This window comes from Octopus bimaculoides, chromosome 10 (genome assembly GCF_046866305.1).
Source record: "Octopus bimaculoides isolate indiv1 chromosome 10, ASM4686630v1, whole genome shotgun sequence".
Taxonomy (NCBI): Eukaryota; Metazoa; Mollusca; class Cephalopoda; order Octopoda; family Octopodidae; genus Octopus; species Octopus bimaculoides.
Window position 1 is genome coordinate 4209308 of NC_142937.1, and position 102500 is coordinate 4311807.

At 35.6% G+C, this 102500-nt stretch overlaps 2 protein-coding genes across 3 annotated transcripts in view; both read right to left on the minus strand.

The window, feature by feature from the left end:
- LOC106869050 (receptor tyrosine-protein kinase erbB-4) overlaps positions 1–21073 on the minus strand; it is a 99454-nt gene extending 78381 nt beyond the window's left edge. The window contains exon 1 of the mRNA XM_014914560.3: positions 20958–21073. Within this exon, the coding sequence (XP_014770046.2) occupies positions 20958–21054 (97 nt within the window). The 5' untranslated portion in view covers positions 21055–21073. The remainder of the gene's footprint in view (positions 1–20957) is intronic.
- Positions 21074–40233: 19160 nt separating this feature from the next.
- LOC106869053 (uncharacterized) lies at positions 40234–78482 on the minus strand. 2 transcript variants are annotated; one of them, XM_014914563.3, is made up of 4 exons: positions 78122–78482; positions 55595–55755; positions 48033–48259; positions 40234–42777 (listed from the first exon to the last, which is right to left on the minus strand). In XM_014914563.3, the coding sequence occupies exons 1-4, from the start codon at positions 78225–78227 to the stop codon at positions 42618–42620; spliced, it is 654 nt and encodes a 217-aa protein (XP_014770049.1). In that variant the 5' UTR covers positions 78228–78482; the 3' UTR covers positions 40234–42617. The 2 variants fall into 2 exon arrangements, with proteins under 2 accessions (XP_014770049.1, XP_052826976.1); XM_052971016.2 differs by lacking the exon at positions 78122–78482 and adding an exon at positions 57204–57412.
- Between the last annotated feature and the right edge of the window lie 24018 nt (positions 78483–102500).

Below are 102500 nucleotides of genomic sequence, written 5' to 3' on the forward strand. Positions count from 1 at the left end.
TTACTTGTGAGTGGATTACGTAGATGGAAACTGAAAGAAGCCTGTCGTATATTATATTCTTTTATTCTTTTACTTGTTTCAGTCCACTGACTGTGACCATGCTAGAGCACTGCCTTAAAGGGCTTTAGTCAAAGAAATCAATGCCAGGATTTATTCTTTGTAAGCCAAGTACTTATTCTATTGATTGCTAACGCCAAACTGATGTATGTGTGTGTGTGCATGTGTCTTTGTGTGTGTGTTTGTCTCCGACCACCACTTGACAATGACAACCAGTATTTACATCTCTGCAACTTGATGGTTCAGCAAAAGAAATCTGATAGAATTAGTACCAGGCTTAAAAATACAAAAAGTACTAAGGTCAGTTCTTCAAGGCAGTGCTCCAGCATGGCTGCAGTCTACTGACTGAAACAAGTAAAAGATAAAAGATTAAATGATGATGACAATGTTTTTAATAGTTATTATCAATTGTGTCTAATAATTATTACTGACATAGGCAAAGGCCAGAAACTTAGGAGAGAGAGGAACAGTCAATTATATTTATCCTAATATTCCACTAGGATCCCTGTTCTTGCAAGTTACATGGCAACCTCACTGGTGCTGGTGTATATAAAAGGCATCCAATACACACAGCAAAGTGTATTAGGAAGGGCATCCAGCCATACAAGACCATGCCAAAGCTGACAGTAGAGTTTGATGCACCCCTGCAGCTCACTGGCTCATGTCAAACTGTCAAACCCATGCTAGCATAGTAAACAGACATTAAATGATGATGATGATGATGATCTTAGAAGGATGTAAAGCTAAGTTGACAGTGCCAGGATTTGAACTCAAGATATAAAGTCCCATAATAAATATCACAAAGCATTTTATCTGACATTCCAATGATTCTACCCATCTACTGCTTTAAATTCATTAATACTGATAAAAGCAGACTATGATCAGTGCAGCTGTACTTCACTTATTTGAGTGTGTGTGTGTGTGTGTGTGTGTGTGTGTGTGTGTATGTGTGTGTGTGCACGCATGCATGTGAGCATATGTTTGTCTCTCTGCCTTTACATTGATACCACTCAAATAAAGCAAATTGTCGCATTCGTTTAATTGATTACCAAATAATAATAAAGCAAACTGCAATGATCACATTTGTCTTCATTAGCATAGTAAAATGGCCCTCTCAAAATACAATATATTTAATGCTGTCTTGTAATAATGAATCTGGAAACAAATAAAGTCATAAATAACAGTGGTACAAATACTGGTTTCAAATTTTGGCACAAGGCCAGCAATTTCAGGGGAAGGAAGTAAATTGATTACATTAATCTCAGTGCTCTGAAAGGATGAAAGATAAAATCGGCCTCAGCAGAATTTAAAACCAGAACACAAAAGCAAATGAAATGCCACAAAAGCATTTTGCCCAGTGTGCTAACAATTCTCCCAGCTTGCTGCCTTATGGCATAAAGCCAGCAATTTCAGGACTGGGTAAGTCAATTACATCAGTACCAGCGTTCAACTAGTACTTGCTTTATTAACCCAAAAAGATGAAAAACAAAGTTGACCTCAGTGGAATTTGAACTCAGAATGTAAAGACAGAAGATACCACTAGAATTTTGCCTTGTGTGCTAGTATTTCTGCAAGCTGACCACCTTTATATACAGTGTGTAATTAATGGATAGAAAAAGTTGAAGGCTGCCAGTGGGATATGAACCCACAACTCCTGTACACAGGGCAGATGTTCTACCATCAGACCAATGCAATTCTCCAAATTTTTCTATCCATACAGTTCTATATTTAAGAGATGAGGAATTATGTATATTATTTACATTTGATGGATATTTGTCCTCATCTTGTTTGTTGTTAACACAACGTTCCGGCTGATATACCCTCCAGCCTTCATCAGGTGTCTTGGGAAAATTTCGAACCTGGGTTCTCATTCCTAAGGTATTTTTCAATGTTATTATTATTATTATTATTATTATTACTATTATTATTATTCAGATCACTGCCTCAAATCAAACTCGAAATCTTGGGGCTAGTAGCCTGTGCTCTTAACCACTATGCCCAAGAGCATATGGAGTAGTGATTAAGAGCATGGGCTACTAACTCCAAGACTCTGAATTCAATATTAATAATAATAATAATAATAATAATAATAATAATAATAATAATAACAATAACAATAATGATAACGATAATAATAATAACATTGAAAAATAGTTTAGGAATGAGAACCCAGGTTTGAAATTTCCCCAAGACACCTGATGAAGGCTGGAGGGTATAACAGCCGAAATGCTGTGTTAACAACAAACAAGATGAGGACAAATATCCATCAAATGTAAATAATGTAAATGTAAATAATTTCCTATTCATTTTAGAAACTTTACTCTTACCAGCAAAAACTGCTGATGTCTTACTTGTTTCAATCGATGGACTGTGGCCATGCTGGATTATTACCTTGAGGTGTTTAGCCAAACAAGTTAGCCCCCAGTACTTTTTATTTTTATTTGCTTTATAGCTTGTGACTTATTCTATCAGTCTTTTTTGCGGGAGAACAAACAGACATGCATGTACCACACATGAACACATACACACACACACACACACAAACACACACACGACAGGCTTCTTTTAGTTTTAACCCACCAAATCCATTCATAAGGCTTTGGTGAGCCCACAGCTATAGTAGAAGACACCTGCCCAAGGTGCCATTTAGTGGGACTGAACTCAAAACCATGTAGTTGGGAAGCAAATTTCTTACAACACAATACAGTGAGCATCTGAACAGTTTCTAACTATCAAATTTCGCTTTCAAGGAATTGGTCAATTTTTGCAAATTGGTTTCCTATACATGGGAATTCATACAATTATGCAGGATTTTGGTTATTTTTATTTTTAAACCCCCACCCCACCTATAAATCCTAAAAGTTCCAGTCTTTTATGAATTTTCAGACAGTCCAAATTGTTTGTTTAAATCCCAGCAATGGACCATGCTTGATGCATCTTCATTCCATAAAATGTGTTTATGGGGAGAAAAAAATTGAAAAACATCAATACATGTCAGAGTGACAAAGAAACAAAGGCGGTATCAGGTGGTCATGAAATGTACTAAAAACAACAGCTAAATCACCCTCAGATCACACACACACATACACACACACACACAAAAAAACTTTTGCATAATTGTATGCATTCACATATGTAGATCACAAATTCACGAAAGTTTTCTGAAAATTCCAAAAAATAAAAAAAGTTGTGAGTGGTTATATCGGGTACTTAAACCAGAATTCCACCTATTTTCCTTCTATTTAAGTAACCAGATATATATACATGTGACGTATTATGATGTAGTATTTCTTCCACTCTCAACACACAAGGGATGCACACACATGCTCACACAATTATACATACACACCTTGCTACATACACAAGTGCAATGCTTCACTATTAAGTGCTGTTTTGCGATTATGTAAATAAAATATGTCATGAGACCATTTACCATCAACTCAACTTATGTCATACTGACATGAATGTGAGGTTTCCAAACTGATGTGTGTGTCTTTCAATCTTTATCTTTTATCTTTTACTTGTTTCAGTCACTGGGCTGCAGCCATTCTGGGGTACGGCCTTGAAGATATTTTAGTCAAATAAATGAACTCCATTTCTTATTTCTAAACCTGGTACTTATTTTATCAGTTTCTTTTACTGAACTGCAAAGTTAAGGGGATGTAAACAAACCAACAATAGTTGTCAGGCAGTTGGTGGGGAACAAACACAAACACACACACTCACACATATATATATATGCTGGTGACACGTAAAAGGCACCTGCTACACCCTTGGAGTGGTTGGTCTAAGGAAGAGCATCCAGCCATAGAAACCATACACAATCAGACTGGAGCCTGTTACAGCTCTCCGGCTTATCAGTCCTGGTCAAACTGTCTAACCCATGCCAGCATGGAAAATGGACGTTAAATGTTGATGATAATATATGTGAAGGTGTGGTTAAGTGGTTAGTGTGTTGAACTCATGATCATAAGATTGTGGTTTCAATTCCTGGACCAGGTAGCACAACATTATTCCAATGCTCAGCTGACAAAAATGAGCAATCCTACGACAGACCATCATCCCATCCAGGGATGAGTATATGCCATGAGTCTATGCCTCAAAAAGGACCTTTTTTATATATGTATGTATACATATATACATTGATTGGCCAGGGGCTACGGTAGAAGATACTTACCCAAGAAGCTGTGCATTGACTTACACCAACTCGCAAAATTGCTGGCCTTGTGCCAAAATTTGAAACTAATGTATGCAAAATCAATCCTTCCCCCCAACATTACACACAAGTAGTTTATTATTTGTCGTACCTAATTAATAAGGTCTTGTGCAGTCTTTAATATTATGGTCTTTTACTACTATAAGTCCAGTTGAGTTGATTTTATCTAGAGTCAAACAAGGAGTATTTTTGTAATTCCTGCATAGATCTTTTCTAATAAGTTCATTATATTTTTCAATACTAAGGTTATAAATGTTTCCAGTTTTATCAGAATGCACTAGAATTCCTGAAATGCATTTTAGATTTTTAATTAAATAATTTAATTTACACAGATGTTCATTATAACAAAGAGGGTGGCATTTGAATTTGATGCTTCTAATGATATTCATTAAGTCTTCTTCAAATTCAATTACATGTTAGTTCTGTGATGAACTTTTGCAAGATTCAAAATAATGTTTAAAGTAGTTAATAGGTTCTATTTTGTCATTCAAGTTTGAAGTTTTCTTTATCAAAGAAACATGCTTTCCATTGCATATGCATAGTAAATGAACTTGTTCTGTATGTTAACAATTTCATATATTCATCTTTAGTTGGAATAGGAATATACTTCAGCAAAATATCATCCAAGTGTATTATTTTTTCCATTCTAGAAGTTAACAGTCATAAATGATTAAGTAAATATAATCAGATAGATTACATTGTAGCAGAATATTATGTAGGCAGGTAAGATAAAATCCCAGCTGTTTCCTCTTGAAACACATCTGCTTATTCTGTTACCACAATCCAATATGTAGTTGGTATTGTTGCTGTATAGATAGATACAAGTTAATATTTAAAGTATAGATGCAAGTTAACATGTTAAATTCTGGAAATATCATTTGCAGAATTATTGTAAAACAAAGCAGAAAGTTGGAAAATTTATTGGTACTATTTTATCACCGTGTGTGTGTGTGTATGTGTGGTGGGGGCACATGCACACACACACACACACACATCATTATCATCTTCATTATCTCTCTGTCTATATATGTAGCTGTTGTCTTGTCTACTGCAAGACACCTCTTTCTGCCCCTCTCCCATACTCTAACCTCTCGTAACCTGGTAGAAAAGCACCTCCGTTAGTACTATTTTCACCTGAGCTGAGTGGGTCTTGTCTTGCAAGTTACTTGGTGACCTTACTGGTGTTGCACAACATAAAAAGCACCCAGTACACTCTGTAAAGTGGTTGACATAAGAAATTACATCCAGCCATAGAAACCAAGCCAAAGCAGACAGTAGAGCCTGGTGCATTCATCTGACATGCCAGCTCAAATTGTCCAACCCATGCCACCATGGAAAGCAGACTTTAGATGGTAATTATGATGATGATGATGATGATGGTGGTGGTGGTGGTGGTCGTGTGTGTGTGTGTGTGTGTGTGTGTGTGTGTGTGTGTGTGTGTGTGTGTGTGTGTGATCATCATCCTCACTTTAATGTACACTTTTCTACGCTTGCAAGGGGTCAGACAGAATTCTATGAGAGAGATTTTCTATAGCTACATGTCAATTCTTCTTGTTGCCAATTCTCATACGATTCTAAATAAGGTAATATCTCCTCATAGCCAGACATCTTTCCATGAAAAATTGAAACTGAACAACACAGTTTCTATGACATTGCTCATTTACAACTATCACGTGTTTTCAAGACAAGGACGCACACACACACAAACAAATATATGCATAAATTTTTTACTTGCTTCAGTCAATGGAATATGACCATGCTGGGGCACCACTTCGAAGGGTTTAGTCAAATAAACCAGCCCCAGTAATTTCATGTTTTCTTTAAGTCTGGTACTTATTCTATCAGTCTCTTTTTGGTGAACCACTAAGCTACAGGCACACAAACACATCAACACCAGTTGTCAAGCGATGGTGGAGGACAAACACAGGCACGAAGACACACACACACACACACATACACAACAGGTTTCTTTTAGTTTCCGTCTATCAAATCCACTTACAAGACTTTGGTCAGCCTAAGGCTATAGTAGAAGACACCCAAAGTACCACACTGTGGGGCTGAACCTAAAATTTTATGGCTGGGAAGTAAATTTCTTAACCAAACAGACATGTATCTTAATACACGTGTGTGTGTGTGTGTGTGTGTGTGTGTGTGTGTGTGTGTGTGTGTGTGTGTAAATAGTCCCTTGTACATGAGTAATGTATGGATGTATGGATGTGCATAGGCATATACTCATTATTTACAAAGCATAAAAAAACCATTCATGCATTTAAGTTCTTCCTGCATGCTTAATGTACCCAACCACCCATACACAAGCATACACAAACTTATAACACAAACACACACAAACCAATGTGAAAGATTTTAGTGCAATTTTAATGTACAAAACTATACACATACACAAAAACGTTATATTATATATATATAATGTATGCGACTAAACATAACTTGAGTCAAAAAAAAAGTATTTATTTCTTTCTGTGTACCAAAATCTGAACCCATAATAAGTGCGATTAACTATTAAAATTAAATAAGCCTTCCCTTGATTAGAGAAATTTTAAATATTGTTCAGAATTAATGCATGTCCAGAGACAGCTGTGATTTTTGAAGCATATAATAATGTGTACTAAATATATACACAACTGCACTTGATTCAAGTTTCATGAAAAAGAGCCTACCCATTCTCTTGGGAGCCTTATACAATACTGTTCCTTTTGGTTAGATCTCACTACAGTAGAATCAAGATTTTTTTTTTCCAGTGGTGCCTAAGTCTGCCTCCATCTGAGTATGTATGTCTGTCCTTCTTTCTGTCTTTTTTTAGATATGTGTGTATGCGTGATCTTTTTTTCTTTCTTTGCTTTTCAACAGGATATAAAATTCAATCCATGTTTTTTAAATGTGAACTTATTCACACATAAATTAGGCTAGATTAAATAGTAGTCTGGTTGTCTAAATTCATAAGAATTAAAAGGGAAAAAAAAGAAACGAGTACACACCCGAACGAAATGGGAAGTAATTTAACATCCTTGAAGCAAATTTCTTTTCAATAAGCAGATGCCACTTTCGAAAGAGAAAAAAGTTAGATGCAAAGTGTAATGAATTAAACAGACCCTCAGTATATTACAGGTAATTGCTGAGGAACAAAACTAGTAGATGCTCTTTTTCAGAGTCAAGTAGCAATGTACTGTATGTTGTATGCAAAAAAGCCCATAATTAATTGAAATTAATTATGGGCTTTTCTACGCTGGGGAAAGAAAGAAAAACTTAGTGGTAACTGTTTGCAATTCTCAAGAAAAGGGAAGATAATTTCAGTCACTGTGTGAACAGATGAACTATTTCATTCAACATATGACCAAAGTGACTAAGACATTTATGCTACATTACTTGATCTGGATATCTGGTATGGAAGAATCACACCGGTTCAAGCAAATCAACCAACTGGATGGCAATGATGATGATTTATTCAGATATTCCATTATTTCACTAACCCAACAACAAAAGCAACAAAGAAATTCTTATGATGAGCAGTTACTGTTGCAGCCAGTAATGCAGGATTGGTGTACAATAGTTGTAAGTTGCAAATATAATTAAAAAAAAAAACAATCCTTTAGCAAAGGGCCCCTCTATCATCTGTAAACTACAACAAAATCGTAGGCCCATAGCAACCAATCCACATTTTGCCCCACATGGAACTCCTATTTTCTGGCTTATACATAAATTAGCCACTGTTAATTGTAAAATAGCAACTATTAAAAAACACAAAAATGCCACAAAAACAACACGTTCCTGTAATGTGTGCAGAAGAAACCACATAGAGAAGCACCATTAATGAGCATAGAGATTTAACCTTGTAGGTCCATTGATCAATATGTACAAAACAATTTTATTTCTAAATAAATTCAACAAAACATAATAATAATATATGATATAAAATTATCTTGCTTGTAAAGTAATCATATGAAGAAAGGATAAGACCAAAACATTTGACGATCTTTGGTTTTTGATTTTTTTCATTATTTTATTTTATTTTTTTATTTTGATTTTGAACGAAGATAAAATAGAAAGGTTGAAAATGAGTACGTGATTAGTTTAATAGTGAAAAGTTTTGTCTTTGAGAAATTTTAAAACCTACAATAATACAAAATAGTAATATTTTGATTGCATTGATAAAATAAGTACCAGTTGAATATTGGGGTTGATGTAATCAAGATCGACTATCTTATGATAATTAGTTACGTCCTTCTTCGGTGTAATATCAAAAACTATTAGAAATGAAATATGATTTTCATGCTCCCATGTTTGATAGCATAATTACTAGGTTCAAGCCATCAATTTAATCACTTAAAAAACCTGTCCCAAACTGTGTGGTATTGTGCGTATGTTAGAAAATTGCAATACTCTTATTTTAGTTCTTTGCATATTTTTTGCATACTGAAGTCAAATTTCACCAAGATCAACTTTGCATTAGTGAGTGGACTGGAGCAATGTGAAATGAAGTGTCTTGCTCAAGGACACAACACACTGCCAGGAATCAAACTCATGACTTTACAATTGTGAGCCAAATACCCTAACCATTGAGCTATGCACCTTCACTATATATATATATATATATATATATATATATATATGAGTTTTCCTTAATCATTTGATACTCTTTTACTCTTTTACTTGTTTCAGTCATTTGACTGCGGCCATGCTGGAGCACCGCCTTTAGTCGAATCAAATCGACCCCAGGACTTGTTCTTTGGAAGCCTGGTACTTATTCTATCGGTCTCATTTGGCCGAACCGCTAAGTTGCGGGGACGTAAACACACCGGCATCGGTTGTCAAGCGATGTTGGGGGGACAAACACAGATACACACACATATACACACATACATATATATATATGAGTGAGATCGTTGCCAGTGCCCCTGGACTGGCTTGTGCGGGTGGCACATAAAAGACACCATTTCGAGCGTGGCCGTTTTCGTGCGGGTGACACATAAAAGCACCCACTACACTCTCTGAGTGGTTGGCGTTAGGAAGGGCATCCAGCTGTAGAAACTCTGCCAAATTAGATTGAAGCCTGGTGTTGCCATCCGGTTTCACCAGTCCTCAGTCAAATCGTCCAACCCATGCTAGCATGGAAGGCGGACGTTAAACGATGATGATGATATATATATATATATACACGTACACATACAAACACACACATGAATGAGCAGACAAACAAGAGAAAAGGGTACCCAACACATTTAGGAGTTATTATTTAAAATAGTTTGATCCAGTCCTATGTTACAAGGATGCCAAAAAACACACACTAGTTGTCAAGTGGTGGTGGGGGACAAACACACACACACACACACACACACACATACATACATACAAGCTTCTTTCAGTTTCTGTCTACCAAAATCACTCACAAGACTTAGGTTGCCCCAAGGTTACACTACAAGACACTTGCCCAAAGTGCCATGCAGTGGGACTGAACTCAAAACTCTATAAACATAAGTAATACCCAATTTTGCACTTGTCTGTGTGTACATATGACAGATCAATAATAAGCAGTATTTAAATCAAGAGAAAGCAATTTTGTGTTTTTGTTTAAGGGCACTTAAAGAGCACCTAACACACTTTGTTAAGCAGTTGGCATTAGGAAGGGCATCCAGCCAAAGAAACCATGTCACAACAGACAATTGAAGTCCATATCAAACCGACCAACCTATGCCAGCATGGAAAGCATAAGTTAAATGATGGTGATGATGGAAGATATCATTTATCTCTTTCATAACTTTTCTTAATGGATGTCTGTTACGGTGTATCAGATAAATTATTGCTTCCACTCCGTAACAACAAATATTCTGCAAGAAGCACTCCTGATGGTAAAGTCATCACATTTGCCACCAGATTTGCACTTAACTCCACATTGCACACTCAACAAAACCCAGCCCAACACTCCTTTCTAAATTGCACTCGTCTCACTAACAACAACCTACACACAAATAGAAATTCAATGATCGTGAGACAACAAGAAGTAACAACCTAGCAGTTAAATTTCTCTGACTCTCTTAACTAAATTTTTGCAATCATGTTCTATGACCGCCATCCTCGATAACACACCAAACACTGTTACAACAATAAAATAATTTAAGAAATACTTATTATATAATTGGTAGCACCTATATCCAAGATATACTGTTACACATTTTTTACAAAGAAAGTTATGAACACAGTTATTATTAGATAAGGCAGTGAGCTTGTAGAACCATTATCATGCTGGGCAAAATGATTAAAGGCATTTCTTTTGACTCTTTATGTTCTGAGTTCAAATTCTGCCAAGGTTCACTGTCTTTCATCCTTTCAAGGTTGATAAAATAAGCACTAGTTGAACACTAGTGTTGATGTAAATGACTTACAATTGCTGGCCTTGTGGCAAAATATGAAACCACTATTAACACATATATATGGTAGAGAGCAGGCAGAATTGTTAGCACACTGAAGGCGGCGAGCTGGCAGAATCGTTAACCTGTCAGGTGAAATGGTTAGCGGTAATTCATCTGCCGTTACATTCTGAGTTCAAATTCCGCTGAGGTTGACTTTGCCTTTCATCTTTTCGGGGTCGATAAATTAAGTACCAGTTACGCACTGCGGTCGATGTAATCAACTTAATCCCTTTGTCTGTCCTCATTTGTCCCTTCTATGTTTAGCCCCTTGTGAGCAATAAAGAAATAAGAATTGTTAGCACACTGGGCGAAATGCTTGGAGGTGCTTCATCTGCCACTACATTCTGAGTTCAAATTCTGCTGAGGTCAACATTGCCTTTCATCCTTTTGGGATCAATAGATTAAGTACCAGTGGAACACTGGAGGTCGATGTAATCAACTAGTCCCCTCCCACAAAATTTTAAGCCTTGTCCCCATAGTAGAAAGGATTATTAGCATAGGCATGACTATGAGGTAAGAAGCTTGCTTCCCAACCACATGGTTCTGGGTTCAGTCCCACTGTGAGGCACCTTGGGTAAGTGTCTTCTATTATAGTCTTGGGCTGACCAAAGCCTTGTGAGTGGATTTGGTAGACAGAAACTGAAAGAAGCCTGTTGTATATGTGTGTGTGTGTGTGTGTTTATTTTTGTGTCTGTGTTTGTCCCCCGCTACCATTGCTTGACAACCGATGCTGGTGTGTTTATGTCCCTGTATACATATATATACACACTCACATGAATGCTAATGGCACATGCATACATACACATGCCCCAACTCTCCCAAATGTATATACATATTATACTGCTAATTATCAACAGCATTTGAATTTCTCACTCTCTGTCTGATCCACACACACACACACTTTTATCATTCCCTTTCTGCAGGGTCACAGATTCTTCTACACTACAGGAATTTATTGCAGGCACTTTAATAGATAGATACACTGATATGTATACAGATCTGTCTGAAAAATCATTTCTTCTATCACCCACCCCAACTTCATCAACATGTCACAACCTGAGATTGAACTATGGACCTTTATTTTATCAGATCTTCACACAGATTTCCTCTCTAACACTCTCTCGAGTGAGCTTCTTTTAATTATCTGAAATAACTAATGAGCTATTTCATTTACTTTGATATATCTTCTATCTTTTACTTGTTTCAGTCATGTACTTATTTTTTAAAGTCTGGTTCTTATTCTATCATTGTCTTTTGTCGAACTACTAGGTTTCGGGGCCATAAACACACCAGCACCAGTTGTCAAGTGGTGGTGGGGGAACAAACACTGACACAAAGATACACAGATAGATATATACATACATATATACGACGGGCTTCTTTCAGTTTCCGTCTACCAAATCCACTCACAAAGCTTTACTAAGCCTGAGGCTATAGTGGAAGGCACTTTCTGAAGGTGCCACATAGTGGGAATGAACCCAGAACCATGTTGTAGGGAAGCAACCTTCTTACCACACAGCCACACCATGTTAAAATAAGAATATTTTGCTAAAACACGTTACACAAAGAGCAGAAAGAAAAAACATTTCAAATTTAAAAAAAAATAATCAAAAATATAATAGATTTGTTTTGTTTTTTAGTACAGATTTATGCATATCTGTATACGTTTTAGATTTGTCTGAAATCAGTATATTCACATAAATAACAGATGTATGAGAGTTATGCAAAACATTTTAACATCAATTTTACTATCACATACGTCAAGGTTCAGTAAACACACGTAACAATTCAACTGTTGCAGAACATGATGAAAATAGTAGCCAAAACTCTCACAAGACACACATTTAAGTATAAGTCAAATTGAATAATACAGTTCTTGATAGAGAAATGTTGGGGGGGTTGTCATGAATGGAAAACTTTTCATCACAGTTTTTTAACTATGACTGAACAGGGACTTACATAACAGTACAAAAGTTTGAACTAACAAGGGAAATGATCAGTGTGGACACATAACTTGCTAGATATAGCAACCAAATTTCTCTTAAATCATATCTCACCTATCTTAAACTAGAAAAGTTGTTCAACATTTTGAAGATATTCAAAATATGACCACCAAGTAAAAATTTAGGCTGTGGACTCACTTCAATGGAAATATTGATTAGCTTCATGTCTTTGATAGAAACATTAGGACTTAAATCAAAAAGTCATGTTGATATATCGTTACCATCACCACGTTTATCCTTTTCAATATTTTTCAACTTTTCCAAGGTGGCCTGCTCACAAAATTGTTAGAACACTGGGTAAAATACTTAGAAGCATTTTCATATGTCTTTAAGTTCTTAATTCAAATTCCACCGAAGTCAACTTTGCTTTCATCATCTCGGGGTCAATAATATAAGTACCAGTTGAGTACTGAGTCGATGCAATTGACCCACCTTTTCTTCCAGAATTGTTGACCTTGAGCCAAAATTTGAAACCAGCAAGTTGCAATATTTTTTTGTTGGTGCAGCTTAGATGCGTTGCCAGTGTTCTTGATCCTGTGTTCACTCAGAAAATCATCTGAACCAACAACACAGAGACAGAACATCACGGGAACCAACAAAGGTCATATCACCCGTTAAAAATAGCATCCAACTAAATATCCATCAAATAATACACTATCATATTGAGAAAAGAGAATTCACAGTCACTTAACCCTTTAGCATTCGGATTATTCTGTCGAATGAAATGCTTATTTATTCAAATTGTCTTGAATTAATCCTGCATTATGTTGCAACTTCAAGATTTTGATGATGTAATTGTTCATTTTTGGAATAACTTTATAGGGCAAATGGGAGAGGTGGGATCTAGCTGGTTTGAACATTAAACAGATAGAATATTTTGGCTGTTTATGGTGGGTTATAGCAGGTTTAAATACTAAGAGGTTGATGTAGTGAGAGTATGTGTTGCATTCAGAATCACAAATTTGTAGTTTCAATTCCTGGATGAGGTGGTGCATTGTGTTCTTGAGCAAATCACTTCATTTCACATTGCTCTGCAATTGCTTCGACATCTGATGTGTGGCACACCATGCACTTATACACGCAATTTTGATTAGCTGGAGAACGTGAGCTCCTGGACAGCACAAACATTTGATCACTATAAACAAATCATCCAAGCAGGTTATTCAGCAAGAAATTGCAGAACCATCTTTCTCAAACTCGAGAGATTACCAAGAAGGATGTAGCTACAGACACACTGTGTCTGAATAAAAGACATAGAAAATGTAGAAGGTATTAACTTCCTACATTTCCTGATGATGAAAGCACCATGAGATACAGTTTTGGCATTTCAGTTCACCTAGGAGTTCAAACTGACAAAAGAACCTCTACTTGGTCAACCAATCTAATAAAAGCAACAGTCAAATCTATTTCAAATTTCAAAACTATTGCCTGACAAAAATGAAAAACACATTTTATAATGTTGACTTAGACACTTCTAAAATGACGGAATACCTTTGAACATATCTTTGCTCAATAAGTTTGACCTGACATAAAATAGCAACACAATATAACTGTGTGGGTTGGATTGTTTTGGATTGGATTGGATTGGCACAAATCATCAATACAAGAAATGAGATTACATAAATTACAAAGATTTTGTTAATTTGCAGTCTAATTATAATAATTAGCAAAGGTTTTGTTTACAGTCTAATTATATAATTAACAAAGATACTGTTAGCATGCTCACTGATTGCAATAATTAGCAAAAAATTTGGTTAGTATGCAGTCGGAATACAATAATTAACAAAGATTTGTTAGCTTACTGTCTGATTATAATAATTAACAAGCATATGTTAGAATACAAATTGGCTGTAGAAAGTTTAGAGAACGTTTACCTTTGTTGGTAACAAAAAGCCTCCCTCAAAATGAAAGGCAGACTGTACGATGCATATGTATGAGCAGCAATGCTACATGGTTGTGAAACCTGGGCTGTGAATGCAGAGGACATGCAAAGACTAGAAATAAATGAAACTAGTAAGCTTGATGGATGTGCATTGTCAGCATACATATATGACAAAGTACAAACATGCTGGGAGAAGAATTGGACATAAGAAGCATCAGATGTGGTGTGCAGTAGAAAGGACTGTGCTGCTCATTTAATGTAGATAGATAAGGATAGCTATATAAAGAAGTATCGATCGCTAAACCTGGAAGGAACCTGTGAGAAAGGTAAATTTAGGAAAACATGGGGTGAAGAAGTGGTAAAGATTGACCTCAAAATGTTGAGCATCTCAGAGGTGTCAGGGGACCAAGATAAATGTCTTCTCAAGTACAGCAATATGCTGTATTTGAGAAGATCCATTCAACTCAGCAGAACTGGGGCTTTATCAAGCTGTCCCCAACAACTCATCTTCCAACACCCACTCTTCTATCAATCTTCTGTTACCATATTTCCTTCACTTCCCTCCTACATCATCATCATCATTTAATGTCTGTTGTCCATGCTGGCATGGGTTGGACAGTTTGACCAGCGCTAACAAGCTGGGAAACTGCACCAGACTCCAGTCTGATTTGGCATGGTTTCTACAACTGGATGCCCTTCCTAATGCCAACCACTTTACAAAGTGTGCTAGGTACTTTTACTGAATTGACGGTCCCTATGTCCAACTCCCTACCTTTAATAATCTATTACACTATTTTCACTCAGTCCACTTACCTACACATCCACCTTTTACTCTCTTCTATTCCATCTCATATTCACATTGTACCTGGACCTCACATCTCTTTCTCTTTCTCTCTCACTTTCCAAGTGAGCAAGCTGTGTATTCATCCAAGATTATCCAATGAGCCTTTCATTTCTAAGATAATAGGAGAAAGTGACTTGAGGGGGAATTTGGCTGTTATTTCTAGCCAGGTGAACAAACATCTAGAGGATCTTAGGTTCAGTTCTTGCTATAGGAATAATTATCATTAAGCATGCTTTGTGTGGACAAGAAGTTTACTTCACAACCAAACAGTACCATTTTCGATCCCAGAAGATCAGGGTTACTAATACGTTGAGAAGAATTTGGGAGACAGAAACTGGACAACATCACTCCCTTCCACTAATACATTACTTATTCAGTGCCCCTTACCACCTCTAGAATGGGAGACGATTGATCTGTCCATAATCAATCCCCTTCCTCAACTAACATCTGTAGCTCTCTACTCCTTTCTCACTCATATTATGCTGCTTGAGTAACAAGGGATTGCACTGGATCTGTTGCAATACAATATACTCCTTCTTTTGCACATGTACTGCTAGTCAACACATGCTCACACCTCTTTCTGCTGACATCCCTCACCCTCACCAGCAAACATTACCCACAAATATGGCTTTCATACATGGACACACATACATACCACTCAAACATACACTCTCATCACCATCAACCATTCTCTCTCTCTCTCCTACCAAGAAATGTGCAGCTGCCATTAGTGTCTTTTTCTTATTCTGAGACCTAATTAACAAGGAATTGGAAAGAGCCAGCACAGCCCTTCCCCAGCTTCTACTAACCCTAACCCTAACCCTAACCTTCTCAGCTACTCACATCTTGAACCTTCTCTTCCATACTGCTATCAGGTCTTCTCACTCCCTACGTCACTCGTTATAGACATCCATCACACCCTTACTGCCACTCATTTTTACAACTATCCATCCCCCCACTCTATCCCTTTTCGTTTTGCCATTAATATCTCTCTTATCACACCACACCATAACTCTTCTAGTACTTGCTCTCCTCGCAGTCTCTTCCCAACCATTTTACCCTAATTCTTCTTCTGCAATCACACTCTCTTCTACCCACTTTTGCCGCAGTGCTGGTTCGACAATAAAATGCAACCAGTACACAGTAAAGCAGTTGGCAAATGAGCGTAGACAACATAACCACCGGCACTCCATCAGTTACAACGATGAGGGTTCCAGTTGACCTGATCAACCGAACAGCCTGCCCGTGAAATTATTGCGCAGGTGGTTGAGCATTCCACAGACATGCGCACCCTTAACATAGTTCTCAAGAAGATTCAGCTGACTATTCATGTGAATGAACTGAGTAGACAGGAAACTGTGTGGAAGCCTATCATTTGCTTGACATCCTGTATATCCACAGATGAAACTCAGAGTAGCAAAAGACAGCCTTCTCCAAAATAATATGTATGTTTGTCTCTCAACTTTGACAACTGATGTTGGTTTGTTTATGTCCATGTAACTTGATAATTCAGCAAAACACACCAGACATAGAATATATACGAGAGTCAATTTGATCAACCTGAACCCATCAAGACAGTACCCTAGTATGGTCACAATCTAATGATTGAAGCAAGTAAAAGAATAAAAGAAAAGAATGCATATGTAGCAGGCTGAAAGGAATGTGCCACATCACATCAATATGACATAGCCCACTACCAAATGTAGCGTGTAGATGTAACGCTTGAAGGTTCTCGCGTCGGAGTACCAGTAAACATCGAAGAATCAGCACCAAGAAGGAAGAAATATTATTTACATACATTTATTCATTTGCCCAACAGGTAGTTAAAAAGACAGTAGTAATTGTAGTGATAGTGTAAAAAAAGGTTGTCTGCCAGTAGAGAGTGAAAGAGTAAGGAATGCACAGTGCTGACTAGAAAGGAAGAAAGTATAAAGTGACATCACTTTCTTGCAACTGAAAGCCTCTCTTTGCATGGTGAGTGAAGGATGAAGGGAAGTGCTGCTCTTGGTTAAGGCTGACACAAAAGCAGGTGCTGCCCCTTGGTCTGGCTGACACAAAAGAGGAAGAGATAGGAAATTCTCTCTGTTACATAGACTATGGTCAGTAATGTAGGTCAAACCCTAAACAAAGGAGTGACTTTCCTTGACCAGCACAGGTCCTAGGATGTCGAGTGTTTCCTCATCAATCCTCTAGTGTGGAGGGGATTTCCCGCTCGTTTTAACAAGCAGCAAGCAGGTGGATTTGGTTTCAAATCTCAGGCAGGGTCAAGCAAGATCCTTACACACACTGGTTTCAAATCTCAAGCAGGGTCAAGCAAGATCCCTACACACACCACTACATGTGAGTGTGTGTGCGTCTTTTGTCAATGAGTTTTGGCAAGAAAAACCAAAAAGCCAATGCTCTATGAACAAAACCTTTTGTGATATTTGTTCTCCACTGGGTTACAAAATACTCCCTTGCTACTCAAATAGTCAGAAATGCAGAGAACCAATGAATAGTCCTTTAGAAACCTGTAAACCAACAATACTATTGTTTACCAAATTCATTAAAGCTGCATGGTTAAGAGGCTTACTTCACAACCATATGCTCTTGGGTTCAGTCCCACTGCACAGCACCTTAGGTAAGTGTCTTCTAGTATAGCCCCAGGCCAATCAATTCTTTGTGGGTGGATTTGGTAGATAGAAAATGAAAGAAGCATGTCATGTATGCATGCATGTACTTGTGTGTCTTTGTCTTTGTCTCCTACCACCACATGACAACCAGTCTTAGTTTGTTTACATCCCTATAACTTAATGATTCAGTAAAAATTTGACCAATAGAATAAGTACCAGGCTTAAAAGAAATAAGTACTGGGGGTGATTTTGTTTGACAAAAATTATTAGATTGGTACCCTTCATCATCATCATCATTTAACGTCTGTTGTCCATGCTGGCATGGGTTGGACAGTTTGACTGGGCTGGTAAGCTGGAAGGCTACACCAGACCCCAGTCTGATTTGGCATGGTTTTCTAGAGCTAGATGCCCTTCCTAACGCCAACCACTCTGAGAGTGTAATGGGTGCTTTTATGTTCCACTGGCACGGGTGACATCAGTGTGACACTGGTATCTGCCATGACTGCAATTTTGCTCAGCTTGATGGGTCTTCTTCTCAAGCACAACATAATGCCAAAGGTCTTGGTCATTGCCTCCATGAGGCCCAACACTTGAGAGGAACTCAGCAACCTCGCCTCCATGAGGCCCAACACTCAAAAGGAAGTCAGCCTTCTTGGAAATAAATTAAATTTGTCATCTCTAATCAACTCAAAGTGAAGGCGCATTGCTCAGTGGTTAGAGCATCAGGCTCACAATCGTGAGGTTGTGAGTTCAATTCCCGGACCAGGCTGTGTGTTGTGTCCTTGGGCAAGACACTTTATTTCACATTGCTCCAGTTCACTCAGCTGTAGAAATGAGTTGCGACGTCACTGGTGCCAAGCTGTATCAGCCTTTGCCTTACCCTTGGACAACATTACTGGCTTAGAGAGGGGGAGGCTGGTATGCATGGGCGACTGCTGGTCTTCCATAATCGACCTTGCCCAGACTTGTGCCTCAAAGGGTAACTTTCAAGGTGCAATCCCATGGTCATTCATGACCGAAGGGGGTCATTTTTTTTTTTTTTAATCAAGATGGAAAGCTAAATTAAAAGAGCCTATGTCAGTGAAATGAAATAGATGATAAACAATGGACTTGTAACATAAACTGTTATACTAATCAGTGCAATCTTAGCAGCATTATAGTCTGCCACCCCCACTTCCCTGGCAAAGTAATGCACTAGACCCCTGCATATACAACTTCAACATGCATAGTCTAGCATTGGTCCCCTGAACCAGCAGGAACCCTGGAGGAGCATACTCAGTACATCCCTGCTTTGCAACAGCTCTGACAATAACACGTAAACATTTAAAGCAACAAAGTTTCGATACATAGGCATGGCTGTATGATAACGGTTACTTCCCAACCTTGTGGTCTAGGGTTCAGTTCCACAACGTGGTGCTCCAGGTAGACCAAAACCTTATGAGTGGATTTGGTAGATGGAAAATGAAAAGAAGGTTGTCGTGTGTGTCTTTGTCAAACCACTTGACAACTGGTGCTGGTTTGTTTATGTCCCCGTAACTTAAAGGTTCAATAAAAACTGACCGGTTGAATAAGTGGTCTGAAAAATATATACTGGGGTGATTCATTTGACCAATACCCTTCAACGCGATGCCCTAGTATGGTCGCAGTCCAATGATTGAAACAACTAACAGATAAATGATGTAAGTGTGTGTGCGTGCGCGTGTGTATGTGTGTGTGTGTATATACGATTTATAAAATGACCTGAAATAATCGAATATTCATTTTTTATAATGAATAAAATATATACCTAACTATATGAACTACAAAAATATAATTTAAAATGTTGACATATATAGACATATTTCTACAATTATATAATAAGAAAAAGAATTTTGGGACGTCTAAAGATTTTCAAAAAAACATAATCTGTTTTTTGTTTACATATAAAATTATTAAAAGGAAATATCATTCCCCCATCACACACACACACACACACACACACACACCACAACAACAACAACTATTAATTTAATAAACGTAATTGAAACGACGACCTGGCAAACTCGTTACCACGCTGAGCAAAACGCTTAGCAGTATTTCTTCCGTCTGCAGGTTCTGAGTTCAAATTCTACCGGGGGTCATTTTAATCGACTTACAGGTTCCCTCAAAATTGCTAGAATTATGCCAAAATTTTCAGTTTATCTACTTATTTCTTTTCTTTTTTTTTTAATCCTTGAGGTGTGTGAAATATGTATATTCTTGGGGTAAGGGCCTTCCTTTACCTTCTAGGTTTTGAAAACGAAACTTAAGCTCAGCCCCGAGAAAAGCCAGTTAGGATAATAAATAAATGGACACAGGCGTGACTGTGTAACAAGAATCACATGTTTGGCACCATGGACAGCTGTCATCTGCTATAGCCCTGGGCCGACCAAAGCCTCAGGAGTGGATTCGGTAGAGGGACACTGAAAGACGGCTGTCGTGTGTGTCTGTCTGTGTTTGTCCCCCACCACCGCTTGACAACCGGTGCTGGTATGTTTACGTCCCATAACTCAGAGGCTCGACAAAAAGAGTTATACGGAATAAGTACCAGACTTAAAAAAAGTACTGAGGTTGATTTGTTCGACTAAACCTTCTAGGCGGTGCTCCAGCAAGGGCGCAGTTTAACGACTGAAAAAAAAGGATAAAAGATACATATATGTATGTATATAGCATATGTATGTATCTAGCACTGACAACCGGTGCTGGTTTGTAATGAAGCGTTTCGGCAAAGAGCGGCCGACAGAACAAGTATCAGGCTTTTAAAAGAATGTATATACAAGTACTGGGGGCGATTCGTTCGAGTAAAACCCTTCGAAACGGTGCAACAGCATTGCCACAGTCCAAAGACTGAAGCAAGTAAAAGATGAAAGATAACTGGAACTTTCTCAAAAGTTACTCACCTCTTTCTGTTAGCCGGCTTGGAGTTGCTTCCAATAAAATGAAAGTGGATGCTGATAGAAAGACAATGAGAGCGATAAATCGACAACAGTCCTTCATCCTTGCTTACGTCGATCTCAGCTTTCAGTTTTCAACATACAACTTTTCCTTTTCCTCTTATTTTTTGCCAAATTGTTGCTGCCAGTGTGTTAACGTTAGTCCCCAATCAACCGCCTAATTTGGTTTCGTCATTACATGTTGCTGTTTTTTGTTTCTTTCTTTTTCTATTATTTGAACGAAATGTTTGGCAGTTATAGTTTTTAATGTTATTCCACTTCGGTTTTTGTTATTCTTGCCCTACCCTTTCTTATATTTTAGTTTGTATTTTATTTATTTACTTTTTTTATTTTCCCTCCTCCTGTTCGCTCTGTCAAATACGCCATCCATCCATCGTTGGGTGTATTATGTGATAACGTTAAAAAAAAAAGTACACTCCCTAAACAGTCTCAAATTATGCCTTAGAAACGATGAATATTATGTGTTTGTGTGCGTGCGCGTGAGACAGAAAAATTAAGTCGGTGGTATCAGGTAAAGAATTTAATAAATTCTTGAAAAAATAAACATAAACTAAAATTTCTGCTATGAGTAAATTGTAAATAGAACAATTTTTTATATTATTTCTTCTTTCTTTTCTCACTTATTCCATTAAATTTCTTTTCAATTTTATTTTGTGTATTTTTTTGCTTTTTAAAGCAATTAAATTAAGGTGCGATTTTTTTCTATTTTATGATATATGTAACAGTTATATTCCTCTAGTATATTTCCAAAGACAAATCTACATTATTGATATCATCATACTAGTTGTTATTTTGAAAAAGAAAACAAAAATCTATAAGTTGCATAGATAATAATCTATGCCAAAACGAGATTGGAATTGTTGGTTAATTAATCTATTGACTAATGTTTACAGGCGACCGTACTTTATCAGAAAAAAATGATATACACGTGTTCGTGTGAGTATATATACACGTATACAGAGAGAGAGAGAGATAGAGGGGGGTATTGAAAGGCCTTAAAGAGAAAACAAAAATTAAACCTAGACGAAATATAAACAGTAACGAATTTGCAAATTTTGTGTTTATATATATATATATAAATGAATGATTTGAAATACAATTTACTCGGTAGTTATAAAATGTATTTCTTTGCTATTCTCAATATTTGTAAGTTATATGTCTGTGTAAGCCTTAAAGATCTTAGAATTAAAGAAAACTTTCTTCAAGCAACACCCGTAACTGTTTCGGTAACACAAGCTAATTTGCGGATGCTGGTGGTGCTGCTGCTGCTATTATTTGTAAAAGGTTGGCACCAGCTTCGTTTAAACATGTGTATCATACATATTCATTATCTTTTTTTTTTTTTTTTTAGTTGATTACTTCTAAATGATAAGAGGAAGAAGAAGTAATAAAAAAGGAAGAAAAAAAGGCTTTCGTTTAGTCGTGTCAAAAGTTGAAGATGTTGGTTAACAACAATAACGATGAATGGGAATGGAAGCCTTTTTTTTTTCTCTTTTTCGCCTGTCGAGTGAAGTCAGAAAAGTCGAGCAGTGTGTTTAATAAATTGGATGGAGACCAATAAGAAGACATTGGTGAGAGTGGGGGAGTGGAAGAAAGTCAATCTGAGAAGGGAAGTGGCATTGTCTCACTACAGTGCAACAACCGTTATGTATGTTAGTGTGTGTGATTCGTTAAATGGGACAAGAGAGGAAAGCAGCGAAGAATTGTTTTTAGAAAGGATAACGAGGATTTTATTGCCATTTTTGTGTGTTTAGTATTCCTATTGCGAAAATAATGTCATTTTGTAAGAAATTAACAGTTTCGTCTTTCTTGAAAGCCTCGTCGGGATGCGTTCACTTCCTCTTACCTGCTAAGCAACTCGAGTGATGCTTCGTCTTATTGTGATGATGGTTACGTCCCAATATGTATACATATGACAGTAACCTCCCCTTCTATCACCTTCCCTAAGTAAATCAAACTATAGAAATTTTGACTAATAATAATTTCAAGAGGAAAAAAAAAACCTCATTATCATACTGAAACTCAAGATGGAAACAATAATCTTTAGATCTTCAGACAAATGCTTTCTCAAAGGAGCTATTTAATCCATTTACTGTAGAAAACAGATATATATTTACTCAAAACTCCATTACCCTAAACTGCAGAAAGCAGTTATTGAAACCAATCTATCTTTTCTTCAAGAATGTCATGTTTGAAACTATTTTTTCTTGTGATAAGTCAACTGTATTGGAGCAACATGACCTGCAGAAAATACCGATTTAATTTTGCAGTAAACGGGTTAACTAATTGTAAATAGCCTCATGCTTTGTAATAATAATTATTTACAGTCATTGAAATGAGAAAAATTTGCTAATGTATAATAAACAAAATACATTAAATAATCCTTTCTACCACAGGCACAAGGCCTGAAATTGGGTGGGAGGAAGGAGCTAGTTGATAACATCGACTCCAATATGCAACTGGTACTTATTTTGACCCCCAAGTGGATGAAAGGCAAAGTTGACCTCAGTAGAATTTGGGCTCAGAATGCAAAGACAGGTGAAATGCCGCTAAGCATTTTACCTGGTGGGCCAACGATTTTGCCAGCTCACTGCTATAAAATACATTAGATAATGGTTTCAAATTTTGGCAAAAGGGCAGCAAGTTTGGGGGCAGAGTTAAGTCAATTACTTTGCTCCCCCAGTGCTCAAATGGTACTAATTCTATCAATCTTGAAAGGATGAACGGCAAAGTCGACTTCAGTGAAATTTGAACTCAGAACGTAAAGATAGCTGAAATGCCACTCGCTAAGCATTTTACCCAGCAAGCTAATGATTCTGCCAGCTTACTGCCATAAAATACATTATGGATAAAATTCCAGAGGATAAAAATCATTCCAAATTAAAAATGAATCAGAATTATAGCATTTGTGTTGTCTTTAAACAATATTGTTACATGATTTAGATTTATCTAATGGCACAGATATATTGGAATTTTTCTCTAATACTCTTCTTAACACTCAAACGTCAAATGCCATCAGATATGTTAGGGTTTGGTAAACACACACAACTATTTGGTTGTCACTTGACCAGCTGAAAATAGTAGCTGAACCTCTCAAAAATCTTACTCTTAAATAATGATTATAGTAAAACAGAGTTCTTGATATACAAAGATGTCACAATAGGTAAGTTTAATTAGCAAGTGTAAAAGCAATAAAATTATGGATAAACACAAAAATTGAAATTCTTAATACATCTTACCTATTTGACTTTTTACTAAAATTATCCCAGATAACAACCAACAATAATTTTCAAAATGAGGTACATTAATTTGAATTAATTAAAACACAGGTATAATCAGTAGAAGATTTCATTCTTTTGGTAAATATTTCGTACCTCAGTGTGGAATAATTTTTTCCACAGATTTTTTCGGGTACATTCAATGTATTTGACCACCAAACCCATCGCAAGCCACATTTTCCAGAAAAGAAATGTGGGAGGGATAATGGGGACCTCAAACTTTCCCACCAAGGAAGTTTTGTTTCACGGGTCTTTTTTTCTTTTCCAGATTATTTTGCATGCTTTGAATGAATGTGACATCGAAATCACGCATAAACAGCTCCTTTTTCCAGAAAAGGAAAAATTTGGCTGGTATTCCTAGCATGCCCTGCTACCACATAACAGCTATTTGCATAGACACCAAAATATTTACCAACTTATTTCCTCCCATTTATTTTTTGCACTTTATGGAAGTTGATATTTTTTCTCTGTTGACATCCACCTCAGTGATGTCCTGGATCAAGTGGAAGCATCAATCACTGTTCCCTTTTGACAGGACAAAGAAATTTCCCACTGTTTTTGCAAGCAACAAGCAGGTGGATTCGGTTTCAAAATACAGACAGGGCCAAACAAGGTCCTACAAGTTATTTATGATAATAAGTAGCGTTATATCAGGGTTGAAAGGATGACGTGTACAAGACTAAATATGCTTAGACAATCTGAAAACAATAGAAACTTTTAAACGATTACTGGCTTTTATGAAATATGGGGTTTCATTTTGGAGTTAACAGAAGGTAAATGTAACGGATGTTAATTAGTCCAATAATGATTTTCAAAGTTACCTTCGATAATGAAAATGTTAACTTTGTTAATTAACGATTAACGGACTAATGGATTTACACCCAGCTCTGTATATGTATATATATATATATATATATATGTTCATACATACATACATATACAGTGTTTTGCTAAATGTTTTACTAAACCCCGTCCTTATCTTTTATCTTTTACTTGTCTCAGTCATTGAGTCAGCAATAGTGGTACACTGCCTTGAAGGGTTTAGTCAAACAAATCAACTCCAGTGCTTATTCTTAAAGTCTGGTACTTATTCTAATAGTTTCCTTTGCCAAACTGCTCTGTTACAGGGATGTAAACAAACCAACTCAAGTCAAGGAGGAGGACAAACACATGCACACACACACATACATACATATACACATACACAATGAGCTTCTTTCAGTTTCCATCTACCAAATCCACTCACAAGGATTTGGTTGGCCCAAGGCTATAGTTGAAGACATGTTCAAGGTGCTATGCAGTAGGACCTTGTGGTTGAGAAGCAAACTTCTTACCACAAAGCCACTCCTGCACTTTCAAAAACTTAATTAAACTGACTGCTAATTGAAACATGTAGGGAATAGCCTACCCATTAGAACTATAACTATGAAAGGGTTAATAAAGGAGTGCATGAAAAAAACACAGTAGCACTGGTTATAAATGAAGATGGGTGTGTGACTGGGCAAGGATCTCAAATACAGTTCTTGAGCTCTCAGCCTGTAGGTCAACACATCATCACATTAGCTTATACAGTTCATGTTTGACACTTACATAATGTATGATTATATATATGTATATATATATATATATATATATATATATATATATATATATATATAATATACAATGTAATATAAATCATTTAAATCTGAAACAAAATCTCTGGTGCTGAGTAAGTAGGTGGGTGAGTGGGTGGATATGGTCATAGGACTGGAAGGGGCAATTGAAGAACAATACAAAAAGATTTTCCCAAAATATATCTATAAAAAAAATAACCCTCACAAAAAAGAACAAAGCAAAACAAAAAAAAAACTGAAATGCCAGTTATCCTTGCATAACTTATTATTTCATCTATGACAAGAAGTTACAAAGTAGGAGTTGGAACATAATATATAAAAACTAGAGTTTAAAATAAATAAATAAAAGGCCCAAAAGATTATTGGCAATATTATACAGAAAACAAGGGCAATTAATTATTTGCCATGACTGGTGACTGCACTATTTTAGAGGATTTTAATGCAGTGAACTTTACTGGATTTCTACACACACCCACTCTCTGCTACTCTGCCATTTGAACTTTATATTCTGTTCTATGAACTGTGCATCAAACATTTTGACTAGTGTATAAAATTTGCATTTTTGCTCTTGCTCTTGCTCTCATTAATGCGACACAAAACCCACCCCCACCGCCCCCAACAGCATCCATCTCACTTTTGCAATCTCATCACCGAGATCGCTGCTACCACCACCACCACCACAGAGACCACTGGCATGACCACCCCCACCATCACCACCACCAATGCCACCACCACCACCACCACCACCATACCCATACCACACCACCTCACTCATTTTCCCACAATTACAACACAGCATTTAATTCTAATTTTTCTCTTATCTTATGTAACAAATTTATTTGTTCGACATATTGAACTATTATGACAACTCATGATTATGTATACTACATTTGTGTGTGTCTCATATATGCATATGTGTGTGTGTGTGTGTGTATATATATATATATATATATATATATATATATATATATATATATATATATATATATATTTATATTAATGTTTGTTTTTATGTCAACTTATTATAAAAACAACTTCTCATAAGCTAAAGTAGCAAGAGGAAAAATATACAGTGATGAATAAGACCTCAGAACAACACTAACTGTGAGACACTATGCACCCTCACTTACAGATGATGAAATTAAATGTGCCAAGAAATTATGCATTAAAACACAAAGGGAAACAAAATGAAACACTACACCTCATCTCAAAATACTACAATATATATCAGCTCACAACCCTAGAAACAATGTGACATATAACACTATTATAAAAATCTACCAATGCCCACAAGGGATCCAAAAATGAACAACATTCTGAAAACACATAAATTCATCAAATGTAAAAAGCAACCCAAATATCCAAAAAGACTCCTGACAAATGTGAAGTTTACACAAAAACTACAAAACCAATGGTTAAAAAAATGTGGACTTCTGAACTATAGAACATGCCCCAACCTACTGGAAGGCTTAGAATTCCAATACAAACAAGGTGAAAGGTTCACAATTAGGACTAACTTCACTTCTGCACCCAAGAATTTGATTTATATTATAACTTGTTTAGGTTGTGGACATAAATGTACAAGACAGACAAGTATGGCACTAAGATGGAGAACCACACTACACAAGGAACGGATCCATTTCCCAAAGTATAGAAAGATACTTTTGAGTGAACACATAGACAGATGTGCTGGGAATCTCCAACCAAATTTCACAGTTTTCCTCATCTACTAGTGCAAAGAAATAATTTCTGTACAGGAATGTTTAAATAAAGAAAATTTATTTATCGAAAATACAGAACATGCTTAAATATGAATGCATAACCAACTTTGGTCTCAGTATATATTTTAATTCATGATCACATATCCATGAATTAAAATATGTGATATTTTAATTCATGGATTAAAATATGAATTAAATCCATACTTTAATTGGATTTAATTCATATTAAAATACATATGAATTAATGTATTCATATGTACATATGAATACATGTATGCACGTATTCATGTGTACACATATGAATACATGTACATATATTCATATGTACATGTATGAATACACATGTACATATGTATATTCATATGCACATGAATGTGCATATGTATATGTACATAGTTCATCTCACTACTTTAGCTTATGAGTTTTTGTGTGTTTATTTATCCCACCCCAAAACGTGCAATTACCTCCACTGTCCCGAGTAATAACTATCACCAATTACCTCCCCTTAGATTTTTCTACTTGTTGATTCATTCACAAACTTTCATACAAGAAAATGGACTAAAATCTCCTTAAGAAAATACGAGATTACAATAATTTCAATTTCATGATTGGCGAAAGCGAAACTGGTTGACAACCACAATACTTTTTCATTTAAAATACATTAAAACTATGTAAACTGTGTGCTTTCCTTCTTTTATTTTATATATATATATATATATCTTTTTTTGCATTACAACTCACCACATGAAGATAATCAAAATTCTCTTCCACTCTTTTCTTACTACTATTTACCATACATGGAACAGAAAATTCCACAGAAACCTACCACAAACACACCAGATAAAATTACCAACGAGGACATATTCATCATCATCATCACCGTTTAACGTCCGCTTTCCATGCTAGCATGGGTTGGACGATTTGACTGAGGACTGGTGAAACCGGATGGCAACACCAGGCTCCAGTCTGATTTGGCAGAGTTTCTACAGCTGGATGCCCTTCCTAACGCCAACCACTCAGAGAGTGTAGTGGGTGCTTTTACGTGTCACCCGCACGAAAACGGCCACGCTCGAAATGGTGTCTTTTATGTGCCACCCGCACAAGCCAGTCCAGGGGCACTGGCAACGATCTCGCTCGAAAATCCTACAGGAGCCAGTCAGGCGGTACTGGCAACGGCCATGCTCAAAATGGTGCATCTCATGTGCCACCCGCACAAGAACCAGTCCAGGGGCACTGGCAACGATCTTACTTGGCTTGCCGGGTCTTCTCACGCACAGCCCATTTCCAAAGGTCTCGGTCCGTAGTCATCGCCTCGGTGAGGCCCAATGTACGAAGGTCTTGCCTCACCACCTCAGCCCAGGTCTTCCTGGGCCTACCTCTTCCACGGGTTCCCTCAACTGCTTAGGGTGTGGCACTTTTTCACGCAGCTATCCTCATCCATTCTCACCACATGTCCATACCAGCGCAATCGTCTCTCTTGCACGCCACAACTGATGCTTCTAATGTTCAGCTTTTCTCTCAAGATACTTACACTCTGACGGGTATTCACATTGACATTACACATCCAACGGAGCATACTGGCTTCATTCCTTGCGAGCTTACGTATGTCCTCAGCAGTTACAGCCCATGTTTCACTGCCATGTAGCATGGTTGTTCGTACGCATGCGTCATACAGTCTGCCTTTTACTCTGAGTGAGAGTCCCTTTGTCGCCAGCCGGGGTAAGAGCTCTCTAAACTTTGCCCAGGCTATTCTTATTCTAGCAGCTACACTTTCAGCGCACCCACCCCCACTACTAACTTGGTCGCCCAGATAGCGGAAGCTATCGACTACCTCTAGTTTTTCACCCTGGAATGAGATAGAAGTTGTTTCCTGTTTGTTTGCAGTCTTTATTGCACCTGAACATCTGCCACAAACAAAAACTAACTTGCTAGTTAACCTGCCTTTGATGTTGCTGCACCTCTTATGTGTCCATAGCTTGCACCGGGTACATCTTATAGAGTTACTACCTACTCCTTTTCTACATACTGAGCAGGGCCATCTACCTGAAGGGGTTTGTGTTTTATCTACCTTCCTACTTATTAGGATTTTGGTTTTAGCTAGGTTGACTCTAAGGCCCTTCAATTCTAGACCTTGCTTCCACACCTGAAACTTCTCCTCTAGTTCTGATAGTGACTCCGCAATTAGGGCAAGGTCATCAGCATAGAGGAGCTCGAAGGAATTAAAAGAAGTTAACTCAAATCTGGAAATTCTAATTAACAAAATCGACAGATTAAATTACTGTACCCAAGAAGCAACTGAAAATGAACAGGGAAGACAATCTACAGAGAAGGTTAGTCAAATTTTGAATGAACTGTGCACAACATTGCACTCAATGTTTACAAATACTTTTGAAATAGAATCATCACCAAAATACCAAAACCATAATGAGAATATACCAATGTCAGCACATATAATAAAAAGCCACTTTAGCCATATTTGGAACAAAAACCTAAACACTAAAAACTTACTTTTTGGAACATGATAAAAAAATAATAAGGCAGAAATATATGAAAAATGGATGAACTCAACACCATTACTTCTCCCATGCAAACTAGAAATCAAATCAATCCCAGAAGAGCCTGAACAACAAAAACAACTTCTGGAGAAATTAGCACGAGAGAAAATGAAAATAGAAATTGAGCTACTTAAACTTAGAGCATCGGATAATGAACAAAAATATAAAACCATTCTTTCCTACTCTTGGCACAAGGCCCGAAATTTTGGGGGAGGGGGCCAGTCAATTAGATTGACCCCAGTATGCAACTGGTACTTAATTTATTGACCCTGAAAGGGTGAAAGGCAAAGATGGCCTTAGCGGAATTTAGACTCAGACCATAAAGACAGACGAAAAAATATAAAACCATTGATGAAAAAATGCATACCGGACTCACTAAGCATGCTGATGAACAACTTTTGGAAAGTGTTATCAAGCTATGGAAAAATAGCTGTGAGTCAGAAGAAATAAATTCCCTTCAACGATGGGAAAACAGTGTTAATTTCTTCCTTAGTTACAAAACTCAGTTTATAAGAGAATACAGTTCAGAGAATTCCTTCCTGTAAAATCCTAGAACAAATATGTATACAGAAATTAATAAACATCCAACTTGATCAAACTATAAACATCTAAAAGAACAGAAACACACAAAACTAACTTCTCAGATTCTTGATCTGAAAACTTGTGTTGAAACAGATATTGTTATACTTGGTGATGGTCATATTTTGCCAATTAAACACATGCATAATATGTTTGGTCTTCACTTCAGCTTTATTATTATTATTTTGTTTCTTTTGCAGCTGGACAATGAAAAATTGCATGGCTGTGTGGTAAGATGTTTACTTCTCAACCACATGGTTCCAGGTTCAATCCCACTGCGTGGCACCTTCGGCAAGTGTCTTCTACAATTGCCTCAGGCCAACCAAAGCCTGTGTATTAAGGTGGTAAACTGGCAGAATTGTTAGCACGCTGGGTAAAATGCTTAGTGGCATTTCGTCCATCTTCATGTTCTGAGTTCAAATTCCGCTCAGGTCAACTTTGCCGTTCATCCTTTCGGGGTCAATAAATTAAGTAGCAGTGAAACACTGGGATTAATGTAATCAACTAGTTCCCCCCCCAACAAATTTCAGGCCTCAGTTTTTCATGGTTAGCTACCCTTTTTGCTGTACTGAAATTCCTCATTTTTGGAAAAAAGATCAATTTACGATTTTGGCTGATCGCAGCTAAGTCACCCACAAAGCATACATAACCATCTAAAAAAAAAGGGACACAACAGATAATGTAGTTTTAGATATAGCTTTCATTTTTAATAAAAATGGGATAGAGGATGGAAGATTCACTTTTGATCACTTGGAAAAAAAAAACATACATACATACATGCATCCACCCATCCATCAATACATACATACATGCATCCACCCATCCATCAATACATACATACATGCATCCACCCATCCATCAATACATACATACATGCAGCAGCTGTCCTAAAAATGTTGTCACGATACTACCCCACTATGCGGCACAATGTTGTTGCTAAAACAATTTACAATGCCATCTGCAAAAAAGACTGTCCTGAAATAAACTTAGGAAATCTCTCTGTTATGGAATACATTCATAAACACCAACTCAAGGAATACTGGTGGAATATTCCCATCAAAACTTCTGTTAAATGTAAACATAACAGGCCAGATATTGTTGTTTGGAACTGAGGGGCATAGGGATGTACCATCATAGAGATCAGCTGTCCTGCAGATATAAATATCCCTTTGAAAATCAAAGGAAAAGAGGATATCTATGGGTAACTGTTTCGAAACCTCCAGCTTCTATATCCAGACTATGAATTCATGTTCATACCAATAATGATTGAAGCACTAGATTTTGTTATTAAATGCTTAAAGGAGAATCTGGATAAACTGGGATTTTCAGAAAGAGAAATTGACACATACATTCATACTTTTAATTCATACATTAAAAGTGCAATCTGTGAGTGGAACAGTAAAAATATTGAAGACTTTTTTCAAGTTCCAAATGTGAATTTGTTTACGTTAACTACATCCCAAAGATGGGGTCTTGTATCTTTGTTGGAAACCGGCTCCCTCCTCAGTGGAAGATTTATAATAATTAAAAAATAGAAGAGACATACATATAGGGGCACTGGAATATGTAACACACTGCTTAAATACCAATCTGTAGAAATTAGGCATCTGAAAACCTGAAAGGAGAAAGCTGATTTGAAGACTACAGATCCAATCCATCACTGGAATTGCTAAAGTTTGTAAAACTTTCCAGAATTTTATCATTTAAATATATAAATGAGATCGTTGCCAGTGCCCCTGGACTGGCTCTTGTGCGAGTGGCACATAAGATGTACCATCTTGAGCGTGACCATTGCCAGTACGGCCTGACTGGACTTTGTAGGGTTTTCAAGCGAGATCGTTGCCAGTGCCCCTGGACTGGCTCTTGTGCGGGTGGCACATAAAAGACACCATTTCGAGCGTGGCCGTTTTCGTGTGGGTGACACATAAAAGCACCCACTACACTCTCTGAGTGGTTGGCGTTAGGAAGGGCATCCAGCTGTGGAAACTCTGCCAAATTAGATTGGAGCCTGGTGTTGCCATCCGGTTTCACCAGTCCTCAGTCAAATCATCCAACCCATGCTAGCATGGAAAGCGGACGTTAAACAATGATGATGATGATGATGATATATGAACATGTCTGGATATGCAACTATATGCATGAGAATACATACATAAAACAAAACATACAAATCTGCACACATACATACATACATACATACATGCACACGTACATACATACATACATACACATACATGCATACATACATACATACATACATGCACACGTACATACATGCATACATACACATACATGCATACATACATACATACATGCACACGTACATACATGCATACATACATACATACATGCACACGTACATACATACATACATACACATACATGCATACATACATACATACATGCACACGTACATACATGCATACATACATACATACATGCACACGTACATACATACATACATACACATACATGCATACATACATACATACATACATACATACATACATACATACGTATGCATTTCCCATGACAGTAGGGAAACGGCAGGATTGCAATGGTTCACAAATGTCCCGAATTCAAATATATCCTAACGCTTCTGTGTTTATTTGGAGCACAACACTTTATCCAACAGGTCAACTCTCCTGAGTATTGAGAAAAAAACATATTGGATCATTCATAATAAGGTGAAATAGCTGAACGTAACATGAATCTCACCGGTCTCCGATCTTTAACTGCAGCAAACTCACTGGTCCCAGTGAGCCTGCAAAGGTCATAGGTACTGCCCCTTCCTTCAGATTTTGCAATGGACAAAAGAAAAGTCCTTTTCTTTTCTCCGCTCCATTTATTCTGCTCGTACAAGAATTTGAATCAAGACTTACTTCCCTTACATCATTTGTAAAAGTTATGTCCCTTGCATAATTCTAGCATTTGCAGTTACATTGATCAACATGATTTTTGGTGCCAAGAAACAAAACACGTTTTTTAACTAATTTGATGGTGCTGATTCTTATTTTTTCATGGTTAGCTACCATTTTTGCTGGACTGAAATTGCTCATTTTTAGAAAAAAGATCAATTTACGATTTTGGCTGATCGCAAAATTTAGTTTTAAAAAGGTAGTAGAAACTCATGAATTTTCAGGTAGGGCTAGCAATTTATGCCAGCCACCTGAAATGAATTATTTTTATAAGAAAAAAAGTGTTTTGAGTCAAAACTTTTAAAATAGAAGTACCGAATTTTTCCAGTTTATTGTCAAAATTCAAATTAACTGATAAACTTTATCAGTAATACACTTCAGTAAACCTGATAATTAAGGTGACATAAAAAAAAAGGAAACCCTAAAATATTCTGTTTGATATTCATAAATTTATCCGATCACTTTTATCCATTCAATACAGAAGGAAACCAAGCACATTAAGAGCTTTTGTTTTCACAGTTGGTAACAAAATTCCAGCTAAAGACATCTCAATTGAATGCACCTATTCCATTGTACATGATGAACATCATGAAAATGGTTTCACCATAACATCTGCCCTCCACGCGGGATTACGAAGATACGAAGCAGAATCAGCGTAATGACTCTTTCCATCTTTAGTTATTGACAGTTTTACGAGTCTTTCCATAGGACATTAGCATAGATCCAATTACCTAAATGTAAACACGCAAAGTATAACGTAAATGCTCAACCAACTCATGTTCTTTTTTAATCATAGACATAGATATCAAAATATTACATCCAACATGGTCTTAAATTTATCCAATAACAAAGGCACACAAAGCTGATTCAGCATTGAGCAACAAGAGTTGAGATGGGTGGAATCATCATTATCACTTAACATCCATTTTTCCATGCTGGCATGGGTTGGACAGTTTGACCAGAGCTGGTCATGCCAGGAGCCGCAACAGGCTTCATTGTCTGTTCTGGCATGGTTTCTATGGTTAGATGCCCTTCTTAACACCAACCATTCCATAGAGTGTGCTGGATGCTTTTAACATGGCACCAACACAAGTGTCGTTTTATGTGGCACCAACACAAGTGTCGTTTTATGTGGCACCAACATCAGTATCACTTCTGCTGTGGCGGATGGGTCGTCTTGAGTACAATGTGTCCATAAATGTGTTCATAAATCTTGTCTTTGAACGTGACTGTGTGGTAAGAAGCTTGCTTCCCAACCACATGTTCCCAGGTTCAGTCCCGCTGCATGGCGCCTTGGGCAAGTGTCTTCTACTATAGCCTCAGGCCAACCAAAGATCAAAGCTTTGTGAGTAGATTTGGTAGACAGAAACTGAAAGAAGCCTGTAATATATGTGTGTGTGTGTGTGTGTCTGTATGTGTGTGTGTGTGTGTGTGTGTGCGTGTGTGTGTGTTTATGTTTGTGTTTTTCTCCCTCACCATTGCTTGATAACTGATGTTTGTGTGTTTACATCCCCATAGCTTAGTTCAGCAGAAGGAACCAATAGAATAAGCACCAGGCTTACAAAGAATAAATCCAGGGGTCAATTTCTTTGACCAAATGGCAGTGCTCCAGCATGGCTGAAACAAGTAAAAGAATAAAAGCATGTGTTTATTGTTCCGTGAGATATTTTGACTCTTCATGAGAAGCCTGGTGTATGAAACATTAAAGCAATCTTGAAACTCCTTCATAGTCCAAGTTTCAGCTCCATAATTAGGAATGTTCTCTATACGTGTCTTGAAAAATACGTACCTTGTTGACTTTTAAATATTTGCCAAATGTTATGAAGCTTGTTATGGGTAACCAGGCTTATAATTGCATATCAGGGTGTTAATGCTGCTACCCTTGATGGAAAGGATTGGCTTGCAAAAGCTCTATGATGGTTCCATGTAAATAGTACTCATGCCAGACTGGAACCTGGTGCAGCTCACCTGCCAGTTCTGGTCAAACCATCCAATCCATGCCAGCATGGAAAATGGATGTTAAAAGAGGATGATGATGGTGATGATGGTGGTGGTGGTGGTGGTGATGATGATGATGAGGAGGAGGAGGAGGAGGGGGAGGAGGAGGGGGAGGAGGAGGGGGAGGAGGAGGAGGAGGAGGAGGAAGCAAAATAGGACCTATGAGTTGTGAGCCAAAGTTAGTACTAATTGGTATTGTATTTTCCAGCATACAAGTTAACTTAATATACTAACATACCTGTGTTGTCAAGAATGCTTACAACTTTATTAATGACAGAAAATAGTGCATCAAAACAATGGGATGAACCATTGATAAATGGCAGCAATCGAGTAAATATATGTATATACACAGAATTGAAGCACTTGAACAATCAGATACAGCTGTAATGTCTCTCCTGAAAATATTCTGCCTATTCATAGCCTTTCGCAATCTCTGTCAGCTATTGAATAAAATAAAGCTTTCAGTTCAATAGTTGTAAGGGAGAAAATCATCTTACTAGGAGTCAATTTTATTTTATTTTCTCTTGAGTGAAATAAATTTAAGTTTATTGTAATTAAGCATGTCTTATATAATCTTTATATGTTTAAATAGCTTTCTCATTTCAGTCATAAAGTCCTTAATATTTGTATATAATCACTATTTCGATTGAGCTGAATCTCTTCATCATGAAGTAGGTAAGGAAGAATCTTTTAATTACTATATTATTAAAGAAATAGAAAAATCTTTTGGCAAAGTGAAAGAGATAGGAAAGCTGTATGATGAAAGCATTTCACTTAAAGGAAGTTCTTTTTTCATGGTTCAATACTTGCATAGAAACAGTTGTGAACTTAATTTTAGATTGACAGATAAACTTGTTAAATTTACATACACGTTGATATATTACCGGGAGTTTTGCATTCATCATCATCATCATCGTTTAACGTCCGCTTTCCATGCTAGCATGGGTTGGATGATTTGACTGAGGACTGGTGAGCCAGATGGCTACACCAGGCTCCAATCTGATTTGGCAGAGTTTTTACGGCTGGATGCCCTTCCTAAATAATATTCTTCTATTGGTTTCAACAATTAGACTCTGTCCTTACTGGGTCACTGCTTTCCATGGCATAGTTGATTAAATCAAGTACCATTTTATCCACTTGTTCTAATTTTATTGATATCAGAGAGAGGGAGGGAAGCCTAAGTCAATCTGGACAGGATTTGAACTTTCAAAATTCCAATATAAAGGACTATAATCTGATACCACAAAATAATTTGGTTAACACTCAAATGAATCTTAAAATCCACTTATTGTTTGTCTTAGACTTTAATTTCTTTTTAATAGTTCATCTTTAAAAAAAATATTATTTCTCATTAAAAATTACTTGTCAGCCAGAATCAGTAGGTTAAATTGATTTTTATTAAAAAGTTATTAAGGTCAAAAGGACAAAATTTACATCTGAGATAGAGAAAGATAACTGTAATTTAGAATTTCTAATATGTAGAACGTTTACCATTTTAATAAAGAGCCACAATTTTTAATAATTCATCATTAACAGTCAACGGCTGGAGAGACCATATCTGTACAGCCTGAGATACAACCCTCCCTCCCCATCTTTCCTTGTCATCGGCCAACCTCATGTTTTCCATTATTTTCTTCTTTCTCCATTTCTTAATGATGCTCAACCAACCTCTACATGATCATTTTATATTTCTTTTGCCAAGGGTTTATTCACAGACAAAAATATTTGCCAGAGGTAAAATATAGTGTCATGATACATAATCAAACCATTTAATTTTCTATTTTTTAACAATTCACAAATTTCTTTCATTACATTTTCATAGCTTCAATGTTCTATAAATGGAACATGAGGCATCTTTCTTTAGCATTTCATTTCAAAAGCCATGATCTATTTCTCTCCCTTTCAGTATCCAATGTCTATGATTTACATCCATAAAATGTTATTGAAATGATTGCTGCTCTTCAAAAAGAAAATAACACATTTTTGTTGTTATTTCCCTCTTTTTAGTTTTCCAAATGAAATAAGACATAACTCGAAAATTTGAAAATACTCATAAATAATGAAGTCTTCAATTACTCTTGCAGAAATATAGCCTTTTCTTTTTTTTATCTCCAGATCCTTGCAAAAACTCTGACTACAAGCTAACCCTCTCATATGGTTGCTTTCAAAACCTGTCCAATCTGTTTGAAGCCAAAATCATATATATGTATATATGTATATATTTTAAGTGATTGATATGGAAGATAGAGTGCAGCTAGAAGCTTTATTAGCACAGCAATCATTTCAGCTTCATTCTGCACTGCTCCCTAGTGGGTGTGGGACGATGTAATGACATCAGATGCAACGCACAGCACAGGGAGCCTCATCAGGTAATGTAACATTTTGTTTTCACTCCAAGACTGTATGCTGGTGGTGAGTGGCTAGCAGTTGAGGCACATTTTGGTGAAGCGAGGAAGTTGTGTGGTCAGGAAGTTTTTGATAAGAAAGTAAAGAAAATAAATAATCTAAAGTAAATGGGGGGGGGGGCAAATATATAATAAAAATACAAAAGAATGTTATGTAAATGGGGGTGGGTTTTATGGTATTGACCACACTGTTGTGCTTGACTGCCCTAGCCATCCAACAAAAGTCTCCACAGCTATAGGGGTTCAATCTAATTCCTTAAACACACACACATACATACCATTTTCTTTACATTCTTTATATTTTTATTACTTTTTTATCAACCACTTCTTCACTACAACTATAAACACATTTACTTTAGACCCTTTATTTTTCATTTTCTTTAATTTTTTTTTATCAACAACTTCACAACGTCATCACTTCACCAAAATGTGTCTGAACTGCTAGCTTGCTCAATTGCCCATCCTTCTCAAATAATGTCTAATCTGAATCTTTTTGAACATAATAAAGCTCTGAACTGAGGACGTCTGCATGCTTGCAATTAGCTAATTATTTTCTAGAAAATGAACTCCAAGTGCAAATCATGAAAGAAAGTAAAAAAATGTTATCCAACTTTGTTATCTTGTCTCACACAACAAAGACTAAAATGCTGATTGGTAAAAGAGAACATGAAATTCAGTGGAGATTCTTTTAGATTTTGGAATGTGACTAAGTTGGAAGAGGAAATTGCATTCCCATGAGTCTTTGCAAGGTCTTCAAAATTGGTGGACAGAATTTATTCTAAGTCCTGACTCAAATGCTTGCAACAGTGTAAAACCTGCTAAAAACATGGAATCTTTATCTTGTTTCAGTAATTTGATTGCGGCCATGCTGGGGCACTGCCTTGAAGAATTTTAGTCAAACTTATCAACCCTAGTACTGATTTTCTTTTAAAGCCTACTACTTGTTTTATTGGTCTCTTTTGTTAAACCAGACAAAAGATTAAGACTATTTCCTAAAATATAGATAAGTAATGTAAATAGACAAAGAATGCTGGATAAAAAGAAAAACAATATGACATGTGTTGTGAGAAGAGGAAGATGTGGAAAGAAATGGTATAACCAGAACTCAGGGTGTTGGATGCTATAGATAATGACAAGAGGGAAAAGATGTATTAAAATGATGGCAATATATTTTCAAGGTAGAAGGCAATTAGCTGGCAGAACTATTGGCGAGCCAGGCAGACTGCTTAGTGGCATTTCATCCGTTTTTCTGTTCTGAGTTCAAATTTCGCCAAGGTCAACTTTACATTTTATCCTTTCGAGAGGTCAATAAATTAAGTAACAGTTGAGCACAGAGGTTGATGTATTCAACTCAGTCTCTCCCCTAAAACTACTGGCCTTGTGCCAAAATTTGAAACTAATATATTTTCAAGGCTGAAGCTCAGTAAACTAATAGTAGTTAATTGTTTTTTGACGTTTAGCTCCAAATCAGCCCTGATCCAAAAGATCTATTATCAGAGTCGAAGCTATGACAATTTTCTTTTATTTGTTTCTCATTAGATTATGGCCATGCTGGGGCACTGCCTGGAAGAATTTTTAATTGAATGATTTTGCCTCGGTACTTATTTTATCAGTCACTTTTCTTGGAGATGTAAACACCAATACCAGTTGCTACGCGGTGGTGGGGCAAACACAGACACATATAAATACCCATATATATATATATATATATATATATATACATATATATATATATATATATACATACATACACACACACACACACATATATATATATATATATATTTATATATACATACACACAACGAGCTTCTTTCAGTTTCTGTCCACCAAATCCATTCTCAAGGCTCTGGTCAGCTCAAGGCTTACAGCAGAAGACACTTGCCTGAGATGCCACACAGTGGGACTGAACCCAGAACCATGTGGTTGGGAAGCAAACTTCTTACCACACAGCCAGCTTCCCCCACCTTACCCCACCAGTGTATCAAGGACTACATTATAAAATCTTACCATCAGGTGTGATTTGAAGGAAACCGTTTCATGGTCTCTTTTTTAGTTTTTGGCACTTTATTTTTATCAGTTAGAATATGCTGAAATAAAAGAAATCACAACTTCTGGCACAATAAGCAATTATAAAAAACAACAACATGGATATTGTCAAATAATTTTTATTTATACTAAAATAGACAAATTGTTTTGTTATGAAGGACAAAAAAGAAAGAAAATCATTCTGCTATTTAGAGTCTAAAATGAAGGCTTATATTATTCAAACATTAGTAATTATTTGATGCTTGTGTATATGAAGTTTTGGTGATATAAATTTTCTACAATTTATCAGGTGTAATTTACTTTAAATATATTCTAAAAAAATATTCATGAATACAAATAACCAGCTATGATATTTAATAACATCACTACTAATATCCAATATTGATAAATAATAGCCAAAACTGAAATTATTAGAACATGCACAAGGAAATAACATATTATTGGAATTTCTAATTATGGGAAATATAGGCAAATGGCTATAATATATGCAATTTTTTTTCAAATATGAGAAATTATAATTATATTTATTGAAAAAAATATTTTAAACTTTGAAACCTCACTTAAGGTATTCCCAAATTTGAACAAGTTTAAAATAAAAAGTTATTTTATTATTTCTGATATCATTTAATTATTCTACAAGTACAACAAAAATATTGAAAATAAGAAAAGAATTTTTTAAAATTATTTTTTATTTTACATTAAAAATTCAATCACTTTAATTTTTTTTTTTTATTAATTGGCAAAACAGAAATATTTCCATACACTGAAGCTGAGTAAAACTAAAATAAAATTAAAATAATAATTAAAGGAATTGAATGACGATATTCCCTAACTGAAATTAATATTAGAATTTGATATATATATATATATTAGTGTACATCTAAATTTCCAAGCTAATATGGATCGAATGGTTGTTTCATTGGAGTAAATTGTTTTCCCAGCTGGATGGTGCCTTCCTGTGACAATCACGCAATATTGAAACAGGAATGGAACTTGGAGAAACCATTTATTCTTTCCTATTCTATTTTGGTAAATTCCTAAACTTCCAAACAACCTGTTTTCCAATGATCATATTTATAATGTTTATGTACATGTGTACATTTTGGATTTGAACTACTGGCTAATTGTTATTTCATGCAAGGTTCAAATAAAGAACATTGGAGACATGCATGAAAGAAAGAAGAAAAAAAAACGTTAACAAGCCTAACCAGAGCACATGACAAATAAGGATCTGAAGATAAATGGGAATGAAATTATTGGAAATGGGAGCTACCAAATCATAAACAGAATCAATATGATTAGGGTATTGAAATATTATCCCCATTAATACTAATAACTGTTTTCAATTTAGGTACAAAATTGGCAGTTTTGAGGGGAGGAATTAGCTAATGCAATTTACTCCAATACTTGACAGGTATTTTATGTCATCAATCTTGGAGAGATGAAAGATAAAGTTGATTTCAGCAAGATTTTCAGCTTGGAAAATAAAGAGCCAAGAAGAAAAACTGTTCTTTGCAATACACTAATGATTCTGCCAGCTTGCAACATTTTTTAATGGTAATAATTTATAACATACACACAGGACCACAGATTGGGAGTTAGGGGTTAATCGGTTTAAATCTACCCCAATATTTGACTGGGGCTTTATTTTGTTGATCCAAGGGGAATGAAAGGCAAAACTGACCTTGGTGGGATTTTAACATATTGTGGTCTATAGAAAAACATTGTAACTCAGTTACAGTCAAGTGGTCTATAGACAACATTGTAACTCAGTTACAGTCAAGTGGTCTATAGACAACATTGTAACTCAGTTACAGTCAAGTGGTCTATAGACAACATTGTAACTCAGTTACAGTCAAGTGGTCTATAGACAACATTGTAACTCAGTTACAGTCAAGTGGTCTATAGACAACATTGTAACTCAGTTACAGTCAAGTGGTCTATAGACAACATTGTAACTCAGTTACAGTCAAGTGGTCTATAGACAACATTGTAACTCAGTTACAGTCAAGTGGTCTATAGACAACATTGTAACTCAGTTACAGTCAATGTGCCTCTATCAGTCAATAATAAACTGAAATTTTCATTAGAACTGACATCAACAACAAAAAATAAATTCAAAAAATCTTATATCTGAGTTTAAATGCTAATTCTAGAATTATATTTTTAATTTTATTTTTATTTATTTATTAGCTTCAGTTTTGTTTTATGAAAATGTCTCAGATTTAGCAAGTGAAAATATTCAATCAACTATTTAAAAAATTAAATAAATAAATAACAATAAAAGAACTGAATCAAAATTCCTTTCCGTAATTTAAACAGATTGTGTTAGAAAAGTATAAACCTGTCATTTTTTCTCTTAAATCAATTGTAAAAAATAATAATAATAATAATAATAATAATAATCTTCGCCGTCAACATAATCAGGATTATTAATACTTTTACATTGTAAAATTCCTCTTTTGTTATTCATATACTTAATGGACCTCATTCTCTGATGGATTTTTTTATTTTTTCCAAAATTCCACGGAAAAAGTCCTCAATTACTTGTCCAATGCTTTCTGTTCTTTCTTGTAGCCAGTCAGAAAACTGTGTTGCTCTACGAGATAAGCAGCTTCCGGATGTCTTCAAGACTTTCGACCACATTCTGTAATCAAAAAGAGAAAAAACACATTTTGAATATAATATCAAAACAAAAGACTGGGAAAATTTGGTATATTTTTAATTCTGTGTTACATATGTTTCATTACAGAGTCAGAATTACAACTGTATATGCATAGAAAAACATATATAGGGCCTCCTATCTGTAATTCGTCAAAGATTAATAAATAAAACAAAATTACACTGGACAAGACTGCAATTTGTAGCATTAAGCATTAATTAGCAGTATATTGAGAGAGAGAAAGAAAACAGAAAGGATGTATATTATAGCAATTATATTAAAAGAATAAATCGCTAAAACACTCTGTACTGTTATGTACATGCAGTTAGAACCAGTTTTGCCTAGTGTTATGTTGTGAGTTGTGCACAAGGGTGTAAGAATAGCATTACCCAAATAAATATTTGGATATGGTTATCTAGAATAACCTTTTGCAGAATTAATATGTTCACACAGAATGCACTACCGTACTACTCCAAAACGTAGTTATGATATTAAAATAACACAGTAACCAATATGGACGATCAATGCTGTCAACTGTACTGTTGTTAAGTACTGACAGTTCACAGTGTCTTTATTTTATTGAAATGTGTTGGTCCACTTTCAGTTAAGTGGGGATGGTCAGGATCTTTCCACAACACCTAGGTTTATTAATACCTGAACTAAATACATCTCCATATGAACTCATATTTTGGATAAGTTAGTACCAACCTTCACTTTATCCAGGAATGTTGACTCACTCAGAATTGTTACATCCAAGCTATTGATTTTTATAAAAATACTAAAAGAAAAAAAACTAAGATCTTTGTTACAAGTATGCAAAAAAAAAAAAGCCAAGTGCAGACATGGCTGTATGATAAAAAGTCCATTTCCCAACCATGTGGTTCCCTGTTCAGTCTCATTGTGTGGCACCTTGGGCAAGTGTCTTCTACAATAGCCTTGAACTGACTGAAACCTTGTGAAAGGATGTAACAGACAGAAAGTGAAAGAAGCCGTGTGTGTGTGTGTGTGTGCCTTTGTATTTGACTCCATCACTGCTTGGCAACTGGCGCTGGTTTGTTTACATCCCCACGAGTTAGCGATTTAGCAAAAGCGATTGATAGATTAGGTACCAGGTTTTAAAAAAATCTGTGGGGTTGATTTGTTTGGTTAAAACCTTCAAGGCAGTGCTTTATCATGGACACAGTCTAAGATTGAAACAAATAAAAGCCAGAAGACAAAAGGTGTATATTATAAGCATCTTCTTAGTTCTTTGATTTTAAATTCAAACTTCTAAACCTAAGATTTGGGTGGAAATGATTATCTTCCTGACAATAATTGGCCACTGGTACACACCACATTTTTTCTTCTTTTTTTTCCCTCACCAATTTAACTTAATAAATCTGAATAATTATTTCTTCTAATCAGTAACTTTTTACAATGGTTATTGCTGATTGCCAGACCAGGCTGTGCAGTGTTCTTAAGCAAGACACTTTATTTCACGTTGCTCCAGTTCATTCAGCTGTAGAAATGAGTTGCGATGTCACTGGTAGCAAGCTGTATCGGCCATTGCCTTTCCCTTGAACATCGGTGGCGTCAAGAGGGGAGGCTGGTATGTATGGGCAACTGCTGGTCTTCCATAAACAACTTTGTCTGGACTTGTAGCTCAGAGGGTAACTTTCTAGGTGCAATCCCATGGTCAGCCATGACTGAAGGGGGTCTTTTTACACACCACAGAAATCAGGTGACTGGCCCTATGAATGCTAGGACTCAAGACAATGCTTATTTTTGTATTACATTTACCAGAAATATCCATGTCTTTTGCTTCTCAGCCAATGAAGTCTATATGTGGTCACTCTGCTAAAAATAACAATTAAGTCTCCATCAAATCACAACTTATCATCTTAAAAAAAAAGTTGAAAGGAAAGCTACATTAAACAGTATTATGCTAAACAAAGAATCAAGAGTTTTAATAACCTAACTAAGTATTGTGCTCATGATTATAAGGCTATAGGATCAAATCATGGAATGGTTAGCATGTTGCAGCTGTGTGCAAATTATTTCTTCTCATGTTGCCCAGTCTATTTGGCTGCAAATGAGTACCAAACTAGCACTGGTGCAGCACCTTTTGCCTCCATTTTTCAACTGACTACCTGTGAGTCATAAGACTCGATCAGGGCTTGCCTGGGGCTACAAGACAACAACAACAACAGCAACTACATAAACACCAAAAGCAACAACTCCAGCAACATGAAAACTAAAACAGAAGCAATAACAATAACAACCACCACCACTACCATCACCACCACCATCATCTACAACAACACATTGTATATGAAAATGTTTGCATACTTAAAAAGAACTTTGCGTGTAAATCTTATTAGAATATATCAGAAAATATTGCACAACTTATCAAAGTTAATTGACTTTGAAGACATTTATTATCCAGTTTCCAAGTTTTATGGCTAATTTTAACAAAGGTTTTATGTATTTAAACATTAAAATATGCCAAACATTGAAACAAAAAATATTTGTAGTTGTTGCTGATAAAAACTGATGGATTGTTGTGGGTGGGGAGTTAAATTGCCAGTTTTAAAGATTAATGAAATACAAAATTCTCTTTAAAATATTGATTTTGTTTTTAATACTGAAGAACCAGAGCACAAAATTAAAAAGCAGAGGCATGTATATAGTAAACTGAGTCACTGTCTCCTCCCATCTTGCATTGTTTGTGACTAGATAGCAATTATTTCATAAAATGCTGGAGGTGGGGAAATGTGTAGTTAAACCTATGTAGGACTTGATCTAGGGATACAGAAAAAAAATAAAGAAAAGATCAAAGGTCCTTCCCAAGCCATAGGTTCATGAAGCCAATTTCCCAGAGTCTGTGGTGTATATAATGGCTCCCTGATTGGGATGCCAGTCTGCCATAAACTAGTCATTTTTAACTAGCTGAGCAGACTGGAGCATTGTGAAATAAAATGTTTTGCTCAAGAATACAATGCATTGTCTGGTCCAGGAACTGAAACCACACTCTTATGATCACGAGAGCAACAACCTAACCAATAAGCCATGAGCCTCCACTGGGATACAGATAGGGAAGAACTAGAACATGCACACTGGAGCCCTGCGTTTATTTTTTTATTTCCTTTACACATCATCATGCCTTTTTCTTTACTGTTTACAACATTATTATTAAATTCTACAAGAGATTAAAAACAAGTTTGGACTGTATTTCTTGACTAAGAAAATACTATACATATAATCTGCAATTATATATATATATATATATATATATATATATATCTCTAAGATTCCTTGCATGCTAGAAGGAACAGCTAAAGTCCAAACCACTATTAAGGATAAACTTCGAAGGGAATGAAAAATAAGAACATTTACCATCTATCTCCTGGACCATGGTTTCAGACTTTTTTTTAGCAAATTTATTTGCTAAAAAAAAGTCTGAAACCATGGTCCAGGAGATAGATGGTAAATGTTTTTATTTTTCATTCCCTTTGAAGTTTATCCCTAATAATGGTTTGGATTTTGGCTATTCCTTCTAGCATGCAAGGAATCCTATGATGGTTACCTCTTATGTGTTTAAATGTACACTGTATTTATATGAATAATATATATAATTAAGAGTATCCAGCTGTTGAAACCATGCTTTGGCATGGTTTCTACAATTCTTCGGCTAATTAGATCCAGTTAGTCCATGCAACCCATGCCAGCAGGAAAGAAAGGCGTTAAATGATTATATATTATCATCATTGTTTAATGTCCGCCTCCTATGGTGGCATGGGTTGGACAGTTCGACAAGAGCTGGCCAGACAGAAGACTGTGCCAGACTTCTGCATTTGTTTTGGCACAGTTTTTATGGTCGGATGCCTTTCCTATCACCAACCACCTAGCAGAGTGGTTGGTGTTAAGTTGGTGTGTGTGTGTGTGTGTGTATATATATATATATATATATATATATATATAGTTATATGCATACACATACACTTATATGTGTGTGGTTGTGTTTGCAAGTATGAAATTGCATACTGATTGTAAACAAACATGACTGTCATACAAGTGGTATCATCTGTTTCCAACATTCCATGGAAACATATTCCAATATTCCATGGAAACATTGTGCTGCTCATGTTTGAAAAAAAAAAAGGAAGAAGAAAGGAAAAAAAAACAGTATTAACTTTAATACAAGTAGAAAGATCTGTTTTTTCAATGCGTAAATACTGATAGAACAGCATATATAGGATAAAATCCTTACAGAGCAGAAAAATCTCTCAGCAACCAGCCACTTGTACTAGAATACATTTCAGCGCTTCAAAAACAAACTTAGATTTGTTTATATATGATGTAATTTCCATTCCATCTAGCATTTCTAGATGAGTCTATAAATTCTAAATGGCAGAAGAATTTGTCAGTAAAACAGTTTAGCTTAAATGGTAAAGCACTTAGACTGGAAATTGATGGGATGTGAGTTCGTGTCTCATCGCTGGTGGCCGACAAACTTTTTCTGCTCTAAAATGATTTTATCCCATATATGCTGTTCTATCAGTATTTATGCATTGAAAAAATAGATCTTTCTACTTGTACTACAATACATTTCAGCACTTCAAAATCAAACTTTGTTTACATATGACGTAGTATTAACTTTAATTGGAAATATATAAAAATTGTTAACATGGAGGGTATCAGGATATAGAGAATCTACCCCCCCCCCCCCACTGAATTTCAGTTGACCCATGCGAGCACAGAAAAGTGAATATTATGATGATATAAAAGGTATGGTTATGTGGTTAAGAAGTTCCCTTTTGAACCGTAGGGTTTTAATTTTAGTCCCACTGTATTGCACCTTGAGTGAATGTTTTTGCATGTCTGTGTGCATGCTTGTTGTGCATGCACATGTGTATGTCTTTGTATTGATACCATTCAGCATAGTGAAAGAGTGTGGCAATAGCTCTCTGTGGTTCAAGTGAAGCTGAATAAAGCATCATACTTGAATACAAATCAGAATTAGCATCAGGGAAGGAATCCAATCATAAAATCCTGCCTCAACAAGTTTCATTTAACCCATACCAACATGGAAAAAAAATGGGATGTAAAAATGTTGATGATATATATATATGTATCCATAGCACACGTATATGCAGATGTATCATTAAAACATGAGGTTAAAGGTCTATAGGTCACATAAACTGATCTATCAATTGATTTAATCATGTCAGAGACAGAAATATTTAAATATAGTGACTTACTTCTGTGATGCAGCTGATCCTGGCCCCAAATCTGTGGCGTCAAATATATCCCATATTGCATCTCGGTTATCCCAGTTTATGTCACAGAAATTATTTTCTATGAAGCAGCGATGCATGGCATCGAAGCCTGCATCAGAGATTGACTTACAAGATTGAGATGATGACTGGTACAGTGGGTTCAGCGCTTCACTTTGGCACCTTAAGGTGGAATTTGCCCAAACTCTTCCCTGTGAAAAATTACAAATGGAAAAAGATATTTTACAGTGGTGGTTACTCAATCATTTTTGATAATGCGCATTCAGTTGTCTAATCAGCCAAATGACCAACTCATTAAATTACTAAATGGCTGAGTATTTCACAAGCATGTATATTCTTAATAACTGAACTCACTACCTTATGTTGTGAGCCCAACACTAACCACAGAACCATGCACCTTCACCTTAATACAATTCTCAGACGAAATCAGCTTGGTACAATATGCGATGTTTGAACTGAAAATACAGAGAATCAGACCAAATACTGCAAAACATTCTATCTGATACTTTGACTAGCAATTCGTCACTTTCTCTTTTTTTTTTGTTTACCTGTTTGCTGCTTGAAAGGTATCTCGAAGTTATACAATTGAACACTAGCCAGCAGCTGCTCAGCCAATTTTACAACTAACACCTTGACTTGGACTATCAACTATCAATTCCCAAGAGAGAATATCTATGCACAATAAGTTTGTTGTATCTAGGGAGAGTTATTATGCCAATATAATTGACACACACACTGGTTCAATTCCACTCCTTTATTATGAATCAATTGGTTGAATATCCAACTAACTAATTTGTTTTGTTTTTGTTTGTCAAAGCTCTTTCATTGCTATACGCCTCTATAATGGACTAAGTCGATAATCATTGAAAAGGTTGCAAGTAACAACAAAAGACCTTTGACAACAGAAACAAAACAAATTAATTAGTTGGATATTTAGCCAATTGACTATTAATAAAGGAGTGGAATTGAACCAGTGTGTGTGTTAATTATACTGGCACAATGACTCTCCCCAGACACAACAAAATTTCTTTCAATATATGATTTCACATAAAGAATCTTGCAAACCAGATACAAAAACAATGTACAATAAACCAAGTTTCTATTTAAGGAGAGATCTATTTTCTATACACTCTAGAAACCAGTGATAAATACCAGCTCTGTAGGGATTATTCTTCTTCAGATCCAGACTGAAGATTTTGCTGTTATATCCTGTCTTAGTCATCACCATCATCATTGTTTAATGTCTGCTCTCCATACTGGCATGGGTTGGACGGTTTGACTGAGGACTGGCAAGCCAGGAGGCTGCACCAGGCTCCGATCTGATCTGGCAAGATTTCTACAGCTGGATGCCCTTCCTAATGCCAACCACTCCGAGAATGTACAGGGTGCTTTTTTATGTGCCACTGGCATGGGAGCCAGTCAGAGACACTGGCATCGACCATGCTCAAATTGTGCTTTTTACGTGCCACCCACATAGGAGCCAGTCAAATAGCATAGGCATCAGCCATGCTCGAATGGTGCTTTTTATGTGCCAGTCAGGTGGCACTGGCATCGGCCATGTCTATGATTTCACTTGGCTCAACAGGTCTTCCCATGCACAGCATAGTGCCCGACGGTTGAAGGGGTACACTTAAATGGGCCAGTTATGTAACACTGGCATCAGCCACAGCTACGATCTCACTTGGCTTGCCTCACAGCACATAGGGGTGCCAATACTAAGTGGATGGAATAAGGGATGTTTGATGGTGCGGGACAGCAGATTCAAAACGATGATACAGTAGACAGGAAGATGCACTACTTATTGGTATTCATACTTTATAGAGAATTATTTCTCAACAAACAAATCTTCACTGGAACTTCTATAACAAGGATGAGGAAACTGTTTTTCGTTTAAAAATTTTCATTTTATTAAATTAGCAAGACTGATTCAATATATTTCATCTCCTCCATATCAGCAAACTGTTATATTTGCTAAGTTTTAATAAAGTTTGATAATATATTAGGATTTATAATAAATTTTTAATAAATCTGCAAATGTGTATATTTACAGTCAACATGTATGACAGTAAAAGGGTAGTGAGGGGCCAGTTAAACCATATATATATATATATATATATATATATATATACACACACATATAGATACATACATACATACACACACATATATATACACGCACACATACATATACACACATCCATACACACACACACACATATATATATATAAATATATATATATATATATATATATATATATATATATATATATATATATATATATATAAATATATATATATATATATATAAATATATATATATATATATACACACACATATATATATATATAATCTTTGCACATCATGTTACATAAATTGGAGGTTCTGGCATTATCATTTGAAGCTTTAATTGGTTGTCACTTAGAAATAATTCATTATTTGAGAGCTGAAGCATGCCTTCATTTGTTTCAATTATGAAAAATATTGAAACTATTGAAAATACTAAAGGAGATCAAATGTCTGAGATGAATTATTGTTAATATGGTTATAAATACTTGAGACCATTAACCTCATTTTTAGAGATGAGTCATTTTCTGTTATCTTTTTATTTTTTATAATTGTTTTGTTTCGTTTCAGTCATTGGATTGTGGCCTTGCTGAGCCACTACCTTGACGTGTGTAGTTGAACAAATCAGCCCTAGTACTTATCTTTTAAGTCTGGTACTTATTCTATCAGTTTTGTTTGATTGAACTGCTAAGTTACAGGGACATAAACAAACCAAAACTCGTCAAGTGATATTGGAGACAGACAACACAATGATATACAATTGCACATATTCGATGGGCTTTTTTCAGTGACCATCAACCAAATCCACACACAAGACTTTGGTTGACTCAGGGCTACAGTAAAAGATACTTGCCCAAGGTGTCATGCAGTGGGATTGAACCCAGAGCCATGTGGTGAGGAAATAAACTTCTTACAACTATGTTTTCATCAGTCTGACCTTTAATCATCATTAGGTTTCCTTTAATTGGACATTTTCAGATTCTATTCAAAATAAGTATTTTTAAACTAAAGGCAGTAAATCTATCCATTATCTCATTGATACACGTACATTGTAAGCATCAAGAAATAAGATAAAGACTAAACTTCCTGTTTAAAAGTGATCGAAATTAAAACCTCCCATCATATTTTCAGGTATTTGTTCCAAATACAAGATTATGAAATTATGGAGGAGGGCGGGTGTCAATTACATTGACCCCAGTTACTCAACTGGTAATTATTTCATCAACCCTGAAAGGATGAATGCCAAAGTTGACCTCAGTGGAATTTGAACCCAGAATGTAAAGCCAGAAGAAATGCTGCAAAGCATTTTGTCTGGCATGCTAAAGATTCTACCAGTTCATTGCCTTAAAATACAAGAATGATAATGATGAAGCTATTTCATTAAATTCTTCATTATTTTCAAATTTAATTGAAAAGCAGGCAGTGTATTTCAAAAAATATATCTGTTATTAATAAACAACTAATGTCTATAAGTTGATTGACTCCTCAACAACAAGAATAAGAACTATATCCACTTTTGTAAACTAAGGAAACCTCCATGCATTCACCTGCCCTCTTGGATATAGCAGCCAAATTCTTAAATTTCTCTCCCCCCACCAAAAAAATCATCTCAAAACAAAAAAATTATTTAAATAAAAGCGTGGCTGTGTGGTAAGAAGCTTGCTTCCCAACCACATGGTTCCAGGTTCAGTCCCACTGCGTGGCACCTGGGCAAGTGTCTTCTACTATAGCCTCAGGCTAACCAAAGTCGTGTGAGTGGATTTGGTAGACGGAAACTGAAAGAAGTCCATCATATATATATATATATATATATATATATATATATATATATATATATATATATATATATATATATATCTTTGTGTGTCTGTGTTTGTCCCCCTGTCATCGCTTGACAACTGATGTTGGTCCATTTACGTCCCTGTAACTTAGCAATTCGGCAAAAGAGACCGATAGAATAAGTACTAGGCTTACAAAGAATAAGTCCTGGGGTCGATATGTTCGACTACAGGCAGTGCTCCAGAATGGTCGCAGTCAAATGACTGAAACCAGTAAAAGAAAAAAAGAACAGATTGACAAGGTAGTCCTTGATATATAAAACAAATAGGATCATTATGTAGATCAATTTTTAATTAAACTGCTTGACTAAGGCTGACCTATGGCTAAAAGAAAAAAAAAACAATTTGTTACAAACATGGGAACTTCCACAAGCCACTGTGTGAGCCTTTACATGGTCAAGCATCATACTGGTAATAGTAGTAAAATCTCTTTAAAAGAAGAACACACTGAACAATGCAATCCTGGATCAAAGCTCCATTAGGGATGACCTTGGGTTAAACAACAATGTGAACTGCTCCTGTAATAATCTTAAATAAATGCTGTATATTTGCAGTTTGGTACAAAACAGAGGTGACATGTATGGACTTCAGACTTACTAGTCTCTAGATCTGAGTAAATATGTATATATCTATTGTTTAATGTGTGTATACAGCATTACATAACATTTTTACACTCTTTTGCAGCATTAAATATTCGAAGTTTTATGATCATGGTGTTTAGTGTCTGCTAGAAAATTTTAATACCAACACCTTGTGTGTATGTGTGTGTGTGTGTGTGTGTGTGTATACATACACATGTTTACATTGAGACAAACATTGTACACACACAACCACATTTATGATATTCCCTCTGTCTCGCTGCCTCTTTCTCATCACACACAGCCAGATAGATATGCAGATTTACAGAGAGGTGAGATTTGGCAGAGTCATTAGAGTGTTAGATAGAATGCCTTGCAGTACTTGAGTTCAAATCCTGTTGAGGTCAACTTCACTTTTTATCCTTTCAGTTTCAATAAATAACGAATCAATCCAGAACTAGGGTCAATTGCTTTCGTTCTCTTTTTCTCTTTTCTCTCTGGAAGAAATTGGCTGAGGTCAGAACTGGAGAAGGATGAGCTCCATCAGGTTTAGATGCTCATGGCATGCTGTAAGTCAAAATGACAGAGCTACAACCCTTCTCTAACCCCAGATTTAGATGTCATGGCCCCCATCAGGAGTTGAGGTCTGAAGGTAAAGCAGATACATAAGCATATTTACATACATACACACAAACATATATCTATCTATATTTTTATATATATATATATATATATATATATATATATATATATATATATATATACACATTCACATACAGGTATGCACATTTCAATAGATATATGCACCAGAGAGAAAGAAACAAACAGATAGATAGATACATATATACATATTCGCAGATACTGTCTAGGTCTTACATATATAGTCATACTTACAGAAATACATACAGTTACACACACAGAAATCTATCTATCTATATATATATATATAAACACATATACAGATACAGTTACATATGTATACATAGGCACACACATAAAAAACACGCAGTTACATACATACAGATATACTTGTTTTCATACACATCTAGATAGTTATAGATTCATTTATATAGACAACTACACACACACATATAAAGTAAACTTCTGGACTAAATGCCTTAGAGACACACATGTATGTCTAATGTTATAAACTGCTGAACAAATGTTATGTTTTCATCAAGCAACTTCTTGTGATGTTAGCACACTTAACGGGTACATGCCAAACCAACATAAACTTCACATACATGAATATCTCCCAATTATAGAGCGAAAGCTTTTAAAAGCAAATTATTTTCCAATATTCTCCATACTTGGAATTCATAGAAATTATTATATACCACTTAGCTATTAAATGATGATGATGATCATCATCATCATCATCATCGTTTAAACATTGCTTTCGCATGAAATCTATTCTACTGTTTACAGAAAATAAATAAATAAAACTAAAATTTAAATGACCTAATTAAAGTCTATTAATAGGTGCTTAAATAATCCATCTAAAAAAAGCTCCCCCCTCCATCTCCACCATACCCAAATCAAAACAAACATTTAGATCAAATTTGACTAGCCAGTTTTTTTTTTTTTTAGTCTCTTAAAAATTTGTCTGATTTGAATACTTTCAATTAAGATTTAAATTCATTTTCAGTTTGTGATATTTCTTAATTGTGTCTTATTGATGTGTGTGTATGTATGTGTGTGTGTGTGCGTGTGCGCATATATATACATATATAACACACACACACATATATATATACAGGCACATATAAACACACACTTATATACATCTGTATGCATACATATACATACAAATGTATGTAAAATATCCACACATATACAAATGTATGCATATATATGTAGTGGATGGGGTCAGCATAAGAATACAGCTAATGGCGCAGTAGTGTAAAAGTGGAAGAATTTGTCTTTTCCCATTCTTTTGGTTTCCTGCATTCCAGTTTCAGTTACTGGACTATGGCCATTCTGGGGCACTGTCTTCAATGGTTACTAGCTATATGCATCAACTCCCCTTCTCCAGTAGCCTGTCTGGTACATTTCTTATTCTAGTAAAGAGAGAAAGAAAGTAAAAAACCCCCAAAAAACTGACTTTGGTGTGAAGGGGTATGGCATGAAACATAATACCCAAGTGTACTTTTGCTTGATGCACTGATTTCTCAGTGGTTCTGGGTTCAGTCCCACTGTGTGGCAACTTAGGCAACTGTCTTCTATTATATCCCTGTTGCAGCAAAAAAAAAAAAAAAAAACTAAGAAAAAGGAATATTTTGATACATATACATAAATTGATGAATAATAAAAAGTACATTTCAACAGGATTGAGACATGTTAATGACTTGACTGTGTCCAATGTAGATGTAGTCAAACTTTTTCATTTATTTACTGACAATTCCAATATAAATGTTATGAAACTAGAATATTTCAACCCATATAAATTGTATCTTTTCTTAAATATTTCACTCTAAATAATACTGTGTGACTTAATTTTTGCTAATATTAGTTTTAAGCATTCAAACATCATCATCACTATTTTTCTAAATCCTGAAGCATTCTACACAGAATTTTTGATGTTCCAAAGTCATCTTGGTGTATAAGTCAACTAATATTTTTGGCTTTAAATTTTGATCTGAAAAATTTGAATTGTATGCTGGAAAATAGGGTACGTAGGGTAAACAGGGTAAAGAATTCACACACAAACACATTTTATTTCATACATACACACACATACATATACACATTGTAACACATGCATATATATACAGGAAGACATGCAAGCAAACCAAAGTAGTTTCTACAAGGCTAGTCAACCTGCTGGAAATAATAACCAAATCACTCAAATCAGATACTGCTGTCCTTGATATATGCAAAAAGACTGGATGGTCATGAATGGCTACAACACATTGATATAGCATTACTCTACCAGGGCTGGTCTGGCATTAAACAACAACAATACTAACAACATCGACAAAAAGCAGAAAAATGTATCAAAAAGAAAATGAAAAAGGATAGAAAAACATTTGAGTTTTACTGACTGCAGCGTTTAAACTGTTAATTTTATTCCGCATCCTCATGCAATAATAGAGTCCAAACCGTATTGCAAAGCCTTCGCTGCCACAGGGATAGCGGTCATTGATACAAGTGTAGTAAGTACAGTCACCTGTTGCACTTTTTAACAGACATTTGCTGTCGATACCTAAAACAAAATAAACAAATTGAGAAGTCAGTTTTATAATCACTGATTTTTGACACAGGCACAAGACAAAAAAGAAAAAATATTGGGAGGAGGGTACAGTTAATCCTTTGACTGTAATTAAATTTTGTGATCAATCCTGTAAGAATGTTAATTATCCACCAAAAAAATAGAACTGATATTTTCTGCTACTGCAATACTCTTTCAGTGTTTCCTGTAGGTATGGTCTGAATTACTACCACTAAAAGTATTTGATTCTTGCTCTGTAAAGAGATATTTGATGAAATATGTGAAAAAATGTAAGAAAATCTGAAAAATTGTATTCTGCAAGAAGTGTACCTAAGAATGTGCTCAAAACTGTAGAGCAAAACTGCTTTCCACAGTTAACAGTAATAATATTTTTGAGTGGATTTGAAATGCCAAGCTGGCAAAATGATTAGAATGCCAGACAAAATGCTAAGCAGCTCTGAGTTCAAATTCCTTCCAGGGTTGATATAATGAGTACCAGTTGAGCACTGGGGTCAATGAGTGCAACAATGCTATCCATGCAGTTAGCATCAGCTGCACCAATACCTTTCAAATTATAAACTCATTCACAATAAACATCTTTCATCATCATCGTCATCATTTAATGCGTCTTTCATGGTTTAGGTTGGATGGTTTGAGAGGAGCCAGCCAGGTAGAAGACTACACCAGGCTACTGTTTTTGCATGATTTTATGGCTGGATACCCTTCCTAACACCAGCCACTCCAAAAAGCGGACTCAGTGCTTTTTATGTGGCACCAGCATAAACGAGGCCAGTTTTGGCATGGTTTTTTACAGTTGGATGCCCTTCTAAATGCCAACTATCTTACAGTGTGGACTGGATGCTTTTTATGTGGCACCAGCACTGGTAGGGTCACCAAGTAACTTGCAAGACAAGGAATTTTGAGAGGGGATGGGGCATTAAAGGAGGTGATCTATACCTGTCTTGTTACTTAATTTCAATTTGGACATCATTATGTACTGAGATATATTAATAAACCAAAACGTTGGTAAGTTGAAGGAGATTGTTGAAGACCTATTCGAGGAGTGCAAAACCACAAACCGTCTTTGACAGTGAACAGTAGTAGCATCTGTTACATTTCCATCTACATGTTAGGCATATATATTCGGTGAAGTGGGTTGATGACAGTACAAGCACTTGATGTCATTTCAAATAAGAGTGTTTCTCTCACATGGCTTACTGCTGCAAAATTTGAAAACTTTGAATGAAGCTATAAGATGTATATTTTTGAAAATTTTAAATTATCTCTGCAATACCCTGTACCTAGAAAATTATAACAAGAGAACAGCTTTTTCTAGTGTTGCTATGCATTGTTACTTCAGTCTAATTCACCCCAGAAAGCTCACATAATTCTATTATTTACAAAAATTCTTTTAGTCTTAAAGCAAAATTTTGATAACTTACTATTGATATTCTTTAATGTAGTTTTATTACACCCAGTTTCAAATTGTAAACGTTTTCTTTTTAGATTTTCTTTTGTATTCAATATTTCAGATATCATTTCATCAATGTTTTCTCTTTCCAGTCTTACATTTACATACCAGATATCATCTTTTAAAGTCTTTCTTTGAACGTAGATCAATTGATATCAGTTTTCTTGAAGCGCTCATGGAGTACAGCTACCTCATATACATAGTTATTGTTTTATAATTTATCCATCATCTTGCATAAGAGATCGACTGTCAGAAGAAACAGTAAATAAACGGAAATGTTCAAATTGAAATTTTTCAAAACTGCAGCGAAGACATAATTGTGTTGCAGAAAAGTATTTCAGAGAAAGTTGTTAAGGGCTGCAGAAAGATAACAGATCAACTTCAGATAACGTCAAAACATAAGTGTGCCAACAGCTAAACCTAGCCAGTGACCAGAAATACTGGAAACTCATCAAACTAGAAAATTTGTCACTTGTGAAACCATCCAAAATTATCAATGGAAGAAATCAAAGAAAGCTAGAATTTTAGATTTTAAGGCAAGTGCTGGAGATTCTTCATATTATGATCATAAACTAAATAGACTGAAATACAAATGGAAATCGGAACAGAATACAATAGTAATATGAACAATATAAATGTTTCTTAACAAACAAACAATCATACTTCAAATATGAAGTATATTTAATGTTTTTTTTTTTGTTTTTGTTTTTCCATGCTAGCATGGGTTTCAGTAATATATTATTGTGGCAATGTTTTAGAGCTGGTTGAATATTTCTTCTACATCATCTGGTTACTCCAGCCTCACGGCAATGGGCCACAGTCTGTACTACATTGACTTGTATGCCAGCAAATACAGCATGCAGAGTTTCTTTTATGACTGTATACAAGCTAGTTGATGATGTACTGTTTAAACATTGATAATATTGCTTGATCCAGTAATACTATACTGGATCAAACAATAAATTATCATTAAATAAGATTAAAATGTCTACAGGTATCTGATTTGATTTAACACATATTTATGTGCTTACAAAACTGAGTAATGACCATGTACAATGGAGTGCTGAAAAGTCTCTGGCTTTAAGGGTATCATGAGAAAGGTCTGGTTGGAGGACCAACCTTCCCAGTTCTTTTACAAAACTTAGAAAAACTGAAGGACCAGTGCAATGAGTGTGTGAATCTGAGATGTTGTATAAAATCCTAATCAACTGATCCTCCTGTATTTTCGTTTACCCAAAGCCAGGAACTTTTCAGCACACCCTCATAAGTCATTTATTGTTTAATGTACAAATATATACTCTCTATAATATACAGAAAGGTCTTTTCTTGTGATATGTTTCAGGTTCTGTGTCACTCTACAGCACTTTGGGCCTGTGTCATCTATAACAATAGCCTAGGTTAACTTGAGAGTGAATTCGGTAGAAAGGATCTTTAGGAAGCGTGTCATGAGTGTGTGTCTCCAGCATCAGTAATGCTTCACCCACTGGGCTCATAATGCTTATATTTACAATGCCCCAAACACTTTCATATGCAATACTTCCTTGCTGCCCCACCCCCTACCCAGTAGAGGTAACAACCTTAATAACTTTAACATGTTTGAATGATAGTTGGTTAAAAGCAAGAACAACTATTATGATGCCTGTTACCAAAAGTTCATGGGAATACTGAATAACATCTCTCCTTCCTGTGTTACCTCCCATATCTCTTTCCCAGTTTTCAGAGTTGGCATTTCTAAATGTAGGCATATTGAAAAGTAGGTCTAGTGAGATTGTAGAGATACTTGAACAGAGATGTACTGATGTATGTTGTGTACAAGAGGTAAGATGGAGAGGAGCTTCAGCCAGAGTCCTCACAGGCAAAGCATATAGGTATAAACTATGGTCATGTGTTATGCATGAATGAAGAGAACTATGTGAGGAAGTGCCACTCCCTAACTGTAGAAGGAACGTGTGGAAGAGGTAGACCTAGGAAGACATGGGATGAGATGATGAAGCATGACCTACAAACATTGGGCCTCACAGAGGCAATGATGGGAGACCAGGACCTTTGGAGATATGCTGTGATTGGGAAGACTCGGCAACTAAGTGAGATCACAGCTACGCATGTCAGGCCCTGTTAAGAATACCCCTGATGTGTCGGGCGATATGATATGCTTGAGAAGACCTGTTGAATCAAGTAAAACCAACATCGTAGCTGTGGCCAGTGACCCCTGATTGGCTCCCATGCTGGTGGCACATAAAAACCACCAACTGATCGTGGCTGATGCCAGTACTCTCCGACTGGCTCTTGTGCTGGTGGCACATAAAAAGCACCATCCGAACATGATCAATGCCAGGCTCGCCTGCTTGGCGACCATGCCAGTGGCACATAAAACACACCCACTACACTCTTGGAGTGGTTGGCGTGAGGAAGGGCATCCAGCTGTAGAAACATTGCCAGATCAGATTGGAGCCTGGTGCAGCCACTGGCTCTCCAGACCTCAGTCAAACCGTCCAACCCATGCCAGCATGGAAAACAGACGTTAAACGATGAAGATGATGATGATGATGATGATGATGAGAACATTATATGAGAAAGAAAGAGAGAGAGTTAGACACACACATACACTAAATATACATGTTTGTAGACAGATATATATATGCTGATATAGACAAATACATATACAGACAAGTGAGACAGGGTAGCAGAAATAATAGATTGAAGGACTAAATGATTGATACAGAGATCAAAAGATGGTTGGTGAAACTAAATATCAGTTATGTGCATGGGTGAATTCAACTGACTACTTGCCATTATAACTTGATAGAATACCTGAACACGATATTTTTGAATGTAGAAAAATGAACATTTAAATACATCAAAACGTCTACCACTTTTCTTTAATCTATTAATTTCATGATTATTACAAAGAAAATTGAACTTGAAATAAATTGTTTTTTTTTCTTCATTTTTGCTGTGATGGTTGAAAATATGAAGAAAAACAATGCAAGTGAGAGATGTCATGCCATTTAGCCCAACTTCTCACAGTTCATGTCAGTTAAATCTTCTCCTGACATGACTTGGTTTTTAACATGCTATTGCTAGCAATTTCAATTCAAAGACAGAAAATAGCTTACAACAACACCATTATCTCTCTCTCTTTCAAAACAAAATGAAATATATATACATGTGTATGTGCGTGTATATATATATATATATATATATATATATATATATTTATATATATAAAATCTTCAACTTTTAATGTCTGTTGTCCATGCTGGCATGGTTTGGACAGTTTGACGAAGGCTGGCAAGCTGAAATTATATATATATATATATATATATATATATATATATATATATATATATATATATTAGACTAGTAAAGTTGTGTGCTAAGAAGCCTTCTTCCCAACCACAAGTTCCAGGTACAGTCCCATATTGTGACGCCTAGGGCAAGATTTTCTCTACTATAGTCCTAGACTAACCAAAGCCTTGTGAGTAGGTTTGATAGAAAGAAGCCCATTGTATGCATGTATGTGTGTGTGCTTGTGCACATGCATTTGTTTGTCCCCCCACCATCACCTCCATTTGATAAATGGTGTTTGTTTGTTTATGTCCCCATAACTAGCAATTCAGCAAAAGGGACCAACAGAATAAGTATCAGTTTTATAAAAAAAAAACAATAAGTATTGCGGGGGTCAATTTGTACAACTAAACCCTTCAAGGTGGTGCTCCAGCATGGTCACAGTTCAATGACTGAAACAAATGAAAGATGAAATTGTAAAAAATTTCATTAAAAAAAAATATTAATTTTTCTGAAAGTTATGAAGAAACAAAGTCAGTAGTGGGGCACACTCATGTAAGTATGCCCCGGATTCATATATCTCACCACCCCTAGATTCTAGGCTCCACCTCCTCCTTTCCAAAAATTAAAAAGAAAAAAACTTAAATGAATTTTGTTAAATTTTTTCCCATCAACTAAAACAATCTTTGCTCCTCTGAATAAGGAAGCTGTACACTACCATGCATTCAAGTCCATAAAATGCAGCACCCTCTCTTTCTTTAAGTATCCGTGATGTGTCTCACCACCAAAACTGTTATTAAGCACCTTTTTAATCTTCACTCATCAGAAATGTTATACTACACCCATTAACTACACACATTTTCTCTCCAGACTCCAACTGACACGTGTTCAAGTTGAACATCCATCTTACCAATCTTAGAGGGTCTTGCGAAGGTTTCTTTTATTCAAAACTAGCAGTATAACCCGACCTTGTCCGGGTGTGACTTATTACGCCATCTACGATAAGTCTTGCTAGCTGAAAATCAACTAAAAAAGAAAACCTTACAACGAAAAAACCCTTATGATGTAAATATGTTCATAATTCAAAAGACGATGAAATTAACAGGGAAAGTCTGAAGGCTGTTTTGCGTAAAATTATTAAGCGTACGTAAATTTCATCCGTCTAATTGGCTATAGAAATGCTTGTGCAAAACAACTTTCTGCGCTGCCCTGATTATACATAGCAGGGTAATCCCTTTTCGCAGGAGCTAGGACGGCAATTTGTGATGGAGCAATTGCTGGCGATCTGTTGCTACACAGTTTTGCCAGAATTCTATCAGATTGGGCAGATGATGTTGATGCACCATTTTGCATTATGTTCAAAGTAGATTCTGGAATGTGGTGAATTGCTGCAGTTTGTTGCTGTCATTTTAAACCAGTTGCTGTCTTTTCCCAGCAAATTCTCTTCTTTGGAGGCATAATCTATGTATATATTAAACAGAACAACAAAAGTAGATGGCAGGGTCGGTACTTTCGACATATCTGTAATTTTTCAGATTAACACCCGCATGATTACCCAACCCTAATCCTAAACCTAATCCTAACCCTAACACTAACCCTAACCCTAAAACCCTAACCCTAAAACCGTAACCGTAACACTAATCCTAACCCGAACCGTAACCCTAACAGTAACCCTAACCCTGACCCTAAAACCCTAACCCTAACACCCTAGTGAAAATCGTGGTATATTTACAAAACATTGACGAACATGAGTTATATTTTACTGAATGATTGTGTACTTGCACGTGTATGCGTTTGAGAGAGCGAGAGAGGAAGAGGTAGAGAGAGAGGGAGAAAGGAGCTTCGAAGCACCACCGAGTGGGGAACACTTCTCAAAAATAACCTGCATTTGTTTCCTTCAAAATTCCTACATGCTTGAAATGTACATACATCAAGGTATATTTGTAGAAAATTTCACGAAAAAATATTCATTTTCCTGGAAGTTAAGAGGAATTTAAGTGGATTTTTCGAAAATTGCCCCCCACCCCCTCCCAAAACACTTCCACCGAAAATGTTTGTATATTCGAAATCTACATAATAAATAATATATGCATAGAAAATTTCATTAAAAAATATTCATTTTTCTGAAAGTTATGACCTTCCAAAGTCGGTGGGTACAACTCTGTAGTTATGCCACATTGACGAACGTGAATGATTGTGTTTACTTCCACGTGTATGCGTTTGAGAGAGGAAGAGAGGAAGAGGGGGAAATAGAGAACGGGAGCAATGTGTATGTTGTTGTCACAGATTACGTATGTGTAGTTGTGTATGTTTTTACGTATCAATGTTATGAAAAATAGGTAAAGAATACTGAGAAGAAAGTTTAATCTGACGTTGTATGTATCACTTTCTCTCTCTGTTGAGCGCGTGTGTAAGAACGCCGTTACAGGTAGAAGGGAAGAAATATAAAAGTTGCTAGAAACAACAGCCAAATATCCCTTAAATCACACAAAGTAAACGGAATTTTAAAAATCTAATTACTGCACTGGAAAGTTCACATCGAGAAAATTCCATTGATGGAAAAATTTTTACGAAAAAGTGGAAAATGTGGATTTCTATAAACTTTTAAAAAGGCTTCACACAGACACACAACTTCAGCTTTATATATTAAGATAAACAACAGTACAATGGTTGGCATTCTTTCATTTTATGATCCCGAAATAAAAGTGGAAAATTATTGCAACCAATTCTCATTAAGAAAGCAGAAATTAAAAAAAATATTTTTAGAATCGTAATCTCCATACTTTTAAACATGAAATTACCCTGCACTTAACAAAAAAAAAAAAAAGATACAAAAAAACAAACAAACAAAAATAGTGGTAGGATCTTTCCGGTTTTGTTCAAATTTCAGCTCTGACGTAGTTTTGTTTGCTAATAGTGATAATCGCATTAATTTTTGACAAATTGATCATAAAATAGTTAAGCCTTCATTATCGACATACCGGAAGTCACAATTTCAATATGTTGATAAAATGAAAACGCTACGAAACTTTGAAAGCTTTTATTTTATATATTTATTTTTTGATAAATAGAATTTAAGGAAAGAAATTAAAGATGTTTCGAAACCCCTTTATAGATGAAACAATTTAATGTTATATAACTTTAAATATGAAAGGAAACAATTTAATTGGAAGTTCCAAATTAATAAAAAGAAAAAGCAAGTCAATGACAACGAAATTATGCAATGCATTCAAATAGTGTTTGCAAGTGGTCTCTGATGTTGAAACCATAGAAATCTGAAGAAATTTTGGTAAATTTTGATACTTTCACCTGCACGATTTTCACAAAATAAAAAGAAAAAAAAAAGAAAAAAATTCGGATTTTTTGCATGGAATCAAGTACGCTGATCTTCTAATATGCTGCAAACCTCCTTATTTTTGTTCGGAAAAAAGGAGGAGAGGGGATGAACCTGACCTGCCCCCCCCCCCCCCATCCCAAAATCACTGGAATTTTTTTTTTCATTGAATGAATTCCGGTGATCTCCTAATATGCCACAAAACCCATTTTTGGGTCCGGAAAACGGGGTGGAAATTTCAATCCCCACCCCCATTGGGAAGTACACTTGCACGATTTTCCCTAAGAAAAAATAAATAAAAGAAACTCGGATTTTGTATGTGGAATCAAGTACCCTGACCTCCTAATATGCTGTAAACCCCCTTATTTTTGTTTGGAAAAAAAAACGGGTGGGTGGGAAACCGCCCTCACCCCAATCCCGGAATCATTGGAAATTTTTTTTAGCGAAAATCGTGCGGGTGAAAGTATCAAATAATACCAAAATTTTGTGGGGGGGGGGGGTGAAGGAAAAGAGGAACGGAGTCTCTTCGATACATCAGCCTGGTGTCAGTGTTTCCACTTCTATTTTCTTATTACAAAGCAAAAGAATACCCAAAGATTTATACCACAAATGTACAATTTAGAACAAACTATTATTTTGGTAGCCTATTTATGTAATGCTTTAAACAATCTCAATCATTGAACAACATCAAAAGTATAATTTATTATACATTTAACATTACTGGGAGAGTTTTGAAATAACTATCCTTATAAAATAGGGAAATAAAGAAAGTACAGAAATGGGTAGCGGGGAAATATGGAAAAAGAAATCTTTCAGGAGTGTAATTCCTGCTGTATGGAACAGAAGAATGCGTGAAAATGGAGCGGGAGAGAAGAGAGAGATAGAGATAGAGAGAGAGAGAGAGAGAGAGAGAGAGAGACAGAGAGAGAGACAGAGAGAGGGAAACCATTTCCTTTCTTATAAAGAATGGAGCTTCGTGATATGGCTGTTCCAAAACTCCATCATATTATTTGTAAGACATTTGACAAACTGTGGAACAAAATTGAAATGTAAGACACACGTTATATGTAACCGTGTGAAATATAGCGTCTAAGTGGGAGTCAGGTATAAAGGAAGATGCACTCATGTGAAGTATATTTGGAAATATAATTAATTGCTGAAATTATACTTTATAATTTTGGCACAGGTCAGCAATTTTGGGAAGTGGGTAGTGGATTAAATTGATTCCAGTGTTCAAACGTACTTATTTTATCGATTCCGTGAAGATGAAAGGCAAAGTCTACTACTGCGTGATTTGAACTCAGAACGTAAAGAACTAGTAGAAAGACTGCTGCGACTGGAATCCAGGTAAAAAAAGTCACATATTATGCCATCATATATAAATGCTTAGCAGTATTTCGTCTGTCTACGTTCTGAGTTCAAATTCCGCTGAGGTCGGCTTTGCCTTTCATCCTTTTGGGGTCGATAAATTAAGTACCAGTTGCGTACTAGGGTCGATCTAATCGACTGATCCCCCCTCCCCCAAAATTTCGGGTCTTCTGCTTAGAGTAGAAAAGAATATTTGACACTGCTGGACATAAAGCACCTGTTTTTCAGCGTTGAACGATATTTGGTTTTAATAAGGGTTAAAGCTGAAAAAGTCGTTTCACATTGGTATGTGGTGCTAAATGACAAAAGAACACATAATGCCATTTCAGAAATAACATAAACTGAAATTCAAGTGTTTGAATTTAATTTTCGCGACCCATAGTTTAAGAAGCGCTGGCTTAAATAATGATTTTGATGTAAGTGACGGGCTTCTATAACGTTTCTAACAAATTTCACGCCTTCCTTAGCTACAAATTCTTTACTTTTGTTAAATTAATTTCACAAATCTTTTGCACAGGAAAACTTCATTATAGACTGCTGGAAGCATACACCTTCTTTTAAGGTGTGTTTTTTTCTAAGACATTTCGGTTGCTAGCAGAAACTATTTCACTTAATTTACATCTGTGATATTCATGTGAATGGCTTTAATGTTACAACATCCCATTACCAAAATTCCTTAAAAAATACGATTACCATGTACTTTGAAAGAAAATAACCAATACTTTATTTGTTGCTTAATCTCAGGTCAGCCTTGATCAAACAGATCAATGATCAAAAGGTGTCTAGCTGTAACCATACATTCTTTTCATAAACTAGAGAGTAGCATTATCGAATATGTCCTTCTCTTTTACCAAAGACAGCAAAGTGTGCGATTCGAAGAATTTCTTACTACTATTTCTGGCACAATGAGCGCTAGCTTAGAGACTGCTTCCGTATTATCCTATATTGGTAAACAAACTGGTTTTTACTGGTAAACAAAATCAAAGTCTCATTGAAGTTATGGCGTGTGTCACGACCAAGAAAGTTTACAATAGTGTCGTGATTTTAAGGAAACAATTACAAAGAAAAAAATTGTAATCATAAATGGTCTGTAATTTTCTTCGTTTGTTGACTAATTTATGATTGATGTTTTATCATGTTTTGAAATTATTCTACCAAATATACATTTAACTCACCACAGCCACCATACCATACAATTTTCTAATTAAACGTACATTACGCATTTTAAAGTTCACAAATTTAGATATGTTTTTAGCGACATTTTATGCAAAGAAGGAAATTTTAGGTCACCGTTTTTTATTAGCTACTGAGGGGACAATATTCTGGCAACAAAGCTCCAAAACTTGTTTGTGCAGATGCAGATTAGCAATTAATCCATTGACTGAGTAATTAAATTTCATGGTCATTCACGTAAAAAAAAAAAAATAGAACTGATCCTATCGGTACAATTTTCGTATCCGCCACTAAAAGTATTTGGTTCTTGCGCTGAGAAGAAATATTTGACAAGTATATAAAAGATAAAATCGAGAAAATCTGGAAAATTGTCTTTACTGGGGGGGGGGGGGGTCGCAGTATAAGGAAAGGATTTTTGAAAGCTGCGGGGTAAAACCGTTTTTCGAAGGTAACGGTCATAAAATTTTTATCATATATATCAACTTTCTGCGTTCAAGGTAATCTTATTGTTTCAAGTATTCAGAAAGTAAAAGCGCGGATTCGTCCAAAACCGGCATTTACCACTGAATATTTCGATATTGTTTATATAATGTAGAAATGGTCGGGCCTTTCAGACAGCAAACGCTAATGAAAAACAGGAAATAATTAACACTGATGATCATAGAAAGAAATGATTTGATGAAGATTGATACTGAAAGTATCAATTAGTTTAGGTCAATGTACAGTTTAAGCCCTGGTCACGAAAACAAAGGAACCCAGCCTACTAGGTGTAAAAAAAAAATGCGTAGAAAACTAATATGAAAACAAAAATTTGCACAAACGAACGGGGTGGGGGGGTTTGAGAGGGCTTTCGGAAAATTCACAAGATCCGATTTTTCCCTCGTAACTTTCAGGAAAATGGATATGTTAATGAAATTTTTATAGAAATACCTTTCAAATTACGATTAGAAAGAAATTTGTGGGGAAAATGTTTTCCAAAGGGTTGGGGAGAGGATTTCAGAAAATTCACATGATCCTTTTTTTCTCCCTCATAACTTTCAGGAAAATGGATATCTTTTGATGAAATTTTACAGAAACACCTTTCAAACAGCATAGATTACGATTATAAAGAAACGTGTGGGGGAAATGCTTTCCGAAAGGGTGAGGAGAGGACATTGAAACAACGATGCGAAAATGCCTCACTCTAACAATTTTGAAGAGATCATCCAGAGAAAATTCGCGCACAAAACATTGAAAGACTTTGGAGAGATATAAAAGAATCAATCAAAAAGCCATGAATTCGATCAAAATATCTGCAACAATATCTTGCAAGATATTCATTTATAACTTCTCAACATGAAGAAAGTCTGTTGCACAAGTTCTTCATAGAGGCAACCAAGTTATACCTTCCTCTCTCTAATCGTAGCCGTCAATTACCAACCAAGACGAAGGTATATACAAAGTATGTCTGCGCAAATTTTTTATACGTTTTTTTACACCTATTAGATGGAGGCGCAATGGTCCAGTGGTTAGAGCAGTGGACTCGCGTTCATAGGATCGCGGTTTCGATCCCCAGACTGGGCGTTGCGAATGTTTATTGAGCGAAAACACCTAAAGCTCCGCGAGACTCCGGCAGGGGATGGTGGCGAACCCTGCTGTACTCTTTCACCACAACTTTCTCTCACTCTTACTTCCTGTTTCTGTTGTGCCTGTAATTCAAAGGGTCAGCCTTGTCACACTGTGTCACGCTGAATATCCCCGAGAACTACGTTAAGGGTACACGTGTCTGTGGAGTGCTCAGCCACTTGCACGTTAATTTCACGAGCAGGCTGTTCCGTTGATCGGATCAACTGGAACCCTCGACGTCGTAAGCGACGGAGTGCTAACAACAACAACAACACCTATTAGACTGTTTGTTTTTTCCTTTTTAGTGACCGGGCGCTAAACTAGATCCTGAAAGTTACGAGGGGGAAAAGACGGATCATGTGAATTTTCCGACAGTCCTCTCCTCACCTCGTCGGAAAACATTTTCCACACAAATTTCTTTATAATCGTAATTTATGCTGTTTGAAAACTATTTCTGCAAAATTTCATCGAAAGATATCCATTTTCCTGAAAGTTATAAGGGGAAAAATCGGATCGAGTAAATTTTCCGAAAGTCCTCCCCCTCCGCGTTCGTTTGCGCAAATTTTTGTTTTCACTTTCATTTTCTACACATTTTTTTACACCTAGGAGGCTGGGGTTTTTTTTCTCGTGACCGGGGCTTAAACAGTTTATTGACCTTAGCTTCTTGCACCATTGAGATTAAATATTATGAACGTTGTACTAAACTATAGCCGAAATTTGTAAGGGAAGTTTTTGAAGGAATTCTAACAGACTGAAATATAATGGCGATCGATAATGGCCGATATGTAACTCGATATAGCAAGCATGTCATATTGTATCCAATATAAATGTTAGATATAATAAATTAAATGACATAAGGACATAGAATAAAGAAAAAGCTAACAATTTCAATTTAATAAATAGTAAAAAAATTCATTCCCAATGTTTAGAAGTAATACAAAGTACATTTTTATCAGCAAGAAAGATATGTAAGACGGAACTAGAAAATTGAGAAAAAACAAAGATGTTATATTTCATTATATTTTGGTGCTATATAGATAGATGTATGACAATGCAGTCAAAAAGTTCTTTTACAAAAGGCTATAGTAGAGAACAAAATTCCACTTCCTCTTCGGCGTTCTCTGTAACAAATTGATAACAATTGGTTAAGTTTTTACAGACATATTAAAAAAAAAAGGATCATGGCTACTAGTAAAGTTTTTAGTTTGGTTGTATCACAAAATATCCCTAAATGACTCTCCCTGGTACTGTGCAGTGTGCTCGAACACGGGACCAGGTGGTTGCAAACAAACTTACGCTTGCACCTATACACAGTATTTTAAGCAAATACGCTGTTTTTCATAAAGGAATCAGAAAACTACATCAGCAAGCAAATATATACTGATATAAGTGCCGACTTCGCAGAGAATCATTTCGCAGATCATTAAATCTATGAACAATCACATCCTACCATTTTAATGCTTTAAGGCCGCAGAAGTGTGATTATAGGAAGACTTGATTGCTATTTCTAGCAGATCGAGTCACCGCGTCGCGGTTCCCTGTTAAAATTCATTTGGTACCGACAAAGCAGTTACTGTAAACTTTACTTCGTTTATGAGACCCCGACTGTCAAAGATAGACCTCGGCAGCTTTGAACTGAGGTTCCTGAGAGTCGGAACAAGAGCTGCGATGTATTTTACCCAACAACTGTAGCTGTCCTGACAATTCGTCAACTTCCACTACTGTATTAAACCAAAAGTTAGTCGGTGCTACTTTAGCGTGCGGTCTACCTCAGTATTCGTAGTTTACGTTGTGAAATTACCTGATCTGGGTTGTGATTAAGGTTAGACTGCAACGCTTAAGTATAGGCTCGGTTGACCGCACGCTCAAGTGGCACCAATTCACTTTTACTAGATTACCTCAAAGTTCACCCCACCAGCCATTAGCGTGCTTTCGAGAGATGTTTAAACTGGAAAACTTATGAGGGTGGGAAGCTGATATGAAAATGGCCACTCTAGGTAAAATTAACAAAGTGTAACATTTTTGTCTGTATAGAAACTGGTATACTTTACAATCCGTGACACCTTAACTTTCCTTCAATTAGAATGGTTTGAGGCCAAAACAGATGTTAAAATTACTAATGGAAAGGATGCAAAAGTCTTTTATTTTTGTTGGTGGGAAAGAAAATTTACAAACTTGGAAAAAAAAAAATATCACACTACTGATTTCTCGTCATTCAAATTTCTTGAAATAAAAAAATTGATTCGGGGTGGGGGTGGGGGGTTATCAAAAAGTTCGTCGACGGTTAAATGTAGCCGCATAACTCATTGCTCGACGAGAGAACCGCCAAACTTTTGCAGTTTCTTCGTGGCGACGACAGGAATTTTCGTCTTCATGATCAACATTAAAGATACTGCAAGTACATGTAACGCTACGGTACAGTTTAAGGTGTTTCCAATCTCTATATATGTCTTCTCAATAAATGACTGACAATGTTTTTTTTGTTTGTTTCATTGTTTTACTTTAAGAAATTTAAATGATTTTTTTTATTTACATCTGTGTAATGCGATCATATATAATGTATAAGTCATGTACTGTCAATGACTGATCTAAAATATTTTATTACTTTAATAAATATGAATAAAAGGTTATTGTTTACATCTTGACCCGGAAATGAAAATCCAAAAACAATACTGGAATGGGAGAAAAACAATTTGTAGGAAACGAATACGAAAACAAAAATGCGCACAAAGCAACGGGAAGATGGGGAGAGGACTTTGGAAAATTCACAAGATCCGAGCTTTTCCCTCGTAACTTTTATGAAAATGGCTTTTTTTAAAATGAAATTTTATAGAAATACCTTTCAAACGGCACACATTACGATTATAAAGAAATTTGTGGGGAAAATCTTTTCCAAGGGGGTGGAGAGAATACCTCGGAAAATTCACAAAATCCGACTTTTTCCCTTGTAACTTTTAGGAAAATGGGTTTTTTTTCAATGAAATTTGTTTATAAATACCTTTCAAATGGCATACATTATGATTATAAAGTAATTTGTGGGGAAAATTTTGAGGTGGGGAGAGGATTTTCGGAAAATTCCCAAGATCCGAATTTTACCTCGTTATATTCCGAAATCACATTCAACTTTCTACAGATTCCCTAGCGTAGTACTACTACACCATGTAGTGTTTATTTCTACCCACTTTCAATAATTTTTAATGTTTTGCCTTCAATTTTGTTTCATTTTATCTTAAATTATTTTTACGCTTTTTTTAACCCTTCGTCGTTATTCTCATTCATTCGTTATTACTTTCTCTCTATCTATCTCTCTCTCTCTCTATATATATATATAAAGAGATAGATGTATCATATATACATATACATATATACATACATATATATATATATATATATATATATATATATATACACATATGTACACACACACACACACACACACACATATATATATATATATATATACAGTTATGAGGGAAAATCTCGAATCTTGTGAGTTTTCCGAAGTCCTCTCCCTACCCCCTTGGAAAAGATTTTCCACACAATTTCTTTATAATCGTAATATATGCCGTTTGAAAAGTATTTCTATAAAAATTTCATTGAAAAAAAAAACAAAACATTTCCGTAAAAGTTACGGGGGAAAAGCTCGGATCTTGTGAATTTTCCGAAGTAACCGAATAAAATGTGACTTTTGTTTTTCTAGCAAACTTTGACTTTTTTCGGACACCAAAAGATTAATCGAAAGCATTTTTTTTTTTCAGAACCTCATTTATACTCTTGATTATCTACTTTCATATATTTCAACCGTTGCAATTCTTCCTGACAAGATATTCATTGATGTACCAACTTTGAAGGACCGGTGTAAATCGTCGAAAATGAGATTCTCCTTTCGCTTTGTTTATATTGATTTCTCGACACGTCAATTCCTTTTGCAAAGAAATTCATTGATATACGATTATGAAAATCATCCGAATAATCCGCTATAGTTGGAACCTTAGAAGTGACATTTTATCGTCACATTTTGTTGATTTTCTTATAATACATTTATTTATCACCATTTATATTTTATCTCCAGCAAAGTATATATACGAAAATCGTTATGAACACTTGCAATCGTAGAAATTTGCATTATTTCCGAACATCACTGGTAATCTTTCATTTTTGATGGCCTGTGGTATATAAAACTTTCGCCATATTTTAAGTAAGGAATATTTACAAGATTTTGTTGCTAATGAAGATTTCTAGCATAGTAGAGGCAAGACGATTTAGTAAGAGCCGTTTAAGATGGCGAGCTAGCAGAATCGTTAGCACACTAGGCAAAATGCTCAGCGGCATTCCATGCGTCTTTACGTTCTGAGTTCAAATCCCGCCGAGGTCGATTTGACCTTTCGAGGTCCATATAATACCAGCTGAGGATTGGGTCGATGTAATCGACTTACTCCCTTATCCCAAAACTGCTGGCCTTGTGCCAAATTTGAAATTTAAAACCAATAAGACAGCCTTTCATCTCTTCTTGGCAGAGGTTTTGAATTGGTCGCCCATATAAGTTCAGTTTTCTTCGTTTTGACACGGATTTTTCAAAATTTTTCCCTACGCACTTCAAAATGATGTGTGGGAAGGAGTAGCTTTCGAAAATTTATCTTCCTTTTATCTCCTCCTCCTCGAGGTCAACAGGAGGGATTTTTCAATTCTTTTTTGCATTACGCCCTTAAAAACGAAGGAAGAAGCCCTTTTTTGTTTTTTTAATTTCAAAATCCATCATTTTGGAAGTCCCGCCAACGCAGTTACGACAGCGATCGTCATTACAGCCATCTAAAAGAAAGATCGAAGAAAACACTGATGGACAGTTTTATACCTCGATCGCTGATTATGAAGAGTGAATTAAATGGGTCAATATACAGTTTAAGCCGCGGTCACGAAAAAAAATTAAAACCCAGCCTACGAGGTGTAAAATAATGTGTAGAAAATGAATATGAAAACAAAGCTTTGCGCAAACGAATGGGAGTGGGGGGAGAGGACTTTCGGAAAATTCACCAGATCCAATTTTTCCCTCATAACTTTCAGGAAAATGGATATTTTTCAATGAAATTTTATAGAAATACCGTTCAAATGGCACAAATTACGATTATAAAGTAGTTTCTGGGGAAAATGTTTTCCGAAGGGGCGGGGAGAAGATTTTGGAAAATTCACACGATCCGTTCCCCGCCCCTCATAACTTTCAGGAAAATGGATATCTTTCAATGAAATTTTACTGAAATACCTTTCAAACAGCATAGATTACGATTATAAAGAAATTTGTGGGGAAAATGTTTTCCGAAGGGGTGGGGAAAGAGGCAACCAAGTTATACCTTCCTCTCTCCAATCGTTGCTGTCAATTACCAACCAAGACGAAGGTATGTACATAGTATGTCTGCGCAAATTTTTTTCATATTCGATTTTTATACATTTTTTACACCTATTAGACAGTTTTTTTTTCGCTTTGATAACCAGGCGCTAAACTAGATGCTGAAAGTTATGAGGGGAAAAAACGGATCGTCTGAATTTTCCGAAATCCTCTCCCCAACCCTTCGGAAAACATTTTCCCCACAAATTTCTTTCTAATCGTAATTCGTGCCATTTGAAAGGTATTTCTATAAAAAATTAATTAACACATCCATTTTCCTGAAAGTTACGAGGGAAAAATCGGATCTTGTGAATTTTCCGAAAGTCCTCGCCCCCACTCCCGTTCGTTTGCGCAAATTTTTGTTTTCATATTAGTTTTCTACACATTATTTTACACCTAGTAGGCTGGGTTTTTTTTTTGGTTTTTGAAAAGACCCCGTCAAAACGGAGAAAATGCCAACTTGTATGTGCTACTTATCGCTGGTATGGTCATTACATTTAAACACGAAGAACAGCGAAAACAACACTTTTTCAATTTTTGTTTTCTTCGCATTCTATAAAGATAAGAGTACTCCTAACCATTTTATAATCCGCTCTAAATACATTTTGAATCATTTAATGTTCCTAGAATAAAAATAAAAGGCATCAGAACATCTAAAACGAAATTATACGAACCAACGAAGCCAATAAGTTGTCGATCATCCTACTACAACACACAATTAAAATATTTAGGTTAAATGAAAGAGGATCTTGGGAAAACTACATGATATGAGAGTAACGCAATTCGACTAAATCTAAAACTCAACATGAAATATTCTCCATAGCATCTTCAGTATCTGCTGGAGTGGATCTCGCCGTGATATATTTAAGCATCATGCTGTTAAAGAGAATAAACTATTGAAATTGGTCACCAATTATTTTGCCCCACTTTAGACGATTTTTTTTTAATTGGAAATTATCAAACTAGAGAATGTGTGGAAAAAATTGACTTGGAATCCAACAGTGAAAAGAATTTTTTATCAAACTCCAGTGTTTGACCCGAGCAAAAAGAAAAAAAGTGCAATAGGTGTAAAACAACATGTAGTAAACGAATATGAAAAAAAAATGCGCGCTGGCGAACGGGGAGGGGGCAGGAGAGAGGACTCGGAAAATTCACATTGGGAATGTTCCGAGTCCTCTTAACACTTCACCATTCGTCGGCGAAATTGATTTTCTTCATATTCGTTTACTACACATTATTTTACACCTAGTATACTATTTTAACTTCAATTTTTGTGACGGGGTGGGTGGGGCGCGGACTCGGATAATTCACACGATCCAGTAACCCCAGTCCGACACCCAGTCACAAAAATGAAAAAAATAGTGCAATAGGTGTAAAACAACATGTAGTAAACGAATATAAAAAAAGGCTCGCTGGTGAACGGCAGGTGGGGGGGGGGGGGAGAAATCAGATTATTCATTTTGCCCCGGCCACTTACTCAGATTTAGCTAAATGGACGGGAGTGACATGAAACGAAATACCCTTGCCTAGAGTCTCAACGCGCAGTTTGGTCCAGGAATCAAGTTCACGTCCTTACAATTCATGAGTCCAAAACCCGATCGACAAGCAATACATCTTCACAATAGCTGGAGTCAAATAAATCGACGCCAGTACTTATTTTTTTAAATCTGCTACTTATTTTTATCAGTTTCTTTCGCCGAAGCACTAAGTTATATGGACGTAAACAAACCAATATCAGTTGTAGGTAAGATACATGTATTCACATGCATGTGAACAGTAATTAAAATAAATATCGATTTCCTTTTAAAAAATAAATACTTTGTATTTTGTTTTTGAATGTTTCTAAGATTCTTCACATGTATTGTAGTTTTGAAACAGAAAACGTCATAATTCGAAGCAGTCATTCTACCAACAAAACATACGGGTCTACTTTCAGTTTCCGTTTACAAAATCCACTCACAAGGATTCGATTAAACTCAGGGCTATAGTAGAAGACACCTGCACGAGGTGTCACGGAGTAGAACTAAGCTCAGAACCAAAAGGTGGGGGAAGCTAAATGGAGATAGAATCCCATAAGAAAAATAGGTGTACATAGTGAGACAACATGAAAAGGAAAAATCTAGAACCTTCTTGTTTGGTAATCATAAAGAAAAACAAAGTAGGGAAATAAGTAAAATGATTTAAAAAAAAAACTTCTGAGAAAAAGACAAATAATGAAGTTGTAAGTTAGAAATTGTAAAAAGGAAAAATAAGAATTTTTTAAATCAAGAAAATAGAGAAAGCTAAACGTTTGTAAATGTAACACACTGGAAAGGTTACATTAAGGATTATTTTATAATTCTAATATTTTTATTTGAAGAATGATATAGTTAATTTTTACCAGTCCACGTAGTAAATCAGTGACTTGTTTTTAAAGCTCCGAAAGCAAGCACTTTGGTAGCATTTTTAATACAAAGTTGCGCTCTGAGAGAATAAAACGCGTAGAGATTGTATTTTACTTCAGTTTTATCAACTGATTAAATATTTAGTTAATTAATGAACTAACTAATTAATAAAACTGAAGTGAAATACAACCCGTGTGTTTTGTTGGTAGAATGACCGCCTCGAATTATGACGCTTTCCGTTTCAACACTAAAAGCCATGTGAAGAATCTTAGTAAAATTCAACAACAAAATACAAAGTATTTATTTTTTAAAAGGAAAAAGATATTTATTTTAATTACTGTTCACATGCAGTCGCTTTTCATGAATGCAAAACATTGTATATAATCATCTTTTTAAGAGCTCTTCATCCAAACTAGTTATAAGGAATAAAGAAAAAAAATTTCATCCAAACGAGTTCATTTAATTTAATTATGAATGAAAACTACACTTTATGCATTAATGGATTTAAATTCTTTGAAGTGGCGTTGTTCTTAAAATAAATCTAAAAGTAATTATCAAAATAAGCACCAGCCGAGCGGCGGAGTTAAAACCGCTTGGTTTTCTGTTCGATCCCAATGCGCAAGATATTCAATTCACCAATGCTTTGTGGGCGGAATTTGATAAATGGTAATTGCGCCATTGCTCACTATATATATATATATATATATATATATATATATATATATATATATATATACATATATATATATATATATATATATATATATATATATATACACACATACACGTATGTATACGTAGGTGTGTGTCTGTACTAGTGTAACAGGGAAATCTCCAGTTTTGTCTTCTTGAAAGTAGTGGTAGCTATTTAATATATATTAACATACAGAAATGAATACTGAGATCTATATGGAGACGTAACCCTTGCCTTACCGCAGTCCATTGACTGAAGCCAATAAAAAAGTAAATGGATAAAACAATATTTAGTGATGAATTGATAAAAATATAGAAAAGTGATATACCCTGAAACTGTTCATTTGTGAAACGAGATGTCAGGGCATACCGAACAAACGTAGGAGTCTTCCATTATAGAGACGTGTTTATATTGCATAATTTCTTTAGGAGACCCGCCATCAATCTTTTAGTTATTAGTTTTGATAAGTATAATATTCAAGTTAGTTGGAATAAAATACTGATTTTACGCAGGTACAAATTTTCAAATCTGTACTAGAACCTTATGCTGCTGATTTTATTCATAGAAGTATTATAAGAGACAGTACCATCTTAACGAATGGACACAGTGCGTAGTTTCCTAGGGACACCCGCAGGTCGAGGTGGGGGGTGGATGCTAATCTATGCATGCCATAGTCGCGTATGGCAGGAGTCCCAAGCCACCGGGCTGCACACAAAAAAAAACATTGAAATTTATTTCAATTTTATGCATTAGTCTTTAAGTTCTGAGTTCAAATTTCTCCAAGGGTTCGCTTTTGCCTTTTATCCTTTCGGGGTCGATGAAATAAGTACAAGCTGAGCAAGCACTGGGGTCGATGAAATAAATACCAGCTGAGCACCGGAGTCAATGTAACCGAATAACCCCTACTTCCATATCCTAAAAAATTTCAGGCCTTATGCCTATAGTAGAAAGATGAAACAGGTTATATACGCGTCATATACGAGTGATTTTGTGTGCGTATATATATATATATATATATATATATATATATATAATCAAATTATATATTTTGCACTTTGTTCTATTTTGTTATGCGTGTGATCCCGGTTCGTGGGAAAATTGCATGAAACCAGTCCGTGGTGCAACAAAAGTTGGGAAGCGCTTGGGACCCCTGCACTGTTTTCCTTGGAGAGTTGTAATGTTGTTAAAACGGCCCTAATAGAAGGTGCTCAATTTTTCTCACCAGCCTCGGAAGAGTAAAACTCAAAATCGACTCAGGAAGAAAGATTTCAACTCATAAAAGTTAGAAGTCTGAATTAGATAGTAAAACGGTATTTAGTCCGCATATGTTTTACATATGTCTTCTAATGTGTTCTATTGTTTGTGTCACTAAATGACAAAATTGACAGAACGGTAACAATAATTCACTTCAGATTCGTGTTGGTTTTTTATCCCACTAAGATCAATTATATAAGTTTAGATATGTACTGGAATCGATTAACAGTCGCTCTATACCGACTATATTCATCCCATGTATATGTTTTTACTTAGTACTAATGTGAAAAGCTATTATCATAATCTAGAATTATTACACATCAATAGAAATAACTTTGCGGTTTTCACAAATATCATCGAAATAAATATGTTGAAAGTTACTGTTCATTTCAAAAGGGGAAAAACCTACCTTTCTGGGCCGTTTTTTCTATTTCATCTGGGTTTTTCTCTTTCGTAAAAAAGAAACTTTCAGTGAAGGTGACTGAAAACAGTAACATACTTAAAATAATCCACATGTTTAATTTTTCTTCAAATCTTGACAATGTTCTCCTTTACTTCGATTCTTTATTTTAATTTTATTTTTCTGGTCCCAACACTAGGTCTTACATAGCAGAATGAATGTGTGAGTCTACTGTTACTAAGATGACGCAAATTTTAACAAAATCTAGTTGACACGTACTATGTGGAACTAACTGTCGTGTCTTTCTCTTGTAAAGTACAATGAGTTATTTGAATGGAAATTTCGTAAACATATGGATGCACAAACGGTCTACAAACTTGACGTCTTACGTTAATAATTGATAATTTTCTGCGCCAGAAACTTGATAACGGATATAAATAATTGTTTCTTAAAGATAATTAGGTTAAGAATATTTAAGTAGGGAAAATTTCTCAACCATGCATGCTTTAAAAATGATTTCTTGCTTTCGTAGTCTACAAGTGAAATCATAGAATTCGAAAGTTATATTTATTCAAGAATTATTAACTACTATATATTCGACATACATGTCGAATTTTTTAGACCAAAATTTACAGTAAAAAAAAAAAAAAGGTAGGTCGACTTGTACACCAAAATGGCTGAAGAGGACCAAAAATTTCATGTGAAATGCAGCAGGATTCGGAAAGATAGTAACGAAATTTGAATGTTTACACTATATACTATACATTTGGTGGTGGATGGGTGAATCAGCAAAGCTACTAATATTCAGTAACAGTGCTTTATGCTCGGAGTTCAAAATCCTGCCAATTTCGAGTTTTGCCTTTCATGCTTCTGAGGTCGATAAATAAAACATGGTTGATTTATATTACTATAATGCATCTCAGATGTTAATGGGATGACTATCAAAAATGGTTGCTTACATTAAGGTCCTTGTTCCAATTCTACTGCCTTATGACATCTTGGCCAACTACATCTATCATACCTTTGAAGTGACCCATACCTTATTAGTGAAATTGAACAGATGGAACCTTTATACTAGCCTATTGGATGGATATATTTGTAATCCAAAGGTCTAGCGTTGCCACTCTTGTGTCACACTGACTGAGAATTCTATTAAGAGTACAAGAGCATGAGGAATAGTCGCTCAGCACGCTGATTCAATAGGCAGGGACTACAGTACGTTTATCGGTCGAAAGTGACGTGAAAGCCCATCATCATTATAATAGAAGACAAGAACTCACCAATCTTTTCCTCTTCTATCCGACATTTCAATATCTGTTTGTTCAGCAGACGGGAAGGTGAACTAAATATCAGATTATCAAAATTTGTCTCCTTACGATCGGTGTTCAAAATGTAACCTGGGTTATCTTGCTTTTAGCCTATATAGGATTGGTCTACCAGTTATTTAACTACTGGACAACCCTAACCAAACAGGAACATGATCAAGTCGATTACAAATGCAATCATCCGTAAATTTCAGAGGTCTGTCTACCATTATTACATCATCTAATGCTTCTGTAGTGACGCCTCAATAGCAGACGACATTTCCGGAAAGTTTATCCACGCATGCGCAGGGACTAGTTCCGGAAGGAATACAGGAAGAGTCTCATGCGCATGCGTGGAGTTCGACATCCAAGCTTTGGCGCTTCTTTTCAACCTCCTTCTCGCTGGCCGACGAAGGGCCTAGACGTCGTCAACAGACACTCTCCAACATTCCAACTATGGAGCTACACAAATAACCATGCAACTTCATTGACGGCGTCTCAGTAACCAAAGGGCGAAGTGCTGCCGAATTCTATTGTAATAAATATTGTTGTGTTGATAGTTCAGAATCTGCGTTCCGTTGTTTCTTCAAGAAAATTAATGTACGGAAGCGGAGTACACCTAATGGTGTATAACCAGCTCCCTACACTTCCTTTACTCATTTAGGCTTGGTTATAACAGCACCGTTAGGACATCCAACAATATGCTCGGTGCTATTTTAGGCACGTTCCTTTTCGTTCTGAGTTCAAATAACGCCGAGACGAATTTTATCTTTCATCCTTCTTGGACCGCTAAAATAAAGTACCTATGAAGTACGAAAATCACTTAATATTTTGATAATGCATCCCTGATGCGAATGAGATATATAATAATAACAATAATAAAACTGCGTAATTTGGGGAAGATTTCTAGCCAAGTTTGGCTTTGTAGAGGTTCCTCTATTGCCTTTCTTATGTACCAAATGTGTTCTAGTGTAGATTAAATTGACTGCTCCTTTATAACAAATATGTAACCTTATATGATTCACTTCCTCTCTTTGGGTTCTGAATTCAAACACATATGACATTCGATAAAAGAAAATTCTTCTCTAAAGATGAGGTTATAAGTCCGAAAATATAAAAAATATTCTATGAACGTGAAGTTTACCATCGTAAAAAAGTGAAAGTAAATTTTCAAAAAAAAAAATAATAAAATAAATAAATTAGAGTAATTTGCAATAAAAACTGGAAGTCATGACTGATACCAGAATTTTATAAAAAGAACTTTAACTCCCTCATTATGTCACGTCCACTGGCACTAATATTTGTTGTACCAACTTGAAATATGTTGAGTATTTCAGAAATAGCATCAGAAGTATACCGTTCCAACGTACTACACCTAGCAACGAATACAACTTCAACAAGTGTTAACATATCGTTGAAGCTTAAATAAGCTCATAACAGCTTGTACGCCACTTTTCTGGAAGTGGTCATATGACCTAACCTGTTCGTGCCGGTTGGATGCTTTAAGTTATCCAATCAAACCACTTGCCAAACCAGTAAAGCGTGGTAAGATTGTCAACTTGCAAATCACAATTGATTTCATCTCTTGTTACGGTGAGTTATATAACTATTATCAAAAAGCTTATTGCTGTGAATTACTGATGATTTTTGTTGCAGGTTTTCCATTTGGGGCTACCTTTGTTTAAGAACTGTTAGTGTCTTGCAACACATTATTAGCCTTTACGGGCTTGTTTTCCTATTGTTTTGCCCCGTTTAGGGGCGAATTGCTTCAATTTTGTGTAGGCGGCGAGCTCTGGGAGAGCGAACAAGACACGGAATACTCCAGTGATTCTGGAGAGAACACCGACGGATATACAGCTGCGGTATGCAGACGTCGAAAACGGTTTTCCATCAAGGCCGTGAAGAAATTCCACACCATTACAGGAGAAAAGCAGAAGGCCAATGTCCTGCAGGAGGAAGGAGCTAACGTAAGGTTAACTTCCTCCAAGGAGATAATGGAAGAAATAAAGAAATGAAGACGAAAACGGTGATATACTGGACGCTATCTCTGAAGACCAAAAAGATAGAGGTAGCGTGCATAGAAGAAATAGAAAAGGCATCGAAGACTATTATGTATAAAATTGCTGGCACTACTTAAATACAGAGGTCCCGACGTAACGATGTTTTTATACTGCACACTCGTTAGGGTTTAGGGTTACGTCGGTGCGTCGAGACCTCTGTATTTAAGTAGTACCAAATTGTTTTTATAAAATGTGGAAAGAAATATGGTACAGTGGAGGCTCAGTTCTTAGCTGAGAGTGATGCTCGTGTCAACTCTGCAATCGCCCTGGACACCAATGAACTAGCTCTTTTGCCGACATACCCCGGCAAAAGAACAACAAAAATATTTATAGAAGGTTTCGCACCGGTAATCAAACCGACATGGCTTTTGGCAGCCGCCTTCGCTATTATAAAAGAAGTGACATTTATGGAGATGCAAGAGAGAAGTGTCCTGAACTGGTGTGACAGGGCCATAAGAGCAACGATTTAAGCCACACCAGCAGACATTGACAATATACCAGAATTCATCATTCTTCCGGAAGATACGAACCTGAAAGTAGCCGTACAGGGCAAAATTCCAAAGTGCTTCGAGTGCGGACAGAAGGGGCACATGAGAAAAACATGCCCCGAGGCCCTACAACCTGAAGCAGGGAGAAAAGCAGAAGGCCAGTGTGCAGCAGGAGAGTGGAAGAGATCCCGGAGGACAAGGAGAAGCAGGAAGAAGTAATGGAGATGTTCTCGACAAAAGAACATACTGTCGACTTCAACGTCTACAAAGGAAGTGATGGTGGAGAGAGAGAGAGAGATGGTGGCGACGAAAGGGGACACACCGTAGAGACTTCTAGTAAGGTAAGTGACGGTGATTTGGAATGTTGCTATGTTGCTGGGAGCAAGAGAAAAAAAAGCATTCGTTCTCTCTCTCCCACAAACAAAAAAAGTTTAAAAACAAGATCACAAAATATCAGAGATAATTGAAAATACTCCAAGAAAAGACAAGACAAAAACTGTAGCAACACCAAGCAAAGTTAAAAATAAACATAGATTTATGTACGTTTAAAAAAAATGATCATTTCATCTGTTGCAAACTGTTAAGAGGCGGAGAGAGAACGTAAGTTCGTTTGCCCGAACATGAGAAATTATGGATTTCTTATTTCTTTATTGCCCACAAGGAGCTAAACATAGAGGGGACAAACAAGAACAGACAAAGGGATTAAGTCGATTACATCGACCCCAGTGCGTAACTGGTACTTAATTTATCGACCCCGAAAGGATGAAAGGCAAAGTCGACCTCGGCGGAATTTGAACACAGAACGTAACAGCAGACGAAATACTGCTAATCATTTCGCCCGGCGTGCTAACGTTTTTGCCAGTTCGCCGCCTTAAATTATGGATTTCTCATTGGTTGGAAATTACTGTCCATATACGAATTCTGAACTTCGTTGAAGAAGTTTTTCACGTGGATTCGTGTATGAACGGTTATAAAAACCCTGATTTTCGGCAAACTCTCCAGTGATCGTTGGACGACCACTCAAATCCACGACACTCACCCTCTTGAGTATCGGCTAATATTTATGCAATGTTCAATACTCAAATCTGACAATATTGAATTGTTGTGAACTCTTATAGCTAGAATGAAAAATTAGTCAATATTAAATTTAAGTCGTAATTCTCTACGACGAAATGACTTGTTTCTAAATGTTCTATAAATGCCAAAAAAATGTATATAATAAATTTAGAAATTTAATTCCTTTCACTTCTCGTTTCTTTCAGCTTGTTGAATTTATTTCTGTATATTAATGAAACTGTATTTTTTTATGTGTAACAGTCAAAAAAATATAATCTATATCTTCAACATACATGCACGTAATGAACGTACGTTCAGCGTCTTGGTATGTATACATCATAACATTTACGCAGCCTAAACTAAGAGTTATGCTTAGTGATAAATACTTATAATCAAGTTATAAGTAACGAGATTATCATTGTAGCTTTTAATTAAGAAACAATAATATTTGTTATAACTTACGAATGAAAACATTGTAAATAAAGATATAGTATATCTCACACTTCAACGACCTGTTATAAACCACATAGAATATCTTTCTCATTTTTTAAATCATTTTCATTCGATGTTTTTAAAACCCATTTCTAATGTCCTGTACTGCCTCCTCTTTTAGTCCCTTCGTGGCCAAGCTATAAAGAAATAATTTCCTCTAAGCTAACTCCGGAGAGAATTGTCAGCAGAATACTTTGATGCCATGCCGCGTTCTATTCCCGCGCGCATCATCATGTACAAACTGCACGAGGAACCGATGTATATTTGCTAACAGTATTATTCATGTACCAGTTTTCGCTATCTTCTATTAGTGGAGAAATAAATGTGGCCGTCAGTTATAACCTGTCTTTGTATTTCTTGGTGCTCTTAATCTTGACTCGTTTGGAACCAAAATATAATCTTACCAGGGCCGTAGTCACATCACCTTTTCACCGCGAAAACTGGGTGACTTGACTCAGAACTGCCAATACGTCAGTTCTTCCTTTATGAAATATTTATATTTTTTAGCAGCAAACCCAGTTATATTCGTGAATTACCGTCTGAAGTGTTGAGATCATAAACAGGCAATAAGAAACTTCGGTCGAAAAACTCCATTTCAAAACTGTTTTCAGCAGTTTTCTATCGGATAGCGTCATTTTTATTGCCTACTGCTAGAAATGGCAGTCAAATCTGGTAGTGGGATTTGCCGAGTTAAGTACCTGCCAATTTTCCGTCCTGTGCAATTCATTTCTAGTAACTAATACAGTGTGACATGCTCTCCAGTTTCTTCCGGCGCTTCCGACATCTCTGACGCGTTACCATTTCAAGCTGCTGTATCTTTCGCTTCTTCTCCTTTTACTGGCGATCCGGCCATTTGGTTTTCACAGCTAGAAGCCAATTTTGCTGCCAATAACATCACTTCTGATGTCAGGCGATCACATTTATTAGTCAGCGTTCTGCATCTTGCTTTAAGCAGCGAGGTTACAGACATTATTACAGCTAACGCGGATCAACTATCTTATTTAACCGTGAAATCTGAAATATTGTGCCGTAAGCGTTATCATCAGTTGATATTTAAAGAAATCCTAGGCGATAAAAGTCCTTCACAATTGCTTCGCAGAATGCGGGACTTGGCTGAGAGTAATCCTATGGACGAAGATATACTCAAACACTTATTTTTCTCTCGCCTTCCCAATAATGTCCAAGCTATTTTGACCACCATCAATGAGCACAGTTCAAACCAACAGCCAGTGGATTTAGCTGATGGTATTATGGACATTTCATCTTCACAAACTGCTAAGAATCTCCCCCCCATCATTTCTTCCTCATCGGCTGAGTTATCCTTTTTCCTCAAGGAGTTCGACAGGAAAATCCAACTGCTTACTGAGCAAATCTCTTGTTTATAGTTTCCTTCCATTTCTTCTCGGGCAAGAACGCGAAATCATTCGTTTTGTCCTCATCGTACACGTTCCTTCAGTAGAAGCCCGATGCAGTATTGCTGGTACCACCAGCGTTTTGGACCACGTACGCACAAGTGTATGTCGCCATGTGCTTTTTCATCTATTCAACTCCAGGAAAACACGATTCCCAGGGATTAACTGCGGCTACATTTCTGGATAGATCATTGGAATGCAGCGGTTTTTTCGTCCACGATTCTAACTCCAAGCAGCTTTTATTAGTCGCTCACATTGGATATAGTCAAGACTATTGAAAAGGTTGCAAGACGCAACGAAAATTTTAGGAAAATAAAAAGTGGAAATTTTAACGGTGAGTGTGTTAAATTTTAAGGCACGATAAGAAAATGACTCTCCCCAGACACAACAGAATATTTATCTATTGTTTTATGATTATTTCTGTCGTATATCATATAAAATGGGCGGTAATTTTTCAGATTAACACTCGCACGATATTCACTACGGTGTTAGGGTTAGGGTTTTAGGATCAGGGTTAGGATTTTAGGATCAGGGTTAGGGTTACGGTCGGAATTCACTAACCCTAACACCCTAGTGAAGATCGTGCGGGTGTTAATCTGAAAAATTACCAAACGGGCGAAGGTAAAGCGGGTGCACACCATCTAACCCTAACCTTAACACCTACCCTAACAATAAAAATATCTGAATAAATGCAATCAAGAATTTGCAAACGATATTGTCAGGCTCCTCGTATCATTAATAATACCTAACAGGTAAAAGTAAATTACTGCCCCTCTACAGTCCGACAGGTTTGTTTATATTCCACGGTTGCCCGTTTCCCATTTCTGTTTTATTTTTTAGTATAAAATATTTAAAAATGGATGAGTCTTTCTAATTTCTTTTGCATGCATAATTTATTTTGTATATATTTTCCGTTTTCATAACTTCTTTTTAAATTGCATTTCATTTTCTTGGAGAGGTGCGTTTCTAAAGGAGCGCCAAGAGTCATTAGAACGTGTGAGTCAAGAAGACTTAGTGTATCATTCTGCTTTGTTTGTATTACTCAATGTCTTTAGTAGAAACTCTTGGAAAAGCTTCCCACACTCAATGACTCAAGGAACCAGTGAAATATATTTTACTTCATCTACGAACAAGCTGTGTATATTCAAACAAATCAACGAAGTGGTATATATCTTATATATTATAACAACTTGCATTATTTATTTTCAACATTGCAACAACATAATTTATGAATGATAAATGACCATATTAATAATCAAGCAAATAATATTGTTCTTCAATCGTTTCTCTGATGCATCTTACACATTAAATTCTGTCGCATTATGACATAAAATTTCCTTGTTACATATTTAATTAGCGATTCTTCCATCATTACATGGGCAAATATAGCGAAGTCTATGCTTCGCAGACAATAATCCTAAGATATACGTTGTGTTCCATACATGTCAATATCATTAGAATAAAATAGATTTCTGAGGCACGAGCACCATAGCCTTAAGGCAGGGACCCCATGGGTCTGGTGGGTCCAATTCCTTCTATATAGGCTTTGCCGTGTCTATGAATACCCAGTACATTGATTTGTCCAGGGGCCTACAGTGCTGCTAAGATGGCCTTGCACAAAGCCACGCATTTTGTTGAGATGAATCGATTAAATCGACATCATCACTTCCCTGATCTTTTATTTAAATCTTTGAAGGATGTAAGCAAAGTCGACCTCAAACGGGATCTGAACTCCGTTCGTTTAAGTACACAGCGAAATAACACCACAGTTATTCCACTAATTTTTCCAATCCACTACACTATAGTCAATTCAAAAAAATTATAAATCGATCTTTTTTTTAATGTAATATAAAAACCTGTTAAAATTCATGTATCGAATTATCATTGATTTTATTAACTCTTCATCTGCATTCCTTCTGCCGTCCCTATCTTTCCCTTCACTCTAGTTATTGCGTTAGTTTATACTTTTATATAAGGGTTATATTTTCCTCAGTCTCGCATGGCTTACTTGCTTTACAAGAACGTTTAAATCGATTAAATAAATTATTTAAATGAATAAGCAAGTGGGGTGGTGACTGGTAGAAATTGTAGTATCATAAATTAAATGCTTTATTGTATTTAATTGGGTAATTGGGGAACAATAGTGTCGTTAGTCAGATTTCCAACCAAGTCAATCGATTTTTGCAAGGGAAGATAATTAAAAAAGTTTCTGTGTAACTTAAAGCACAAAAAACTTAGTCCGGAAAAGCGTTAGGTTTTCAGTATTCCTCCCAATGTTTAAATACTTCGTCGATATACATCAGGCATGGATAACCTTTTTCGAGCAGAGGGCCGCATGAGGACCTGTCTCATAACAGGTGGGTCGCACTACTGAAAGAATTCAAGGTAATTTTTCGTTGGTGTGCCATTCAGAATGTCCTGCAGGCCGTAGCTTGCCCCTGACTGACATGCATGCGTGCACACAGCCAGATAGAATAGTCGTTTGAGCGTCAGAATTCGCACTATTCATTATGGCTTTCTGCTCTTTGTATTTAAATCGCGCCGATGTCAACTTTACTTTTCATCCTTTTGGAGCGGATAACGTTCTAGTTCAGTATTGATAACAATTCTTCTCGCACTTGTTTTTTTTTTTTTTCATGAGGAAGAAACCAGACTGTAATGTCCAGTCGGAAGGGTACATACACAGTTTCAGGTATTTCAGACTTTACGAGTAAATTTCTCGCTGGAGTATGTTGTCTTTTGTAATATGAAAGACTTGTTCACAAGTCAACAAGGAAATTGCAGTTAAATATCTTCGCAATTGTATGGTGTCATATTCGAGATCTTTATAAAATCTTTCCTGCCATCAGAATTTATGGTACACATAGGGTTAACATGCAGCTTACCATTGTAAAATACTGACAGTATATTGTCCTTTAAAAATGAAAGTACATTGCGATAGAAAACGAATGAAAAACGTTTGACATCCGATGGGTAGCCTCCTATGTGGGTTTCGTCAACTTCCCTACTCGTAAGTTGTTGACAGTTCACTCAATTTTGTTGATCCAAACGATGACAGTAGCCATACACAGACTATAGGACAGTGATGGATGTTCGCCAAGAAGAAATTCAGGCAACAATGTGGGACAGTGATGATTTACTTACATCATATCTTCATAAGCATGTGTGGCGAAACAAATTCAGAGATCGTGAAAAAAACTATTTACGAATCTCATTTCATGCATCAACGATTGTTGTTTTCCCGTAAAAGTAATTGTTTTCATCTTATATAAGGCATATGTGCGGTTTTCATGTTATATTAAATATGTGTACATTTACGTATTGGCTGCATTGGTATGTAACACTGTTTATAGGAAATTGCAGATTGTCTCTATCGTCACTTCTGGTTTCTATTGCAATATTTTTTCACATTTTAAGGACAATTTACTGTTTTACGCCTGTAAACTGCATGTTTGCACCACAAAGATAATGATTTCAAATTCTGGCACAGGGCCAGCAATTATTGACGGGGTGGGGGAGAAGAAGTCGATTACATCGAACCCTAGTACTTGACTGATATTTGTTTTATTGACCCTGAAAAATGAGACGCTAAGTCGACTTCAGTATTTGAACCCAACGTGAAGACAGACGAAATGCCACTAAGTATTTTCTCTGATGTGCAAACGATTCTACCAGAGCGCGCGCACACACATTGTTTGTTTTTGTGTTGAGTTATAACAAAAGCAAATTTATATGAATCTGGTGGGTTACTCAATACTTTTGTGGTGTACAAATTTATTCTTATACAGTCCGACAATGGCTCAGCTGGTCGAGATTTCAAAGTCACTGCCAAGAAATATATGTATAGATATCTTAGAATAAAACACAATGCGGTCCTGTCGGTCAGGCTAGGGAAAGCAGAGTAAAACAACAAACTGGGTGGGAGTGAGTGAGTCAGAGGCGGTAAAACAAGCGGACAGCATTCAGAGGTTTTGCTATAAAAACTTTGGTATTTTAATGAAAACAAGAAAATTGCAGCAAAGCTGTGATAGTGATGTAAGAAGTGGCATGTAGACCATCATATGATTTTTTTAAACATATCTTCCTTGCTCCACTTTTTGTGGTGCACCTTCCCGGCTCCTTTTGTTATGGTCAGTAGCAATATATCGGTGCGAGGAAACTGTCCATGAACCCAATAATGTAGAATTTAAATTTCTAATAATTTTAATGAAGTCATATAATAAGCTGTTTAAGCTTTGCTGTTCAAGTTTGTCTTAAGTTGGCAGTGGGAATGGTAACAAATCCAACAACTGCTGATGGACTGACTGATTTAATGGTCGAATTGAAATTTTTCAATTTATGAACAATATCCCAGTTGTGAGGGAAGACAAACAGACATCAGCTGAATTTTTAGTTAGAATATCATTAATACCAACTGCAATCTTAATGAAAAATTGTTTATGGACATGTAAAGAATTGAGAATATTACACATTTTTTGTGTTAATGTGTCAGTTGTGGCATCCTGCCTGATAGTATAAAATATATCAATATCCTCTGTTTGCTTGTAGTTGTCAAAATTATTGTTTCTATATATAAGAATAGTATTGTCATCTTGTTGTATAACCTTTAATTATGGGGTTATTTTTTGATGTCACTGACATTTCCAGTAGGTGGCAGTGTAGTTGCATAGAAATGGGGATTTCTTTTGTCAAGATAAACAATTCTGTTTTGCTATCTGCATAATTAAAACAATGGGATAAAGTGAGATGTGACATGAACATTGCATTTTTATTCTTCTCTTCTGTTTTATGAATCCAGTGTGTACATGAGCATTCCATGTTCGTACTTTTCTTTCTGGTTCATATTCAAAACAGTTTACAAGTCACTACCATCTCATGGACCTACGGTTGTGAGGAGCGCTTCGAGCTCTGATGGTTGTAAATTAAAACTGCAGATTTTTATCATAAATTGTATGTAGTTTATCAGTTTCACACACAGATATATAAATTTGAGATTAAATATTAAACACCTTTGTTTTCAAAATATTATCATTCACATAACACAGCCTATATATAATTGTTGTATGAAGGATAATATATGTATGCTTTCATTTTTTTCTTTCTTCATTTTAGTCCATTTTCCTATTATTGCCTTTTCTGATACAAGCCCTTATTTCCTTTTCCAAGTAAAAGATAATGTTTTACTGATTTTATCAATCTAAGTGTAAAGAAACGTGCGTGCACACACATTCATACATGCATTCACATGTATATGCATGTACATGCAAAGGTTTATATATAAACGTATGCATATGTATGAGTGTGTGAGAGAGAGATGTTTGTATGGAAATGTATGTATAATGTATATATAAACATGTGTATATATATGTCTGCCTGTCTGCCGTGGGGCCAACCAAACTCTTGTGAGTAAATTTAGTAGATGGAAAGTGAAAGAAGACCTCCATATGTATGGGTGCTGCTTTGGAGTGTGATCTACAAGGGAAATTACTTTAGATTGCTTTTTATGGATTTTGTTATTTAAGTCAGTATAATAGAAAAAAAAGTGATTTTCCTTGTAGATCACATGCCAAAAGCAGCACCTATGTATGTATGTATATAATATGCATGCTTGTATGTGTATATAAACATGTATGTGTGTACGTATATATGCATACACACACATGTATCATGTGGACGATATTTTCAACTGAGACATTACAACCATATCTGATTCTTCAAGTGCATCAGTTCTGTGTATGCACACATACATATATACAAGATTGCTTACATTTATTAATGGTTTCTCCCACTGTGTTGATTCGTCATTTTGTATTGCTAATAAAATTGTCAACATCGGTATGCTAGTATATATATAATACCTTGTGAGTGAATTTGATTGGCAGGAACACGTTATGTACGACATTGTTCATTCCAATCTAATTCATTCACAAAGCATTGATTGCCCTCGGGCTATAGCAAAAAGGGACTTGTCCATGTTGCCGCTCAGCGTGACAGAACCCGAGATTATGTGATAGCAAGTCAGAGCATAGATACAGGTATAACTATTAACGACATAACCAGACCTGCACCTCTGTCCTACTTTATAGAAGAAAACTAGCCTGTTATAAAGATCAGTTTTAAGTTTTAGATTTCTGCTGAATGTCAAAATAGACAGTGAAAATTATTCTATATAAATTACAAAAAATAAAAATATGAAAAAGCAAGGCAATATGTTTGTCACTTTATATAAGAAGTGACTTACACATTTTCTCCTCCCAATTTTTTGCCTTTTTTTTTTGTTTTTGCCTTTATACAGAATAATTTTACTGTTCATACTTTTCCTTCCAACCGATATTGATTTTGTTACGCCATGAATGAATAGCAAAAGGAGAGTTTTCCTAAAATGTCTGCCTGCTATTGTGAGGAAATTTTGATATGTCTAGACTGAGAGCTACAGTAACGGTTTCTTATTCAATCTTATAATGCGTGTATGTATATGAATGTCAAATCTAACTTGAGACACTGTTTACTTATCAATTTATCAAAGTTTTATTAAATACAAAAATTTAACATGACATTGAAGCTGTATTTTCGATCGCAAACTAATTCATGTATGGTTCTTTTCTTTTCTATTTTTGTGTTTATATTCTCTCAACAAAAGTGTACCAAATACACCATTCTAAAAGTTCTATTTATTTTATAAATAATAGTTTCTTATTTAATCATAAGCCCAGCAATTTTAAAGGGAAGGGTTAGTCGATGCAATTGATTGACCTTCAAATTTGATGGGCACTTTATATTATTGATCAAGAAAGGATGTGAGGCAAAGCTGACCTCAGCAGAATTTGAAACCATATTCTACAAATAATGAAGTCTTTCTACTATAGACACAAAGCCTGCAGTTTTGGAGGAGGTGAGACAGTCAATTACAGACCCCTGTGCATAACTGGTACTTATTTCATTGACTCAAAAAGGATGAAAAGCAAAGTCAACCTCGGTGAAATTTGAACTCGGAATGTAAAGATGGACAAAATACTGTCAAGCATTTTGTCCGTGTGCAAACGATTCTGCAGCTTGCTGCTTCTATTTCACAAGAAATTAATAAACTAGAAATAATTTAATAAACATTTTCAACAGTGTGAGGAAAAAGGTGGTTTTAGTATAAATGTTTATATATCTTTGAATGTCAATAATTATAGCTGAAATATTTTTGGGAACGAAAGATAGCGCGATGTTTTAACATCTAAATGCTGATATAAGGGAACAAAATGTCAAATAATGTTAACCTTGTGATAACGTATGCCAGATTACAGTTAATATATTTATTAGTTTTTGCAAACTAAATTAATCATTTAGAAGCAATTTCGCTTTAAAATAGCAAACTGACACCAACTTCTCTCCCTCACCCCATATATGTGTGAGTAAATTTCTCTCTTTGTAAACACACGAATATATATATATATATCATGTGTGTGTGTGTGTGTTTGTAAGTAGGTAGGTAGGTATCTGTGTTAGTGTATGCCAAGCATCATGTTTACATTGGTTATTAGGTCGGTGCAGTTATGTGGTTTACAGGAAAGTGTCAAAATAATATTAAATGACAAGATGGAAAAATACTAATGGGAAGCTGTGTTGCTGGTTGAAGTTTTATTACTTAACTGTATGTAGAGGGAGAATTGAGTGATTACACACGTGCGTGCATACAATTATTTGGATGGGTAGATAGTGAGGAACGAGATATAGAGAGATAAGTTCTGTTGAAAGTGCTATCTATCTGCCTATCATCTCTGTGTGCGTGTGTATATCTGTACACACATACATACACATATGCAGATATATATATATATATATACAAACAAACTTTCAGATCAGTTCAAATACATTTAGGACATATTTGACCTGTAAAAAGGCCATCTTCATTGTGATTTGCCATGAAGAAAATTCCTTGCTAAAAGCAACAGATATTAAAATGGCAACAATAATTTCAAAGCACTGCCTGTGGACCGATGAAAGCTCCTTTGCCATCATTAGTTTCAGAAACCAAGTGGGACAATACTGAAATGACTTTAGAAGTCATAAATTCGTTATAGAAACTCAATGTCTGCCAGGTTCAAACAAATCATACAGTAGGCACACGGAGCAGTGTTGTGAAACAAACTTTGATATAGACTTCCAAAGTGATGGAAAGATGAGTCAAAAATTTCCAACCTAACTGAAAGAGAAGTCTGCAATCAAAGAGAAAATAAAAGTGCATTGTAACTAGCGATGTGTAAGGACATCTAATATTTTGGTTGACAGTGCAATAAGATATACTCGCGCATTTGTTTCATGCTTGCTTTTTCTTTTCCATGTTAGCAAGCATTAGATGAATGTTATTGTGTCATTATATAGTGGTAAACTTTACCAGTTTTCAAGCAAGAGATCTTTTATTCTATATAGTGTACATACTAGAGTATATATTCTAATGTACACTAGTGCGAACATGCTGTCTTTAAGATTGCATGTTTTATATTGATTTGATATCATTGTATCATATATTCCTATAGTGTATATATGCATAAGTATACATATGGCATAGATGTAGGAAGAACACTGACCGGACACGTAACATGTAGGAAGCTCAATGTGAATAGCGGAAAATGTGAAATACAGCATATTAATAGTTATCACCGTAGTCTTCTTTAGAGAGACTTAGAAATATTAATATTTGTATTTTTGAAAACCAGTGGATGTATTCCATTGAATTAAGGTAAATAATCCTTTGAACAGATGATCAGTAGCGATGCCTGCTGGGTTCGGCTGCTCTACATTGATAAGGGGAAAATAACCCGAAACTAGTCTGTAGATGCCAGAGCAGCAAGGGGAAGCGGCTGACCTCCCCTGTTCGAAGGTTATAATGGACACAGGTTCGTGTGTCAAATAGCTAGCTAGAGGTGATGGCCTCTTGGAGCTCATCAATGGCAGCATTCGTCCTATTTTCCTGGACTGCCATATTAGCTTAGCGATAACTATTAATATCCAGTACCGCTGCCATAGTCTCCTTCTGAGAGACTTAGAAATATTGATATTTCTATTTTTGTAAAATAGAGCTATATGATGAAATGCAATTATGTTAAAAGAACATGCTTTTATAAAGCAGTAAAAAATTACTACCTAAATACTGTCAATAATTATATATATATGCACACATACTTCGATGCATTTTAAATATAGTTAGTATTTGTTACTAAACACGATATCATCATAAATACCATTATCCTATTTATATTTGTGTAGTGAAAAATTGAGCCCATCACATTCTGTCACCCTTTTGATGCAAACTGGACAAAAGAAGTATATTGTTTGTTTATATATAACGTGGAGTTATGTGATCAAATAGTTACATACAAAATGAAAGTGAAATGAAGCAAGCCCATATGTAGATATGTAAAAGCAATGTTATCTTAGTATTACTTATGTCAAAATAAAAATTATAATTACGGTCGTTAAAGCAATATGGCAATAGGTTAAAGCAATATGGTTGTAATGTCTCAGTATATTTACGGTCGTTAAAGCAATAGGCATACCTACACAATTGTGCCCCCTATTTTGTTTCCTTATAACTTCCGGAAAAATGGATATTTTTTAATGAAATTTTCTACACAGAGATTTCAGATGGTCTAAATTCTGATGACATCAAAATTGGTTGTGAACAAAAAGTTTTCCAGGTGAAAAGAGTTTCAGAAAATTCACTGGAGTGGCTTTGTCTCCTCATCACTTTTGGAGAAATGAGAATTTTCCTTAATGAAATTTTCTGCAAATATCTTTCAAAGTGTCATTTACGATTATATTGGAATTTGATGTGGAAATAAAAATGGGCTCACACACATACATACTCACATCATAATTTTTTTTTTCAAAATTTCATGTTCCATTTTGTAGATACATGCGATGTGTATCAGTATTTGTGTGTGCAAGCCCACTAACTTTTGCATATTAAATTTTGATATAATAGTAATCTACACACTCTGAAAGATATTTGTAGAAAAAAGTATCAAAAAGTATTCATTTTTCTGAAAGTTACATGGAAATAATGTCAACTCATGTGAATTTTCCAAAACTTCTCTCCCCACCCAAAGAAAGACATTTTCGCAACAAATTCTGATATAGTTGGAATCTACACTATCCGAAGCATATTTTGGAAAAAATTTCATTCAAAGATCTCCGTTTTTATGGAAGTTATGAGGAGACAAAGTTATAAGGAACACATGTATAGGTATGTCAAGCAAAGCATGCAACAGTTGAAAATGTAAAATTTGAAGCAGACAGTTATAAGATGAAATACTGCAAAACATTTAACAGAACATGCATTTTAATATTAAAAAACGACGAGGAATAAATGAAGAATATTAAAAACAATGAAACATAAGCTTTAATAGAAGTCAGAGATATTTGAACATGTAATGTTTGCCAAGTAATTCAAATGACAGTTACTTGTGTTTGTACATGTGCTTAAACTGTAATTCAGTCATGACCTCTTCACTCCAGCCAGGATAAGTTATATCAGTGCACACATATTACTGGAATACTCGAATAAACAGGAATTAAAAAAAAATTATATCCAAGATGTACACACACACACAGCCTGAGTTCCTATCCACCACCCCCATTTCAACGATATGTGTGATCAAGATGAACTCTTCCATTAATTTTGAGATACCTGATGAGATAGAGGGCAGTTCAGCATATTAAATAATGTGATGATGTAATACATTAAGGAAAAATAAACTGCCATGCTATTGAAATATTTGTAGCATATATAGAACTGTTGAATATCAATTCACCTTCATTATATATATCTATATCTATAATGAATAAATAAGGATAAAGTATCCAGGTGTGTACTGTACATGCATTCACTTATAATCTGGGTAATGGCTAACTGCATTGAGTTGTAAGGAGCACTTAGCATTGCTTAAATAAGCAATCTCACTGTATTTCATCTGATGGGTAAATCCTGGGTCCATTTCACTAGATTTTACTGGGTGTATATTCAAGACAATTACAATGAATGCAGAAACTAACACATCGGCATATTTCTTTTTTAGTTTCTGCAGTATATACAGCATATTTGAATCAAATGCAGTTGCTAGTTGTCTATGCTGCAGAAACATGCATCAGACATATTTAAACCAAATACGTTGTATAATTGACTATAGAAATAAAATGTGTGTGCATGCATGGATGTGTGTGACTCACTCTCTCCCTCTATCTCCTTATCAACAACACTCAAAATGAGGGAAAGTGCTTCTTTTTTTGCATATACAATTTGTATTTCACTCATTCTAAACAGCCACCCTCCCACCTGTCTATCTTCTGTCTGTCTGCTTCTTTTCTGCTCTGTGTCTCTCTGGTTAAATATTAAAACTGAAACCAATAAAAGGCTTCCAGTCAGAAGTTAATGTTATTTTGCTATCTTGTCATTTTTAATGTTAATTTGACACACTGCTGTCAACCACACATATCACTATATCTATCAGCACACACATACATTTATATAAGGTGAGATAAAGAGATACAGAAAGTATTATTGAAAGCAAGATAAGGTAAAACATAATAAAAGAAATGGAATTCAAGGAGATTGGTGTTGGTTTATTGCTATAAAAATAAAATTATTCTTCATCTTATCTCTTCTACTCTAAGGAGTTGTCTGAAACTTCCCTTCAAAACATTAAAGTTAAAAGTTCTATTTTTACACATGCATGTATGTATGTACGTACATAGATGCATTTGTATGTAGGTATGTATGTGCATAGATACATACATACATTTGTATGTACAAAAATAAGAGGAATGACCAGCAAAAGTGGACTCCTATATGCTAGAAATAGATGTCGAATTGATTAATATCAATTTCTACCCTCATTAATAAATTTTATATAATAATGTTCTCAAACCGGTAAATTAGCTGCAAAAATTTATCAACTGCAGAATTATTTGCGGACTTAGCGCGCCAGATTGAAGACATTTGAAATGATACACTGAATGTAATTTGTAGAACTCTACACGTGCTCCCTTTCGGTTGGAGTCTTGTGTCTAGTTCTGGAAATTGCATTGCGAATCGACGGACTACGCTGACGATCTTGCAGATATTTAATTATGTAAATTTTAACAGGTGAAACCATGGTACGTAGGTTAATGGGTTTTTTTTGGTTTTTATTTATTTGGTATTTTTTCATTTGTCTTGCCCTTTTACAATCTGTTGTGTCGCTGAATTTTTACTGAGAACATATATTTTTTTTCGAGGTTAGATGATTCGGCATCTATTTCTAGCATATAGGAGTTCACTTTTGCTTGTCATTCCTCTTATTTTTGTATGCAATATAATTTTAATCTTCGGATTTTTTTAATATGCTAAACCTCTGGTTTTAATTGATTAATATCAATTTCTACCCTCATTAATAAATTTTACATTTGTATGTATATATATGTACATAAATACATACTGAGGTGGTATCAAAAAGTTCCCAAATGAGATGGCAGCACACAGTTGCATCTGTTGTGAGAGCTAACAGTGACATTCAATGCACCAAGAAACATTACTGTTTCCTTCGCATGTTGTGAAATTTGTGTTTTTGTGATCGTATGTATGTTTTAGTCTGTGACTTTGTCATGGACAGGAAGCTGGAACAAAGAGCTGACATGAAATTTTGTGTTAAACTTGGGAAGTCTGCTATGATGACGTTGAGCATGCTTTGGCAAGCTCATGGCAATGGGTCATACACAACGTTTTGAGTGGTTTGGATGCTTCAAAAGTGGAATAACATTCCTGGAAGATGATGAGCGATCTGCAAGATCTGCCATGAGCATCACCCCTGGAAACGTGGAGAAAATTCCTCAGCTTTTTCATGAGGATCCTTGGAAGACAACCAACGACATTGCTGATGTTGTTGGTCTGTTGTATGGGTCCATACAGACAATTGTAATGTCTGAATTGAACACGTGGTGTGTCTTTACCAAGTTTGTCTCCTACCTGCTGACCACTGAGCAGCAAGAGCATCTTGTCAAAGTCTGTTAAGATTTCTGCCAGCATGCCGCTGATGACCCATTTTTCATGTCAAGGATCATAACCAGTGACGAGAGTTGGATCTATGGGCATGACTCTGAGATGAAGCAGCAGTTGTCACAATGGAAGAGCCCTTCATCTCCATAGTTGCTTACATTGGTTTGTATGTATGTATGTACATTGTACATTTGTACAGTAATGTTTTGATATACAAGTTAATTTGTACCCAGTGACTGCTCATAAAGCGAAAAGTTGTAAAGCAGAGCAATAATTTCCCATCGTGGCAATGTTATGAATCATAATTCCTTCCCAGAAAAATATTTTACTCATAAAGTTTATAATACTCATAAATAAATGACTGTAAAGCAACAGTAGAATGTAAAGAATATTTTATATAAAGTGAAAAGAATGTCAAGATCATTTACAATAAAAAAATATTGTTTTCTGAATCACTTTCACTCGCACTAGACAGGATCACCGATTTGCAAGCACTCATAGGTGGACTTGTAGATTTCTTTTTAAAAAAAACAAGTCTAGAATTGTTTGCCTAGAAGAAGCTTTTTCAGTCTCTATATATTTCTAGGTAACACGCAGAGGCAGTTTTTATAGTAGTAGAAACTTTTGCACTTTGTTCAAATTTTGGATCTTGTGCTTGAAAAATAAAACTCGTAAATCTGGGGTCTCATAAAGTGGGTCTTCACAAAGTGTTACTGTATTTGTTTGCAGATTCACTCTGTGGTGCTACTGGTAGTTTATTTTATGCATTCATCCATTTCATCCATAAATGTGTGTGTGTTGGTGGTGGTGGTGGTAGTAGTGATTCTGGACCAGCTTGTAAGCCTGGTCTCTTGGGACAAAGGCTAACTTATGAGGCTTATCCAGATCAGAATTCCTCTCCTACAAGAAGGAGCAGCCCTTTGGTACTGATAGCTTTTGCTTTGGAGAGTGAGTGCTTTCTCTCATCAGTAGCAGCATTTCTCTTTCTTCTGTTTGGGCATCACTGTGAAGTGAACTTCATCATTTGTGTTAGTTTTGAACAAGCAACTCCCAGTAGTCAACCACAATGCTGAGGTCTTATAAAAAAAGGCTTTTTAGGTTGTCATTGAACCCTTTGCTTTCCAACAGCATACTGTCCTTCACAGAATTCACCATAGAGGAGCGACTTTGGGATGCAATGGTTAGGCATGCAACTGTTCCATTTCACTTGAATCTTTTACAAAAGAAAGGTGAACAAGCTTAGGATGTTGGCTTGCTGAATCACGTAAGCGTCATAGATACTGTCCTGCTAGTTGATGTGAAAATGGTTGAGATGCCTTAGATGTGTGTCATAAACCATCCAGGATTCACAGTCACAATAGTTGTGAGAACAACTGCACGGTAGACCTTCAACTTAAAAGTGAAGCTGATTCCCCTATACTCTTACACATTCTCCTGCAGTCTGCTGAAAGCAGCACTGGCTTTGAAGATACAGTAGAGTCTCTCTCTCTCTCTCTCTCTCTCTCTCTCTCTCTCTCTCTCTCTCTCTCTCTCTCTCTCTCTCTCTCTATATATATATATATATATATATATATATATATATATATATATATGAATATAATCTGTATTCAGGGGCCCTGTTCATTACTTGAGTAATTGAAATACATATAAGGGTAACCTGTCCCAAACCAAATCCAGACTCCACATAAAAGTATGAAATTGTTTTATTTGGACATCTGTCAATAACAACTTCATAAATGTAATTCGTGTGTGTGTGTGTTTTCCTTTGTCCTCCTGTTAATCTGTAATTGTTTTTTTAGCAAAAAATATAAGAAATATTGTTTTCAATATAAAATCTGAAATTTTTCAAGCTTCATGAAATACAAACATGGATTTTAATGAGCCACTTGCACACACTCGACTTGTCACTTGTACTATTTTCTATATAAAATATGAAATTTTGCAGGCTGCATGAAATACAAGCAGGGATTTTAATGAACCGTATGTGTACACTCTCCCAGCCACTTATATGCATTCATAGTCTACTTGAAGTTTGTTCTTCAAATTTCTGCTCATTCACTGAATACAATATACTTGAGAAAATGCTCGACCTGCTAGAAGTAGCAGCCAAATCTACATTAATGTGCACCTCTACCATCATAAATGTGAAAGAACAATGTAGTTCTAGATATATTAAATGACAGGATGATCTCAGTTGGGTGTTTCTGATCGTAATTATGTTTGATCAGGGCTGACCTTCAGCTGAACAAGATAAACCTAAAATATTTTTGTTCCTTTTTCATTATTTTTGATGTTCAGATTTGCATATTTTAATCTAAAGAGTGTAGTGTTTTGCAATGTCAGTGTCAATAGCTCTTGAAGTGCAGTTGGGCTTTTAAAGGAACAGCACCTAAGTATCACGACCAGAAGAAAGAAAGCAGTTGAAAGATAGAGATGAGCATTCAAACTCTTGAATCATTTGGTAATGCTGCCTGTGCAAAGAATACTGAAGAGAATGTAACATTGATTAAACGTTCGAGCTTCTTCATTAGTTGCAAAGATGGTAAGAATCTTAATGAAGGACCATTCTTCATTCAGAATGTAGATTAGCCCTAAATACATATTTATATAAGCAATATATATATATATATATTGATATAGTTAGCTAGCTAATTACTTTGATTAATAGCTTGATGGACTAATGCATACATTGATATATTGACTAATAGATAGGTAGACAGATTGGTTAACATGCTGTTTACCGTTATAAATAGTGAAAGTTAACTGTCCTAAAAAATGGAAGTAAATTAAGATAGAAAGAAGAAGTGATGACGGTAGCATACCAAAATTTCATAAAAAGAACTTAAAGAACCCTCTCCTTATGCAATGTCCACAAGTATGTTACCTTCCAGTAATATGTTGAATATTTCAGAAATAGCTCAGATATACCATTCGAGTGTGGTCGTTGCTAGTGCCACCTGACTGGCTTCCGTGCCAGTGGCACATAAAAAGCACCATTCAAGCGTGGTCGATGCCAGTGCTGCTTGACTGGCCCTCATGTTGGTGGCACGTAAAAAGTACCCACTACACTCTCAGAGCGGTTGGCGTTAGGAAGGGTATCCAGCTGTAGAAACTTTGCTAGATCAGGTTGGAGCCTGGTGCAGCCTTCTGGCTTGCCAGCCCTCAGTCAAACTATCCAGCCTGTGCCAGCATGGAAAGCAGACATTAAACGACGATGTTGTTGATGATGATACCATCTCAGAGTACTATACTCAACAACAAACACTACCAAGAAGACATTTCATTGGCTTACAATGTCAAAGCATGATCACTAACACAGTTACATGTGAGCAATGCAATAATTCTGCATGATTAATGAGCTGTAGAGAAAGAACTGATGTGAAGCAGTAGCATTATTCTTGTGAATTCTCTCAGACTATATTTTCCTTTTCTTGAGAAGAGGCATTTGCTTCTACCAATACTAATTCAACTGACAATGTACATGTGGGTAAGAGAGTGTCACATATATTGCTTACATGAAATTATGGGTTGTCACTGTTGCCACTTCTGATTTCTATTTATCATCTTTTTTTTTTTTTTAGGACAATGAATTTCACTTTTTTACGATGAAAATAGTTGTGAAAACTGTCAGACTGATGTATAGATTTATGTCCTGACTCACATATAAGGAATCTTGCATGTACACAAGGATGCATGCATATTTACATTCTATAATATTTCAATTTTTAAAAAGCTATCCTTAATCATTTGTTGGTAAATTTAATTCAGAATTTATGAGTTACAATTACACTGCTATGTATAGAATCTAAGAACAGCAATAAACTTGTCAGTAAAATTCAACTGAATAGAGTTTCACATTACGATTGATAAAATTTAAAGGAAAAAAAAATGTAAAGTCGTTAAGCAAGCACAGGTATGTACACATACAGGTACAGCATACACACAGATATATTCACATTTGTTTGCCCATTAAAAAAATAGATACCAATGTTTACATCAGAACTTAAATGAAATTTTGTTTTGTTTTCTCTAAATATTACTATCGATAATTGTCAGGTAAAAATTCTATATTGAAATGCATGTTTATAAGGCAAGGTAGCTGCCTTTCGCAAGCATTCCTAAATAGCTTTTCTAATTTAATGTTTGTTTTCGTGTGCAAAAAAAAAAAAGAAGTAAAAGAGAATCCAAAAATTATAGATATAAATAAAAGCAAGCTGAATAAATCAAAACTGTTATAATATTGGAATTTAAAAAAAATTTTTTATCCTATTTGGTGTATCACGAAAGTTACTGATATGTTTGGTTATTTTCTCTGAAAAATCAAATCAAATACAATTGAATTAAAACAGAACTTAGCTTTTTCATCATCTTTCAAGCAGCAGTGGTAACGAGTTTTAATGAACTTTTAGGTGCTTATTGCAAGGTGAGATGGACACCCCATTTAATAGTAACTATTTCTGCAATTTTATTTTGAAAATATAATTAAAGAAAACTAAAATGTACAGATAGACTGAAAGAGAATATATGTAAATTATTCCTGACAGCAATGTTTATT

Excerpts from the sequence above, each read along its gene's own strand:
- LOC106869053 (XM_014914563.3), bottom strand. The coding sequence starts at position 78,227 with ATGTGGATTATTTTAAGTATGTTACTGTTTTCAGTCACCTTCACTGAA. Across the intron at positions 55,756-78,121 it reads AGAAAAAACGGCCCAGAAAG|GTATCGACAGCAAATGTCTG; the intron begins GTAGGTTTTTCC and ends ATTTTGTTTTAG. Across the intron at positions 48,260-55,594 it reads TTAACAGTTTAAACGCTGCA|GGAAGAGTTTGGGCAAATTC; the intron begins GTCAGTAAAACT and ends AATTTTTCACAG.